Below are 142772 nucleotides of genomic sequence, written 5' to 3'. Positions count from 1 at the left end.
TTGATTGTGACTGTGATTCTGCACTCAGAGTTGAATGTGTCAGTAGACACTAAAGCTGTAAAGGTATAGTGCTTGAACATAGCTTTTTTAAGTATGATGCGAGGTGTTTTTTCTGTTGTCAAGTCATATTGTAACATGTATAGTTCCTTTGTAGACAGAGAGAAGAGTTCTGTGCCAACGTCGTCAAATGCATTAGCCCAAACAGTGCCTGTATGATCTTGCAGTTTCATCTGGAGGAGGTATTTGTAGTTACATTCAGGGAATTGTGTTTGACACCTAGGGCAGGACCACAAATTCTCGACTAATTTAGTACATTTTTTTTACATTCTTTTCCGTTGAATTGAAATGGGCAAGTTGTATAGTAAAAGGGGCCTTCCTTTATGAAGGGCAACACAGCTGTAATAGTAGTCTCAATGGTTTTTGGCACAATGCTAAGACATTGTAGGATGGATGCAATTGACATTCTTTGATACTGGTTATTTTTGGAATGGACAGCTGAAGAGTGTGGATCAAGGCATTGTTGGACAGCGCCTCTTAAATGGAGGGGCTCTGCTTCAGGAATAGAAGGGTTGATTTCAAAAGTTGTAGACGTTGAAGCATTTATGACTTTTCCATTGAAATAATCAACCCTTGCATTTTGAACAACAAGGATGACAAATGTTCCAAATGTATGCATATTCTTCAAGTCATTGCCTAGTTGTTCTAATGACGGGCCCCAAAGGTTAACATCTATTGTCAAAGTTGACATATCATTTATTTTTATTATTCTCTTGTTTACAGTAGAGCCATCCTTTCTACAAATCACAGAGATCTCTCTGACATTGACAACAACACCAATAACATCAATCAAAGTATTGTTGGTAGTGGTGAGAAGTTCATCAATAGGGGTGAAGCGTGCTTTTTTTTTCAGGCTCAATAGCATTAGGGGCATAGCGCTTCAAAACTGAAGTTTTAGTCAAGACAATCTCAAGCTGGTTGTTAAGCTTATTGTACACCTTGTTTGCATCTTTTACTGTACCTTTGGACAAAACATATGAAGCTCCTTGCTCAATCTGATGATAGTGTAATTTAGCAATTTCGTTAAAGGAAGTGATTCTAATTTCACAACCCTCTTCGTCTATAATATGGAAACTAAAAACCTAGCCATTTTGTTTTGGCGTGTTATATTTATGCATCTTCCTCTTATTTGTTACGCGGCCTTTTATGGTCCAATTGTTTTGGTAAGGGTTCAAGCTTTTAATAGGGCTGATATTTTCAGAAGGACCATTTTGTGGGTAAGGCAAATCTATATCGAATTTAAGAGCACGTTTTGTGGGGGGCGGGGTTTCTCAGCCCAACATTTGCTCTTCCTGTTCCTTGAAGAGGTATCGAGGTTTTCCAAGCAAATGGCAATCCGTTTTTTTCACATCAAGAGTGAATATAATGATGGCCCTGTAAAAGCGAGAAGGAGGTATGCTCAACTGCAAGATATATGTTTGTAAATAGCATAGAAAGAGGTTCACATAAATGAGGGGGAACACATTATAGAAGGTACCTTGTGTTCCAAACGTATCGATAAGTATATTTCATCAACAAAAGAACAAAGCCTATTTTCAACATCTCTGCATGCAACAAGTCAGCATACTTGGCTGGCAAAATGGCCACCTGCATATACGTGCTATCTGATAAGATAAGTTTGTATCTGTCATTGTCATTTGGATCACCAACCATTTTTTCAAACGATAAAAGCTACAACAATGGTGGAGGGATATCATCTCCAGCATTGATAGATCGGATTGCATATGGGGTAAGCTCAAGGGGATTGGCAAGTCCCTACAAGGAGAGGAGAACAAGGTTGTTTTTTTAGAGGAAGGAAATTTGATAGTAGCAATGCAGACACAATAAAAGAAAAGTATGCTCAACAAGATATATATATATATATATATATATTCAGTTTGCTGACATACTATATATTTATTCATGCAACAAGTTAACGGAATGGCAGTCGTATTACAAGGGAGCGGAGCAGTTTTAATTAAAAGGATGTGTCATTCTATATTTCTATAAGACAATGTGTTTGAGTTTTTTTTTTTTTTTCTTTTGGTCAATGGATGGATAGAATATATGCACAGAGTGTGAAACATGGGAACAATGACAACTAAGTGGATGGAACGAGACATGTAGACAAGTGATGTTTTTTTGTGTAGCTGAAACACCCAAAAGAATGCTCATATCTTTAAATGTGCGACAACATAGAATGGATTATCTTACCGTAGCATCTCGAGGAGGCTGTTGTGATGGACCAGCAGAGCAAGTAGAAGATGACATATTGCTTGATGCTCTTCACAATTGGAGGAAGGGATCTTTTGTGAAAGTAGAGAATGCCTATAGGAAAATAAGTAGCACAAAGAAAGGTTGAACAACATATTGAAATAAAACGTCGAAAGGAAAGCACAACATGAAAAATCAACATTCATAAATATTGAGATCAATATATATGGAAATTATACATGTGTATATATATATATATAAACACCCACAATTTTCAAGCCTCCACCCTCCAATCTGTTCACTTTTGGCTTGCAAATAAAAAAAGCATTCACCGGTTTTCTTTCAAGATGATCAGGGAAAAATACACTTAAGCTCATTTGCCAAGAACTAACTTTCACTTCCCTTCATATACATGTGTAGTGTAGTCCACTATTATACCTAAATAAACATTATTCTATCCAATTATGGTTCATTGATATTCGTTGTTTAAAATTCCATTCAAGCAACAATAGAAACATATAACAGCTTTATATTTTATCATTTGTAAACATAAACATATCTCCACAATTTTAATTGCAATGTAAATATCTATTGGATTTTCTTTTCTATTTAAAATGCAATTCTATATGCACTTTCTTGCCATCTCTTCCATATTTATATAGGAAAATTAAAGTTCAAATAATGGCAATGCTAACTTCTTCGAATTAATCTTTATACAAATATTTTCAACAATTTGCATAGACACACACACACACACACACACACACATATATATATATATGTATGTGGAGATGAGTATATGTGCAACGGTTAAACTGCAAAGGCCGCTGCAATGATATCTATTCCCTATTCTACATAGCTGCCATCAACCTAAGCATCCAAAAAATGTTGTGAAAGAAACCACAAAGCATACAAGATGAAGGGAAAATGCTTGATTACGACCGGTTTCTATTGGGTGGATTGAAGAATGAGCAGGAGCACACAATACACAGCCGGTTTTTTTTGTGATTGCAGTTCTTAAAGGAGCCAACAAACACAGCAATATAATTCTCTTGCCAGAAAACCTTCTCTGGGTCGAGCAAGTTAGATGAAGAAACCCAATAGGATCTGTGAAGCTTCCTTCGTAACCTCTTTTGTTTGAGGCAAACCAAAGAAACAAATGAATAGTAGAGCTTAGTGCAAGAAACAAAAAAGGATGGCAAAACCTAGCAATCAATGCGTATAAAGGCCATTCAATGTCCTGATGCGCCAAACAACTCCTCGCAGATTGCATGCGATAAAGTATTTATTTCACTTGCCAAATTTCACATTTTAAAAAGCATATTTAAATCAGGGGTAATGTGCCAAATATGGCCACTACAAATCCAAATTGACGTGCAACCACCTTGCAATATATATATTTATATTATTTCACTTGCCAAATTTCACATTTTAAAAAGCATATTTAAATTAGGGGTAATGTGCCAAATATGGCCACTACAAAACCAAATTGACGTGCAACCACCTTGCAATATATATTGACGTGCAACCACCTTGCAATATATATATATATATATGCAAAGCTATATATTTGCATGTACAGACATAGAGATCCATAACCATGTGTATGCAGAAACATAAATATGTATGTATATAAATGCATGCACATATACATGGATATGTATGTATGGACATGGACATATAGGTGCACAAAGACGTATGCATATGCAGGTATAAGCAGAAGCATATATAAACATGAATAGATGGCTATCATTAAATAATAGATTTGTGACAGAACTTGTAGCTGCATCTCTATGGTTTGGAATATTTCAGCTATCTAGTTATAGTGAAGAATTTCAACAACTTTAAGTCCATGAATCAAATTCTAAGAAGCAGTTGAGCTTGTCTCCAAGTCTAAATATGTATAATCCATTTCAATGAACACATATATTTATGTATATATATACAAAGCTATATGTTTGCATGCACAGACATAGAGATCCATAGGCATGTGCATGGAGAAACATAAATATGTATGTATATAGATACATGAACATATACATGGATATGTATTTATTGACATGGATATGTAAATGCACAAGCATGTATGCGCATACAAATACATGCATAAGCATATATAAACATAAGAATATATATTTATATATATGCATACATAAATACATACACACAAATGTATTTATATAAACATACATATAAATGACTTTGGACAAGGGGGGCTAATGGTAGGAGAGGCCATGAAAATGTATCTATATCGAAAAAAGCATTTTTTTTCAATTATCATGTGGGTCTTTTTTCTAGTAGCAATTGGTGGGGGAAACCACTCAATACCATAAATTCAATATTGATCATATTGGCAAGGTTTAATTTCCATTTAATTTTCCTAATTCGAGGCAATGGGTGCAAGGTGCTTAGTTATTATATTTTGGGTTCATTTTGTCAATGACGAGGAAGGCCGCATGCAGGATTTTATAATTTCTTAAACGTGGAGATGACAAAAGTATATCCTTCTTATACCATATTGATTGGAATGCAAAGGCTAATTCATAATAATGGAAGCCACTTCCTCACGTGAATCTCTCCTACTCATCTAAATAGCTAATGCGAGGATAGGAAACAGCCCACATGAGGATGGACAACTTCTCTTCTCATAACTAGTGTTCAAATGGCAGAGAGATTATCCTACAATGATATTTATAATAGCATGGATCTTCCGTTTGTTGGAGCCTAACTTGCAAATTCCTATTTGGGGCGACACCAAACCATTATTTTGTCACCTCTGGTCTATCTGCCAGCCAATTTTTATCAAACCCAAAATCCTCTTTTAAGTGGAATCTACTTAAAACTCTTAGAGGCAAATTATGATAATTGTTATTATGATGGTTTTGACTAAATTCATTTGTAAAACTTGCTAAAGTGTATAAACAATGTATATGGGAGTATATAAATTCCTTATATTGGGACCTATGTGTTGGTCAATTTTTTGTGTATTAAAACTCCTTCCTTAATTCATTTTGTTTCAATCTATATGCAATTGCTTTTCGACGATTTCGATTTCATTGAAAATGCGATCATAAAAACTAGCTTGTCTACCAAGTATCGACACGCTAGTTGTATGCATAACCCCTTCTGGAGAAATTGGGTAACTTGTTAAAGGCTTCAATTATGAATAGGGAAAAGCTATATATATCAGGATCAGACTCTTTATGTACTGTGTTTTAAATATAATTCAAAGATAAGAAGAAATAATTAATATCCCTCTTTTTTGGTTGGAGGGGCTCATCTGTCTAACTCTTTTAGCTTCTTTGACATTTCTTAGCCAACCACCATGTGACAAAACATCATTTTTCTGCCTCGAACCTACTGTTTTTCAAGTGGGGTTTTTCTTGATTTCTTTATACTTGGTTGCTTTGGCTCAAGGAGGCCACAAACCATGTTCACAAGCATTTGGTGGAGATGAATTTGATGAGAGAGATCCAACAGAGAGAAAGCATAAAAGATCATTCTTTAATTGGTGGCATTTTGGCTTATGTATTGGTATACTTCTATCTATTTCTATGCTTGTGTACATTCAAGACAATGTTGGGTGGGGTATGGGCTTCGGCATCCCAACTATAGCCATGGCAATAGCACTATCTCTCTTCATGTGCGGAGCAAGAATGCACCAACATCTAGTAATTCTATTAAGGGTATAGTTTATTGATGAGTAAAGTAATTCCATAATTTCTTAAACATAGCAATACCATTCTTCACCCTTATGCATAATTCTATAATTTCTTAAACGCGGAGATGACAATCACAATATAATCCACAACTACCAAAATGCAGGCAAGCAAATATTAAACATGTTGCACACCCAACTCAAAGAAACTGGACTTTAAAGGAGAAGCCATTAATAAGCAAATAAAAAGACCTTTTAAACTGCAAACCGCTCTACTACGATATTTGTTTCCTATTTTTCGTAGTTGCCATCAACCTAAGCATCCAAAAAACGTTGTGAAAGAAACCACAAAGCATACAAAATGAAGGGAAAATACCCGATGACGACCGATTTCTATTGTCTGGACCAAAGAATGAAGAGGAGCACACAATACAAAGCCAACTTTCTTGTGATTGTAGTTCTTAAAGGAGCCACCAAACACAGCAATATAATTCTCTTGCCAGAAAACCTTCTCTGGATCAAGCTAGTTGAAACAAATGAACAGAAGAGCTGAGTGCGAGAAACAAAAAAGAATGGCAAAACCTAGCGATCAATCCTCATAAATGACATTCAATGTCCTCACGCCTCAAACAACTCCTCGCAGATTGCATTTAATAAAGTATTTATTTCACTTGCCAAATTCCACATTTTAAAAAGCCTATTTAAATCACAGTTAATGTGCCAAATACGGCCACCGCAAAACGCATTTGACGTGCAGCCACCTTGCAGGTCGCACGGCCAAAATAAAGCTTATTTAAATCACAGTTAATGTGCCAAATATAGGCACCACAAAACCCATTTGACGTGCAACCACCTTGCAAGTCGCACACCCCTTTGCTGTCACCGGAAAATAATGAATAATGATCACCGTAAAACAAATTTCGCATTCCTGCCAAAAAAATACCTCCGAGACACTGACAATTTTCCGGGCATAAATGCCCCACGGAAAGCCTATCGGCTTAATTAATCCACGACCAATTTAAATTAACACCTCTCATCCTCCAACCAATTGTCCGTAAATTTTTCAGTTTCTCTCCATGAAGTAACTGTAACGGTAGCAGTAGTTATGTTTAATGAATGTTATTAATCGAACAAAAATGTCCATTTCTCTTCCCTAATATCCCATTCCTCTCTGCAGAAAAGGATTTCTTTAGCTTTTTTGTTGCTATTTAAAAATTCTTATTTGCAGAGGATAAGATCTTAGTTTGTAATGCCCCTCCACAATTTTCATTGCTCTACTTTAAAACATTAGAAATTTGTGCATATAGGAATCCCTCATCTTGTGATAGATCCTTTTTAGAATTTGAAAAGTAAAAACTTATGCTCCATGTACTGCCACCAAAATAGGTGTAGGTTCCTAGCTTTAAAAACTTCATAAGAAATCACTTAATTTTGCCATTGTGATTGAGAATGCTGATATTGTAACACAATGACAAATTGTCATATCCTATATATAAATCCCCAACTTAAATTTAATAGTTCTCTAACACTTCTCCATTGTTAGTCTTTTAAAATTCAAGATATTTGGGAAAGCAACTTAATTACATATTTTAATTAGGATATATTGTCCTTGAATGTATGGCTTCCCATACTTATGTATAACATCTCTTTCAAGCATGGAGATGTCATATAAATTTTTTTATTTGCATCTATGACATGTAAATCGTCCAACACAAAGATTGCATTCAAATTCTTGTTATTATAAGATTTAGAAAAGTAATGGATAATTAAATTTTACTTTTGACATCATGAACCTTATTCTTCAAACATATCATGTCAATTTTGTAAAAAAATGTAACTTTTCTAATTTTATATGTAAAACGGTTGTGATTAATAATACAAATATAAAATTGTGCTTTTACACTTTATATGTAAAGCCCTTGTGATTAATAGTGCAAGTGAATTGATCTTGCATGGACTTTTTATCAAACAAAAAAAGAAAAAGAAAGAAAGTAACACCAAGAACAATAGAAAGAGAGAAACAACCTCTACAAGGGAAAACCTTGATTGCCATAGGAAAGGTGCACACCATTTTGTAAAGAATTTGTGATATGAATTTTGTCTTTTGAGTTACCTATGTGCTTTATAAACCATAGTTATTTTACTTTGAGAGGTGAATCTGTTTCTTATCTTTGTTTCTTTGTGTTAAAAAATAATGTCGTGGGTGTGGAATCATTTATTTGTTTATTAATCTCTCAAACCTATGGGTTAGATAAATTTTGTAGTATTAAGCACCAATGAAAGAAAGAGAAATTAGTTGGAATACAAATGGAATAATCTCACCTCTATACCACTAACACATTCATTAAGAATAAGAAGCAATAATGATAGATAAAGGATATTCAAACATATCACAAACAATTTTGTAAACAAATATGGTTGTAATTACTTCATATGTAAAGCCCTTGTGATTGTTAGTGCAAATATTAATCTTGTATTTTTTCTAATAAAAAACAACAATAAATAACACTGAGAACAACAAAAAGAGAGAAGAAATATTCATCATTCTTTTCATTTGCATTGTCGACACTTTTGAAAATACATGAACCATTTTACCATTTTGGCAAGTTTACAAACTCATGTTGGAATCCAAGAACACTGAGAGGGGGGGCGAATCAATGTTCTATCGGTAAAGTTAGTTTTGAACGTATTCCTTATTAACCGATTAACAATAAATAAAATTAGAATGCATACACCAAATAACACAAAGAAAGGCAACACCATAACACCAAGATTTATACATGGAAAATCCTGCAAAGGGAAAAACCATGGTGGGGCTAATACCCACAATATCTATATACTTGATCAAGGTATACAAATATTACATAAGAGGGTCTGTACATGCAAAAAGGCCAACTGCCTAGAGCTCACTGCTCAAACACAAAATAGGAAGTCTCATCGACTTACATAACATTTACAAGTGTTTACAAATGTAAATAAACTTATAAATAGCATATGATGATGCTGGATAAGTTTCAGTGAATGCTTTGATATCCTCCTCTGTATTCTGGTTCTCTGATACTCTGTTCTGCTATCGGTTATGCTGTGCACATGAAACTGCACACAGTCACTTCTAATCACTGACCAAAATGCATACCAAAGCTCACTCAAATATTTGCAACCAAAATTTTGCATTACATCCAGTATTATACACCATTCATTTGATCTATCACTGAGGTGATCTTCTTAAATATCCTTCTAATTTAACCATGTCAGCTTCAACAAGAAATATAAACAAGTCGGTTGCCAAAAAATAATAAAAATGAAACATAAATCCAATGGCTATGTTGGCCATCACACGTTACCACCAAAATCCATGAAGACATAATCAGGACCAAAAAAATTCCTTAGATGGGTCCTATCCATTACCAGGTTTAATATACACGCTATCAGGATCAGGACAAGTTACCGGGATGAAGACTTAGCTAGGTATGAAGTGAATATCGGTGCCGATGTAAAGCAATGTGAATACTAATATCGGTTAGTATAATGAATGTCGGTTAACCAAACAATGAAACCATTTACCCTGAGATGATGAGTTGCCATCAATGACAACCCAAAATGTCATTAACCCTTGTCGGATGAGTGTCAATTGCCAACAATCTCCCCCTTTGGCATTGATGGCAACACTCATGTGAAAAATGATACCATCCGTGAAATTGCCATTGAATATGCATAACCTCCTGATCTGTACATGAGTCTGCTATATACATATGATGCTCACCCTGAGAAATATATACATTTTTCACTTATTCCTACCCCTTTGACATCAATGACAAAGAGGGGTTCCCACAAAGAAATCTGTACAATTATAAACATGAGCTAGTTCTATACATACTTCAAAATATTTGTATACATGTTCTTCAAAAATGAAAAGTAAGTATCCCAACCATTCTTAAGAGATTCAAGAATGGAGATGAATCCATTCAAGATGCTAGCATAATATTATATTTCTTTCAAAGTAGTGGGATCCTCCTTCTGCAAGTTAGAAATACACTATGTTTTGTGAAATAACAAGTTATCAAGCCGAGGACCAATCAGATTCTGGAGCTCATTTTCTCTCCTTATTATTTTGTCCCTATCCTTCTATAGTTTCAAATTTTGATCCAAAACCCTCAAAATTGGACCATCCAAAGAATTTTTTAGATTAACTGTCGGGTTGTAGGAGTTAGAAATTTGAATTAAGTTCTTCCTACAATAAGATAGTTGCTTGTCTATAGAGTCAGTTAGCTTATCAAAATCTAAACAAGTCTTATAAAGATTACCTCCTTTAGCCAAAGCTGCATCAATGAACTGCAAGCAGGTCTGGAGTTTCACCTTATCAGTCTCAATCATGCACAAAAATGTTAGCTTTTGGGCGGCCACAAAATCTTCTTTAGCCAGTGATCATGAGATCTTCAATAAAGAATCATAATTTTTTGGAATGAAATCAATGATTTCTTTTAATTTACCCGAAGAGCTTGCACCATCCCATGCATAAAATTCTGGGACCAACTGACTCAAAACCTCAAAACTATGTTTAATCAATTTCCAGTCCTTAGATTGTGTAGCATGTGCCTGAAGAGCTGTCGCTGCCAAAATATTCTCTATCAGTGACATTTTATGGTAGGGTTTATCAAAATTGATGGAAAGTTGTGGTAAATTCCCTTTAGCTATGGCAGAAGTGTCAATTGCCAAGCCGAAGGAGAGATCCACCATATTCTCCTTACCCTTATCAGCCGGTGAGATAAATTTTGTATCCTTTAGCTCACATGCATTGGTGGCTTTGCCACTTGGTACATCATCCAAAACTTGAGTATCCTCTACACCTGTATCCTTATTTACATTTGCCTCTAAATCCTCTATTATCTGTACAGTATCTGTCGAGATGTCCTCTGTTTCAAAATGTGATTCAATAATCGGTACAGTAGTATCTGGTTGAGTGCTTGTCAGTTTCTCAGTATCTATAGTTTGTTTGTCTATCGGTTGTTTATCCTTGGGCAATTGAATATTCTATGATTGCACAAAACTGGAACTTAACTCATAGTCGAGACCCAAAAGAACTCTTACCCATATATCAATTGTCTCCTTTCTAATTTCTTCTAGTCTGTCCAACATAAGAGTGTTAATTTTGTACTTAGGGTTGAATTCCATTGATCTGGTTTTATTGATTAAATCATCCATTTCCAGAGGAGCTATTGAAGGACAGAGATTGGCCAATTTGGTCTCCTTGATCTGCCTATCCAGGGACTAAGCATGTAGCTTACTGACCTCTAATCTATCATATAACTCCTTAGAAAAAAATTTATCTAATTATATCAATGCCCTACTAAATTAATCAAGATGTAAAAGAATAACTTCTTCTATTTGCTTCTTGTCCTCCTCATCAAAATTGTCAAAGAATGAAGAAATGTTATCTAGATTACTATCATTTACTGTCCGATCAATCAAGTCCTGAGCATTCATTTTCTTCTTACCAGTTTTCCTTTTAGGTTAAGGCTTGGATTGCTCATCATATTTAGGCTTTCTCTTATGTACAGTATAGATCTTTGGCTTCCGGGGAGTCTCCTTGTCAGGTTCAAGATTTTTTCCTTCTTTCTTCTCCCTCACCACTCTAGCAAATACACCTTTCTTCTGAGGAACCTCTTTTATTCTAGTATCTAATTTTGTTTTAGAAGAAAAAGTCATATATTGTCGAGTTGCCTTATATTTCTTCTTGGGTGGCTCTATCGGTGTTTGACTAGTAGGATCAACTTCCATTTGTTTGGAAGTTTATGATGTAATCGAGACCACATTGGGTGTGGCTTGAGCTACTTTCTGGGATTCCCTTTCTTCTTTTCTCTTCTGCTTCAACTCTTTCTTCCTCTGTTCCTCCAAAATTTTAACATGTTGCTCAACCTTAGATCTATTAGCACCTTCACTTATTAATGTCTATGCTGCTAGCTAGGCCATTTTCTTTTGGATTGCCAGAGCTACCTGCTCGTGATGAACTTTACGTCCTTTCTCCTTATTAGTGCCAAATTTCTCTTCCTTTTCATCTATCGGTGCCTGCAAAAGATATTGTGCATAGGCATTCAGTGTAGCTTCCTCAACCTCATACCCCATAGGCATTATCCAAATAGTTCTAGGTTGTACAACCTCCATCATACATTCATCTTTGTCTACCATAAAGCAAATTGTGTCCTTATATTTTTCAACTACAGATTTAGGAATACAGGACCTATTTTTCATTTCCTCCTAAAATGATTTAAAAAATGCCCATAGGTTGGCTTTCTTATCCTTATCCCCTTGCCTATCCAAAATTTGAGCAATCTGGGTTGCTATCGGGCAGTCAAAAGCCCACCGAGTCTTACCAAAACCAGGAATTGTACCCAAAAAGTAAAATACTAAATAGATTATGAAGGAGCCATATTGGAAGGTATTCTTTTTGTCTTGCTTGATCTTCTGCAGATTAGTCATGAGTTCTTTTAGCATTAAACTGCATAGATCACAATGGGCATCCTCCTTTACCATCTGATGTGCCACCAAAATGTTATTACTGGAGATAGAGTTTAACTGGTTTGACTGGTAAACCTTGTAACCGACAATCATTGCTGCAAACTTAACATCTAAATCCCTGACATCATCTACCCTCATAGATCTTCCATCAAAAGTTGCATCAGTAAGTTTATTTAGTTCAGTGTTAGATAACTTACATCTAGTGTTAGGAACACCTTCAATTTTATGAATACATGTGACATTCTTGATAACTTCCTCAGTAATCTTGTAAGGCCAGTCCAACCAGATGAACTCTCCATGAATGCAGCTCAAAACATAGCGTACCCATTCAGCCTCATCAAAAGTTGAGAAATCCATAAATTGCGTAAAACCCTTCCTCTGCAAGTGTGCAAATTCTAGTTTCAACTGGTTGTCAGAGATTAGGTTTTCAGTGAAAATGCAGGACAATTCATAATTCCCAAGTTCTTCAATGTTGCAGTGGATGTATGCCCTAATATCCTTAGTGTGAAGAACTCCATGATAAACTTGCAAAAATGCACCTAATGGCTCATCCAAAAGAGATTTGTACGGATGATTTTTGAAAATGGGATGAGGGCGGTTCTTGATCTCAACCACCAAGGGAGTATCAATGCTGGAAGAAGATGAAGCAAACACGAAAGCTAGGGTTTCTACAAACACAAAAATGTCTCGAAAATGCTATTGGAGATCAAATTGCTTGAAAGAAAGTGCTCACTCAAATCTCTCTAGAACTTTGAAATTCTCTGGAAATTCGCTCGTTGTGTGAAGAAAATAACTCAACTTTTCCTTTTTATCGTTGTTAACCCTACTTTTCCATCATAATAAATGATGTCGGTTAGGCTTGACTAGTTCACATGATCTGTAAGTAAATTTTGATAGACCACTGAAATCTCCTCAGTATCCATCCACAATCAGAATCTTCTGACTACATACCTAATCTGGGGTATCTACATGATCTTCAATGATTTGCCTACCCCCAAGGCCAAATGCCTTAGTTACTGGTTGTATTTGCTATCGGTGTAGGACCAGATGACTCTAGCAGTTGTTCTGTCGGTGGTGTATCAGATCTTCTTACCCATCTCATCTCATGTTGTTTCCGGATGTCTTCTACTTTTTCCTTGCCCTTCTCATCTGTATTTCCATTATTTGTCGGTGGATTCTTACTTCTGTAATATTTAGCAATATGCCCAATCTTGTTGCATGCATAATAGATAATATTGTTTTTCTGAATTGCCTTGTTAACCCCTTGATTTCCTTTTGATCTACATTGGTTAGCCATATGTCCAAATCTGCTACATGCATGACAACTTACATTTCCAAGACCGGTGAATGATGCATTGTTCTAATTATTCCTATTTTTGCATTGACTAGCCATATGACCATATTTATTGGAAATAAAGCATGTACCATTGAATTTGTGAGCATTAGGATATCTTTCTGGTGATTTCTGGTTCCGATTGACATCATTTTGCTTATGTCCAGATCATTGATCTTGTTGTGCAATACCGAAGCTTTCTCCTTCTTCATAACTAGACCTATTTTGTCATTAGCATGTCTCTGATTCTTTAGCATTTCATCAAGTTTGGTAGAGCTGGCTAGAAATTTATCCTTGTACTCATTTATAGTGTCCAAATCATCTCTCATGATTATAATCTATCTTTCAAGTTCCTGTTCATTGTTCTGGGACTGGACCAACTCAAGTTTCAACATATCATTCGCATGAGTCAATCTATTGCATTCCTTAGATCTATCCTTCAATGCTTGAGCTAAGTTTTCTTCATTTTTATTTCTATCCTCAATCTCCTTGCACATTCTCATGGTTAGGGCTTGCATCTCATTCTTCAAGATAGTGTTCTCCTGAGTAAGCTTCTGACGGTGATCCTTCATGCCATCTTCCTCATCACTATTCCAATTTTGCAATTGATCACAAAGTTCCTTCTTCTTAGCCTTAACAGCTGAAAGATTTCCTTACAATGAAATGATGTGTTCTCTAGCTTGCTTTAGTTCACTTTTTAATTTACAGTTCTCCATCTTCTCATTATCAGGATCCTCAAGAGCAAGTCTGAGTTGTTCTTGTAGACCATTTTCCATTGATTCTAAATTGTGTATCTTTCTCAAATGGTTAAACTTCTTCCGAGGAACCAAGCTCTGATACCAATTGTTGGAATCCAAGAATACTAAGAGAGGGGGGTGAATCAGTGTTCTACCGGTAAAGTTAGTTTTGAACTTATTCCTTATTAACCGGTTAACAGTAAATAAAATTAGAATGCATACACCAAATAACACAAAGAAAGACAACACCATAACATCAAGATTTATACGTGGAAAACCCTGCAAAGGAAAAACCATGATGGGGCTAACACCCACAATATCTATATACTTGATCAAGGTATACAAATATTACATAAGAGGGGACCAACCGCCTAGAGCTCACTGCTCAAACACGAAATAGGAAGTCTCACCGACTTACAAAACATATACAAGTGTTTGCAAATGAAAATGAGCTTATAAAAATCATCTGATCATGCTGGATAAGTTTCGGTGAATGCTTTGATATCCTCCTTTGTATTTTAAGCCTCTGATACTCTTTTCTGCTACCGGTTATGTTGTGCACGTGCAAATGCACACAGTCGCTTCCAATCACTGACCAAAATGCATACCAAAACTCACAAAAATATTCACAACCAAAAGTTCACATTACATCCAATACTATACATCATGCCTCTGATCTATCGTTGAGGCGATCTTCTTAAATATCCTTCTAACTTAACCGTGGCAACTTCAATGAGAAATATAAATAAGTTGGCTGCCAAAACATAATGAAAATCAAACATAAATCCAATGACCATGTCAGCCATCACATGTTATCACCAAATCCATGAAGACATAATCGAGACCAAAAGATTTCTTTAGTCGGGTCCTATCCATTATTGGGTTCTATATACACGTTACCGGGATCAAGACAAGTTACCGAGATGAAGACTTAGCCATGTATGAAGTGAATGTCCATGCCGATGTAAAGCAATGTGAATACTAATGTTGGTTAGTGTACTGAGTGCCGGTTAACCAAACAATGAAACCATTTACCTTGAGATGATGAGTTGCCATCAATGACAACCCATAATATCATTAACCCTTGCCAGATGAGTGTCAATTGCCAACAACTCATTCCTCCTTTCCTTCTTTATTTTCTTTCCTCCTCTTTGGTTCTTCACACATTCAAATAAATATAAGTTGCAACATTTTTAGGATCCATATCAAAGCAACAATGTTGTAAATACTCCAAAGCATATATTAAATGTAATCTATATGCATGTAAACAACTCATTTCCAAACAACTACGATAGGTTTACATGGCATTTTGATGATATTAGTTTAAAGGTTGTCCTCAAGATAGCCAACACATGAAAGAAGGTCAACCATGCACATGTAATGAAAATTTGTAGGTGTAATGCAACAAGTGTTATTGATATGATTGAAATATGCACAATCCTCATTCACTAAACCTACATGGTTGTATGGACATAAAACATAAGAAAATATTACAATGTTAGGATGTGAAATGAAGTGCTTCTTTAGCTCAAAGACTTTGAGAGCATCCTTGCAAAACCTATTTTGTGCATATCACATTCCAGGAGATGACATTTCTTTGAGGCATTATGTTAAATAATAAATGTGCCTTGCCTATTATTCCACATTTTGCATACATGTCTACGAAAGCATTTCCAACTATAACATCACCTTTAATTACACTTTGATGGATTTCCATGTACACTACTTAAAAGCTCTTGTTGTGGCACACACATGGAGGATGTTGTCAAAGATTGTTGGATTCGACTTTACACCTACCAATTACATTTTCTTTAATTTTTCTAAATCTTTTTCAACAAATCCATTTATTATATGTTAGCTAAATACTTGTTTCTAGTTATATGTGTAGAGGTGTAATTTGGAACTAGAGTTTCACCAAGTTGGATAAGACCACCAATTAACTAAATTAGCCAATAGATTAAAAGAGGGGTGAATCCAATAGATATAGCCTCAATACAACTAAGGAAAGGGCCAATTTTTTTTATTAGATTCATTGGTTAGGGTTTTATTCCCTTTTTCTAAGTTAAATTGTAAAAATACTGAAATTAGGGTAAAATAAGGAATTTATTATGTAAATTGGCAGAAACAGTGAGCTACAAATGTTGTACAGAGCCACCAACCTAGATTTGGGAAAAATAAGATGTCATAGATCTATTCTCAGAAGTTTAGCCTGATTTTCCAAGACTATGGCACATCAATTTGCCATGGTCCTTCGAATTTTCCACCTCTGAAAGCTGAACTTGTTCATCTTTGTGAACTTTGTTGATCCTCTCAAATGCAACTCTGTACCTATTTCTTGCACATAGAAAAAAAAGGTGAAATTATTGGGAATAGGAGTTTGCTTAAGTCAAACACCAGTTTAGGAATTAACCTTGAATGAATAATAGAAATATTGAAATAAATACTGAATAAATATACCTTAGATTTGTAATTGTTGGTGATGATGCTATGCTCTTTGAATGTAATCACAAATGTTGTATGAAATGGAATGATAAACACAAAACCCTAATCACACACACATACTTGCATAAGATTGATGTAATTTTGCTCTACAATGGTTGAAGGATGAACATGTAGCCTTGAAGATCTTTGAAAATGCTTGATAATGAATGCCTGACAAATTCCTCTTGATTTTTAGATTGGTTAGATGAAAATTTATTGAGAATGATGCCTTATATAAGGATTTCATAATTGAAATCACCTTTAGGTTGACTTCAATTTGATATGTTTTCACATGGAGGTAGATTTGGATAAGGTAGTCCCATTTTATATCCTCCTGAAATTCGAGGAAAAAAGTGCGGGACCATGGTAAATCAAAGCGCCTTGGTCCTATCAAACTTTTTTTTGAGTTTATAGGGATGCGAGATAATGAGGTTCTAAGCAAATTAGAGCTCAGTGGCTCAAACAATAATGTGTAGATATATGAAATATGCTTTGAGAGTTGAAATTAGGGTAGGATTAAGGATAAATCAGGATAAAATGATAAAAGGCACACCTAGAATAAAGGGCCCAAATAAGAGTGTGATGATGTAATAAAGTGGAATAAGACCCATAATATTGAATTAAATATTAATTAATTACAATAAATGTTCTATAATGCATACATGAAAGGGAAATACTAAAATAGGTGCTAGGAGAGTGTGAAATTGGACACACTAATAAAGGTGTACACTTTATGATGCTACAATATGTTAAGCCAAATAGGTAGTAGGTGACATTACATGAATTTGACTTTAATGTTGAAAAGAGTGTACTTTTGTAGAGCGGCTTCCATTGATAAAAATATCTCCTATAAACTTGAAGATCAATTTAATAGAAACATAGATTGGAATTATATTTTCCTCCAAGTTAAGTGATTCTTTGCATGAAATCTTAGCGTCAATTATCAAGATATTTTTTTTGATCGGTAATTTTGGTATATTTTATTAATATAGTAAAAGTCTTATACATAAAAGATTTTCAAAAATAGGGATTAACCCTTGTATCAAGTCTCTTGAACACAATCAATACTACTACATATTGTAAACCCTATCCCAAAAGGCACCATATTGTGCAATCTACAAACTAAAAGCAAATATTTATCAAACTCACACATACAACATTAAACAATATACAATAATATCAAAATGTGGCTTTGCTTCCACTGCTCTAAACCAAAAATCCATTCAAAACAAATCCATAAGTTTGTACACCAACCGAATGAGTAAAATAAAAAATAAGAGCAATTTACTTGAGCCATTGATCTAGAAATCTTTCAGTTCGAACTTCATTTTCTTTCAACCTCTTTCTTCTTTGCCTCCTAGCCATTCACTATTCCACTTCCTTGTCACAAACAAACTCCTTCAACGCCTCCCACCCCAAACATGCCTCCTCCATCTGGGCAGATCTGTTTGCACCATCTTTCCATTAAATGAAAGTTTTGTAACTTGACTCTTCCCCACCTTCCAAGATACCCTCTCCAAATTGATGTTGCAACCCTTTACCCAATTCCACTCTTGTTAGAATGGAGGTCATATAATATGTGTAGTGTTCTAGAACACACACCTTCACCACCCACAAACTATCCTCCTTGGACCCAAGCTTCACCCCCACACAACACACATGGAGATAATATCTACATTGGTTCTGTAGTAGAACTCTGATATCATATAATCATCTTTAAATAACACATCTAAAATTTGTAGAAAAACAGGGTCATCGAATTTAAACAACCCCAAAAGCCTTTTCTCAGACACTTTGCCAAAAAAAGCAAGTTGTTGTTTTGATGAGTGGAGCGAAAAATTGGCCTCCATTACAACACTTTCTGTACACCCCCAAAATCACCTTCTATTGTTTTTGCACCACATTAACCTATATAATAAAATTTGTTGCATACATTTGGGGTTTAATATTAACATGTACATCCCTTGTCAAATCATCAATAAATAATCACAAAAAATTCCTCCTTTGGCGACATACAACTCACACGGGTTTTAGCTCAATGCCTCGATAATCTTCCCACACCACCTCGCCGATCACCTCTTGCAATGATAAATCTGCCTTGGAATGTATGTCGACTATGTCATTTCCTTCCTTCAAAATATGCGAGATTTGAAAAGATTTGAAGGTTGCTAATTCCAATGTTATCATTTTAATAATCTTGTTAATTTTTCAAGATAAATCCCCATCTTTAATGATTGCATTAGATATAACTTGGGAATCACCTTCTAAATGCAAAGATGAAATTGATAACCATTGCACCATCCTCACATCCCACAATGTCGTATGCACCTTTACTTCGTTTCTCATGCCATCCTAAAGTCTCCTTGTCTCGACAACCAATGTATCTCCTCGCCAATTTTGTGCAACAAATCCCACAACAAACAAGTTCCCAAGTTGCCCTTGGAAGTCCCATCAAAATTCACTTCAATCCAACCCTCCTTAGGTCTTTGCCACTCCAATTTTCCCACTTTGTCATGACTCCCCTTGTTTCTTTTTGAATCAACTCACTAGAGCCCATTAATGGGCCTAAGTTTAATCAAATGGCCATTGAGATTGAATAAAGCTATCCTCTTTCCTAAAAACTATTTACCTTTTATTAATTTGGGATGAAGTCACACTTACTAATTTCAAAATCGCATTCTCAATTCTACTATGTACATGCCATATTGGTTCCTAATTTGTGTTGGACGATCTTTCTGTTTCGCTCCTTTCAAATTTTCTAGATCATTGTGGATGGGCATATATGCCAAATACTTGAGAAAATGGAGTCCCCTCTACCTCTAGACCTACATTAAAAAAGCTCTTTCAACTTCTCACGGAATGACCCTTCCCATCTTAATTTACTTGTCACAAATCTCCAAAATTGCGATGAAAATTTATAATGTAACAACAAATGATCAACCATTTCATCCACCTTGTCACACAAGAAATATTTAAATGGACTCATGAATCTGAGTTTTTTCAATCTCTCCCTTGACATGATTCTCCCCTTCACCACCACCCACGAGAAAGATCTCGCTTTCGATAAACATGCCTTGTCCCAACACAAATCATAAGGTTGCTCACCCAAAGCTAATTCTGCTTCTAATAGTTTATAACCAATCTTGACTAAATAGTTACCATGATTAGATATGCACCAAACAATTTCATCTTATGAAACTATAATCATAACTCTTCGACTATCCACAATGCCTTGCAGAAGGGCAACATTATCTTGAGATAGGTTTATCTTCTACCCCTTTCTAGCCCCATACTTCCTTACCATTACATTATATTTTTATGTAAGAAGTCCTTCACTTTTATTAGCTTAGTAGTACAACAAACCAACGCATATATGGAAGAGGTGTCATAGAAAACTCTTTGGAGTCGCAATATATAGATTTGTTGCATGCATCATGCAAAAGTTAATATATCTTGTCTAGTAGGAAATATGAGAATCATCAGGAACCTTAACCCATTCCACTTTATATGGTTAACATAATTTCATGGATGATCTCAAAGTTGACACTGACACTAAAAATTTCCTGGATATTGACCCTGACACTAAAGGCACAGGAGATGCTCAAGGACCCAGAACTAGAACCAGAGGCAAAAAGAAAGAAAAGAAACCTAACAAGGACCTGGATGATCTCAAAGCTGTTGGGGCCACCTATGACCAGTTGGTGAAAAAGGTGGAGGACCTTCTGAAGACTATAGCTGTGTAGTGCCTTCCTAGTTTCTTTGTCGTTTCTATCTTTTGCTGTCTTTTTGGTTTGCTGGCTTTTTTGCTAGCCGTTTTGTAAGCGGTTTATATGCTGTGGACTTTTTGATGTCTTATCTTAATTTCCTATGTTAAAGGTTTCGGGTCCTGAAAACCTGTTTTTCTTAATTAATCAGAACATAATTTCATTAAGTATATTGCTATTCAAGTTTGATAGTATCTTTATTGTAGATAATATTTTTAATTGTCATCTAGATTTTTGATTGTGTTTTTCATATACGTGTAAACAATGCTTCATCTATACTATTTTCACTTAAAATATGTCGATAGTGATTATATTATCTATTCCACAATTATTAGTCTATCATAGATTAATTCGCTTTGAATATTTTGATACCTAGTTAGGTTAGTGGTAGATGATAACATCAAATATTTTTGAATATGTATGAAAGAGAATGTTATCATGGAATGTATGGTTTTGTTGATGATGCTCTTATACTGTTTTCTATATGCTAGAAATATAGACAAACTTATGAAGTCATGATATTTCCTTATTCTTTGCTTCTTAGGTTTTAGAAATTGATTATCTAATCTTATTTTTTGTTTATTATACTCTTCCTATTTTTTTAATAGTAAATTTGGTGAATTTTTTATTTATGAAAATTATTTTAAAATTTGATATCTTTGGGTGTATTTTATGCAATTTAAAAAAATATATAAGTATGGTAGTTCCTTAACATTGAGATTAAATTTTTGGCCTAAAAAATGAAATGTCTCATTCATTATGAATTCATGCTATAAATTTGAATGAATATGACATGCATAATGATTTGCAAAGCATGATAATACTTTATTCAAATTGAAAAAAGGATGATTAATTAATACTTTACATGTCACGCTGCTCCTAGCAATATCTTAAATTCATCTATCACCTATCTATTCTCAATAACAATTTAAATATAGACACCTCCAAACAAATACCTCTTGATATCTTTTAAATAGATGTATTTAAAATATCCAAACTAGCTATTAAATACAATTTTAAAGTATACAAATAGAATATTTCACAATTCAAATTAACTTATTAAAATTAATTGAAAAGATTAAATCAACTCTAAACTTAAATTTGAAAAATAAAAACTATTTTTTTTTATGAAACCTTAATATTGAATGAATAAAAAAAAGTGATAATTAATTTTTAAAAAATAAATACAAATAAAATAGAATAAAATTCAAATTATGTGGCAACTTCTCAAGAAAAATCCAAAGAAAAAAGTGCATGGTAAGGCAGTTTCTCCCATTACATGTTTTAACAATTTTATATACGGTTCCCATCCTAACGTGGTAAACAACGTCTCACCTAATCGTAAAACTGGTAGACTGGTAGAAGGGTTGAACTCCCATTACACATCTCATCTGTGGATCCCACAGCAGGAAGCCCATTTAGAGTTCATAGATAATGGAGATGGTTCTGCTTGTTACTTCCAGCTTAAAATAAAACACGTGGTATCACGGCCATTACTATGTGAGCTCCTGATTCTCCGATACCAAAAAATTAGAGAGAAAAAATTCTGGAGTGTTCATCAAACACAAGGTAAGCCTTTAAGCCTGATAAATTTGTAATTTTTTTTAAAATTCAAATTTGGTTTTCCCGGAATGAAATCCATTCCATTCAAATGATCAATGGAAATTCTCCTCCTCATTTGGGGGCTTTCAGTATTCCGAATTTAAAGTTAAAATCGCATGCCTCTGAAAATCTTGAAATTTTTTCTCCACCGCCATCGTCCCATTACTCCTCTTGTGGGGAAAAATTATATCATTGCGATGATTCAGATTGTGATAATAATAAAGGCATGGCAATTGGGTATGTAACTGCAAATTCGTTCGAGACGCCCACAATCTGTGGCTCGTTTGGAAGCTGCAATGATTATTTCCTCGACTCAGAAGTCGGGTCCTATAGAAATATGAGCTTCCAAGATATCCGAAATTTGGAGCAGTTTGATTCCCCTGGGTACGAGACCGAAGGTTCACCGTTGAGATCATCAAGATTGAGGAAAAAAAATAGTAAAAATTTGCACAGGAAGAAGAATTTCTTTTTACCATCAGAAAATGGTATTGGGGTATGGGTTGATAAGAACAATAATAATAACACTAGGGTTTGGTCTGATCCTAACGAAGACGGTGCTTTGAGTACAACAGAGGGTGAAATACATGTGCCAGACGATAGGGGTGAGAGCAGAATAGATGGATGCAAGGACTTGAACACTGCATTGGAACTGGACGGTTATCGGGCAAATAGGGGTAATTTAAGCTTGACATGCCAATCACAGACTTCAGAATTGAATTCAATCAAGAACGACGTGCCTGACAATTTTGAATTTAGAACAATTGAGTGTGTTGAGCCTCGCCAGCTGACTTCAAATTCTTTTGATTGCAGTTTTGGGGAAGATTGTAGAATTGCTGATTTGGATAGAAAGGATGTGGGTGAAGGGCAATTGAATCTCAGGGCAGGTGATTCGGAAGTAAATGGGGCAATCGCTGGTGAAGGGTGTTCTTTTACAAGAGAATTTGTGTCCGATCATGAAGGAGAACGTAATGATGCGTGCGAACTGAGTAGGTTGGATGATATAAATCATTTGTCGATGTCCAAAAGGTCTTCAGATTTTGATAGCCAGAGTGAGTTTGATTCAAAAATGGGAGACGCAACAGATGATGAAGATGACACCTTTAAACCCTCACAGAGGGACAGCTCCTTGAATCCTCGGGTTGATGTGAAAGAAACGGGCAGTGATAACCCATTGCTCTTGAATTCAGAGGTAGTTTTTGGTGCTAGTGATTGGGATGAGTTTGCTGAGGAGGTAAGAGGAAATGACACGGGCGTTTCCAATCAGGAGGTGGATGTCCGGGAGGTCTGTTGTCACGTAGTGTCTAGAAGCACTCACTCCAAGGCAGTAGATGTTATGGAGGATATCCGTGGTGCTTCCAATTTGAAGGTAGAAGATTTTTGTAGTTCATTTACAGGGGTTGCTGGTAAACTTGTTTATGAAGACATGCTCACAACTCCTCTTCACCTGGGGGATATCTTTACTAGCAGTGGAAGTGGCAGGCCAGATCTCGAAGAAGATGATAGACAGGAGATGTCGAGATCTTTTGATTCCGTTCAGACAATAAATAGGTTCAGAGATCCTGAAAATCTGATTACAAAAACAAACAATCATGTATGCGGAGACAGTGGACTGTCCAGCGAGTTGCCAAATTCTCTAGTGGACATTTGTTTGGCTGAAGAGGAAGAAGAAAGGTTGCAATCAGGGAAGTCTCATATTGAAGCTTCTAACCTGGAAGCAGACGTTGAAGTATCTTCTTTGAAGGCATCCTTTATAAAGCTTGAAGATACTAATCATGAAAAGGAACTTCAATGCCTACCTAATAAAGAGGAAATACAGGAAGAGAAGAATCATTCAATATTCTGTGCACCGTCAGTTAGGAAAGCATCTGGTGAAAAAGGCATGTCCTTTCTCTCTTCATCCGATACCAATACAATATGTTTGCCTGTGGCAGCAACAGAAAAAATGTTGGAGAAAGTTCCAAGAATTGAAGTAAATGGTGAGAGTTTTATACCAATGGCATCTAGATCAAGCAATATCCGTCTCTGCAATATGAATCTTGGTATAGAGTCGATAGATGCTGGAGACTGGGGAAAACAAGACCTTGGACCAGATGAGGTCAGTGACACATACATTTGAGTCTTATAAGCACATTTATTTTATGGCAATTGGTTAAAATGTTTTATACATCTTATTAAACTTATTTTGTAGCATTTGGATCAGTTACCTTATTTTATATTTTGGATTTTTTGAGAAACAAACGGAAGTCATTTCTTTTATATTTAACAGAAGTTATTTTTCAAAGGCTGGCCCAACCTGTTTGTCTTAATGAACTTTCTTAATCGTTCCTTTGAATTCCTTGCTGCAGCAGTGAAACAGTGTGATTGCATGACAGTGGTTTTGGTTTACTGAATGTTTTTGTACTTGTGGATTTCATTATGGAAATAGGGTCTGATTGCCAATTATTTTCAAAATTGGGGAATATGATTTCTGCAGTTTAGTTTGGTTTTGCTATTATGAAAACAAATATATGAAACTAACAGTTTCTATGGGGAAGAAGTGACTATCAGACTGATTTGGTATGCTGTTGTTAGTAAAGCCTTTTTGTGAAGAATGTTTTAGTTGCCATTAACATTTCATGTAGGATGTTTTAGTTACACTGCATTGGTGTAGACACTGTAACTACGGGTAGTCATGTAGTATGCAAGGTGAAGTTTTTTACAAATAGCACTTTCCACTTGTAGGCCGATGGTTTAATAATGGTTTGTTATGGCCAACCGTTCATGTTTTTAATATTTTATGCCATTAGGGGGTGATGTGACTTCTTGTGTTTGGTTGTTACTTGTTGGTAATTGTGTAACCAATAAGCGTATGTGTTGCCATTAAAAAAGCAAGCTTGTCAGGGTAGCTATGCTGATTTTGGGCTTCCCTATACTGAATAATTGTAAAGACACTACCTATCTGTAAACATCTGCTTATCAGGTATTTAATAATTTATTGTGTTCATTGTTCCTACTCTTATTGTTTATATTACTGCAATCTGGTAGTGTAGAATTAGTAATAAACATTTTGGCCTTGTTGCCTTTGTAAAATTGGGAAACAAAGACTTTGGAAACAACAATCAGTACGTATTAACAAAACATTAAAAGGATGGCAAAATAAATGGGTCAACTGGTTGATAAAGGTGAGAACGATCTTGCAGGGGATTGAAGATAGTTGTGGGACTTATCTCGAGGAGAGCATGTTTATGAAGAAGTTGAAACAAGTCAATTGCTGCAAGACACGCTTTGAAACAATTTGGTGGTAACTGAAGACATTGAAACACTGCTCAATTGCCTACCTTGACTTTTTGCACAACATTATATTATATTGTAAGGTCTTCGTGCTGAACAAAACTGCAAAACACGATGAGAACAAAGTCTACAGTAGTATGAGGAAAGGGGTTGCTGTGAAGAATAACAAAGATTAAATGATTGATGCTGAACCTTGAGAAATTAAATGCCATTGATTCCAAACAAAGGCATGAAAAAGGGACAAACTGGTGAGGGAGTGGACCAAACTATATGATGGTCGATCCAATTACTTGAACAATGAGAAAGAAGATACGGGATTTGATAGGTTGTGTCTTATAGGAAGTCAAGGCTACTAGTATTGGATGACAGTGGAAGTCAAAGCCAAAGTGTGAGTAGGAGCTAGAGCTGAAACCAAGGGCTCAATTGGTACTGAACATTGTATGCCACCTACAAGTGCTGAGTGGGTGGAGATTGCACTGTAATTGCTCTTGCTAGAGGAAAGAAATGTAATTCTGGTAGATTGGATAATGCTGGCAAGTCCAATAGAGTCTAGGGACCTGTTGACGTGTATTTTGTACACCATCATACACAGAATAAAATACCTAAGGGTATCTTATCCTCTCTTGAATAAAGCCTCTAACTGCTGAAGATTCGCATGAAGGATCAGTTAGGATGACTCCAAGGTTCCTTTTGGTAGGGTCTCTACATGTGGATAAGCTCCAGTGGTATGATGTGATTTGCTGGAATCACAAGGGGACTTACATTGAACTTCCGATCTGCTTTGCTGGACACAGGCTCTGACTAACTTAGATTAAAAAAAATGGAAAAAAGATAAGGGCGAAGAGAGGATCTAATCCTAATACTAAGAATGTAGGAGCAATGATTTGATTTTTGATGAAACTCTAACTAGGTCTTGTTTTGACATCAATGGAACATCTACACAAGGCTAGTGCGATCTTCTAAGGAAGCTTTATGATGTTCAAATCATCATCGCAGGCATAGATACCATCCAAGTTGATGCATATCAATGAAGAGGCAACAATTTGAAATTGAGCTTAGGCTGAACGATTCCAGTTGACTACACAAGGCAAGTCTGCAATCAACAAACTGCTAGTAGTATGGATATACGAATTCCACCATTAATCAATCACATTTCCTCCATTCATCTAATCATCTACCATCTAGAATTGAAGACTCAACAAGAAACCATGCAAATTGCAAGAAAAACGACATATTTCACCATTACTTCAATGAAAATGGAGTTTGTTTACAATCAATGGCAACAATTTCTTGCCTTGTCCTCCTATTCTACTCTAATTGCTATTCTATCAACTATATTCTAACTCTTCCAACTATTTACAACTCTCTCTAATCATCTAAAATTCCTTTTTTACAAAATGAAATGCCTGGGCTTATATAGTGCCCACAATACAATTTGATGGCTTAGATCAATTCAAGATCAATGGCCAAGATTTTACAATGAAAACCCTAATTAGGGTTTGTTACAACCATTACATAACATTTAATGCTTGACCAATGATAAAATTGTATTGCTTGGACACATGTCCCTTCTAGAAAAATCGACCAATGGATAGCTGGGGTAGGTACATTGAAGTTTGTGCCACCTTCCATGAGTTAAGTACATTGAATCTGGACATGCTGAGGTGGACTTCACTGACTGGAGGAGTGATGACTGGGATGCCACCTCATCTGACACTTGAAGCTTGCTAGATATTCAATTTGATGTCGTTGAGAGGCTATCTTTAATTAACTCTTGTTCTAACTCCTTTTGTCCTTGATGTGCAAGATGATGTACCTCGCCTTGGAACGCTGGATTGGAAGAGGTCGCCCTTGTCTTGGCTTGATCGTCCTGGCGAAGACCGTCCTTGATCTGGCTTGATTTTCCTTGAAGAGACCTCCATTTGATGCCTACACAACATTTCAAAATTAGTAACATGATTTTGCAATGAATAGATAGAGAGCAAATTTTAGGAAACTTAATGATAAGTCCTTTATTAATCATTTCCTAAAAACAACTGAGCTAAGGCAAAACAAAATTTCAAAATCCAAAATTAAGGAAATGACGATCAACGTTCAAAATCAAAACAATAAATCCATATCGTCATACCTCTTTGAGAGCTTAACTCTAAAATGCAAAATAAAGGAATTCGCCTAGGCAAAATTTGAAATTCGATAGTCTTGATGTGATCTTCAAAAGAACGTTCCTCTTATCAACTTCGCCACCCTTCAAGTCTTGGACGTGATTTCCTCTTCAAGTTAGCAATTTCGCCATCTTTGATATGTCTTTGACGTCCTAGGCAACTTCGCTCAAATGGAAACTTCAAGTTCGCCTCTCCTTTGGATAGTAGTTTCGCACCACCTTTGATTGAATTCGCTCCTCTTCTTGAATGATAATTTCGCCCTTCCTTTGTATGAAATTCGCTCCTCTTTTGCCTTCTCCAAGTTGCATATGAGAGATGATAAATGATGATGTGAAAATGAAATAAACACCTTCCTTTATAGGCGCTCACCTTCATATTGACCTTAGGCCGACTTTTTGCAAAATATAGCAATTAAAACGATTTTTAAATAAATAATAAAGACCGACCTTGACAAAATAAACCCAAGCGCTCCCTTTTGATTTTTATTAAATTAATAATTAATTATTAAATGCCTTTATTTTTAATTAATAAATTTCGATTTTTTACAAAGGCAAAAAATAATTAATAAATACATACCATGCGCTATTTAAATGCTTTTAATTAAATATCGATTTTTTTTCTAGCATTTAAATAAATTTAAAAAATGTGTTTTAAGCGCCAAAATGAAAAAGTGAGAAGATACGTACCTCATCGCCCTGGTCCCTGACTGAGGGACAGGAGCGATCCATCAATTTGGTCATGATTCTTGCAATTTTTACGTCCAAGGTCTTCATTTCTACGTTGAATTTGCCATTTTCCTTGGGATCTTCGAACTTGATTGACTTATCCTTGCGATTGAATGTCCTTTTGTAGTGATATCGCCTTGGTCCCTTCCTGAGGGACAGGAGCGATCCTAGTGTCCTGGCTCAAATTTGCAAACTTTTGATCTTTGTTCTTCATTCATTGTCTTCCAAAGGACGTCCTTGACCATGCCTATCTTTGCCTTGTCTTGGTTTTGACGGAACATGAGTGTTTTAGTAAAAATCGCTTTGGTCCTTGTCCAAAGGACAGGAGCGATATAGGCTCTTTGTGCAAATTGGTAGCATTTTAACGTTCAACACTTTGGTATATCACCTTCAAAAGACGCCTTAGACCCTTTACCATCTTGCAAAACCTTGGCTTGACGTAAATTTTGAGACACTTGGCCAATATAATCAATATCGCTCTGGTCCCTTCCTGAGGGACAGGAGCGAACTTCAAGTTTTTAAGCTTGTCCTTGCGTTCTTCAACTTGCCATTACCTTCAATGCGTGAAATGACGTCCCTTGATTCCTCTTGGTGGCTTGATACTTGTTAAACTTTCAAAATCTTGGTCTTTATGGAAATTTCGCTCTGGTCCCTTCCTGAGGGACAGGAGCGGATTAGGATATTTTAGAGCAAATCCCTCAATGTGGCGATCCTTGTAACTTTGTGCTTGATGGAGATGCTTCGAAACGTCCTTGGTACCTTGTTCTTCACCTTGGAGTGTCCTGATCTTGGAGGGACGGCAATATAATCATCATATCGCCCTGGTCCCTTGGAGAGGGACAGGAGCGATCTTGGCTTTGTATGCTTCACTTCACTTTGCTAGCTTCTAGATTTATATTCAACGGGTTCATAATGCGTCCTTCCATTCATCCATGCCTTGGAATCGGTCGTAACTTGGCGAGAAAATCATCTATAACAAAAATCGCTCTGGTCCCTTCCTGAGGGACAGGAGCGAACTTAAGCATTTTATTGTTTTGATCAAGTCTGGATGCTCTATCATGCTCATTTCGTCCTTCACCATGCCTTTGATGTCTCGATTCGTCCAAACAAGGTCAGGAATGGCTCAACTAAGCATTTTCGCTCTGGTCCCTTGGTGAGGGACACGAGCGATTCGCCTTGGTCCCTTGGAGAGGGACAGGAGTGCTTTTCGCTCTGGACCCTTGGAGAAGGACACGAGCGAAATTTGACTTTTCGCACTTTCAATCAGGACAATTTTAATGGAATATAACATTTAAGTATAAGTGACATTTCCTTCTATGTTTGAGACTTATACTTTAAGTTATATTCCATATATACTTTCAGGATGTTTGAGAGTGGTTTCAGACCTCCAGGAGTTATATTGCAAAATCTAGTTTTTGGAGGTTTTTTCAGTTTCCAGACTTAGTCAAATTCAGGATCAGGGCATTCCAGACTTAGCCAAATTTCAGGATCAGGACCTCACTCAAGCCGGACTTGCTATCCTATGTGATCCCCTGGGCGACGCTTCAAGTTATATTCATTTGATAAAATGCACCTCTCTGGACCTTTTCACATCGTCAAGACATTAAAATCTTGCAAGGACAAAGCAAAATTGGATTTGTAGCTCCAGTCCTTCACTGAGGGACAGGAGCGATTTTTCCCCTGGAGGCATTTCTGTGCTCATGAAAATCTTCAATTTATATTCAATGGAAAGATCTCGCCTTTCTCCATCACTTCCAATTCGTAATTCATCTTGACCCTGCAGGAATAGTAAGATATTTGAAAACGAGCTCCCGTCCTTCACTGAGGGACAGGAGCGATTTTGCTCCTACAGGCCAAAATATCATGATTTTACACATTTTATCACTTCACAAGGCAAAAACAAATCATTTGAAATGCCTAGGATCAAAATTCAAAAAAGTCAAAATTTGGTCAAAAATATTCAATTGGACAAAAATTCACATTTCATCTTCAACACTTAGACAAATTTAAGCTCTGCATCAACATTCCAATTGAAAATTAGACCATTCTGGCGAATTCATTTCATTCAAAATTTGCATTCTAGAAAAGGAAAATCAAAAAGCCCCCAAAACCGACTGGATCCAAACCAAAACCCTAAAAAGCAAAGCGAAAACGAGCAAAAAACATGGGTCCCCATTTGCAATGGGGCGATGTGTGAAAACGTCACAACAGGACCCCATAGAAGAATCAATGAATACCTTTCCTTTGGAAGGAATTCTTGACTTTGAAGCAGAGTTAAATAGTGATTTCTTCATGAAAGAGGAACAAGCTTGCTTATGATGCAAATATACTTGAGATGGAGGAACTACTAACTTAAGATCGATAACCACAAACACTTGGGCAAGCTTAACTAGTAGTTGAGGGGGAACCTGAAGTCGTCCATGATAGAGTTTGTATTCTTGTTGAAGGGCAAGTGTAGGGACATGTCCAATAGTGGTGACAAACACCCAACTCAAACCTTTTGTAGGAGGATCATATTTGGAGGGTCACCTTAGAGAAATTCCATGGTGATCCATCTACTCCATCTATTGAGAAACCAAAGTTGCCAAAATTTATTGGAGACAAATATGAAGATCATGTGTGTCATTGTAGAATTTGCATTATCACATGGATTGGCAATGTGTAGATAAGATAGATGATATCGATTGAGAATCATTTCAACTTGAGATTCTTTCGAGTACATTTTGAAGAGTGGTGATTCATTGGTATATTGATATCCTAGATCTTGAGAAAGCCATATGGGACAAACTTAGGAATTCAACTCTTGAGTGACAACAATGAGATTGTCGCAAAAATATATAATACCCAATAGGGTAAACATGAGAATTATGAGTCTACAATAAAGAATTATTAAACAAAAAGAGAATTAATTGGTTGATGGTTTGAAAAAGCAATGGTTCATTAAAGGGTTGATACCCTTACTATGAAGGAAGATGAAGGCAATTCCACACTCATCGTGTGAGGATGCATATAATTGTGTAATGGACTTAGAAAGTGAAAATAAGACATCCTCTTGTTTGAGGAAAGTTAAGATGATTTTGATTCAAGTGATAATGAAGAGATCCGTTCAAGCTCTTAGTAGGGACATGTTGAGGATGATGAAAGAGTAAAGGACTCTTTGGCGTACAAACTGTAAAGTAGAAGGTCATACTAAAACTAATTGCCCAAGCAGAATGTTTTGTGAAATTTGTCTTGGGCCATATGGTCAAGCATTGCCCATACAATTTGAAGAATAAGAGTGTCCAAGTATGCTTTGCTCAAGGAGAGCAATTGAAACCACCTGCCACTTAAATGAAGTAGTAGACGAATAAAGATGCACTTACCAGCGCATCCACAAGTGCATCACCTAGTGGACATTAAAATCAAATGCATAATAGAATTCAGAATATGGGTGGTGTTGTGAGGTATTCACACATCGCCCCATTGCAAATGGGGATCCCCACTTTTTTCCTACTTTGGTGGTAGTGTTGAGTATTTTTGCTATTAGCCTTTGCATTTGAAGGGGAAAACAAGGTCAGGCAGCCAAGAGTCAGGTGAATAGCCCTGTATGAAGTGTGAAGTAAGTGAGTAACTTACAAGGTTTGCATGCCATGTTAGTTGAATTAAAAGCCCTAGTTAAGAAGTTCATTGAAATTGCCTGCTTCATGTTGAATGATTGATGAGTGAATTTTCCTTGAGTCTTTTGCTTGAGAATTGGTGAACGAATGAGTTTGAGCATTTGAATGAAGTGATCATTTGTAATATGCCTCATCTCTAAGTCTTCGTTAGGTTTTAACCTCATGACTTCGCAATTTGAAGCAAACTTCAGGTTTCAGGGATTTGGAGCATACTTCAGCTGTGAGAAGATTGGAGCGAACTCCATGAAGGAGACTGGAGCGAATTTCACCTTCAAGGCTTCCTGAGCAAGATGAAGAGAACATCCACTTCATGAATTCCACATTTGAGCAAACCTCATATCAACTTCATGAGTGAGACTTTTGGAGCGAACTTCATGCTTGGGAGATTAGGAATGAAGGAAATTGCCTACTTCGTGATCAAACACTCAAGAGCAAGCTTCATGAGTTCTTTTGAATCAAAATTCCTACTTCATGACTTGCCTCCTTGGAGCGAAATCCCTACTTCATGATCTTATAGTTTGGAGCTAATTTCACCTTCAAGGCTTCATGAACGAGATGGAAGATAAGGAGATGAAGGAAATTTAGAATCACTCACTTCATGTTCAAGCATTCACAAGCGAACTTCATGAGTTAGCATCTTGGAGCGAACTTCATGACTTGCCTTCTTGTAGCGAACTTCATGACTTGCCTCCTTGGAGCGAATTTCATCAATGAGCATACACAAGAAACCCTACAATGAGTGAAGTTGAATGAGAAAAGAAGGATGATTGTCTTGAATGGATTCGATACCAAGCAAACTTCATGACTTCATGTTTTGGAGTGAACTTCATGATTTCACCCCTTGGAGCGAACTTGAACTTCATGAGTTGGACTTTAGGAGTGAAATTTATGAATAGAGAGATTGGAGCAAATTATATCTTCAAGCCTTCGAAGGTAAAGATGGGAATAAAAGGAATGAAGCAAATTAGACAACATGAACTTCATGACTTTACATATTGGAGTGAAATCCTTACTTCATGACTTTGCATATTGGAGCGAAATTCACAACTTCATGAGTTGCCACTTTGGAGTGAAATTCATACTTCATGAGTTGGGTTTTGCAAGCGAACTTCATGATCTCACAAGTTGGAGCGAAATTTATACTTCATGAGTTTAGCAAGTGGAGCGAAAAAAAAAAAAACATACTTCATGAGTTGAGCAACCCAAGTGAAATCCTTACTTCATGATCTTACAGTTTGGAGCAGATTTCATGTTTGAAACAACTTCATGAGTTGGAGTATTGGAGCTAACTTCAGGTTTGAAGAGTTTGGAGCGAATTTCATGTTTGGAAAAGACCAGCAAGCCTAGCAAGCAAGGCAATGGAAATAAGACTTCATGTGCATACCCCTAGATCGAAATTTACAACTTCACGACTTGCTGTTTTGGAGCGAAATTTACAACTTCATGACTTGCTGTTTTGGAGCGAAATTTACAACTTCATGAGTTGCAGTTTTGGAGCGAATTTTCCAACTTCATGAGTTGCTATTTTGGAGCGATTTTTTAACTTCATGAGTTCAAGGTTTGGAGCGAACTTCATAAGTTCAAGGTTTGGAGCGAATTTTCTGCAAGGTTAAACTTCATGACTTAGAAGATTGGAGGAAATTTCATGAATAAGCAAGGTGATTGAAACAAGTTACACGTGCACACCATCTAGAGCAATCTTCATCTTCAAACCCACACAAGCAAATCTCAACTTCATGAACTTCACAAGCTCAACATGCAAGAGTGAACTTCATGATTTGACCTACATGAGCAAACTTCACAATCTGAAGGGATGAGCGAAGCTCAAGAAAATGAAGAAGATTAAGGCAAGGACAACTTCATGAACATCAAGGGTGGAGTAAACTTTAAGAGATCCTCTCTAAGAGTGAAAAGCAACTTCAAGGCTCCCTCCATGAGGGCAAATTCTCTTTATATGCTTTAATTAAACCTATATATCAAGTGTATTTGATACTTGCTTGTTTGTTTTGCAGGAAACGAAGCAAGATACAAGGAGAACCTCTTCAAGAAGCTTCATCAAAAAACACAAGAGCATCAAAGAAGGATAACCTACATGATGGAAGGATGTTTTACAATCTTGAATTCCCTTTGGGAATCCAAGAATCGACGTCAGTACAACGAGGAGCTACATTTAACCAGTTGCATCACTCACAAGTATGTCGAAACGAAGAAAGATCAACCAAAGTCATCACAAGACCTACATTGAGCACGATTGAAGTAGATAGTTTCAGAAGAGTTAATCAAAGTTTGCTTATCATCGTCATTACATCGAGCAAATTGGATAATGTTGAGTGTCAAGAGATATCTCTCAACATCCCTTCATGATGATGAATCAAATCAAGTTTACAAGTACAAGATTGAGGTGGCAGCCTAGTCATCCCCTCCACCAATCAGAAAGGTCTACCCCAGCATGTCTTGATTCAATGTACCTGACTCACCAGTGATGACACAAACTCCGAGGCACCTACCCTTGTTATCTATTGGTCATCCTAAAGTGTTGTAATCATTTCATTGGCCAAATTGGGATTGTTGTAACAAACCCTAATTAGGGTTTAATTGTAAAATCTTGGCCATTGATCGAGATTCAATCCTGGCCATTCATTGTAAATGAGCTCTCCATAAAAGCTCAGACTCTTCATTTGCAAAGGTTAATAGTGAATAGTTGGAGAATAGTTAGCTAATAGTGAGTAGAATAGAATAATAGAAGAATAGCAATTAGAATAGAAGTAGATTAGGAGAGGGAAGAATTGTTGGTATGACTTGTAAATGAGATACTCTTTTTGTTGAAGTCATGGTGAAATTTGTTATTTCAACAAGCCTCATGGTTCTACTTCTCAATTTATTTTCATGTTGATTAGATTGAATGGAAGAAGTTGTTGAATGTATTTATGTGGAATCCATTTAGTCCATTCCACTAGCCTCTTGCTGATTGTAAGTGTGCCTTGTGTGGTCAACTGGAATGACATGAGCTTAACCTTGAATCGTCTTACACTCATTGCTTATGCATTAACTTGAATGGTGATCAATGTTTGATGGTATTGGTTCGAACATCTTTGAAACGTCCTTAGAAAATTGCATTGAGCTTGTGTCAAATTGTTCAAGTTGATAGTGAGACCTAGCTCGGTAGGATTCCACCTAATCATTCATCTATCTTCTTACATTCTAGGTCTTAGAATAGATTCTCTCAATCCTTTCCTTTTGCCATTTTTTAAAAACTCAAGCTAGTTTAAGATCAAAAGCATCACCATATTGTAATATCAGATGATTAAATTCCAATAAATCAAGCATTCAGGCATTCGAATGTAAGTCCCCTTGTGATTCCAGCATAATCACATCAAACCAATGAGCTTATCCACACGTAGTGACCCTACATTCATGAACCTTGGAGTCTTCTCAAGTGATCCTTAAGCTAATCTTCAGCTAATCTTTAGCATTTGAGAGATTTTGTTCAAGAGAGGATGATACTGTTGGGTTTTTTATTCTGTCTTCGCATGTGCGTAAAAAACACATCAATAGGTGGAAGCAGAAGATGGATCTAGTATGGTGGTCATGACCAACTATTTGTACAGTGCTGAAAATGTAATGAGTGGGGTCATTCGCTAGAGTTTGACTTACCAATCAAGATACTTCCATAATTTTTTGCCATTGGTGTGGACTCAAGGATCATGCTGATTGTAATTGTCATTATGATTGGTAGCACTGGTGAGGACAAAGTAATGGTAATTACTAGATCAAAAACAAAAAGAGTTGACTATGGATCCACCCATAAAGAAGTAAAGGTTGGCTGAAGCAAGAGCCAAAGTTGGGAGAGAAATGCTTGAAGAATGACAATAATCAAATGTTGGTGTAGCAACAAGCAAATCTTGTTTTGCTAAGGCTGTTATCAAAAAGTATTGCAAACCACAATAGAATAAAGGTGATGGATTTATTGCATAATATTTCAGACATAGGGTATAACTACAAATCTCAAGGCCAGGTCATGGAGTGTACATGCATGCCTAGTGTTAGAAGACATAACATTGGGTGGGAGAGATTACATCAAGCAAAAGAAGAAAATGAGAGTGAAACCATCACAGGTGATAAAGTAATTGAACTTATGCTCCTAATGGTGAAGTTAGCTTGACGACTTACAATCATGCGCATGGAGATGGTAGGGAATAAGCTTACCAATACCAATGTCGACACTAGATTTGGTGTGAACATCCTTATTAAGGAGACTTGGAGGAGTCTCAAGAAAAACCACAATCTAGTCACCAATCTTCTAGTTCGTGGGAGTAGATCAATGTGGTATAAAGGTGTTGGGAGTCTCATGGTGGAAAAAGGTAATTATTGGAACTTAAGCATTTATCTTGAATTTAGTCATGTTAGTGAAGAAAGCCTATGATGTTTTTGTAAATAAAGTTGAGTAGAGACAAATGAATCTGCAAGAAAATTACACATAATAATACGTGTTTCATTCCTTTTCAATCAAATACATTACATATTTATCTGATTCCCATATCCTATTTTATAGGAAACTCCCCAAACAACTTTCCTAAATATATTGAGTTGTTTTAACAACTCAACACATTTGTACCACAGACATATTAACTTATCTAACAAACTATAATAAACCTGATTATTTTATGCTTAATTATTTTATGCATCCTATGATGCAATAGTCCTAATACCATAGATTGTGTATAGGGACAAACACATCCATTCACAAACAACCAAGAATTGTGATTGGGGACATACACATCCAACCACAACATAAAAATCTTGAGAACCAAGTCATCGTTGTCACAAATGCAGCCACCATAGACCATTGCCACTATGATCACAATTGATATTAGATGGTTGCTGCTGCCACCTAGAAACCGATCTTGGCTTTAGTCATTTTGGCACAAATTATTTTGTCACTTGCAATTTCACAGCCTCATCAGTAGTGACTGATGAGAGGTTGTTGAATGTCCTATAGCCTCTTATGCCTCCATCCTCCAATTAGTTTGCTACTTAGCAAATTTGTCTTTTGAGGCTCATTTCACAATTGCGAGGAAAGAATATATCTTCCCCCCCCCAGATGTGAATTGTGTTTTACAAGGAGTGTCAGGTACCATGAATCATGCACTCAAGTTACAATTGAGACAATTTTTATGATTTATATTTTTTGATACTTTTGAATTTTTGACATATATTGATAGACATACATTTTATAACATGACAATTAATGACTAGAGAAATGGGCCCTAAAATAATGTAGCTTTACTTTTAGACTATGATACAAAATATCTCTATAAAAACCAATAAAACATTTAAAAGATAGTAAACGATAACTAGACATAATGACATGTCACTCTAAAAATATTACCACTTAAATTTATTTTCCTATACAATTACAAAAACTTGTAGTTAGGAAGCAACAAGTAACCATTTTCCTAAGATCATACTTAATGAAAATCTCTGCGTCATGCATATTGTAAATGAGCTCGCCAGATGTCAATTGCAGGCTAAATTCATCATTTAACAACAAAATTTATTGTAAATGAGCTCGCCAGATGACTTTTCTCCCACTACGTCTCCCCCTAAAACTAAAGGGAAAGCCATTGCTACCAAAAGCCCTAAATCTAAAAAACATCACAGTTCCCGCTCCCCGTCCCCTGTCCGAAATCTTTAATTGGGTGCTAAGAATGTTGGCGTTTTGGTTGATAACTCTTAGAGCTAGGGTAAGCTTCCCTCCCCTTCGACTTCTAGTGAATCTTGTCCTGACCAAAACATGGAAAGCCGTCAGCCCTTTCTGAGTACCCTTGATCCCTCCTCGCATTTGCTCAATTCTGAGGAGACTGTGACTGATGTCCTGGCCTTAGCCAGAGATGGGGTGGTCAATACCTTTAAGATCTTTAAGTGGATTTTCCATGAGATAAAGGATATCCAACTGAAACAAAGAGTTGACAACAACAACCTGGAGATAGTTAAAGATAAGGTTAAGAAAATGGATAATGTGTAGGTTTCCACTAAGAATAGCCCTTGGTCTGACAAGGAGAAGGTCTCTGTCATCAATTGCCTTAAGACCACAATGGAAGCTTTTGATAACTTCAAAAAAGACTATGAAGTTAGGATGGCTACTCAGGAAGAGAAAATTGCAAAAATTAAGGAGTCCATCAAAGCTGTTGTTTATACCAGTCGTGGTGTGATTGGTGCCATAGTGGAAAGCTTCAAGAACATGATTTGCAGCCTTGAAGAGCAGTTCCAGCTAAAAGATGTGGTGGATGTGGAAACCAATAATGAACATGACAAATCCATGGGCCCCAGTAAAAGGACAAGAGGCAATTTGAAGAGAAAGGCAACGGGACCTCCTCCTGACTTTCAAAAGCTTAAGAAGATCACCAACACTATGATTGAGATCGAAAAAGAGATGGAATCGTCTATGAAGCGACTAGAGTAGTGCTGGTTTTCTACTGTCCTTGTGCTGGTTTTGGTTCTACTAGTGTTTCTGTGTCCGGTTTTATCTGCTGGTATCTAGTTTTGTAATTTTGGTTTGTTTAGCTAATGCCCCTTTGATGTAATGTTGCTTTTTGTTTTTCTATGGGGCTAGTTGGATCTTGTGGTCTTCTTAGCTTGTTAAGTCTAGACTACTCTCTGCTTTTGAGCGAAATCAGAGCAACTTTCTAGTTTTAGAAAGTTCCTATTTTTTAGGGATTTTACTGCATCCCGGAATGTTCATTTTGCCAAAAATCAAACTTACTATTTTTAGTAAGTTTCTATTTAGAGTAAGTCATCCCATGTCCTGTTATGGGCTTGAACTTTGAACTTTGACGTTTTGAAAGGTTTCTATTTTTGGAAAGTCTATTTGTGACAGGTCCCCGCAAGTAGAAGATGAAGACTAAGCATTCTTGAAGAATCTATCTAAATCCGGAAGGTCTGAAAGCAGACAAGATCGATCAAAAGTGGCTAGGTGTTGGCATCCATTCCTGAAGTGGAAAGTGATAAAAATTATTCTCTGTCTGGCAAAATCCACATCATATCCTCAAAATAGCATTTCATTCGAAAATGATCAAGTTGGAAGAGTCAAGGAAATCCCGAAGAAGTCAAAATCCTCCACCAAGTGCAAATTGCGCCCATACCTAGAGAATGGCACCAAACTCCTCTTGCCATGGAAAGATGAAAAATGTGAAATTCCACCACGAGGGTGAAATAGCGCCCAAAGGTAGTGAAGGGCACCAAAAGTGAAGGGTCAAGGAAGGAGAAGAAATGTTGAATCTCCTTCCCTTAGGCAATCCAGCACCCAACATGGAAGACTGGCGCCAAATTCAAAGCATCTTGGAAACCGAGCAAGGTATGAAATTCCATCTCCTGGTCAAAATTGTGTGGTAGGAAGCAGTAGGGCGCTAAACTCCAGTGGTCATGGAAAATGAAGGCAAGTGGAGAATTCCTCCACCCTAGGCAAATAGCGCCCATGTGGAGAGTAAGGTGCCAAAACCATAAGTGCAAGGAAAACTTGACAAAGCCAAAATTCCATCCCAAGGTGCAAATTTCGCCCAAGTCCTAACTAGGGCGCCAAACTAGGGTGAGCTTGGAAAAGGTTCAAAATGCCAATTTCCACCACAAAGTGAAATCCATGCCCATGCACAAGGAAGAGCGCCAAAACAAGGGAGTCAAGGAAGAACTCCAAAGGGTAAAATTCCTCCTTCATGTACAAGTAGCGCCCAGGTGAATGGAAGGGCGCCAAAATCCCCAGGCCATGGAAAATGTGTAAAGGATGAATTCCTTCATTAGGCCAGTTCAGCGCCCAAGTTCAAAGGAAGGTAAGGAAAGTTCAAAAGGTAATGAAATTTCTCCTCCAAGGCGATTCTGCGCCCAAGTACATTGGAAGACTCCAAATTCATGTTGCCAAGGATAAGTCCAAAATGGATGGAATTTTCTTTATGACCAAGATTCCACATCCAAGTTGAAAAATTGAAGAAATCTTCTAAGGCATGGAAATTCAAGGGTTAGGAATGGAATGAAAAACAAGAAATCCCCTCGAGAAATTTTTTTAAATTTCCATTTTTAGGCACCAAATCTCATCGGAATTCAATTTTTTTTGCAGATTTGGACTCGTGAGAGATTTCTCTCTCTTGGACCTGGGTCCTAAATTTTAGGAAAGTTCCTAAAAAATAGGAGATGGTGAAAATTGATGGAAAACCTTCTTCAAGACGGGGAAAGTTTAAAAGCTTCAAGAAAATTCTTCCTGGATTAAGTTTTCTCTCTCCAAGGGTTTCTCGCCAAGTGGCAGCCAGGTCAGCGCATATTGAATTAATGACACATTCCTTGTGCATGCAGCCGTCACGTCTAGAAGATTATGGTGCATTTATGGCTTCATGGTGTCACATTTATTGCTGGAATGTTTGACCGCATGGCGACTAAGTCAATGCATGGCGGGGCGGTGGAGCATTTTTGCATGTTGTCGTCGCATGCAAGGTGGACACTTATGACAACATGGCAATTTTGCATGTAGAACATTCAGTGCATGTGGGCGAATTGGGTAAAGATGATGCATTTAATGCACAAATGGATGCTATTTTGGGTACTTTTGAATTAATTGTATAAGGGAATGATGGGTTATTAATTGTTGATTCCCACCTTGTTGCATCATGTGTGGGGAATCTTTTAGGGAAAACCCTAATTAGGGTTTTGCATGTAATCATGGCCTAAGGCCTATATAAAGGGGTGACCCCTCTCATTTGTAAAAGGAGGGAGACTTGTATGAAATTGTTGCAATAAGTTTTTGAGATAATAACAGTGAAGCATTGTTCTCTGATGGTGTCCACTTAAGTTATTTTTCAAAACTTGCATGGTTTCACCTTCCTCACTTAGAGTAGAAGTAGTATAGTGCTTTGATTTCAATGGAAAATGTAATGGTGGTCGATGAATTTCCATGGTTCATACTTTTTGCACCTTGCTGATTGTAAGTTGCGGTGTAAAGTTAGTCTGAGCCCCTAAATTTGTGCTAAGTTCGATTGTGGATAGTCGTTTGGATTGTGTCGTTTTGGGTATTCAAATGCGCTTTCTTTATTTGAAAATCCTCGAACATCCCCAGAAGATTGCATCGGTTCTTGCGGAGTTGTAGTAAAGCTTGGTGAAGTATAGCTTGGTTTATTTGGAATTTGTCCACCAGAGCACTATTCATTGATATCATTGCCCTTAGGTGTAGATTTAGATCCTTCTAAACACTCCCCCCTTTATTTTCAGTTCATTTTAGTTCGTTCGAAGTGGAAGCATCACAAAATCGCTATATCCGATGATGGAGCTCCAACCATAGCAAAGAAGTGAAAGAACGATCCAAACATAAGGCCCCTTGGATCACCATCAATGACATTAGCCACTGAGTCATTGCGTAGAATAAAGGAACCTTGGAGTCGATTGTTTGAACTTCCTGCAATCTAAGCATGCAATTGCACTTTGATTAAGAGAGAGTAAGATGACCATTGGTAACTTTATTCTGTGTTCGACATAGTCATAAAAAACACGTCAATAGTACCTTGTTCATGAAAGGAACTAGAGGTGTGAAATATGTTCCCTACACTAATTATTGAGTGGAGGGATTTGCAAAAGTTAATCTGATCATATAATTACAAGGAAATAACACAAAATCAATATACCATAAAATAATCACTAATTTGGTGAAGACCCTTTTGGGAGAAAAACTCACACTCCAAAGCAACTCAATATATTATTTAGTAACGAATGTTTACAATACATTTGTAGAGTCTAAGCCTTTATTGGAGTATTACTGACAAAAGATCTGAAGCAATTATGGCAGCATAATACTACTTACAAAAATCAATACGAAACCTCTATCTCAAACACCCAATAAGTTGGAGAAGCAATACATGTGTCAGCATTTTAATTTGCACTTTTTAGTGCATCACAAAACATAATAAATGTGCAATAAAACTACTTTTCAAACTAGAAGGGGAAGCGCTCCTTAAAATAAAAATTAGCTTATTATGAAGAATATGTACTTGCAATTTACAATTTTTACTACGTTTTTGTAGAGATTTCACATTCAAACCGAATAAATTGTAGATGTGTTCCTTGTGGGTTGGCATAGTTGTAATGTCCCCTTTCTGAAATAGGATTTAATAATAAATAATAATAATAAATTAAAATATAAAATAATAATAATAAAAATAAAAAAAATAAAAAAATAATATAATCACAAGTTAATTAAGTTTAATGAAAGGTCAAGAGGCATGCCATGAAGAGGTGTGACTCCCTCAAACATGAGATATTTGTAATGTCCCCACTTTGAAAATAGAATTTAATAATAAATAATAATAAAAAAAATTAAAATACTCAAAATAAAAATAAAAATATAAAAGAATATAATTAAATATAATTAAAATTTAATAAAGTTAATGAATGGTCAAAAGACATAAAATGAAAAGTTGTGACTCCCTCAAACATGAGATATAAAAGGGAGAAGAGAACCTGATTTGAGGGGGGATAATTTGGGAATTAGAAGTGCAGATCTGATTTAAATAAGAATTGCAGATCTGATTGTGAAAGGTTGTGTCCCTTTCAAAGGGCAGAAATAATGAAGAGTTGCACTCTTTCAAAGGGTGCTAATGGTGAAAGGGTATCTCTCTTGCCAAAGGGCATACATGATGAAGAGGTGTAATCTCTCCCTCACATTGAGAGATACAAAGGAAAGGAATCAAAGCCTCCAATGACATCACCATTGATCAGATCAGAACTGTTATTAAGTGTAATGGTGAAAAAGGGGTGATGAGGAGATCAAGTGGAAAGCTTTACCCTCCTCAAGAAAGGAGTGAAAGTTTCAGAAAGGATCCTCTTCAACCTCTTTCACGCATTACATTTAAAAGAGGGGGGCTGAATTCAATATCAATGGAAAGAGATTGAATGCTAAGTGAATTGACAATGAATTTGGAAAGTAAAAGTAACCCGTCTTTTAGAATGGATAGGATGAATTAAGTGAATTGAGACTAAGTGTAAAGATAGCAAAGAAATGATTATAACTTGAGATAGAAATACGGGATGAAGTTGTGCACTTGGAATTAGCAGTAAAATGTCGAGACGAAGCTTCCCTGTAAATTTGAGCGAAAGTTGTCAGGACCGTGTTGAAAGCGTACTTGGTCCCCCGAAAAATCCGCGTGCCGAAAAAGGGTTTTTCCGTCTCTGAAAATGAAGCTTAAACTTGCAAATACAGCTGTGCACTTGCAATCTACACACATAAAAGAGAGGAAATGTTGTTGGGATTGGGGGTTTGCCTTTAGGTCAAACCCCGATTTTGGAATTAACCAAATGATGAAAAGTATTTGCAAGTAAATGAAAGTAAATGAGTGAAGTAGAATTCACCTCAAGAGAGGATGTAATTGAAATGTTGATAGAGTTGTTTGAGAGGATATGTGAAGTTGAATGCTTTGAATGTTGATAGGGATCTCCTCTTTAATGGTTGAATCCTTGACTTGAATGCAACACCTAGCCTTGAAAGGAGACTTGAGATGCTCAATGCTTGAATGCTCAATTGCTTGAATGCTTGAATGGTGATAATGCTTGTTCACCTTTCTTTCGCTTATTGAACTTATTGAACTCATCGACTTATGCAAATGAGAGGGGAAAATGCATCTTATATACTTGCCAATTAGGGTTATTTGATTGATTTTCCGTCTTAGGCCGACATAGGAAACCTTTTCCTACTTCTCATTGACAAGCCCAATGTAGGACTTAAGTGGAGGGGGCCCAAAATAGGGCAAGGACAGGGGCACCACCCCCTTGTCCTGCCCTAATTTAGGACAGAAAGCAGGAATAGGCAATGCAGGGTGCAAGGAAATGCATGTTTCGGGAGGTGCGGGCATGTCTCGGGTCTCCAATCAGGCTTAGGGATTCGCTTTGCCAATGTGAAGAACCAAATGTGGTCAAAAATTGCAAGGTCGCAATTTTATGACGTTACATTAAGTTACAGGCCGTAACATCTTTGTTCTTGGTGCTATGCATGGGGTTGTGCTTAATATGTATGCTTAATATATGATGCCTGATAATGTTCTTATGTAGAATTTAATAGTGATATCAATATAGACTGCAATATGTATGACAGTGTAATAATGCCTTTCTATCACTAACTGTTCATAGGACGATTAAGTAAATTATATGATGGAGTCTGTAATACCTTTCAATCTCACCATCCAATTATGGAGGGATAATACAAGGAAGCAAGAGCACTAGACTCCAACAAGTGCGCCAACCCCGAGTGTGGGCCAAGAGGCCAAGTTGATGAGGTCCTTGGTGCTCTTGGGCTTGTTTGAGAGGGATAGAATCGAGGTGCCTTGTGTGATTCTCCTTGAGCTCCATAATGGGGACAGGTGTAGGGAGAGAAAGGGTTGTTGAATCCTTCATATAAATTGGGCAATATAGAAAGAATGTTGAATATATGATCTATCATTGCATAATGGAAATGTTGACTAACCTGTTGTGTAGGTCCTAGACCAAGCTTTAGTTGACAATAGTGCCCCTCTATTGTATTTATAATGAATGAAAATTGTGGTTTTAGGTCAGAATATAAGAGGGTCCCATTAGGGAACATTACAATATTAAAGGGAGAAGAGTTCATTTGAAAGAGGATATGGAGGAAGGAAAATAAGAATGGAGCATAGGAATCAAGGAAGGATAAATGGAATAAGAAGGAATGAGAAGGAAATGAGGAAGTGATTCTCTCAAATGGCAGAAATGATGAAAGGTTGTGACTCTTTCAAAAGGTGATAATTATAAAATGTTGTGGCTCTCTCAAAGGGCAGAAATGATGAAGGGTTGTGACTCATTCAAAGTGTGATAATTATGAAAGGTTGTGACTCTCTCAAGGGGTAGAACTGATGAAGGGTTGTGACTCTTTCGAAGGGTGAAAATTATGAAAGGTTGTGACTCTCTCAAAGGGCAGAAATGATGAAGGGTTGTGACCATTGCAAAGGGCAGACATGATGACTCTCTCTCACATTGAAAGATATAAAGGGGAGAAGGTTTCATTTGAGGAGGACATCCAAGGGAGATCAACTTGGGGAATAATTTATTATTTTCAAAGGCAACAATGAAAAGTGGTGACTCAATTCTTATGAAAGGTGGTGACCCTTTCAGAGAATTTATTCCAAGCATTGAGGGATCGCTTATCAATCATTACTCATGAATCAATCAAGACAAATCCTTCATTCATCATCAATCATTAATCCCTCAAGAAATCAATCAATCAGCAAGACCAAGCAAACAATCATCAAATCCACATCAATCATCACTTCATCTTGGGATCAAGAAAACAAACAATTCAGCAATCAAGCATCATTCTATCAAATCAACATTCATTCAATCATCATCCGCCAATATATCAAACTAGCATTCATTACATTGTTACTTATCAATCAAATATCCAATAATTACATAATCATCACTCACCAATACCTGAAATCATCAAATCAAGAAATCAACGAGATCAAATCTGATGTATATTTATACAATCTACATTCAATAGACCAGTGATCTAGAAAGTAATTGGTAAGCAATGTTATTAAGTTTATTATTTAATATATATTCTGTTATGCATTTTAAATTAGTTACTAATGGAATTATTAATCTATTTAGACTCTTTTTAATTTTTAATTTAATAATATCTATTTTTCCTACATTTATGGATTAATAAGTAAACATTATAAGGAGTGGCAGCAGGCCGGTTCCCACAATGTAAGCACAACACCCCAAGTTGGATGTTCTGTGCCCTTGGGCTTAGTTGTGGCGAACAGTCTCTGGGCACCCTATCATGTTTTCTCCAATCCTTGGTATGGTTGATTGTTGGGAGAGAAATTAGAGAATAGATCCAAATAGGTGAACTGATCATCATTTCATTAATGTCAATCATTTATCTGATTTAAGTTCAATAATCATCATATGATTTAGTTAGGGAATGCTGTTTGTAAATAAATCATATCAGTGGTTTTGTTACTTCGGTGCAGAATTCAGGTATAATCCATAAGGGGACATTGCAATTGGTCAAGGCATTAATCCTACCAACCTGCAGGACAAACCTACTTAACCATTAGGGTTAACTATTCAACCCTTTCTTAAGTGAATCAAAGAATAAAATCAAATAGGCCAGCATTGCACTTCTATATGTGCGTGCTTTACAAATATATGCTTCATGCTTGGTGTGCATTTATACGGCTTCTTGCCTTAATGTATTTATACTTCATGCCTTACGTGTACACTTCATGCCTCATGTATTTATGTGTATTACTTCATGCCTTACATAGATGCTTCATGCCTCACATGTGTTTATGTGTATCACTTCATGCCTTACATGTTTGATTTAGATGTTTCATGCCTTACATATGTCTATGGATATGCTATCTTATGCCTATTTATATGTTTGTTTCATGTCTGATGTGTTTTCAGCATGTTTACTCCATGGGTGTTTTATATGTGTACCTTTTTCTTGTTTGCTTTGTGTATGCTTCATATCTTACGTGTGTTTATGTGTTTGTCCCATGTTTGTCATGTTTTCAACATGATTACTTCATGTGTGTGTGTGTGCCTTCCTAATGAATGCATTATGTCTTTAATATGCTTTGCATCATGTTTGATGTGTTTCCTATGTAATGTCCCCACATTTTTATAAAGTGGCTTGATTAAATTAATTGGTTAAGTTCTCCAAAAATTAGTTTTATTTCTAAAGGATGTCTTTAATTAATTAATTAATTTAATAATAAAATGAAGTGAAAATATTAAAATTATAATATAAGGCACTCTATTAAATAAAGTCCTCTTGTTATGATAAATAATTAAGCTGGCCTAATCTTCTAAAAAGTTCCTGGAGGTCTTTATAAGGAGGTTCCTGGGGTTGTGGCAATGATGCTTATGGATTTGATAAATGTTTTATGATTTCTGGGGACAAAAACCTTCAGGAGTTCGACAAAAGGGTTGGATGAAAACCTAGCTCTTTCTAAGGGGTGGATTCATGACAGAGTCTACATTTGGATAAATTTGTGAAGTCTCGTTTGGAGACAAATTTGGTGATCAATTCAGAAATAAATAAATATGGAGGTTTTACTAGGTTTGAGCAAGGGTTCAAGAGGCATTTTATTGCAGGTCTGAAACTAGGGCTTAATTGCTCATCATTTGTCATTATTTTGGCATCATTTTGTGAAGGAAAAGAAAGATAAAGGTGGCTGATCTGATTTATGACTTGCTGGGTCTGTGTGAAAAGTCTATATTTATCCTGCTATATCCCAGCCATGGCATTTGTGGAGGATTGCCTTGCCATTTTTGCAGACGATTTGTTCATTATTCGTAACAGCCTTTGGAGCAGATCTGAGTGCCACATTTGGAGCAGCATTCTTGGTGGTTTGTGTTCACTTTGCATTAGGGTTTCATGCCCTAAACTTGGCGCCACTCCTAGGAGGATGGGTTCATCATTTGTTGTTCAATTTGCCATGATTTGGTATGTATAAACCCTATCTGATTTGGGACTGCAGCATTTCTAGGCATGATTGTCATGTTTTTGTCCATGTTTGGATGTACTTTCAGACTTCTATATTCTGGTTTATGACAGCAGAGTTATCTTCCCAATTTCAGTTTTGTGTGCATTGTTGTTCATATATTGTGTATTTCATGTTGTATTTCATTTCAGATATTGGGCAAACCTTTTTGGCATAATAATTTGTTGTGTTTTGATATTATATATTGTTATGTCTGATCAGTCTGAAATTAATGAATCAGAAAAATCAGAAATTAGGGCAGAAATCAAAATTTTAGAAAATATCGTATTGGGTATATTTCAACAAGTTTATTCCATGTGTGTTTTATGAGTACTTATAAATGTTTGAAGAGCCATATTCTTGCATTTAAATGGGGTGCATGTTTTGGATCATCAAGGCCCTTCTTTCTGCAAACATGAGTCTCACGCTCATATACTTCAAATTCTCCTAAATATAATTTGCAAGACACTAGTAAAAACAACATAGGGATTGTTGAACATCACAATGCCATTATAGGGTGTATGTTAGAGGATAGGAAGGAAGAATGTGTGGAAATACAAATGCTCAAACACCAAGAAGTGATAGTGTAAGAACTCGATAAGCATAGTAAGTTTGCCTATAAATTGTCTTAAAATGTGAAAGGAAATATGTTGAGAATGTTGTCAAACAAAGGTAATAATAGCCATTCACAATCTATTCCTAACAAACGATAGCAAGAGGACAATAGTCATGAAATTATGTAAAGAGCAGTCTATAATGACAATACACATTCACAAACCCAAAGAATACTAGACAATAAATTGTACTCCCATCTTACAATTTACAAACACCAAGAAGTGATAGTGTAAGAACTCGATAAGCATAGTAAGTTTGCCTATAAATTGTCATAAAATGTGAAAGGAAATATGCTGAGAATGTTGTCAAACAAAGGTAATAATAGCCATTCACAATCTATTCCTGACAAACAATAGCAAGAGGACAATAGTCATGAAATTATGTAAGGAGCAGTCTATAATGACAATACACATTCACAAACCCAAAGAATACTAGACAATAAATTGTACTCCCATCTTACATGATGGTGTCAAACTAGTGATATTAAGACTATATTGACCGTGTGGCAAATACTTTAACAACTCTTCAAGGAAGTCATGGTAGTATAGAGTTGAATATAACCAAGATATTGAAAGAATCTTCATTAGTGCAGAATCTTCAATTCATAAGTTATATCAGAGTAATGCAGCAGAAGCTAATTATAAGAAGGAACTAAGGATTACAAATCTCTAAAGGTTGATTTAAGATCCTTCATATTGGCAAAGAATTCAGTTGATAAGATTAAAACTGACCTTGCTTAAGGACAAGCAATCTTGGGCGGGGTGGACTGTAATGTCCCCTTTCTGAAATAGGATTTAATAATAAAAAAATAGTATAAAAAAATAAAACAAAATTAAAATATTAAAATAATAATAATAAAATAAATTAAAGTTAATTAAGTTTAATGAAAGGTCAAGAGGCATGCCATGAAATGAAGAGTTGTGACTCCCTCTAACATGAGATATAAAAGGGAAAAGAGTTCATTTGAAAGAGGATATTTAGGAAGGAAAAAAATAATGAACCATAAGAATTAAGGAAGGATAAATGGAAGAAAAAGGAATGGGAAGGAAATGAGGAAGTGATTCTCGCAAAGGGCAGAAATGATGAAAGGTTGTGACTCTTTCAAAAGGTGACAAGTATGAAACGTTGTGACTCTCTCAAAGGGTGGAAATGATAAAGGGTTTTGACTCTTTCAAAGGGTGATAATTATGAATGGTTGTGTCTCTCTCAAAGGGCAGAACTGATGGAGGGTTGTGACTCTTTCAAAGGGTGATAATTTTGAAGGTTGTGACTCTCTCAAAGGGCAGAATTGATGAAGGGTTGTGACTCTTTCAAAGGTTGAAAATTATGAAAGTTTCCAACTCTCTCAAAGGGCATAAATGATGAAGGGTGGTGACTCTTTTGAAGGGTGGTAATTGTGAAAGGTTGCGACTATTGTAAAAGGTAGACATGATGGCTCTCTCTCACATTGGAAGATATAAAGGGGAGAAGGTTTCGTTTGAGGAGGACATCCAAGGGAGATCAACTTGGGGAATAAGTTATTAATCTCGAAGGCAACAATGAAAAGTGGTGACTTAATTCTTATGAAATGTAGTGACCCTTTCACCAATAAAGTATAAAGGAGAATTCATTCCAAGCATTGAAGGATCACTTATCAATCATCACTCATGAATCCATCAAGACAAATCCTTCATTCATCTATCAATCATTAATCCCTCAAGAAATCAATCGATCGACCTTAGGAGAAGAATAATGACAATCACTCGTAGAGGTAGAGGGGGTTGACGAAGATTGAAGTGTTAAGTTTGTAGAGGCTGGAGCCATTGCAGATCTCGACTTTGGTTTAGGAGGAACAACATAGTGGTGAGGCATGCCACCGATCCACCAAGTGGGCTTATCTCGCGAGGCACAATTTCTATTACCTTGGGTTTTGGATTTCGGACATGTTGGTGTTTGTTTTATCATCTACCAAACATTAGAATAAGATACCCGAAGGTATTCTATCCTCTCCTGAAAAATCACTACTGATTCCAAGGTCTATATGTGCGAACAAGCGACTTTAGCGGGATAGCTACTCGGGTAGTGTATGCTGAAAATCTCAAGGGGGACTTACGTTAACAAGTGTCTTTCAAGCTTCTGCACTTAGATAGATTTATCAATTTTAGGCTCTCTCTTTTTTTGGATTTTCGAGATTTAGATTTTCAAAAAAAGGGAAAAAAGGATAGGGTTTGAGAAAGCTGATCTAATCCTACGAATTCCGGAGACGGTATTAACTGGGTGCTCTCGGGAAACCACACTTTGCTTCGCCACACTAAGGACAACTACACAAAGCGGGTGCAATCTTCAACGGGTTGTGCTTACGATCGAAATATTAGCATGCACAGAGGATAGGCTCAGACTAACTTTGCACAGTGAAATGGAAATCATCCATTCACCAAAAGTGTGAGCAGAGATACACTGTCACTTAACACTTATCAAATCCTTCATTCAATTCTAACAACATGAAAGCAAACCTAAATTAACTTTAACTAATGTGTTGAGGAAATTGAAACCATGCTAATCATTCAAACAATAGAGATTACAAAGCCTTAAGAGAAAGCGCAAATGCAATATATTATTTGAAAATGACCTTCACGCAACAATATATCAAAAACCTTACACTCTCCAAATGAGAGGAGGTAGCCTTATATAGTTTTTAGGAAAAATAATGAAGGATTGAGATCAAACAGTGATCAAGGGCCCAAATTGAAAGTTATAAACCCTAATTAGGGTTTCCCAGAACTCTGTTAGTTTGAATGAATGAGAACATTACATGTGGCACAGTTGCCATTCTCACTAAAGTATGTGTCTAGTTTCCTTTTCGGATAAATCAGGTTCATTGAATCTGGGCATGTTGACTTGGAGCAATCTGATTGGTCCAAAGATGATGAGGCGCCACTGCAGCGCGAGTTCACTGCTAATCTTGCTGAGGCGGTGCAGGAGTAGGTACGGGAGCTGGATCAACTCCTTGGGGCGGCAATGGATGTTGCTCTCTTCCTTGAATTTGTGCTTCAATGCGATCAACAATCGCTTCCTCCTCTTCAAGGATAAAGCACATTCGACACTAGTCAGGATAATTTCTTTTTACACTCCAAGCTAAGCTGTATGATTCTGTGATGATGTTTTCTTGTTCGTTGTTGAAATCCAAGTCTGGCTGAAGTACTGGACGAGGTTCTCTGCCTGGTTTAGGAGGAATGATTGGCAGGCCCATGAAGCTCGGAAGGAAAATTGTTGAATTTCTTAGAATAATTTCTTGTTGACAACTCTATGCTTGCTTCTTCGTGGCCCCAATTTATGTTGCGCGAGAGGAGGGTGAAAGCTCTAGATAACCCCTTCCAAATATGAAATGATAGGATCAAGTTGTTTAGACATTCGCTATGATCATGTCCTCCTCCTTGATACCCTGAAATTTGGAGAAGAATTTCTCCCTGCCTTCATCATAATTGAGGAAATTGGAATTTTCTTTGTGAAACATTTCCCATACTTAGCCAAATTTTGGCTATCTCCACGCTCGGATGAACCTTGCTCGTGAACTTGTCCTCAATCCTCCGTTTGACTTGAAACTTTAGCTGCGATCTCTATGATGATCTCGCTTCTACTGCCATCTGTGACCTTTGACAAAAATGAGAATACAGAAGGAACAAAACTCAAAAAACTTGAAAGTTCTGCCTTCTGCTAGTTGATTGGACTCCAAAATCTGCAGTACATTAAAACTCCTCCAAAAGTTCGCTCAATCTGCAAGAGACCACCCTCCAATCTGCAATAAAACTTCTTAAAAACCCTCAGACCTGCAAGAAGCTTGCTTGAAAATGCTCTCACTCTTCATAAAATTAGAACTCTTATTGCACAATAATGAGAGGAGAGATTATTTATTTGTATTCAAACTTAAATTTAAAGTTAGAAACACACAAATGCACTTCCATTCTTGACTTCAATTCGATCTTGCTCATGGAGGAAGTTTCTAATTTTAAATGAATTTGTACAATCATTTCCTTCAGTTCGAACCTCTTTACTCTTGCAAGTTTCTAAATTAATTTTTAGTTCTGATTCGAACTTGATCTTCAAATACCTCTTTTTTTAAAACTTTCTAAATCAGTTAGCAGTCCGAATTCTTTTATGGATTTGATGACGTCACTTGTATTTTAAACTCAATTTCGAACTTGCTGTTGACTTTGCTTGACTTCCAAGAGTAGGGTGGAGTTTTGAGACTTCAAACTTGATGCTTGGGCAGAGTTTTGAGAGGTTTAGCCACTTCATGTCTGAGTATGGCAGACTTTGAAGGCTTCCAACTTTATGGCGTACTTTCTCATGTTCACTTTTTAGGCTCTCACCAAGGCGGACTTTCGAATCATCCCCAAGGAGGGCGGAGTTTTGTTCAACTTGGGTGCTATGTAGGGCGGACTTTATTCATCTCCCTCAAGGGGGAGTTTGGAAGCATGGCATCATCATACCTTGGCTAGGCAGACTTTTGAGCCTCTCCAATTATCATGGCTTGGGCGGAGTTTTGAGGCTACATCTAGAAGGCGGACTTTCTTCTCTTCACCGTGGGCGGACTTTTGGAGGCTTGTTTCAAGGCGGACTTTGGAGAGACACCAAGGAGGGCGGAGTTTTGGAGGACCTCTTCAAGCATAGGGCGGAGTTTTGAGACTTCACCAAGGATGGCAGAGTTTTAGGCTTCCACCAAGGCGGACTTTGGAAGCAATGACCACCAAGGTGGACTTTGAGCATCTCTCCATCATTAGCTCCTTGGGTGGAGTTTTGGATGACCTCCAAGAGGCTCGCATACCATCATGGGCGGACTTTTATGGCTCCAAAGCATAGGGCGGACTTTGAGGACTTCACAAGGAGGGCGGACTTTGAAGGTATGACCACCAAGGCGGACTTTTGAAGGCATGACCTCATCAAGGATAGGGCAGAGTTTTGTGCTCCCTCCAAGGGTAGACTTTTGTGCCTTCTCAACTTGACCTTGCTTGGAGGGCGGACTTTCTCATATTCACCTTGGGCAGAGTTTTCATCACCTGCCATAACACTCAACATCATTCATTAGCCAGACTTAGAAAAATTTGGAAAATTTCAAAATTTCACAATTTTATCAATTTTAACCAGATTAACTTGAAATTTGAATTCCATACTCAGGCACACCATCTGAAGCATCATGATCCCTAAAATGTAGGAACCTAGCTTTTTAGGTCAAAACTTGAAAATTTTCGATAGCTTTCGATGCATGCCAGTGCCACTAGTGAAAAACCCTAGGCCCCCATTCCGAAAAAGCAAAAAGCAAACATCCCTAAAAAATAGGGAAAAATTTCTAAAAATAGCCATTTTGGGGATCGGGCTAAAAATGCCAAAAACGAAACTTCCTAAAAAATAGGAAAAAGCAAAAAAGAAAACTTTCTAAAAATAGGAAGTTGTTCAAATTCATTCAAATCAATTGTGTTCTTCGTCCTTTGGCCTTTCTAGGCACTTTGACGGTATCCGAACTCTGTTATCACTTGGCTCGCAAAAACTGACTTTCAATCTTTTAAACTCAAACCGTTTAAAACTTGACAGAACCGAGCAGAACTGAAGTGTAAGGCCATGAGCACTAACAAAAACCCTAGAAAGTAGGAAAAAAGGGAGGGTCCCCATTTGCAATGGGGCGATGTGTGAAAAAGGTCACAACAGGACACAACGAAGAGGATTGCTTAGTTGAGAAACACAATCGACACCTAAAAGTGATCCTTTCATGGTCCACTTGTTGCTGCTAGTTTTGTTTGCCCACCTTTAAGAGAACCTCTATAGGGAGGCTATTGGAAAGGTCCATCTCAATGCAAATTCGAGCACAAGTGGAGCTCGAGTAATTAATTGTCTCCTTAGAGGCACAAATAAATTTCCCCAATCCATTACCAATGGCCTTCAAAGTGTTGAACTCCCAAAATTGGAAGGTAAATGGACGTACAGAAAAGTAGAAGTAAAGGCCTCTGTTTGGGGGTCAAAGGAGGGGTACCAAGGCTTTATGCAAAGGAAATCCCCTTGCAAAATCGAAGGACCAGTCTTCAAAACTTTTTCCTTATCTTGATTGATTCAAGCTCAAGCATGAAAAACCCTTTTGTGCATGGGAAAATGGTAATCTCATCCTCCAACCCCTCTTTCCAAGAAGATGAGATCCAGTCATGAAGTTCGCTCAGTTTCAACCACAAATTGACAAATCGACATACAAGAGCATGCTCTTGTAGAAACTCTTCCTTGTCATAGAGAGAACCATCAATTTGGATCTCCGAAATGAAAGCAGATTGCCAAAGTGACAGAGGGCAATGCGTAGCGCTACGATCATTGGAAGCAGCACCTATGTGACCACAATGTTCAGAGGAGGTGCCAAGGGAAACGACATTGGGGAGAGCACTAGGAGAGGTGGGTTTCCTACCATGGCCATCATTATAAGGCGCAAAAATGTGTCATGCCTCCTCACTGAGAGGAATACCAGAAGAAAATCTAATATTCAAGCTAGGGTTAAGCTGTGAAACAGTGGACATACCAACAAAATCTCATCGTCCCATCTTGGAACACACGGTATTAGAGAGGGAAGGCTTGGGAATTGAGACAAGAGAATCACTTGTTGCACTATAGATACCTCCCAAGCCATGATAAACTCCAATTGTAAAAGAGGCCGGTTGTGCAGCGAAAGGAGCAGAGCAGAACATGTTGGAATTCTATATATATACCCATTTTGTACCTGAATCAGCAACTTAGCAAATTAATCTTATTCACTAATTCTAATTTTAAGACATGTGATTGTTAGTTCAATTGATGACTAAAATTATTGCAATTTATTTTTTAGGAGTTGGATATCTTGCACGACAAGATATCTAAATAGACTTCTAAAAATATATGATCTAAAATAGCTGTCTCCTCAAAAAAGCATGTCTTGCTAAAAATAGACCAAGCTATAAATAGCTTCGACTAAAAATAATAAATCCCAAAGTATGCTTCTTTCTTTGAAAAAGGTGACTTCTAAAAAGAGCGTGAGCTATTTTCAGCATGGGTTGAAAATAGACTTCTAGGTAGGCTTTGGAGAATTTTGATGAAATTTTTTCCTTGATTTGATCAAGGTGACTATTTAAAAATACTCTGAAACCTTTAGTAATGACGATATGCCAAACACTCAAACTTGATTATTCGGCCATGGCAACTTCATGTTTGAAAGATGACTTCTTTATTGTCTTGGAGGAACTTTTTACTAAGTTCATTGCAAAAAATTGTGCCTCGATATCAACATATTTTATTTTATTTCTAACTTTGGAGGAACTTTTTACTGTAGTTGTCACCAAAAATTGCAACTTAATATCAATGTTGAGACATGGACCAGCTAGGAATCGAACCTAGGACCTTCCATACGCTGTTGGAGTGCTCTACCACTGAGCTAGTGCCCTTTCTTGGACCAGTCCATCGTTTGTCCGAGTGTGGCTTAATTCCAACACCAACACCCCCCCTTAAGCCACACCTCGTGTGCTTGGGGCTCCTAGCCTGGACCTAGCTCTAATACCATGTTAATTTTAAGCAATCAAATTACAACAGACTGTAATCATGTTAATTTTAATCACGGAGAATTCTTTTCTTACAGGCATTACCAAAAAAGTACACTTAACAGAGAATTTTAACTCAGGTGCAGTTTTTGAAAAATAAATTGAATGAATGATTCAATAATCAGATAATCTATTTAAGAATATACAAATGTATATAAAGAGATTACAAGGATGACGTTCTAAATTAAGATGTAACAGACTATAATCATGTTAATTTTAATCGCGGAGAATTCTTTTCTTACAGGCATTACCAAAAAAGTGCACTTAACAGATAATTTTAACTCAGGTGTAGTTTTTGAAAAAATAAATTGAATGAATGATTCAATAATCGGATAATCTATTTAACAATATACAAACGTATATAAAGAGATTACAAGGATGGCGTTCTAAATTAAGAACAAGTCATTCAAAGTGAACTACCAAAAAGCTAAACACTAAATAAAGCTTAAAAGCTAATTAACTAAAAAGAAAAAGCTAAATGCTAAATAAAGCTTAAAAGCTAATTAACTAAAAAGAAAAAGCTAAATGCTAAATAAAACTTAAAAGCTAATTAACTAAAAAGCTAAATGACCATTAAACAAGGAACTAAATATAGGTGACTAAAATATAATTAAATACTCTAATACCCTCCCCTAATGGTCATTCTATCTACTAACTACCCTACAAAAGACACTGCAGGTCTTTTGATCACAAATGAAAAGAACACTCTGTTGCGGTGGAGACTCTCCTTGGATCTGAAAAGTATTAATGACCAAGAATATCAAAATCCATCCAACTTGACGTTGGGTAACCAAACTGAAACTTGAAACCATGATTTTGAGGAAAAATCGGCAAACCCTCCAAAACTGAAGATACAAATCATCATTTTTGTGGAAAAAAATGGTAAAAACCCTTAAAACAATATTTGTGGAAAAAATCGAACAAAACCCTGAAACTTTGCATGGCAAGACCCAAAACACCACGTGGTAAGACAACAAACATCACGTAGTAAAACATTAGACATCAGCGGGAAAACACAAGACATTAGCGGGAAAACACAAGACAACATCACGTGGTAAAATACCAGACATCACGTGGTAAAACCCTGATTTTTGAGAAAAAAATCAAGCAAAACCCTCCCATGATTTTTTATGGTGAAAAATCAGAAAACCCACGCAAGCTTTGCAGATGACAGATAATAATTTTTAAGGAAAAAATTCTAAACCCTGCGAACAATTTTTGAGGAAAAAAAATGTGAAAACCCTGGGACCTGTAGGACGAGGTCTGGCCTAAATCAATTTGATCAAGGCAACGATATTCAGATATCGTGAACATGCACTGTTTCCAGGTGTTGTGGCAGTTGTTGAACTTTTGACTATGTTCCAACATGATGTTGGTCAAAGATGCCATCACGAAAATGGAAGTTGAACGAGGTCAACCTAGTGAAAGCATGAGATAGAAGAATCTAATTCAAAAATCAGAATAGAAGCAATTGCACAAAAAATATGAAACCCTGGAGGAGAATTCTGACACGAATTCCAAGGCACGAATTTCGAGGTTTGGAAGCAACCCAAAAATTAAAATTTTTTGCAAACTTAAAACTTGAAATTTTTCTTGGAAATAATCAGAAAAAATAATAATTTGCAGAAAATAAAAAAATACCTCTGATTTTTTTTTTTGGTAAAAAAAAAAACAAAAAAATATAGATGATTTTTTTTTAAAACAAAACGCAAAAAAAAAAAAGGGGCAAAAACTCTAGGTCGGATGTACAACATTAACAACACCCACAAAATTAGCAGAAATCGTTGACTGTTTTTAAATTCCAAGGCAAATTTGCAAAATTTGGGGCACGCAACACGAGGTACCCCCAAAAATCTGAGACCAACCTAGAAAAACTCTCGAAAAACCTACCAAGAATCTGAAATCAAAATGCAAATTTGACGACTCAAAAATTGAGGCACGGAAAACGATGCACTCAGAAAAATCTGACGATGATCCGGTTGAGGTCTCGAAAAACCCACCAAGAATCTGCAGCTAGAATAAAATTTCGACTTGAATTGAAGGGTCAAAACCCTAGTCGAAAATTGCAGAAACCTTAGGAAAATTTTCAATCTGCAAAAAAAAAAAAAAACCTCTAGGTTGCAGGCCCGAAAATCTCTAGAACCCTAAAAAAAACAAAAACTGATGCCCAGCACAAAGAAATTCGCCCACAAACCAAAAACCCTCGAAACCCTCAGAAAGCCTTCAAAAAAGCAAAATCGTTTTTTTATAAAAAAAATTAAAAAAACTTTGGAAAATATTCCAGAAAGAAGGCCATGAATTTTTATTAAAAAATTCGCCAAATTTTAAAGAATCCCATCGACCCGCTCTGATACCATGAAAAATAAATTGAATGAATGATTCAATAATCGGATAATTTATTTAACAATATACAAACGTATATAAAGAGATTACAAGGATGACGTTCTAAATTAAGAACAAGTCGTTTAAAGTGAACTACCAAAAAGCTAAACGCTAAATAAAGCTTAAAAACTAATTAACTAAAAAGAAAAAACTCAATGCTAAATAAAGCTTAAAAGCTAATTAACTAAAAAGAAAAAGCTAAATGCTAAATAAAGCTTAAAAGCCAATTAACTAAAAAGCTAAATGACCATTAAACAAGGAACTAAATATAGGTGACTAAAATATAATTAAATATTCTAATAGTTTTCTGTAACAACCGCCCTAAAATATGTTTTGAAAATATTGCTACTAGAAATGAAATATAAGGCAACTCCGTTTCTACTTTCTGATCACTCAGTTCCCAAGATGTGCAATGTGAGAGCATACGGTGTTCAAGATTTCAATTAAACTAAAGTAGCAACTGAAAGTAAAGCACTACGTGGCAAGCCAGCCGATACCATTTATTCAGTGGAGTGCATATGCAGTACTGAAAGAAGTAAAAATCTACTTATTCAGTGAGAATAACAAGGGCACTTCAGCCTGCTCAGTGGAAAGCTTATTACAAGTAACCACTTGTTGAGTGGGGTGAGTAACAACCAAAACATCCACTGATTCAGTAGGCAACTTCAGAACAAACCTTCCACTTATTCAGTGGTGAGTGAATACAATATTACCACTTATTTAATTGGGTAAGTATCAACATATAACAAGATCAAACACAGTGGCATTAGTACTGTCCAATGCTTACAATGTTAGCTTGCATATAACCATGCCAAAATAGAAGTATAACTGCTGTTATCAATGACCAATAAAGGATAGGTACTGCTGATGTAAAACAGAACTGTAGCAATCCAGAATAATGTCAAATATCATGAACAAGCAACCAAATGTGAAACAACAGCAATATACCTTACATAAATGAAGAAGAATAAGCTGGTACAGGTCTGATAACACCTTGATGCTGCTATCTAATGGTCAAACAGAACTGAACATACACTCGAGATTTGCTGGTTACTGAAATTTGTCTAAGTATGGAAATTTATAAGTTACTCCAAAACTAGAATTTGCATTGTAACTCTAAAGATTTGAAACATATTTAAAAAATCTTGACATATACATGAAATATAAATTGAAGTATAAGAAAGGAAATACCCAAAAATAAATACCACTTATACTTAAATGTTTATTTTATGTACGATCTTCTGTAATTATGATAACTCCAAAAGTCCAGCTCGATTTGGATGGGAAAATCCTCCAAGAGGCTTCCACCATCAGCCAGGAAAAACCTCCATAAAGGCAACACTGTAGATTGGGAGTTCCTATGCCCCCCCTACAGACACAGTTCAGCAATGTTGTATGGCCACATGAACAACCAATTTGCTTTTTAATTATTGTACAGCCTGCAAGAACAAACTGGAACAGCTGGTTTAGAACACAAAATTCAGTCTCAAACCTCGAATGATGAACTCTTCCAAGGGTATGGCTTGGCAGAAATGAAAGGTATGACCAACATAATGAACTTCCTCTTCAAGCTGCCTCAAACATACATGAAATAAACATTGAAAATTGAAAACATTTACACGGTAAATTTACAATTCAAAACACTGCAAAAATATTCATCTCAGTACCTCAAATTTGAAATTTCATTCTGAAGCACAATGGTTATCTTTGTATGAAATCACTCAGCTAGCTAAGTTGGTTTGCGTGTCCAAAACCAACAACTCCAAGAGGGTTGTCGTCCTCAAGAAGCTTTGGAATAACTCAGATTCATTCCAACAACATAATAATATCATGATGACAACACTTATTAATGATGACAAACACTTGGCAACACTTATTAATGATGACAAACACTTTTTCTTTTGAAGGGCAAATACTTTTGACCAGAGCTATGAATCGGCAAGGCCACAAGTGGAGGACCTTATCCCCAACATGAACATTGATCAATAACACCCTAGCAGGGGTTTGAACATTGATGGAAAGAACCATAATACCACAAATTAACCATCACTCTATGCTATTACAAACACTGTAAAAAGTGTGTTGCATAATTTTATAATTCAAGTGTTGTTTTTGAACGTTGGCTGCACTTTTTAAAGATGACACACTTATAAAAAATGTGCTTTATAATTTTAAATGCCTTTTCTTGAATCATTCAATGTCAAAAAGGTTTTTTCCTTATTGACTATGCTGTTCAAGATGTATATTATTCTTCATGGTGCAATTCCATTTATTTTGGTTGACTTTTTTATATGTTGGTGATGAACCATCCTCTTGAAATATAAGTGCCTCTTTTCTTTTGGACGATTTCCTTGTGTTGAAGTGCCAATATTCAAATGTTGACTTGGATTATTCTTTTTTTTTCCTTGATTTGTCTTGATGTTGGCGTCAAACTTGCAAAAGTGTTATTTGTTGAATGGTAATGTCAACATTTAAGTTGGCCACTAATTTGGAAAGAGGTTACATCTTTTTCCAAAAGTGGTGACAGATTTTTTCTTTCATTTTAATTTAAATATTCCATTCCTTGATTAGCATTTGTATCCCACATCCCATTCACCATTTGTAAAGAGTTTACCACTATTGACAATTTACAAGCATTTGTTAATTTGAAACACTGGTCTTTTACATGACAACACACAATCTAATGAGAAATGGCTATTTATGAATTTGACTTTGACATTTAAATCATCATTTTTGATGATGAATGACTCTCATTAACACAATCATTGAGTTTTGGATTGGGTGCAGCAACATGAAATCGTCAATTGGTAATTAGGAAACCATGAGCTAAAAATTGTTGACTTGGTTGTCAACACCTCCTTGGGGACTCGTGACATGGCTTAATCGCCTCTTGTGGATCGGGTTAAATCTGGCGTTTGTATTAGGTGTTGATAATGACAAATGATTCCAATAATTGGTATTAGAGCCTTGGGCCATGGGTTCGAGTCTCCCTTCAGTGGGTGCTGAAGGCTCAGTCGGTGCGGAGGGGGAGATTGTTGACTTGGTGGTCAACACCTCCTTGGGGACTCGTGACATGGCTTAGTTGCCTCCCGTGGGTTGGGTTAAATCTGGTGTTTGTATCAGGCATTGATAGTTTGAGCTTTTGGCGCAACGACAAATGATTCCAACAAAACATCCAAAATGCGGTGCCCAAATCCTTAGCCAAAATCTAACACCCAAATCCCAGTATGAGTTCACAGGCTAATAATATCACATCCCTTAAATCTGTCATAAGCTCATCATAACCCACTCACCAACTTAGGCACTCCATTTTGGCTCCATTATCTCCATTCAAAGATGCCTCATGATGTCTCATAAAATGTGTTGTGGTTGGTCAACAAGTGTAACCCCCTCGTATAGCTAATTTGAGGTCCAACTTTTGAAGTCCGTAACTTTTGATCTAGGAAGCTAATTGAACCCCCTTGTTTTGAATTAAAGTTCTCGAAGAGTTCCATGTCATTGTAATTGACTTGCTTCTATTAGAGCTTATTTCAATATTTTTTTGGGCCAAAATCAACCTCTAGAACCTTGAAATTTGTTTTTTTTGTTTTTAACATGACTATGTGATGTTAAGACACCTTTTCTAACAATTCATTTGTTTAAATAAACAAGATCAAATTTCAAGGAACTAAAGACATGCTCAATTAGTTCACCTATCCTTGAGTACCTAGATTGAGATAAAGAATTTCATGTTCATGTTGATGTTTCTAGTTTCACTTTTGGAGCTACCTTGGCTCAAGCAAAAGCTTAGGGACTAGATCATCTTTTGCTTTTTGCAAGTTGATTTTTGTCCAAGGTAGAAAATAATTATTGTACTATTGACATGATTTATGGTATCCAAAAGTCTCAACACTACTTTTTTTCAATCTTGTTTCCTTTTTTTGAGGACCACTAGGCATTGTTATACCTCACGCAAGGATGAAAAAAGTCGGAAAAAATCGTGTAAATTGCGATTTCTTCCGAGTCAAAACTGCAAACGATTTAGTCCGCATGAGTAGCGGAGTTGGCTTGGGCCGTGGGTTTGCTCCCCATTGGTCATGAGTTCACCGGATGCACGTGGCTTGCGAGCGGTTGCGTACATCCCTAGAGGACTAGTCTCGCCTCAGCTCGCCTCTTCTTGACCCCAACTTGGCAGTAAGTAAGTCCAAGGAAGGCAGGTTGGGTGTTGGGCTGGGTCGTGGGGATACCTCTAGAGTTAAAAAAAACAAAACAACTGCAAACGATTTAATCGCAGAAAAAATCGAGAAAGATTTTTTGGAAAAAATTGCGCCCATTTTAACCAAAAAAATCGTTGCAAATTGTGATTTAAGTGATGGTAAATCAACAGCTTAAAAAAATACGAAAATATTTGGAAAAGTGCGAAAAAAACCCTAAATTTTATCCCTAAAACATTTCAACCCATGAAAATGACCGGTCATTTTCGTGTAGGAGAGACGGCGATGGCAGGCAGTTTTCAAGTTCATGTCTTTTACGAGATTTGCAAGTTGTGTCATAAGATTTGCCGAAAATTTTAGGGTTTTTTTAATTGTTCTTTATAATATCGACCCCCATCTAAGTCTATTGAAGACAAACTTTTAATCCTTGCGGCTATAGTTTTTTGTTGAAGACAAATTGTTACAACTGTTGAAGATTTGTGAAGTCTGCACTGCAAGGATTGCAGGCACGAGTCAAGACCATAGAAGGCGTTGATGCGATTGGGCAGAGGTCTGCAGGTAGAGTCACAATTGTGGAGAAATAAACACATCTCGTGACAAAAAGATTGAACAAAGGGCAACGAATTATATTAGAAAATCTCACACAATGACTATATATTTATAATGACAATTGTAAAAACCTCTTATATGATTTTTAAAACATATGTTCTAATTAATTATTACATTTGTTTTTAAAAAGAATAGAAATTATTATTTAATATTTTGTTTCTAAACTAAAATAAAAATTTAACATTTTTTATTTTATTCACAGTCTAATCAGTAATCATAATGCATATAGTTATATTATATTGATAATATATAATATATATTATATTCACATTCTAATAAAATAGAATATTTTAGACTGTGAATATATTATATTATTATCGTATATTCACAGATAAATTTAAATATATTCTCAATTTCATTATTCATAAATTCATACAAAAGTGTGCACATATTATTGTATATTAGATAACTCAAACTTATCTAGAAGTTGCACTTGTTTTTTGGTATATGATATGTATTTGACTCAAACTATGATTTATATATGATGGAAACCAGTAATATGTTATTGTGCTCTATAAATTTAGTGTATATGCGTGTTTTTTTATGAATATTTAAAAAAAAAATATATTTTCAAATGTTCAATAAATTTACTGATTTATTGCCAATTTTTTCCCCATTTTTGCCGAGTCTCGATTTTTAAAATTTTTTTGGGCCAAAAGATGTATTGCCGAGTAAGAGTTTTTCATCTTTGACCTCATGAATAAAACCCTTATTGAAGATCAAATAAGTAGGTGGTTGACGCTTCTATAAGAGTTTACTTTTAAGATTATTGTCAAGCCTGTGAAGAGCCATGTTATAGACGATCGGTTGTTTTGGATGGAATCGGGAAAAAATGAGATTAGAAATTCCCTGAAACTCGCCAAACTCGACGAGTCCGAGTCTGAGACATACTCGCCGAGTCTCTGGAGCTTGGACTCGGACTTTGCCGAGTCTGGCGAGCAAACTCGTTAGACTTGTCGAGTTGGCGAGTTTGGCATAAACTCGCCAAACTCGGCGAGTCTTGTGCCTGGGACTCGACTGGCGTCAAGGCCCCAAAAAAGCCAAAAAAATGCATTTTTTAAAGTTTTCTTAAAATGAATAATCTCGTCTTTGTTCACTACAACCTTTGCCTGAGAATGAGAAAAATTAGCCCCTTGACCCCACCTTGGGGGCACTGCCCCCAAACCCCCGTTGAAAAATATGGGGGGAAACTGCGTCGATAGAAGTAGGGAAAATTTAACCTCCGAGTCTAACACTGATTGGATTGACTAGGTAGATATAGAGGCTGAGGCTGTAGCCATGGCAGAGGAGGAGCAGAGAGCACGGGTAGAGACAGGAGATACTGATAGTGACACAGATGTTCCTGATGTTGGTGAGCATGGCATGGTGTCACGGGGAGCGACTATGGCTGCCGAATCATCCAAGACCTACCTTAAACGCCTTCACAGGGGGCCAGGGTGAGAGGGTGTACGCTCCTCTGAGCCATAGGGTTGTAGTTGTATTTACCTTTGGTATTTGTGTGGAACATTTGATGATGATCATATGATGACATGAATTTTTTATTCCATGAGTTTTGTAATATTGTATACATTTGACAATATTTATATATTTATGTTTGTTATTTCCTTCAACTACAATTTACGTTTATGCTAATGTGATTGATGTATACTTGTGTATGTAATCAAATGAGCCGAGTTTGATGATGTTATTGTGTCTTTAATATGTATTCAATAAGGGTGCATGAAACAAGTTTTAAATCTTTAAAAATCTCTAAATTTCTTGAGTTTTTCACTTTCCTGAGTCTAGCCGAGTATGATTCCGAGTCCCGAGTCCGAGTCCGATTCGGCCTTGTCGAGTCCGAGCCGAGTCCGAGTCCGAGTCCCGTTTCTTTGGGAAAAATCTTGAAGGGTGTGAATGAGACTTTTCTTAATGCTCTTTTATTCAAATAGCTATTTTACCCTTCGAATAGTAAATTTAAATATCACATGGGGATGTGTTCCTTAGGATTTTCTAGCCATTCCCATGTGAGATGAATAGGAAATGTCCCTAGGGCATCTGTAATCATCAAAAAATTCAAGGACATACCAAAAATGCTAAAAAAATACTATGGCTAGTTGTCCTGACTCCTCTATGTCCAAACAAAAAAAAAATAGAATACTAAAAATCAATTAGAAAGTAAGAAAAGGGGGGTTGTGGGGGGACTTGTAATGGTAGTTGGATGAAGACACTTTGCATCAATCCAAAACCTAAAAGAGAGAAATCTACCTTCAAAATCATCAAAATCTCTCATTTTTCTTGTTCATTTTGTTAGAAAAAGACAAAGAAAGAGCAGAAGAAAAGAGAAAAACACTGAGCAGAAGACAAGAGAGCATCAAAGGTACATCGTTTGAGGTAAGTTTAGCATCCATTGTTCATTTTTACAAATCCTTTTGAGTTTTTTTTGGTTTTCTTCAAAGCTTTAAACAAACAATCCATAGAGATATTGGGGGTTCTTTTCAGTGTGGAAGTGTTGTAGGTGAAGTTAGAAGTAATCCATTTTTGAATGCTCTTTTGCTATCCAAAATCTTATGCAAAGGGCCCATTTGATCCTTGAAAAAAACCTTTTGCAATTTGCAATTCCTATAGACAAAGACAAAAAAATTTCATAGGGATTAGATGTTGGTTATGTTGTATGCAACAAGGATTATAAGGGTAGCTAAACAAGGGTTTACAATCATATTTTGTGCATACTTGGACATAGGGTAAGAGGTTGTTGAAAAATTAAGCATAGTTGAGAAGGCCGAGGTGTTTAGGTTGTGCATGAAGGTTGAGGCAATAAATAAGGGTTCGCCAATAGAGTTTATGCAATCTAGTATGCTTAAAATGGAAGTAGAGGGTTAGTGTGGAGAACATTCTACCACGAAAAAGAGAGATTTCTAGTGTCACAAGGATGTTGAATGTGTAATCATGGGAAGAGGTAGATTCTATAGTTGGTAAAGTTTTTTTTGCTAAGTTTTGGTGATCAGATTATAATTGCAAACTTATTAGCCAATAAATTGGATTCTTCCTTACAGGTAGTATCAATACGTTCAGACTATAAATTCAATCTGCCCTATCATGATGATTTGATGATAGACAGAGGAATCGTGGCACAAAAGAGAAATTCAAACTGATTGTAGATAGTGTAATGCAGAATGGAAGATGAAGGAAACTCTGCAGAACAAAGAACCTGATTTACTATAGATGCTGATCGAATCTGATATGTAGAATGTGGGACTGTGTTTTATGATGCTATCTTATCCTTCTTATCAATTTGCAGATGGAGGGAGAGATTGATCTTAAAATACATAACGTGATGCCTGTTCCAAACAACACATCTCTATTCAACCATCACGTCTCCCCCCCTTGAATCGGCTATGTAGAAATACGTCTAAATACTGCAGTTAGTTAATACGTTTTTACATAGAATCAATTCATGTATTTAATCGATTCATATATTAATCGGTTCTTGTACATTAAGCATTACATAGAATCAAATTTAATTTTATATATATATATATATATATATATATATATATATATATATATATATATATATATATATATATATATATATATATATATATATATATTAGTTGACAACGAATATTAATATCATTTCATCATAACAATATATTAATTAATTGGTGAACTAAGTTGTCTAATTTGGATTAGACAACTTAGTTGACTTAGTCAGATTAGAAGATTACTTACCGATGCTAATCTTCAACACTCCTCTTAGCTAGGAAGGAATCTTACTCAAGATCTGAGTCACATAGGTATCACCTCACTGTGATAGCAAATAGCATGGCAAATTATGGCTTATCCATGGATATCACCTCACGTGATATCCACCATAAATATCTCCTCAAGTAATATCCACCATGATGGCTTATCCATAGATATCACCTCACATGATATCCACCATTATGGCATATCCATAGATATCACCTCATAGGATATCAACCATTATGGCATATCCATAGATATCACTTCATGTGATATCCACCATAATGATATATACAACCATTATTGTGAGATCGTCACCTTACAATAATGGTGAGATGTACAAGTGTTCATCATTGTGAGATCGTCACCTCACAATGATATTCACCATGGCTCATTCAAAGTAAACACACAAGTACAAGAAAATCATCATGAACTCTCTCACGTGATGTTGTCATGGCGTCACACACATGACACCCACCATGAACCATATCAGAGGGTGGATTTAAGGGCTTTCACCTCAAGTCTTTCTCAAGGAGAAATGCATTAACAAGAGTTTATACATTAAACATCTGTTCTCAATTAGAAGAATACATTAGTATAACATATAACTAAATCAATGATGCCGAGACTCAATTTCAGCGATGGCTTCATTCTCCACCATACCAAGCTTACCTCAAAAGTACACAAACTTTATTTTGAAGAGAGGCTTGGTGAGAATGTCTGCTGTCTGCTCATTAGTACTAATGTATCTTAACTGAATAACATACCTTTTCACCATGTCTCTAATTTGATCTCCACATGCTTTGACCTTTTATGAAATACAAGGTTCGAGTCTACATCACTCTTGGTGTATTCCAAGCTCACCAAGTATTTATCTATCCAGGAATATCATGACCTAGGAGTCAGCATAAAGGCCTTCCACCCTACATACATATTTCTCCATCCTATGAATCATAGTCCTTTGACTGATCACTAGAAAAACCATCTTGACATGGCCTAGTCTCTCTGAACCAATATGACCAAGATCCTCGGATATTAATTGAAGCACATCCTCTTAGCTGCTCCCTCTGTCATGGAAGCATCCCCTGCTCACATGGTCCCAATAATGGAAGATATCTTGCTTCAGGAGACTCTCATCATCTGGTATGATCCTCATACGGCTAGATCCAAAGCCACCATGGATCTACTGTCATAAGCGATCCCTGGGCAGGAATATGACCATCTTGAGATTTAGAACAAAATCTCATTGCAGTGCGCTCCCTCTCACTGGAAGAGCCTTCTTGTCTCATCTTGCTTCATAACCCTAGATGCTAGAATCACCTGCACAAATGCCTCTATGGCTTTCACAAGTGAATTACACTTCTGCAAGTAAATATTTATTTTGGAAATGCAAAATCTCAGAATCTCCACTAAAGTCCTCTGCATATTCTTCTCGAATTTCAATCTCTTCACCACAAATAGAACTTCAAAACTCTATAACCTGAAAAGCAACAGGTTGTGATTCTAAAGATGTCCTGTATGTAAGAGATAAGTTTCTCATAGTAGATTGAAGAAATTTTAAAAAACAAGAAATCCAAATGCAGCTCGTCATAAGTGGACATCTGCTGACAATTTTGTTTCACAAATAATACGTATAATGTAATTGCATGAATTAATAACTACATATGAAATTCATGAACATTATTCAACCATAAAACTTATCTCTTTCAAATCAGAATATGAATCCATCTGCATCCTTTTGTGGAAGAGTCTTGTTGTGACATTTTCACACATCGCCCCAATGCAAATGGGGACCCCCTACTTTTTAGGCCCTTTCGTTCTTTTGGGTTTTTTTTTGGGTCTTTTTCGCAGCGGTCTCGTCAATCTCTGCGCTTTGCGGATGTTCGGGGTCAGTTAGAGTTGATCTGCTTCTCTGTCGAGCGAGCTCTATGAAGTCTAGGGCTTGTTTTGTCCCTTTTTAGGGTTTCTGCCTTTTGTCCTAGATTTTAGGGGGTTTCTGTTAGGGTTTTGGGAAAACTGAACATACAACTGGAATTAGGACCTTGCAAGGAGCTTCCCAGTAAAATTTGAGCCAAAATAGAGCAAATTTCTATTTTTAGAAAGTCCCTATTTTTTAGGGATTTTTCTGAGTCCCGGAATGTCGTCATTTTGCCAAAAATCAAACTTACTATTTACTTACTATTTTTAGTAAGTTCTATTTTTAGTAAGTTTCTATTTTTAGTAAGTACTTTCTAACCTATTTTGCCCAAACCTTGACATTTTGAAACACCTACTATTTGGGAAAATCTATTTTTGGCAGGATCTTCATAGGAAAACATTGAAAGCTGAATATCTTTGAAGACGTTGAAGACTAAACGTTCCTGAAGACCATTTCTAAATCCAGAAGAGTCAGAAGGTAGACAAGCTGGATCAAAAAAATGGTTAAGTTTGGAACTCCTATTCCAGAAGAGGAAAGCATGCAAAATCATCCAAGTCCAGAAATTCACATCAGTCCACCAATGTCATCCTGATCCGAAAATGGCCTGAAATTTGACTAAGTCTGAAAACTTTTTAGATCTTCCAAAATCCAGAATTTGCATTATGATTCCTATGGACCTGAAACCACTCTCAAACATCGTGACAATATATATGAAATATAACTTAAAGTATAAGAAAGGAAAAAGACATTGAAGAAGCCACTTATACTTAAATGTTATATTTCATATATATATCTTGATGAAGAGCCTGGAACTTGTGAAAAGCATCAAAATCCTCCATGCATGAAGAAATCCGCCCAAGGAAATGATTGGGCGCTAAATGAGGCAGGCTAGGAACTGTTTGGAATCCTCCACAGGGGTGAAAATCCACCCAATTGTGGACTTGGGCGCCAAAATGAGGGTCTCAGGGATTCACAAAAAATTCCATGAATCTTTCACATAGCGAAAATTCCGCCCCAGGAAGTGATTGGGCACCAGAATGGAGGAGGCAAGGATAAATGAAAAAATTTCATGAATCCTCCACAGGTCTGAAAATCTGCCCAACTGTGGACTTGGGCGCCAAAATGAGGGTCTCAAGGATTCACAAAAAATTCCATGAATCCTTCACATAGTGAAAATTCCGCCCCAGAAAGTGATTGGGCGCCAGAATGGAGGAGGCAAGGATAAATGAAAAAATTTCATGAATCCTCCACAGGGGTGAAAATCCGCCCAACTGTGGACTTGGGTGCCAAAATGAGGGTCTCAAGGATTCACAAAAAATTCCATGAATCCTTCACATAGTGAAAATTCTGCCCCAGGAAGTGATTGGGAAGGCAAGGAGAAATGGATAAATTGTGAGATTCCACCACCTATGCAGAATTCTGCCCTAACACCTGGGAGGGTGCCAAATAGCAAGAGCCATGGAGGAAGTGAAAAAATGAAAATTCCTTCCTCAGGGAAGAATTGTGCCCAAGAAGAAGAAATTCCAGGAAAGGTGAAAATTTGGCTAAGTGTTGGAAATTCTTTCCTTTAGGACAGAATTCCAGGAAAGGTGAAAAATTGACTAAGTGTTTGAGATTTCTTCCTTCAGGACATAGTTCTTGGAAATCATGAAAATTGGCTAAGGCATGAAGAATTTCTTTCCTCAGGGTAAGGAACAAATTTCTTTCCAAAGGAGAATTTCCTTCACAATATGAATTCCACGCCGAGATGAATTAAAGGTGGAAAAACAATTTCTTGGCAAGGAAGGAATCAGAGATGAATTGAACAAGAAATTCCCCCCCAGGGAAATATTTGAAAAATCCATTTTCAGGGCTCAAATGACCTCCAAATTTAGAAATTTTTGAAGATATGGATAAGTGGGAGAATTCTCTCTCTCCTGGACCAAAACCCTAAAATTGTGGAAATTCCTAAAAAATAGGAGATGGTGGAGAATTGTTGAAAATCTCCTCCAGAGCACGGAAAGTTCAAGAAACTTCAAGAAAAATTATTCTTGGATCAAATTCTTCTCTCCTGAAGTTTTCTCTCTCCAAGGTTTTCTCGCCAAGTGGTAGCCGAGTCAACGGATGTTGAATTAATTAAGCATCTCGCTGCATGCAGCCGTCACATTTATGGCATTATGACATATTCCTTCTGCATGCAGCTGTCACATTCAGATGATGATGGTGCATTTATGGCATCATGAGCGATTTTTGCATGAGGGTACATTCATTGCATAGTGGGCACTTTTTAAATGTAATGGTTAATTAATGCTTTATGGGTGCCATTTTCGGCAGGATTGTAATTAATTGTATATGGGCTTGATGGGTTATTTATTGTTGATTCCCACCTTGTTGCATCTTGAGTGGAGAATCTTTAGAGAAAACCCTAATTAGGGTTTTGTGTGTTATCATGGCTTGAGGCCTATATAAAGGGAGGACCCCCCTCATTTGTAAAAGGGAGGGAGACTTGTATGAAATTGTTGTGATAAGTTTTGAGATAATAACAATGAAACATTGTTCTCTGATGGTGTCCACTTAAATTATTTTTTCAAAGCTTGCATGGTTTCACCTTCTTCACTTAGATTATAAGTAGAAGTAGTAAAGTGCTTTGATTTCAATGGAGAATGTAAAGATGTTTGATGAATTTCCATGGTTCATACTTTTTGCATCTTGCTGATTGTAAGTTGCAGTGTAAAGTTAGTCTGAGCCCCCTAAATTTGTGCTAAGTTCGATTGTGGATAGTCGTTTGGATTGCGCCGTTTTTGGGTATTCAAATGTGCTTTCTCGATTTGAAAATCCTCTAGCATCCCCAGAAGATTGCACCGGTTCTTGCAGAGTTGTAGTTGATCTTGGTGAAGCAGAGCTTGGTTTATTTAGAATTTGTCCACCAAAGCACTATTCATTGTTATCACTGCCCTTAGGAGTAGATTTAGATCCTTCTAAACCCTTTTCCTTTTACTTTCAGTTCATTTTAGTCCGTTCGAAGCAACAGCATCGCAAAATTGCCATATCCGATGATGGAGTTCCAGCCTCAACAAAGAAGTGAAAGAATGATGCAAACGTAAGGCCCCTTGGATTACCAGCAAACACATCAGCCAACCGAGTCACGTCCACGCATTGAAGGAACCTTGGAGTCCATTGTTTGAACTTCTTGCAATCTTAGCATGCAATCGCACTTTGATCAAGAGAGAGTAAAGTGACCATTAGGCAACTTTATTCTGTGTTCGACGTAGTCATAAAAACACGTCAACAAGTCTCACCAACATCCGCAATGGAAGCTTGAGGCATAGTCCTGGTTGGACATTTCATTGCGTAGTGACCATATTTGTCACATCTAAAGCATTGGATTTCTGAAATATCCTTCCTTCTTTTGAAGTGTCCTTTCTTACCTTTCTTGTTTGAGGAGTGAGAGGCAAGGACATGAATATCTTCATTTGTAGAACTTTGATCAATGCCTCTTGTGACCAATCTTGACTCTTCTTGAATGCAGTCTATCTTCAATCGATCAAACTTAGGAAGTTTTGATCTTGCGCTTATCCCTTGAATAAATGACTCCCAAGATGAAGGGAGACCATTGAGTGCTAACATGGTTAACACTTTGCCCTCTATAGTGTGTCCAATGGTAGAGTTGATCTCTCAATTTAGTAATCCTCATGAAGTATGAGGTGATGGATTCTTCTTTCGTCATTTTGATGTGGTGAAGTTTTTGCTTTAATGCAAGGGCTCGGCTAGTGTTGTTTATCTCATACATCTCCTCTAATGCTTTGAACATGCCATATGTTGTCTCCAACTTGGAGATAATTGGCACGATGTGATCTTTCACGGAGTCAACCAACATCTTCATTGCTTTATGGTTCTTTCTCTTCCATTGAGGCTTCTCATCCTCTTCGGTTGGTTCTGGTATGGCTTTCTTCACGAATTCGTCTAATTCATTATCCCCCAAGGCAAACATAATTCTAAACTTCTAGGATACAAAGTTTGATGCTCCTTCAAGTTTGTCTTCAACTCTAATTCCATTCACCATCTTGACGTTGATAGAAATAGATGAACTTGAAGACAATAATAGAAGATGATCTTGCTTATATGAATCTGATCTTATCTTTGCTCAATCCTACTTTGATACCATGTTAAGTTTTGGTGATCAGATTATAATTGCAAAATTATTAGCCAATAAATTGTATTCTTCCTTACAGGATAGTATCAATACGTTCAGACTATAAATTCAATCTGCCCTATCAATGATGATCTGATGATAGACAGAGGAATCATGGCACAAAAGAGAAATTCAAACTGATTGTAGATAGTGTAATGCAGACTGGAAGATGAAGGAAACTCTGCAGAACAAAGAACCTGATTTACTATAGATGCTGATTGAATCTGATATGTAGAATGTAGGACTGTGTTTTATGATGCTATCTTATCCTTCTTATCGATCTGCAGATGGAGGGAGAGATCAATCTTAAAATACTTAACGTGATGCCTGTTCCAAACAACACATCTCTATTTAACCATCACGCCCCCCCCCCCCCCCCCCCCTTTGAATCGGTTATGCATAAATACGTCTAAATACTGCAGTTAGTTAATATGTTTTTACAGAGAATCGATTCATGTATTTAATTGATTCATATATTAATTATTATGTAGCATCGGTTCATATATGAATTGGTAAGCATTACATAGAATCGATATATATATATATATATATATTAACTGACAACGAATATTAATATCATTTCATCATAACAATACATTAATTAATTGGTGAACTAAGTTGTCTAATTTCGATTAGACAACTTAGTTGACTCAGTCAGATTAGAAGATTACTTACCGACGCTAATCTTGAACATTTTTTACCCATGCCATTCCTTCTTGTGGCATATTATCCTTATTTCAAAGAAATGTTGAAAAAGACAAAGGCCATTGGTTCCTCATAAGCTCTTGTTAGGAAGAAAATTGGGTGATTGCAAACCGAAGTTCTGTGCCCCAAGTATTCTGTACATGTATTCATATCCCAATCTCAACTCTAATACAAGAATCAAAGATTGAGTTACAATGTGGTGTCCATACAAGGCATTAGCATAGCTTATACATAGAAATCATTACCCAACACTTAACATATTACACAAGCTGCAATATATGTATTGATGTATTAGATATCGCAATGCGGTGTCCATACAAGGCATTAGCATAGCTTATACATAGAAATCATTACCCAACACTTTTACACAAGCTGCAATATATGTGTTGATGTATTAGATATTGCATTCTCATAATTCCATTCACATATCTTATTCTCATTCATACATATGCAAGTATACATATCTCTATATATTCAAAGTGTTACATTCTTTTTCTATCTTATAGATGTATCTTCTTGTTGGGGCGTTTCCCTTACAAAATACATCCCTTATGTGAGATGCCTTGTCAAACTTGAGCTTTGCATCCCCTTTGTGGTGGTTTGTGGTAGGATTGCTGCTTTGTATCTCTGCTTTGCCATTTTCCTGCCAACAACCCCCCTTGAAGAATATGGATTATGTACCATCCTCTTTGATAGAGAGTATTCTAAGGTAAGTATTGGTGGAGGATAGAAGACAAATTCGGTACCCCCCCTTGAAGAATATGGACCATGTACCATCCTCTTTGATAGAGAGTATTCTAAGGTAAGTATTGGTGGAGGATACAAGACAAATTCAGTTGAGGATGGCTGTACAATTATCATGGACAATATTAGACATGTACCACCCATCAATATTAAAGCTATGTATATTAGCTGGCATGTATTGTCGTAAAAGTTATTGATTGTTTAGGAAAGTGAAAAGATGCAGATTTCCAATGTCAAATTTTGAGAGATTCCATAAAAGAAGGTTGGGCCTTAAATGTTGTACAAGTTGTCACCAATTCAACATGTGTTTGCAGAATAGCTAGCATATGATGGTAGAGGGTGCTTATAAATGCATTTTTTGGTTCCCATGTTGTGTTTATGTGTTGAACCATCCATTGAAAGACATTGGCAAGATAAATTGGGTGAAGGCAATGGTGACAAAAACTAGAGACATCCAAATATTATTTTGTAGAGATCACATTTGCACACTCAAAGACTTTTTTAAAGAAGAAATTCCTCAAACTTGTGGAGACTAGATAGGCTAGTTACTTCATCTTGTTAGAGATGATGCTTGACGTTAAGAAGCCTCTACATTAGTGATGGTTAATGTTAGAGTGGGGTAGATAGGCATAGTCTAGTACAATTTTAGAGAAGAATGTCAATTAGAAGATCCTTGATGATAATTGGTGGTTCACTTTGAAGTGAATTGTTAAATCAGAATTTTTTATCCTTTTTTGTATTTTAAAATTTGTTTATTTTAGTTTTAAATCAGACTCAAGTATTAATCTTTTTTTAATATTTTATGTGTAGATACATTTTCTCTTTCATCTCATCTATTGTGTGGGTGATTATGTTTGGTGATATAGACTCTCTTAGTCTTGGGCAAATTCTTGAAATAGTTGACAACATGCTTGGTGAGGCACTTTTCTTCATATGGAAGCTTATGCTGTAATTCTAAAATGGTACACATTGATGATTATGAGAGCGCATTCATCTAAAGATAAAGAATGAAGGTAGAGTTTATGAAGGCCCTTTAAAAGATGCGCAACATTGATGGAGACATCTTAACTTTGAGAGTATTGGATCACACTTCTGTCCTTTATTGTCCAACATTCAACAAACTAGAACTAGGATACGTGGGGCTATATTAGCTCAAAATGACTCCATTGGATGGTGGACATGACATGGTAGGGAGGCCACGTAGTTGAGGATGCTTGCCACTCCCTTCCTTTGATAGGTGCCCAATTCCTTTGCTTTAGAGAGGAATTGATCCACCTACAACTTTGTTCAGTTCATCAAGATGTACGAGCTTACCTCTTGATGAATTAAAGAAGTTGGTAGCCTTGCATATGCCTTGTGAATTCATAGCTTACAAGATTGTGAGTATCATTAGACTCCAATTGCATGTTTGGATGTTAATCTCAAAGATGCCACAGATTGATGAGGAGTTAACATGGGAGGGGTTGGTTGGGCTATCATTTGATGAGGTAGTCCCTAATGTTATGAGTTATTCAGACTTAAGACTTTGATTTTGATGTAGTGTTAGCAGATGAAGATTAGGCACATTGGTAGATGTTCTATGTTTGTCACTTGTAGTTATAATTTGTAGCATTCGATCATTTTGTTGTAATTGTTATATAAAGCATATTCATAATTTCATATTGACAATTGATGACATGAATTTTTGTTAATTTGTGTCAAATATCATATGAATTCTAAATTCAGCTCTAATGTTATGTAATATGGTTCTATAATGTATATGATGAATGCCTTATATATGAACAATTGAAATTTTCTATATTTATAAAATCTCCCTATTTTTTAATTGCCATCCCCTATTATTCCATAATAGAAATGTCATGAAACATAGGAAAAGATTAGTGAATATCTCTCTATTGGATCCTTTGTAGGGGACATGCAAGCCATTGAATCGGGGAAATTAGCATTGAAGGCACACACATTCGATTGATAAATGGATTGATGTACAATATGGGCCTTGCTCAAGTGTTACAACAATGTGCTACAAAAAGGGAGATTCATGATCTACTCTTAGAGGCACATGAGGGTTTAGTAAAGTCACATGGATCTTAATGCTACAATAAGGAAAGTTCTTCAATTGAGCCTTTGGTGGTCAATCCCACATCGAGACCAACATGCAGGTATCAAGATGTGACATATTTTAGTAGACAGGGATGCCACTAGAAAGGGACTTTATGTCCCTCTAACCTTCCCAACCCTAGGAACTCTTTGTACACTAGGACCTAGATTTCATTAGACCATTGAAAAAATGCAAGGTATGATAATGTAAGTACATGGTGGCTGCCACAAATTACTTAATGAAGTGGAGAAAAGCTACAATATTACTTGAGAATAGTGCCCAAAGTATGATATGATATATCTAGGAGCAATTAGTAACAGGGTTCGAGATTTGTATCCATAGTACAAGTGACCATGGGGAACATTTTTCCAACCACAATTAGATTAATGACTTTGGAACTACATATCTTCCATTCATTCTTGAGTCCATATTACCATAGTGCTAATGGCAAAGAAGTGGCCATGGACAAGGTTTTAGTTGGGTTTATTGAGAGGTCATGTAGCAAAGAGGGAATTGGTTAGGAAGAATGTAGTGTCCTTGGTAGGATGTTAGCTCAAATCCACTAAATTTTGCAATCACTTAAATCCAGGTTCTTTTTGATCACCCAATTCCTAATGTGGACAGGGTGAAAGCATACATAGACTAGAATGAGGAGAATGTAATTAAATAATAAGATATTGGTGGCTAGTTGACCAAATTACATTAGAAGCAAGTCATAGAATTGTTCAATGCCAAATTTACAAATAGTGATATGCAAATTCTAATAAAACTGAGTTGGCTGAATACAAGTGGAAATGCGTCAATGCCAAAATGGCAGACTAAATCATTTGATTCCAATACATGCCAAGGTGGTGGATAATATATTAAAAATAAAATGTATCCAAAGGATAAGCCAACCAAGATCTATTACAATGGTAATAGAGATTCAACAATGATTACATCAAATAAATCAGATTGGTGGCTGTGTATTGTCTAGTTATTACATTGTGAGCTATGTTGCTGGGTACTCCAATTTGGTGTCCCATACCTGTTTTGTGAGCATTCTGGTTTGGGTGCCCATAGGAGTGCCCCAGGCACCTCGACTTTCTTGTGGGTATGCAGGCATGTACCCATAGGTAACTTGGGGTGTCCTGGGTGTTCTTACGGGTGTTAGGTGCATGTGCCCATAGGAAATTTGAGGTGTTTGGGGTGGTCCTTGGGCATTCCTTAGTGCTTTCGTGTGTGCATCCATAGGGAACCTACAACATTCGAGACACACCCACATGCGTTTGGTGCCAAAAAAAAAAAACAAACTTTCTAAACATTAAAAATTACCAAAAAACTCTAGAATGATCCCTTATGCCTAATTTTGTCCATTTGAAACATCATTTTTCTCTAATAACACATTCTTCACCCATTTCTTTCTCATTTTTGCATTTTGAAGGGCAACTAGTTTTTCTCGAAGGAGATTGATTAGAGTGTCAAATGAGTAAAGATAACTTGCACAAAGGAGATATAATAATCCAAGGTAAGCATTTTACTTGATTCTTTAGTCTTTTAACAAAATTTTTCAAGTTTTTTTTGAATTTTTTAAAGTCCTAATCATCTAAGGTAAGCATTTTACCTGATTTTTTAGTCATATCGAGTCTTTTAACAAAATTTTTCAAGTTTTTGATGAATTTTTAAAGTCCTTTTTCAAAATATTTTAAGAAAAAAAGAAATAAGTTTCACTATTTTTTTTTTTTGGGTGTTTGTTTTGAACTATTAATAGTTTGTAAATATTATAGGGTTGCATTTATTTTATTCTTTTAATTTAAAATTGTAAATTTCTTATAATAACAAAATCAAATTGCAAGAATAGCTAATAGTTCAAGTTTAGTGGGTATTGATGCAAACAAAAAATTTAAGATTGATAGAGCATTTCCATTATGGAAATATACTACGATGCTTGAACAACTTTTGGGAGGTGGGCATTCATTTGGAATAGTAATGAGTACGAGTCCAATTTGAGAGCTCATATAGTTGAGTGAAATATCACTTGTGCAATAAGTGGGAAAGGGATTAGAGTACGTGAAGGGCCAAACAAGAAGGGGTTGTCAAACGAAGAAATTATGGCATACATTAGAGAACAAGAAGAAGATGATGTTGGGACTGAAGAGAAAAGCTAATAGCTCAATCTTTAGTATCAAAAAAATCAATGAATTTACCTACAGATGTAGTAGTGGCCTCCCAACATCCTTTCTTGGAGACACCCTCTATTTAAGTAGAAGATCCCGCTCCTTCCCACAAAAGAGCCCCATTGGACAAGGCATTTCAAAATGAAGCAAGAGACATTATAGAGGAAAAGGTTATGTGTTGCATTAATGCCAATGGTCTTGCTTTTAACTTGGTGAGATCACCATATTGGCAGGAAATGGTTGCAACAATCAATAGTACACCTTCTGGTTTCATAGGTCTAGGGGTATGAAAATGTACAAACCATCCTATTGGCAAGAGTTTTTTTTTATAGAGACATCACTCAAAGCAATTAGGGATTCTTGGATTGAAATAGGAGTATCTATTGTTTTTGATGGATGTGAAAATTGTGAAAATTGTACTTCAATAAATTTTATTGTAGTGTCTCCCAAAGGGGCAATGTTTTTGAAGGCAATTGATAGAGGGGCAAATCAAGGATGCAAAATTCATTTATGAAATCCTTATTGAGTCCATAGAGATGGTGGTTCTTGAAAATGTTGTTCAAATCATTATAGACAATGGAAAAAATTGTAGGGCTGTAGGTGCTTTGGCTGAGGAAAGGTATGAAGTTATGAACACATTTTTTGGACACCATGCACCGTACACTCCCTTCACTTGGTGATGCAAGCAATTGGCACTTAAAATAGAGTGGTTGAAAGCAATATACCAAGAAGGTGAGGAGATCCAAATGTGTGTGACAAATCACCATATGTCACAAGGCATTTTCAAGACTTTCTCGAATTTGGAATTGTTGAAGGTAAATTTAATGTAATCATTTAATTTATTTTTTAATTTCATGTATGCCATGTATAATACACATATAATACTTTTTAATGTGTCATTAACATATTTTTTCACAATCCTAGGTTGTTGAGAATTGATTTGCAACACACAGTTGTTTTGAGACAACTTGTGAAGGTGTGAGAGGCATTGGGTGCCACGCTTATTAGCAACCAATGGAGTATTTGGAAGCAATTGAAATCAGAGAGGGCCCAAAAGGTCAATTCATTGATCCTAGACGACGATTGGTGGGCTTGTGTGAAATATGTCTTGATTTTCATTGAGCCTATCATGAGTATGAATAGGTTTGTTGATACACATTGACCATGTTTGGGGGAGATATATGATGACATTGACTCCATGGTAGAAAAAATAAAGGTCACATTAGCACAAAACGAGAATGACCTCAAAGAAACATTTTTTCCGAAGTGTGGAAAAAATCATTCATCATCCTTGAAACAAGATGAACACAACATTGCACCTCCTTGCATATGCATTATCTCCCAAATGCTATAGCTCACAAATACTTGCTTTGCTAGGGAGAACTCCACCAAATAGAGATAGTGAAGTTGCTAATGGGTATAAGTGGGCATTCAAAAGACTCTTGGCAGATCCAAAAGTGGTGGAAAATGTTAGGAAAGAATATGTCTTTTTCATTTCAGGACGAGAACATAGTATTTGTGCTCTTCAAGATCAATACATTGTAGATGCTTTTACATGGTGGTACCTCCATGGGCAAGATTATTTGTTCCTCCTACCTCTTGCAATCAAGATTCTATCAAAAGTTGGTATTTTCTATTTTTTAACATTTGTATTGTAGACATTATTACTTACCATTTTTAATTTATTTTGCATTTTTAATTTTTAAGTTGTGTTGTTTTTCTCTCCAATTTCAATAGGTTGCAAGTTCTTCTGCTTTACAGAGTTGGAGTACATACTCCTTTATCCACTTAGTGTAGCATAACTGTTTGGCTGCTAAAAAAGTAGAATACTTAGTTTATTTCCATACCAATTTGTGTCTTCTATCACATAAGCAAGAATACTACAAGGAAGGGTCAATAGATCATTTTAACATAGCCCTTGAGTTTACCAACTTGGATGCCTTTATTCAAGAGCTTGCTAGAGTCAATTTAGATGATGATGATGAGACACTTACACATGATGCAATTAGTGGGAGTAGCAATGCATTTACTTGTGGTCCAAATGACGTTGAACTTGAACCAAACAATACCTTTGATTTAGATCCTTTTGATGATTGATGAAGATTGAAGATAATTATTATTTTTAATTGTATAATAAAATGTATTTGTATCTTTGTTTCTAAAGTGATGAGTGGTAGTGAGATCTTTTTGTTCTAGAGTTGGTGCTCTAAGATAATTGAGTTGGTGCTCAATAGAGAAGGGATTTGATGATTCCTTGGGTTGGTGCCCTAAAAGGTTGTAAAGCATTTCAATTGTGAGGCCTGATTAGGATAGTAGCTCCTAGCGACATTTCTCACTGTGGTTTTCCCACATTGGGTTTCCACATAAAATCTTGTGCTTTGTGTTCTTCTTGTTGCTTTCAGTTGCTGCATCTTTTAAATTTTAGTTTGAAGTTGATAAAAGTTCTTGAATTAAAGATTAGTAAAGTAATTAGTCTACTACTAATTCAGCTCCCCCCCCCCCCCCCCCCCCCCCTCCCCCCTCCGCCTTTTAGTAGTAAGTTAGTGTTCTACAATTGGTATCAGAGCCATGTTGACATGTTTTTTATGACAACACCTAACACATAATAAAGTTTTCTAATGGTTACTTCATTCTCTCTTGATAAAAGTACGATTGTGTGCTAAGATTGCAGGAAGTTCAAACAATCACCTCCAAGGTTCCTATATGCGATGGACGTGACTTAGTTGGCTGATGTGATTTGCTGGTAATCCAAGGGGACTTACGTTTGAATCATTCTTTCACTTCTTTGCCATGGCTAGAACTTCATCATCAGATATGGCAATTCTGCAATGTTTTTGCTTCGAATGAACTGAAATTAAAGAGGAAAGGGTTTAGGAGGATCTAAATCTACTCTTAAGGGCAGTGATATCAATAGATAATGCTTTGATGGACAAATTCCAAATAAACCAAGCTTTGCTTCGCTAAGTTTAACTACAACTCCGCAAGAACCGGTGCAATCTTCAGAGGATGTTGAAGGATTTTCACATTGAGAAAGTGCATTTGAATACCCAAGACGACGCAATCTGAACCACTATTCACAATCGAACTCAGTACAAATTTGGTGGCTCAGGCTAACTTTACACTGCAACTTATAATCAACAAGATGCAAAAAGTATGAACCATGGAAATTCATCAAACACCATTACATTCTCCATTGAAATCAAAGCACTGTACTACTATCCTAAGTGAGGAAGGTGAAAGCATGCAAGCTTTGAAAAATAACTTAAGTGGACACCGTTAGAGAACAATGTTTCACTGTTATTATTTCAAAACTTATCGCAGCAATTTCATACAAATCTCCCCCCTTTACAAATGAGGGGGGTCACCCCTTTATATAGGCTTCATGCCTTGGCTACATGCAAACCTTAATTAGGGTTTTCCCTAAAAGATTCCCCACATGATGTAGCAAGGTGGGAATCTACAATTAATGCTCATGATGCCCATATGCAATTAATTCCAGCCCATTAGAATTTGAACCCAAAATGCATTAAATGTACCATTATGTACTAAATTTGCCTAATGAATATTCCCTCATGCAAAATCGTCCATGATGCTCTAAATGTTCTGCCATCTTCACATGCGACGGCTACATGCAAAAGGAATCTGCCATAATGTCATAAATGTGGCGGCTGCATGCAAAAGATGCTCCATGAATTCAACATGCGTTGACTTGGCTGCCACTTGGCGAGAAACCCTTGGAGAGAGAAAACTTTAGTTTAGAGAAAATTTAATCGGGGAAGAATTTTCTTGATGTTTAGAACTTTCCTTGCCTTGGAGAAATTTTTTCTATCAATTTTGCACATTTCCTATTTTTAGGAATTTTTTTCAAATTAGGGTCCTAGGGTCCAAGAGAGAGAAAATTCTCTCACGAATCCAAATCTGAATTTTTTTTGAAATTTGGATGAATTTTGGTTCCCGAAAATAGATTTTTCAAAATTTTTTTCGAGGGGAATCTTCTTTTCAATCTATCTTTGACTTCCATTTCCCTTGCCTTAGGGAATTCATTCCTTGGGCATGGAATTCACTAAGTGAAGGAATTTGTGCTTGATCGACCTTTTTCTATGACCTTCATTTGGCGCCCATGACTTGCCTTGGTTCTACTTTATCCTTGAGGAAAGAATTTCCAGCTCTTAGTCAAATTTTTCACTTTTTCCAAGAATTATATCATGAAGGAAGGAATTTCCAACACTCAGTCAATTTTTTCACTTTCTTGGAATTTTGTCCCGAAGGAAGGAATCTCCAACACTTAGTCAATTTTTCCACTTTCTTGGAATTCTTCACCTTGGGCGCATTTCTTCCTCAAGGAAGGAATTTTTTGAATTCTTGAAGTTTTCTTTCTGAACCTTGATTTTCACGTTCTGCTTCCAACCTTAGGAACATTAGGAATTTTTTGTGCTTTTTTGAGTTCATCTTGTCCAGAGGAAGCTTTTTCATCAATTTGCCACATTTCCTATTTTTTAGGAATTTTTTGAATTTGAGTTCCAGGGTCCAGGAGAGAGAAAATTCTCCTACAAATCCAAATCTATCATCGTTTTGAAATTCGGATGATTTTTTTTTATGCCTAAAAATAGATTTTAAATTTTTTTTTCCCAAGGGGATTTTCTGTTTCCAGTTCATCCTGGACCTTGAATTTTCTTGTCTTGGAGAATTTTCTTCAATCTTTGACTTGGGCGTGGAATCTATATCTTGGAGGAAATTTCATTCTTTTTTAGATTTTTCCAAGGCTCTGCCATTTTGGTACCCTACTTGGCTCTTGGGCGCCATTTTCACCCTGTAAAGGAGTTTTGCAACTTTTGAATATTCCATTACTTAGTCATTTTAGTGCTTTCTCTTTGTCTTAGGCGCTATTTTCACATTGCGGAGGAATTTTCCATTTCTTCCATTTTCCACGCCTATCCCATTTTGGTGCCCTTGAGCCATCTTGGGATTTATTTTGCCTTGGAGGGGGAATTTTGACTTTTTACACTTTTCCATGGCAACCTTCTTTTGGTGCCCTACTTGGGACATGGGCACCATTTTGCTAATATGGAGGAATTCTTTCAGTTTTGACTTTTCCATTGCCCCCTCATTTTGGCGCTCTTCACCATCCTTGGGCGCCATTTCACCTATGCCAAGGAATTTGATCCTTTTCCACTTTTCCTTGGAGGCCTCAATTTGGTGCCCTTCTAGGCTCTTGGGCGCTATTTCCACTATGCCATGGAATTCTTACTTTTTCAAGTTTTCCTTGACAAACTCATTTTAGCACCCTAGACAGGACTTGGGCGCTAATTCCACTATGTCAAGGAATTTTGGAGTTTTGGATTCCTGCCATGCTTAACTCATTTTGGTGCCCTACGTGGGACATGAGTGCCATTTTCACTTGGTCAAGGAATTTGACTTCTCTCTCTCCAGACCTAGCCAATTTTGAACAATTCCACAATCAGGATGCCATTTTGGGGAATTGAAGTGATTTTCTTGCAGGACTTAGAAGATTTTCATGTTTTCTGCTTCTGGAATGGATGCCCACACTTAGCCATTTTTTGATACAATTAGCTTGCTTTTTGACTTTCCGGATTTGGGAGCATTCAGGAATGCTCAGTCTTCAGTGTCTGTGAAAGTGTTTCAACATGTTAGAGTTAGGGCAAAACAAGGCGCATGGACACTAAACATAGAAACTTACTAAAAATAGTAAGTTTTATTTTTGGTGAAATGAAGACAATCCCAGAGGTAGTGAAATCCCTAAAAAATAGGAACTTTCTAAAAATAGAAAGTTGCTTAGGATTCACTCAAATTTCATTGGGAGGTTCGTCAAAGGGATCTAATTCCAATGCAACATTCAGATTTTCAAAAACCCTAAAAGAAAGCCCTAAAATATAGGTTTGAAGGACAAAACCCTAAAACAGACAAAACAAGCTCCAGACTTGGCCAAAATTGCTCAAATGAGTTGTAGACTCGATCAAACTGACCCCCAAATACTTGCAAAATGAGGAGATTGACGAGAGTGCCGTGAAGAGACCCAATAAACAAAAGCCAAAAGACCGAGAGGGCCTAAAAAGTAGGGGGTCCCCATTTGCAATGTGTGAAAACGTCACAACAAGCCAGTGCTTGTATAAATACCTAATCATTCTAAGTAGATTTTGGTACTAGAACATATGGCTTGTTAGGAAGGTTCATCTTCTAATAAAGTGCCACTATTTGATGGCACCAATTATGCTTTTTGGAGCATAAGAATGGGGAGTTATTTGTCTTCGCTAGGATTTGATGTTTGGATGTTCGTAATAGATGGATATACTATGCCAACTCATGCTATAACTGATAGTGCAGAAAAAAGAGAGTATGAAAACAATGCTAGGGCAAAGAATGCTATTCTTTATGGATTGTCTAATACTAAGTTTGTGAAGGTTATGCATTGTAAAACAATCAAGGAGTTATGGAACAAATTGAAAAGCAAAGTAGGCGAAATTGTAGACAGACAAGGCCAAGTTTGAAGAATTAAAAATGAAGGAAGAGGAACGTATTGCTGACTATCTTCTTAGAGTTGATGAGATAGTTAATGCAATCGAAGGACTAGGTGAAATAATGAAAGATTCAATTATTGTACAAAAGGTCTTACGTTCTCTACCTTCTAAATTTAATGCAAAAATTTCTACTATAGAAGAGGCAAGGGATCTTAGTAAACTTTCATTAGATGATTTACATGGTATTCTAACATCTTATGAAATGAGGATGATAAGTGATGAGTCAAAACGGGAGGCTGCTTTTAAAGCAACTGAAAAGGTAAAAGATGAAAGCACAGATTTAGAAAAGGATCTAAAGGAACAACTTGCTAACTTGGTGAAGAAATTTAAAAGTTGGTAAATTTAAAGGAAAAATTTCTCTTAAGTGTTTTAATTGTGGGAAAAGTGGACATTTTGCTGCCAATTGTCCTTATGCGAACAGTGACGAGGAAGAGGGATTCAAAAAGAAACAAAAAGATCAGTTTGTTTCTAAGCAAAGAAAGTTTTTAAAGATAAAGAAAAGTCTTTATATTAAAGGAGAAATTACTAATTCTGATGCTAGTAATTTTGATTTTGATACTTGTGAAACTTTGTTTATGGCAGTAGGACCAAGTTCTACGAGTCAAAATAATGTTGATTCTAAAAGCGGAGCAGAAGGTGAAGTGGATCTGGAAGAAGAGCTTGTTTGTGCTTTAGATGAGATTAGCAGATTAAAGAAGGAAAGGTCACAATAGTTGAAAGATGTAGAAGCCAAAAAACATTATCACAAATTTGAAAGTTGAACTTGAAGAAGGTAAAAAACAAGTAGAAATGGTAAAATTTGAACTTCTTCTAAAATCTGAATATTGTTCAAAACTAGAAAGTGAACTAGTTTCTTTAAAAAGTGAAATTGAAAAATTAAATATGGTTTCAGAAAAACAAATTAAGTTTGGAAAAAGTTCAGAAATGTTAAGTGAAATGTTGGCTAAACAAAGATAGAATAACAATCAATCAGGTTTGGGATTTGAAAAAAGTGAAAGTTCTAATAGTGCAAAAATTAATAATTTTGAGTCACAAAGAAAGAAGAATTGGTATCCTAGAAGGTTTTATTTCTTCTATGGCTACTGTAATTTTTGCAACTATTTTGGTCATAAATCAATTAATTGCAAAATTATGCCAAGGAGGAGAATCAATTTTGTTAACCAAAATTCATTTGTTACTTTAAGAAATTACAATATTGTTTGATTTAAGTGTCAAAATGTTGGACATACTGCAACCAATTGTCACATGTGTTTTGCAAATATTGGAAATAGGAAAGAAAAAAAAGTTTGGAGAAAGAAGGAGAAAAGATCTCTTGTCGTTGAAACATCCCTGCATGCGACAAGAGAAAATCTTTGGATAGTGGATAGTGGTTGTTCGAACCATATGACAGGTGACAAAAATAAGTTTTCCACATTTACATAATGGAATGGTGGTACGGTGAGGTTTGGAGACAGATCTTCAATATTGATTCGTGGTAAAGGCTCCTTGAGTATTAATGGTATTTTAGAGGCAAACAATGTTTGATATGTTGATGGCCTAAAATACAATTTACTTAGTGTAAGTCAAATGTGCGACAATGGTTATTTTGAGGTTCTAAACCTGGGAAACTAATAGCTGAAGGTAAAAGAACTAAAATAATGTTTATGACTTAAGGGAAGTAAAAGGTAGAAGTTGTTTGATAAGTCAAATTGATGAATGCTGACTTTGGCATAGGAGACTTGGTCATATTAATTTTGATAATCTTGTAAAAATCAGTTCTTTGAATTCAATGAGACATACATATGCCCAAGATTGTTAAACCTAAGAATATTATTGCAAAGAATGTCAACAAAGTAAGCAGACTAGATTCGGTTTTAAGCCAAAAGAATATTCAAGTTTGCCACCTCCTGAATTAATCCATACTGATCTTTGTGGTCCAACAAGAACTAAAGGTTTGAAAAATGAAAGGTTCTTTATGTTGTTTGTAGATGATTTTTCTCGAATGACATGGGTGACATTCTTAAAGGAAAAATCAGAAGCATTTGATAGGTTTAAGAATTATAGGGCAATGGTAAAAAAATAGTGATTTTCAAATTAAATGTCTAAGATCTGACAAGGGTGGAGAGTTTCTTTCTAACAAATTTGTGGCTTATTGTGAAGAACATGGCATAAAGAGGCAATATTTTGTAGCTAGAACACCACAACAGAATGGTGTGGGGGAAAGACGAAATAGAATAGTCAAGGAAATGGCACGAACTTTGCTTAATAAAGCAAAAATTTCAGACAGGTTTTGGGTGGAAGTAGTTCATACAGTGGTCTACATTCTCAACAGAGTTCAACTGAGTCCAAATAGTAAAAGAACTCCATATGAATTGTGGTATGGTAAATTTGCTTTGGTTAAATATTTTAAAGTCTTTGGCAATAAATGCTTTTAAAAAAGGGAGGATGATGGATTGGGTAGTTTTGATTCTTGGTGTGATGAAGGTTTGTTTCTAGGTTATTCTATTCATAGTAAACCCTATAAATGTTATAATAATAGATTGAAAAGGGTGGTTGAAAGCGTTAATGTAAAAATTGATGAAGATGTTCAAAGTGATAATTGTGAAGAATCTATTGTTGAATGTGATAATGGTGTTGAAATCAATCCTAATCCTTCTTCAAATAATTCTGGTGGAACTAATCCTGCAACAAATATTTCTAATAATGATGAATCTAATTCAAAGACTGCCAGTGAAATTTCTTTTGAAAATATTGGTGAAAAGAAACCTTCTAAGTTTGTTAGAAGAAATCTTCTTGAACAACAAATAATTGGCTATAAAGAAGATGGAAGCAAACAAGAAAAAAGGTTGTTAAAACTTATAACGAAGAAGCATATCTTTCTTTATTGTTTGAAATGGAACCTAAATCATACAAGGAAGCTAGTTCAGATGCTAGTTGGATTGATGATATGAAAGAGGAATTAGCCCAAATTGAGAAAAATAATACTCGGGAGTTGGTTCCTAGACCTTCTAACAAAAATGTCACGGATGCAAAATGGGTATTTAGAAATAATTGAATGAAAATGACATAATTGTTAGAAATAAAGCTAGATTAGTTTGTAAGGGTTAAGCACAAATAGAAGGGGTTGATTTTGATGAAACATTCGCTCCTATAGCTAGATTAGAGGCAATACGTATGTTTTTGGCTTTTTCAGTTTATAAGAACTTTAAAGTGTGGCAGATGGATGTGAAATCATCTTTTCTTAATGGATTTTTGGATGAGGAGGTTTATATGGAAGAACCAGATTTGAAGGTGGAATTTGATTATCTAGTTTCCATATTTTGTGATAATTCTAGTGCTATTAACATTTTCAAAAATCCTGTTCTTCAATCTCGTAGTAAGCATATCTCTATCATTTTTTGAAAGAACAGGTTGCTGATCATGAGGTTTGTCTTGAGTTTGTTAATACTAAACAACAGTTGGTTGATATCTTCACGAAGCCTCTTCCTACAGCCACTTTTGAACTTCTTCGTGCACAGCTTGGGATTGTGCCTTTGCCACACTAAAATTTGGCTAGAAATTAGCATCTGCTTAGGGGGAGTTTGTTTTTGTTTCTATGTTTCATACCCCATCCCTTTGTCATTGATGTCAAAGGGGGAGAAAAGTGTAGTGGTGATTTGTTGACAGTGTTTTCAGATTGGTGATTTGCTGACATATATGTTATCAGTTTTGGTGATTTGATTTGTCTGTGTATTTAGTTTGGCAGACTTCAGATTGTTTTCTTGGCTGGCAGGTGTTTGCACTTAAAGATTTGGAAAGGTTGGTTTGGAGTTTGGAAGGTTGACATCAATGCCAAAGGGGGAGATTGTTGGCATTATGATTTGTCATTGATGTCCTTGATTGCTAGACCATTTTGTCATTGATACCACCACAGAATAAGCACGATGAAACATCTATTGAGTAAGAAAGCAAATCCATGGGACTGTATCAGATGAATGCATGATAAGTATTGATATATTTAACCTATGACAACAAAACTTCATCAAGCATATTATGACTTGGCCATGATTCCGAGTAGCTCTGTTATGTTTTGAAGTTTGTATATAATATTTTTGGTGCTGTAGATGTTCATTGTTTTCTGTCATCTGTATTAAAACAGTGCACACAGATCAAAATACAAATAAAACAAGTAACACAATAATTCAGCAAAAGATAATGCTCACTCACACGATATTGGATCATTGGTTTCTCTGGAAATATGAATTCAGATCAGATGGATTATGAGAAATGTTTATGTTGTGTTCAGAAAAGCCTTGCCTGTACATGTTCAAAGGTTCAGTGGATATCGTTTTCCTTCTAGAAAAGAGAATTCTGATATGGTTCAGAATGTCACTTTGGGCTATCGTATCATCTTCAAACAAATCGAAATATTATGATTGCAGCAGATTGATAAAATATCGCCTTGATAAGATGGTTGTAAGATATATAAAGGTTTTGATTAGTTGTTATCTCCAACTAATCAAACAATTGGTTGCCAACTGTTTTCTTAATCTCTTTATGATCGTTGAAATCATTATAGAGTTTATTTTGAATAAGCACGATTAGAGGAAAGATTGTCATAACTGTTTGAGCAGTTTCAAATTGGTTTTAACTAATCTATAACCTTCAACCATTTTGGACATTGTTTAAAAACGCATTGTGCAAACAGTTTGTGAGGAATTTTTTTGTTGTGATCTACCTATGATACGGTGAAGAGAAAATTATGAATTCAAGAGACTGAAATAAGACGACTGCTGCTAGACAAGAATAATATAATTTGAAGAAGTTATATACACTTGTAGATTTGTTTTCAGTGAGATTGTATCAAGTTTTAATTTCGAATTGTTTTATTATTTGCTGGTTCAAGGTTACCATGAGTTGTTAATCAATGCTGTGACAGATTGATATATTGCAGTTAATGTCCATTCTGAATGTGTTAAGACAGGGCCACTGGAGTTTGTCAACAACTTTCACATATTCATTTTATTCTGAGTTTATTTTGCAGAGATTCAGAGTTTTTTTTGTAAAAACTATCTTCAGAATATAACCTTGCAAGAGACATTTGATATCTTTCGTTGAACATTGTTTTGCAGATACTCAAAAGATATTTGAGGTACAAGTCAGTTTCAGATTTTCAACGTGATTATATCTTCAGATTGCTCAAAGAATACATTGATGTTTTAGACTGTTAAAATGTATTTGTATCTTTGTTTCTAAAGTGACAAGTGGCAGTGAGATCTTTTTGTTCTAGAGACGGTGCTCTAAGATAATTGAGTTGGTGCTCAATAGAGAAGGGATTTGGTGATTCCTTGGGTTGGTGCTCTAAAAGGTTGTAAAGCATTTCAATTGTGAGGCCGGATTAGGACAGTAGCTCCTACCGGCATTTCTCACTGTGGTTTTCCCACATTGGGTTTCCATGTAAAATCTTGTGCTTTGTGTTCTTGTTGTTGCACCTTTTTCAGTTTCAGTTGCTGCATCTTTTAAATTTTAGTTTGAAGTTGATAAAAGTTCTTGAATTAAAGATTATTAAAGTAATTAGTCTACTACTGATTCACCCCCTTGCCCGCACCCCCTCAATAGTGAGTGTTCTATATTCTTGACATATGTCTAATTTCTCATTAGGTGAATTATTGGGATGATCTTGAATAGTTATATTATCTTGATCGATAAGGTCTTGAATGAGATTTTTCAATTTTGCGCAATTAGGAGTTTTATGCCCTTTGGTCCTATGGTATTCACAAAAGCTTGTCTTTCCACCATGCTGGTTTGTACTGAGGTTTGCATTGAACAGTTTTAGGTAATGTGATGATGTTTGACTAGGCCATTTTTCTTAAGCAAGATTTGATTGGTTCTCCAAGGTGAGTATATTTTCGTGTTGGTGTTTGGAGCAATGTATGAGTGGTTTTGAGGACTTGTCATGGAGATGGATGTGGTAATGTGGCTAGGTGATGTGGTTTGTTGCTAGAAGGGATTTATGAATTTCAAGTTCTATGGTAGTGATTGATATACATGGATATGTGGAGGTTGGATAACTTTGAGACATAGGCACACTAGATTTGTATGATTGATAGGCTGGTTGCGATGACATAGTCTCATAAGAGAATGAAGGTCAGTTTGATAGTGAGGTTGGGTGGATTGGAGTTATGGTTTGGTGAATGGGGCATTGACATAAATGCTTTAACTTCCATAACCATTTTGTCAAACCAATCCATGATGTTTGTTTATAAGTTTTGGACTAGGATCAAGTATGTTTTGAACAAATATGATGTTTTGGATGTGAACTTGATACTGGGTTTTGAATCAAATGCAACTAATCAAGTGGTGTGCTAAATTGTGGATTCCTTATGATTTTCTCATAGATTTGAAAAAAAAATCTCACTAAAAGATGATTTCATATGAAAAAGCTATGAGCAAATGAAGTTTTGAAAAGAAGAGGTTAATTTGAATGAATTTACCAAATTTTTTATGAAAGATCTAAAAAAATGAATTATAGCACAACGTAGAGAAGGCATAAGGGAGCCGTGCCCCATAAAAATAATCAAAATTAAAAAGAATAATGTCTCCGTGAGAGGATCAAAAGATGGAACCAAGGTTTCATGCATAGGAAGTTCTTCTTGAAAAACCCAAGGCCCATTTTTCTGTACTTTTTCTTTGACTTTGATGGAATCAAACACCACAATAAAGAAGCCCCATGCACAAGGGTAAATATAGACCTCTTCCTCCATGCCCTCTTTCCAAATTGTAGAGATCCAGTTATGAAGGTCGCAGAGCTTTGGCCAAGTTCTCAAAAATCTGGAAATCAGAGCACGACTTTGCGAAAAATTCTCCCTGTCATGGATATAGCCATTGATGCAGATCTTTAGGACAAGTGTTGATGGGTGAGGGTACAAAGGGGCTGTATGCTAAGCCATATCTGACTTTGTCACCTCAAAAAAATTCTCCTTTATTCAAACCAGTGCTCCCATGGGTCGATGAGGGGAAAGAAAGACTTAGATGGATGAATCCCACCATGACAGGTGGATGGATCTAAACCCTGCACAATAGAGGAGGAAGGAGATGCTGTCTATAGAGGGTTGTGGGGAGAGCGCCTTGAAGAATGAATCCGCACAAAGGGTACCTGAGAAAGAACCTACCGCCGCAGCAAGCTTTTGCCCATGGCCCAATTCATGGGTGTCCTTCCTAAGTGCAGTACGGAAATCAAATTTAAATGCATCCTCCAATGCGGCTTAGAAGAGGCAGGAAAATACGAACTAGGGTTTGGAGGTTGTGTAGAATTCATAATAGGAGCAAAGAAGTTGCATGCTGTAGGATTTTTTATAATTTTATTTAGGAAATGAATTACAAAATAGTTAGCTAATTAAATAATTATATTATTACTATAAAGCAGAATAAGTGAAAGATGAATTAATTAAATAATTAGAAACTATCTAATTAATGTGTAACGATAAATCAATAATCCAAATTATTTAATTAATATTAGAAATGAATAATTAATGAAATAATGAAATAATTAAAAATTATTTAATTAAAGTGGCAATGGAGGGAAAATAGAAGGAATAATGTTAATTAAGTAATAAAATTGTTTGATTAATTTTGAAGGAATAAATGATGTGAAGATGCATTAGTAGTTTTTCAAGGTCTACATTTATATCTCCCAACCAGTATAACTTTGCGTTTTAAAAGAATGAACTGTCTTCTTATCTCTTGTATTCACCCATATGCCATATTTCATGGTGGTTGTTCTTCTAACAAATTTTTGCTTAATGCCTTACCTCCTGTTTCTCATACCACGCAAACTACATGAGTACAATGTTTTACATACTGTGTTTTTATTCTGATATTCATCATCTAATGGATAACGAAGCTAAAGACAAAGTTTGAAAGAAGATGGGAGACAATCAACCCATAACTGAATTATTCAATCAAATATGATTTTTGTCTCATTACTATACAGTATACACTTAAAATCACCACTTGACTTTTTCTAAATTACTAACAGTCAATACTAGAAATAATTTAATAAATAAACAAGTACAATCTAATTATTAATGCATATTCTAATAGCCCTTAGCATGCACACTTTATATTTCTTGTTTTGTTGTTTTACATCAGGAATCTTGAATCAGGACAAGTGATATGGATATTATCATTATAAAAAATATTTTAGGCTTTGTGTGGAACCATAGTTTCTGCTCAATATTGAACATTTTTCTGCTTTTCTGTTATTTGGCAGCTTTCAAGATATGTAGAGGAGCTGGATGTGAATGAATCTTATATTGACACTGTTCATGACATGGAGGATGTGCTACTTGATTCAGTTGGAAGTGTTGGAGGTATGGTTGTTCATACTAATAGAAGCCAATTAAAACAATCTTCCAGGGGTTATAAGAATGAAGGTTTAGGTACATCTACATCAGATGCTGATAGTGCTTCAGAACACATGCAGTCTACCTTAAAACTTGATTGGATTGAAGTTGTTGGGGCAAAGCAAAGAACAGGAGGAGTCTCATTTGGAGAAAGGTTGGTTGGTGTAAAGGAATATACCATATATCGAATAAGAGTTCATAGTGGAAGAAATCAATGGGAGATTGAGAGAAGATACCGTGATTTCCTTGGCCTTTATCGTCAGCTGAAAAAGACATGTGGTGGTCAAAGCAGAGTGAATCTTCCTTCTCCATGGGAACTTGTTGAAAGAGAGTCCCGTAAGGTTTTTGGAAATGCTTCTCCTGATGTCATCAGTGAAAGAAGTGTTCTTATTCAAGAATGCCTACAGTCTCTTCTCTCTGCAGGAAGTCCGTTTGATTCAGCACCACCATTGTTTTGGTTTTTGCTACCACAGAAGAGCCTTTTTGATACAACTGCTGCTTTGAAAGGTACTGCATCTGATGATATTAAGATAACACTGAATGAAAAAGAGTCCAGTTGTAGTTCTCTCCATGACTTGTCACTTAGTTCACATTCTGAGCTCAGTACCAGTGATTACAGAGATGGCAATAGTGAGAAATTTTCCACGTTTGGGAAGACCATACGGCTTATTGTTCAAACCCATCCACATAAATCTTTGAAGCAATTGTTGGAAGAACAACATTACTCATGTGCAGGTTGTTACAAGCACCTGGATATAGCAAAAGGTTTGATGGAAGAATTTGTGCAAACTTTGGGCTGGGGAAAACCACGTCTTTGTGAGTATACTGGACAATTACTTTGCACTTCATGCCATTTAAATGAAACTTCAGTACTGCCAGCTCAAGTTCTGCAACACTGGGACTTCACTCCACGTCCTGTTTGTCAGTTATCAAAAGCATATCTGGATTCCATTTATGACCAGGTAATGTTTCTGGATAAAACCATTTTTTGAGGATTTCAATACATGTTAGTTATTAAAAGATGAGAACAAAAATGTGTTATGTTCAAAACATGTTTGCCAAGCCCCCACTTATGCATACCTCTTATTTTAGTGTAAAAAATGTTGAGACCTTGGATTAAGAATTTTAAGATTCAGAGGGAGCATGAAATCCATGAAATCCATTTAACTTCTTGTCTTGCTTTGAACGCTGATATTATGACTTCTCACTGCCCAAATAAAAACCAACAATTTTACTATTACTGTTTTTGTGGGTTTCATCCATTATTTACTTTGCATTTAATGATAAAAAGTGAAATTGAACATTATCTACATGTTCAATTAATAGGTTCAACTTATGCACCTACACAAAATAGGATATAAAATCTTTTGTTATCATGGTCCTATATTATTAACATTCAAACTATTTATGTTGTTTGCAGCCCATGCTTTGTGTTAGTGCAGTTAATCCCTTTATATTTTCAAAGCTACCTTTACTGGTTCATGTTATGGAGATGCGAAAGAAACTGAGTAGAATGCTTGCATGTATGCGGTGCCCATCTCAAACGACAATACAGCACAGTCTTCGGTCACGTTGTTATCTTCTCGAGAATAGTGATTTTTTTGCTTTGCGAGATCTTGTTGATCTTTCAAAAGGAGCTTTTGCTGGTGAGTAGATCATTTGCATCGCTACCTGAATTGTATTCAAATGTTAAAAATGCTTCTGATAATATGAAATCCATCCTATGGTTACTTTCTTCCTTTGATAATCATTTTCTTAAAGTTTGTATTGCATAAAATATTATTGACAATATCCCAGTTCCTCTCTTGCTTTATATTTTTTCAATCATTCTTTGCAATAAATGGAGGAAATTCCACCTTGAGAAATTTCTTGAAATAAATTATGGGGAAGGACTAGAGAATCTTGTGGTCATTCCAGTATCGATTGAAACTTGAAGCTACTATAATTAACCCAGCAATGGGTCTCTTCTTTTGAAGACAAATGCAAATTTCTTGTCAACTTTAGCAACTTATAGAATTGAAGAGAAAAACAAAATGAGATTCCAGGTATTTTTGTTGCAGAGACGTCCTAAATTTTTAGTGAGGAGCTTTCTTGTTAAAGTTGCAAGTTTGTGAATATTGAGCATTGTTTATGCAAGATTCAGGTGTGGATCTTTTATCCACAATCATCTAGATCCTTGCACAACCACTGTTACGATTAAAGACACACATTTCTGTAACTCCAGAGAAAAAAACAAAAGCAAATGAGAGAAACATATTCTCGTGATTCTTATGCAGGATTTGTCAATCTGTAGCAGTTGCAGTGTTGATATGATAAGACCCCAATTAGTCTGCATCTGCTGCTGTTAGTATTCTCTTCGGATTCCAACTAAAAAGCCATGATTTGCTTCAAAGTAGAATTGAACAGCTGGCAGTCAAAAAGTCTATGGATAGGCAGATTGTTTTTCGATTTGTAAATTTTCCTTATGCGGAGTTCTTTTGCTTAGATGCCACAGCTTAGGGGAACTTCTTTCAAGTTCACCCATGACTTTCACCTGTCCTTGTTCCTTTAGGTATGACAAGACCAGAATTGGAAGTGGTAGTTTATGCAATTGACATGGGTCTCCATTATGAAAGCATCAATCATTTACAACTTGAGCTTGTCCCATTTGTCTTTTTATGGCTGAAGATTTTTCATATGAAACTAAAAGTCTGTGTAAAACCATTGAGTGAAAATTTACAGGTAGACCATAGTTTAATCAAATGTACCTCTTTGGATTGGTTTGCACCCTTCCATTGGCCTACTGATTTTGATGCTTGAATGTTTTTGTGAATCCCGTCACACTGGCTTACTCTTCTACATTGGCAAACATTTTTTCATTAAACACTTTTTGTGCACCTCTTTGATTGGGCATGTGCCTACACTGGCAAACGTTTTTCAAAATTTGACCTTATGTTCCTCTTTGAAGAGGCACGTTGCCTTTATGACATACATATTTTTTGATTTGCCTAAAATTTATGCATTTCTTTGGAGTGATGCATGCCTCTCCATTGGACTACAATTTTTCATGCCTTTATAAACCGTTTTGCCTTTCTCCCCTGTTTAAGCTCTGGCTCTTGCCTCATTGGGTGCATTGGAAAGCTCTTCTCAGAGGCTGTGCAAAGACATTGACTATAAATGACAAAAACAACATTGATGAGCATGATAAGGATTCAAGTATGTTCACAAAATGAGGAATTTTAAGAATTTTCCTGATCTTTTATGTATAGGTACAACGAGATGAAACACTTACGAAACTTACCACAAGTAAAAGATACAAGATGTTCTCTCTCTCTCTCTCACACACACAGACAGACAGACAGACACACACATGCACACCTCACCCACCCCCCCGCCCCCCCAACACACACACAAAGTAACTTTCAATTGATAATAATATCAATGACATGAATTGGATCTCTAATTGGATGTGATAAGAAGGGAATACACACACGATTTAATTTAAATCAATGCACAACTAATAATAATAACAATGATATGAATCATAGATCTCCAATCGGATGTGATAAGAAGGGGTCCATTTTGCTATTGAGCATTGATAAATTCAGAAAAAGCTGTGTAAAATGTGGCTCTAGAGATTAAGTAGGTGAAAGTTGCTCGAGATTAAAACTGGCAAAAATGATTGAGTTGTAATACTAATAATTATTGGAAGCTACAAGGGTGGTCTAGAAGAAATGATATTCAGAATTCTTGTTCTTCATCTGAAAAGTAATGAATGAAAGATGCAATTCAAATAGTAGAAGATATTAAGAAACTATTAAATAACATCGCATGTTGCTAAATATTGCCTCATCGCCTCAACAAAGGAATATTAAACTCTTAATTGCCACTAAAAGGTTGACCATCCACCCAATCAGATGGATGTAATTAACTTGAGCAATGCAATGCCAATTAGTATATAAATTTTCAAAAACAAAATGAAATGTAATATGGCACTTTACAAATGAATTTAGCGAGATGATTTTATATAAAATGATAATAAGTTGGGGAGAACCTTTATGTATTGAAATAGAAAGGAATACGTTAAACATATCTGTTCTTCACTATTTTGGAAACGTTTCAAAAAATAATTTGCCTTTTAATTTGGAAATACCCCAAATAAATATTTTCTTACAAAAATGATGAGTATTGCTAGAGAATAAGAAATTCTCTTACCATTTAATGTCAATTCGGTTGAGAAAATAAACAACTCCTTGTTTCTCCCATGACATTTATTCAGTCTGCAACAGAAGATAATTTAAAGAAACACATGCAGAAAAGGGAAGTTTAGTACCATAACAATGATGTGAGAAAAGTAGAGATGAAATATCTTTTTATGAGAAAGGAACTTTGTGGCAGCAGATATAAAAGTGCAACCCTGAAAATATGCCAATTGACATCTATGAGACTAATCTATGAAACAAACAAAGGGGGCATAATAAATCACGTTACTTAGAGTCTTGGTCAACAAAAATTCTGTGTGTTAGAGATTGTTTTCAAAGTACAAGGAAGATGGTATTGGACATATGATGTATAAAACAAGAAATTTCACCATTAGATTAAAGCATCTAAACCAACTATATGAGTACACTCTGGCATTAAAAAGAAATCTATTTTCCAATAAAATGGCAATTACATTTTGCCGTATTCTCAAAGGTATGCTATGTAAGGTTTTATTTATGCAAGGACTGCGTCAAAATAGCCTGAGGTGTCTCATGTCAAGATTGGTACAAGTAGCATCTCAATTTTTCTTAAGCACATTGTGGAGCCAAATTATTCTTAGATTTATGTGTAGAAACGTTGCTTATTTTGGTCAAGAGTTCTAGTTTCTATAGTTACGTTCTATACCTTATTGTTGCTCTTGGCAGGCTCTCATTCTACGTTGATATTAGAAAGTCTTCCGAGTCATTTAAAATGTTTGCATTAGGGAAATATTGTTATGCTTTTACAAGGAAGCATTTCTCAGGTGTCATGGTTGACATAATTATGCCGAATCAAGGGTGTTTTATTTTGTTCTTTACTCATCTTCATTTTGGGTCAATAGAAGGAAGGCTTTTCTTCTTCTTCATTTTTTATATATATATACTTTTCCATTTATTGGTTACAGATGATCATTGGGCATTTAACGCAGCTGATTTTTTTAAGTTTGTCTCCATAGCAATTGTAAGATGATGTCATCTTTCCAACACGTGACGTTTTCTATATTTGTTGGAGATTTACATATGTATTTTGACTTGCCAGAGGACATTGACACTGTGTGTGGTTGCTATTTTATTGTTGACTTTGGGATGTTGGAGCAGTATGGAATTTGTCCAGCTTCTGAAGACTTCACAACATGAATCTTCTCCAGGGTTCAGGGAAATACCCCAGTAGAATTTGATCGCTGCCTGCTCTCATGGCAATTGGAAAATTTGCACATTAGGTGTTTCCTCTTGTTGATCTTTTCAGCTTCACCATATTTTTGGCTTGCACCTCTGGGTTGATACACAGTTCTCTTAATTAGACTCAATATTTTGCTTGGAGTATTTGAGTTGTTTTTGCACCATTTGCATACTTGGTGATTTAGCATCCCCTTTTTACCAATCTCCTAATTAGACATGATACTTGTGCCTTGTCTGAATTTACAGTTGATGACATATGATTGTAATCTGTTTTTGCATAATTTGGATTTCCTTTGAGCACTTAGTGACATCTTTTACAGTTGATGACGTATGATTGTAATCTGTTTTTGCATAATTTGGATTTCCTTTGAGCACTTAATGACATCTTTCCACGTACTTACACAGCACAATTTGATAGTAATTTGGTCTTTTACAGATGTGAATCGATATAAATCAAGGCAACATCCTAGAGATTGGTTATTCTTTTAACAATGTTCTCACTTACATGATAATGCTGATTGGAGAAGTTGCTCTTCTTAAACGTTGTATGAACAACTGAAAGATGAATTAAACATGGATTAACATCTGAATGTACATCCGGATGCTAGTATTGTTTTGTTATGAAGAATTAAGTGGCTAGAAATTTTACGTTGCCTGTCTTGTTTGATCAATAGACATCTAATGTCCCCTAAACATTTTATTCTGGCATCTGCTTTATCCTAATCATTGGTAGACAAGATCTAGGCAAACTAATTGTTTATATTCTTCAATGTTTGCTGCAGCACTTCCATGTCTGATGGAAGCCCTGTCGAAAAAGATTTATGTTCATATTACACATAAGTGTTCCATCTGCCATGAAGCAGGAGATTTGTGTGGTGCCCAGTTAAAGTGTGAAAAGCCGTCAAGTCTTATCTTTCCCTTTCAGGTTTGAAAAATCTCATATTATTTGGAGAGGTCTTTTCAACTGTTTTTAGATCAATCTTAGGGTGTTGGATCAGTTTGTCTCTGCAGTTCCTGTATTGGCTTTGTGTGAAGATAAACTGATGATGTTTGGTGATGTGATCAGGAAGGTGAAACAATGCGATGCAAGTCCTGTGGCCTTTTATTCCACGAGTCATGCTTTAGAAAGCTCAATGGTTGTCAATGCACTTTTATGAACAATGTCAACAATACAAATGGAAAATCTCCTTTATGGGAAGAGTTGGATATGGAATCTTCTCTTCAAAGTGATTTAAGCAGCAATCCAAAAACTTCTTCCAATCTTTGTACAAATAAGCAAGGATCAACCTCAACCAACGGGTTTCTTATTGATCTTTTTAAGAAGGCAATCCCAGATAATATCTTGAAACCAAGGAAAAAGACCGGTGTTCTTAATATGGCATCACTGTCAAGCTCTCTTGGGCTGTAATACAGAACTGTTTTAAATGTTGCAGCCTGTTATTGTTTGTACTTAATCAGTGCACTTTATGCAGTTGATTAAGCAATTAAACTTCTTGAACCTTCAAGGTTCTTCTGTAACATATCAAAATCACATTCAAGGTTAATACTTGCAATTGGCAAGTATCTGAGTCTTATTGTTAGGTTTTTGGCCTGCGATGTATCCATCGAAGAACAACTTATTGTTGATAAGTTTATTTTTTGGAATTGTTCATATATGCGTTGCTTATGTTAATGAAATAAAATTTGAGAGCAATGCCTTGAGAGACACTTCCGATAGTTGAAGCCTTTATAAAATTTGAGAGCAATGCCTTGAGAGACACTTCCGATAGTTCAAGCCTTTATTTGACTGTGTATGATATTCACTCGTAGCCTACTTATTTCAAAATTGCTGGACCTTAATATTATAGTATTATACTCGTTAAAAGGGCATACCTTAATGATTTTTTTTTTCAATGATATAACTAATTAAAGGCACGAGTTTTCCAGAATCCATGAAATTAGTAGAGAGTACTTTTGGATTAAATTGTGTTTATTATTGGATCAACATTTTAGATCACTCAGTGATCCTCTTGTCATGAAGGGGAGAGTTATGATTTAGATTTCAGACCTCTTGTCATGAAGGGGAGAGTTATGATTTGGATTTCAGACCTGACACTTCAAAGGAGGTAGTGGTGGAGAGGTGACAAGATCATCACAAAACAAGAGATAAGAAAGGAGAAAAGAGGAAAAAGAAAGGGAGGAAAGACAAATAAATGCTCATAATGCATACACTTAAATTAATAATCTATGTTTTTGATTAAGTTAAAAACAGGTTTTTAAGGGATCCGAAACTCTATACAAAACAAGTTTTAAAAGGGGCTCTCGCAACCCATAACATGAAATATTCAATCAGGTTCACAAAACAGAACAAAACCATAAATTAATAATAATCTATGTTAAATACATACACATAAATTAATAATCTATGCTAAATGCCATTGTAGACAATATGCAGCTAAATCATAAGTTTTAGGGACCCTAATTGTAATGCATATGTATAGTGATGATATTTGCAAGTGTGAAGGCAATCCATATTGATACTTAGAATGTCTCAATATTGTGAAATATTATATATTGTTATTTACTATTTAATTGTCTATATATATACCTAAGTAATTTATGCAATAAGAAAACAAGCAAAAAATAAATTATGAGCAAATATGAATATTGAAATGTGCATATACATTTTTTTTTTGGCAAGGAAAGAATAGCTAGATAGGGCATCAAAGAACATGTGCATTTTGCCTAAGTATAGGTCACGTCCCATCTTGAAGATACAAATATATTGTTAGATATGATCACTTGTAGTAAGGATATGGTAGATATATATGATAGATGTATAAGTAAAGATAGAATATAAAGAAATAAGATATATAATATGAATGTATGAGGATATATGATGAGATAGTGTATGATATATTGAATGAATATGAATAATTCAAATAGTTTTGGGTCTCAATATGACGTGTTGTATGTTCCTAATATTCTGTTAAATAGATTATCTTTTGTCAAGATCTAATTTTCTATTCTTTTAATAGGGTTGAGTTTGAGGAATAAGACTACAGTACTAGAAAGTCATTGGGGTTTAGAAGTCTAGTTTGTCTCCAGATTCCTTGCTAACATTGGTTTGATTATCAAGACTTTGGTTAGGTGTTAATAGCAGGAGGATTTTCAAAATAAAAAATACATGTTGGATACAAGAGGTAAGGAGATGATAAAGAAGGCACCAAAATCTGCATACTATCCTCTTGATGTCTTCTTGCGAGAGGGGGATAGATGATTAGAGGATGGATAATGGAAAGGGGGAAGAGGTTTGAAAGGGATATTTGAAAAGATGTGACTATACGAAAATTTGTCAAATAACTACCATGGGGAATAATAAAGGAGTAATGAAATCCCAAAATGAAAACATTGATGGCAAGAGGAGACAGAGTAAAAGAGAAATCAAGGAGCAAATCAACTTAGGAAAGGAAGTGACAATGGAAAGCCCAAATGGAGAGGAAAGAAGACAAAGACAAATGATGGAAAGAGAGGAAAGACAACAGAAGAGGATGGAAATTGTGGCAAAAATGAGATTAGAGTGCGCTAATGCGAGTGCTACTGAGTGCACCAATGTAGGTGCTGTTAAGAATAAGAGAGACAACAAGAAAAGGGATGAAAAGATCTTGAAAATATTGAAATTCATGCCAGAATAGGGAAAGATTATTATTAAGCAGTTTGGAGAAGACCCTTGAAGAATACGATAGATCGAGAAGATTGCTACTAGGGGAAGGTAGTAACATGGAGGCTCCTCTACTTCAACCTTTCATAAACTCTAAAAGAAAACTAGACTTATCAAATACAACAATCAAATTAGATGATAGATTTATAGAATTAATGCAAATTCTGGAGAAGATCTTACTCTTAAATGAAGAATATTTGAAATAATTAGTTAAGAAATGTACAAGGAAATTAAGAAAAGAGGATAAAGATGATCATGAAGTTATATTTAATTTGGGCAAAGAGTTGAGGTCACTAACTAATCGAATGTCACTTGCAAATAAAACAGTGGAATGTTGTTTTGAGGAGTCACAACCCTCTGATTAGGACCCATCCACATAACCATATAAGAGTAGGAGAATTTTAGCGAAGAGATTCCATAGACGAGAAAAAAGAAAAAAGAAGAAGAGCAGTGCAAGAAGTTTCTTGGGAAGAGATATTGGGAAGCGAGTTTTTTGATATTAAATCAAAGAGAGATAAGGGCAGAGAAGAGAATCCCTAGATAGTTTATATATTAATAAGGAGCAAAAGGAAAATCCCTAAATTCAGAAACCTAAAATGAAGAAAAAATCACACAAAATGAAAACCTCAATCAAGATACCAATCTTTGGTTAGGACACCATTGAAGCTGCAAAACATGTGTTCTTATTATAGTCCCTATGGGAGGGAAGAGGTGTACAAGAAGATGGGCAAAGATTACTTGGACTCTAATATCCTTTTGTGAATCGAATTTAAACCATTCAAATTTTTGCCTCTCCAATGGTGGTTCTTCCTACTTACAACAAACTTTTTTTTAACATTTTATCATAGGCCTTAACTAACTCATTCTCCCTTTGTACCAACTCTCATATTTTGTTGACACTTTTAGTAGGAATGGCTAGACTATCAAAATTTACTAAGAAATCGTTGTTAACCTCATCCCAACTATTGCTATGTTGAGGATGGGTCTTCATATACCAATCTAGTTCATCTTTTCTTAAAGATGACACAAATGTAATGTCCAGTTACAAATTCTAAAGTTAACCATTAATCTTTTCCCATCTTCAATTTCTTTTGTTCTCCAGTTAGAAATTCTAAAATTAACCATTCAAAGTGAAATCATAAAAAATGGAGAATAAAAGAAAGCTAAGGAAATATGGTGTAGAAATTGCTCTTGAGAGGGTCATGTCCAAAATGATTGGCCTAAAGCACAAGGAGAAAGAGCTATCACTGCCTTACATGTAGAAGTCAAAACCATGAAGGTTAATTCAACATGCTTCGCTATTTGTAGAGAATGGGATACCCACTTAAATGCAGATTTTCTGGAATACCTACCTCTAGTTCATATTACTAGCCTCCACTTTGGAATGAAGGAAATTGTTGTCACCAAGGATGTCATAACCACAGTTGCACGTGGATGAAAGAAATGGAGGATACAACTAGCCCCCTTAGAGAGAAAACATGAATGCCTATGCTATGCAAAACAACAAGACTATATTGAACAAGTAATAGTCAAATTATAGAGGAGGTAGAGGTCAATGAAGAAATAATAGGAATGATGTTACATGTTTCAACTGTGTAAAAGCTGGTCACTATGCATTTGAATCTTGGGAGCCAAAATGGAAAAAGAAATGTCCCTTTTGCCGAGATGAAAATCATGATCTATTCAAATATGAACATGCTAGACAATTCTTTTAAAATGCAAGGACACCTTCAAGGAGTGATGATTTACAAAGGAGAGCTACAATAATCCAAACACCGCCACCACAAGGAGTAAGACATTGCCAAAAGATGGAAATTTGATCCTCTGATGCATCTAATGAAGAGTATTCAAGAGAGGAAAAGTATTGGAAATAAAGAAGAAGAAGAAGAAAATTGGATCAAAGAAGAAGGCTACAGTCCTCACTTGGCAAGGGAAAGTAATTTAAACACAGATGCATATCAAATTGATAAATAGGTCATATAATTGAGTAACATCATACTATTAAACATGTGATCTTATTAATCATTCATTTTCATTCATGCATATCATTATTTTCTATTCACTATTTTTAATAATGATAATAGTCACATTTAAACTTCACAAATAATCTTGACATCTAGATCTAGTTTTAAATTTATGTTTACATGAGTGTATGAAGAACAATCATCATATCTTAAACATTTCTTTTTAAAATACATATAAAATAAAATCACTTCCTTTCATAACATCATCTAATTACCATAATTTGAATATTTAAAATAAGTATTCAATAATTGATCCAAAATGGGGTGTAACAAACCTCTTGGAATAATAAATGTAACTCCTAGAATCATACATGGTTAGTTTTAACTCCTAAGAAGGCTTACATAGTAAACTTAACTCTTACATTGCAGAATAAAAGAATAATAACGTCTTTGACGTGTAACTCCTAATAGGTATGCCAAAATTGTATCTCATAATGTGGATTCCATTGACAACTTGCAAGATGTTAAGTAACTCACTCCCTAGACAAGAAAATATAAATGACTTTTATAAATGACATTGCTAACTCCACCTCATCTTTGAATTCCATTATAACTAATATTCCATATCAAAAGAAAATAGTATCTCTCATTTATGTAGAAGGCATCGAAATACCCTCTCCAAGATGTTTAGAAACATGACATAAATATACATTAAAATTGCAAGTAAATATTGAACTATCCTACCAAACTTCTAATTAACCTCTATATAGAACAAATTCACAAAATTCCTATTAATATATGTCACTCTAGAAAAGATTTTTTTATCTAAATATATTCTATTAAAAATTCAATCCTATTAAATTACTTTGTTGTTGTATGTATATGATTGGTGTATAAGACTCTGCCCACCGTGTGAACATGAAAAAGTTGAAGCCAACTAAACACCGGGAAAAAGTTGAAAACAAGAATAAAAGTAGATACACTTAAGCTGGCTTGACGGAATAAATTTAACTTTAGAAAAAGTAGATTGGACTTGATTCATTTGGGTCCTACAAACAAACAAAGTAAATTAAAGTTGAAAACAAGAATAAAAGCAGATACACTTAAGCTGGCTTGACGGAATAAATTTAACTTTAGAAAAAGTAGATCGGATTTGATTCATTTGGGTCCTACAAACAAACAAAGTAAATTAAAGTTGAAAAAAGAATAAAAGCAGATACACTTAAGCTGGCTTGACAGAATAAATTTAACTTTAGAAAAAGTAGATCGGATTTGATTCATTTGGGTCCTACAAACAAACAAAGTAAATTAAAGTTGAAAACAAGAATAAAAGCAGATACACTTAAGCAGATACACTTAAGAATAAATTTAACTTTAGAAAAAGTAGATTGGATTTGATTCATTTGGGTCCTACAAACAAACAAAGTAAATTAAAGTTGAAAACAAGAATAAAAGCAGATACACTTAAGCTGGCTTGACGGAATAAATTTAACTTTAGAAAAAGTAGACCAGATTTGATTCATTTGGGTCCTACAAACAAACAAAGTAAATTACTTTGTTTCCCATTATCCATATACAAGATGCTCCATGCTTTTTCTATTGGCATTGTGCTTGACTAGAATTGCTTGATTTTGAAGGGAAAAAAAATCTAACTTTATTCCATATCATATTGTGAAATTTTGAATATGAATGTTGCTCATAGAATTATTTTTTTGACTCATGAAATTTTAAAATTATTTGCCAAAAATATAATTTTAAATAAGTATTTAAAAAAATATTAATTATATTGAAGAGAGTTGTTTTATTTATATTTTATAAAATTAATAATTTTAAATAATGATCATTGAAATATTATAGCAATAAGTATTAAAATAAAAAATTGTTATACATTAGTAATGGTGTTTTGCATTGCACGGATAGCTCTCACAATCGAGCTAGGCTCAACAAACTATTTATGAAGTCAACCATTAGACTGTGCTCTTTAAGCCCAACTCATGAATATTGTTCCAAGGTTAAGTAATTGCTATCGTTTACAAAAATGAGAGTAAACTACCTCATTTATCTTTCCTTTTTGTCATGTATGGAACACAAAAGGCACAACTAATTTTGACTAATCACTAATAGTGATCAACAACAAATCACACTAAAATAGTTTGGGCATTGACAATCTATAGAACATCTAATAATCACGAGACCAATAACAATGATTGAAAACAAAGAACATTTGACCTTCACAAGAGTATCACAAATTTGAGTTTGTCATATTTATAAATATCCTTTATATTACTATGCCAAAAGATATATATATATATATATATATTTAAAAAAATTAAATTAGATATCTTAAAAATGCGAAACAGATGTAAAATTCCTATTACTTCATCTCACTAGAGAAAATTCATTCTTATTCAATTAAACAAAACAATTTAATAGGATAGAATTTGAAAATAAGTAGCAGTAACATATTTACTGAATCAAATAGCTTATAAATTAATAAATATAGATATATACGAAAGGAAGATAAAATTACTTTGTGGTCTGTATAGATGATCAATACAGATAAACTATGAACACTCTGTGTGAACATGGAAAAGGTTAAAGGCAAACAGACAGAAAAAAGTAAGAACAATGGGGTCCAAGACAAGAATTAAAGCAGGCACAATTATGCTGGCTTGACCAATATTGAGTTCCTTTAGATAAAGTGACCGCCGTTGGCTATCATTTGTAGGATAGATATATACGAAAGGAAGATAAAATTACTTTGTGGTCTGTATAGATGATCAATACAGATAAACTATGAACACTCTGTGTGAACATGGAAAAGGTTAAAGGCAAACAGACAGAAAAAAGTAAGAACAACGGGGCCCAAGACAAGAATTAAAGCAGGCACAATTATGCTGGCTTGACCAATATTGAGTTACTTTAGATAAAGTGACCGCCGTTGGCTATCATTTGCAATCTACAAATAGATAGCGCACATCCCCGTTTGATCATAGTTGAAGCATTTGTATGATTGAGTTCTATATCTCAAGTTTTGGGTTGAATCCTCTGTTTGTTTTTTCTTATTGTTACTAAGCCTCTGTATTGAGATCCAGCATTTGTAAGATGGAGCAACAATACACTCCTCCCTCAACCAAGCTTGCCCTAGAAAGCAATAAGAGGTATCATGTGTTTCTGAGTTTCAGGGGACCAGATGTCAGAAAGACTCTGGTCGATCATCTCTACCAAGCTCTCTTTGTAGCAGGACTGAATGTGTTCTTGGACAATGAAAAATTGGAAAAGGGGGAAGTCATTGGGGAGAGCCTGGAAAGAGCAATCGAGAGCAGTGCCATACGCATTCCTATTTTTTCGAGAGGCTATGCAGAGTCAACATGGTGTCTCAGGGAGGCCGCTGCAATGTTGAGCTCCCCTGGCTTGATCATTCCTCTGTTTTATCATGTGGATCCAACTCATGTTAGATATCCTCAAGGAGATGATAGCCCTTATAGGAAATCATTCTCAAATCATTATCGCCATCGAGATCGATATTCAACAAAAGAGATTAATGGGTGGAAGCTCGCCCTTCGACAGATCTGTTCTCGCTCAGGCTGGTCCTTGGATCTAACTGAAGGGTGAGTGATGAATCTCACTTTCTGCTTGCTTTTCAATATCTTTGATTTATTATTTCATGGCTGCTGCTGGATAATAGATAATAGATAATAAAATATCTAAAAATAGGGTTCCAGGGAAGGGGTTTGGTCTTCTGGTTTTATTTTGAATCGAAAAAGAGAGAATTTTTTTTTTTTTTTTTTTTTTCAATAATACGAGTCTAGTATGTAATATATACATTTTAATTTGGGAAGGGGTTTCATTTTGTTTGGGTGTGTTTTTTGTTTTGATGATTTGATATTTAGTTAGATAATTTTGGTAAATTTTTTTTATAGTTCAAAATTTTTAATTTTTTTTAGTATAATCTATTTTCTTTAAAATGATTATTTTAAATCTTATTGTAATTAGATTATTAGAATAATAATATAAATTAAGTTACCATCTATCAATTATAATTAAAAAATCAGTTATGTTATAACATAAAAACACAAGCTTATAGCTTTTTGAAGCTTCAAATCCATTTTGTATAGCTTCTAACTTATATTTCCTCAAACTTTCCAATCTCTTTCTTTGAATCCAAACACACTTACATAAAAACATATATATTTCTTGTTTGCACTTTAAGTTTCAAGATTTGAAACTTTTATCATAGATTTCTTTGCCTCAATTGTCCTCACAACTAGGCTTGTTACTTAATTAGTTTTATCCTAACAAACGTTAAGACAATAGATTAAAATTGTGGAAGTTTCCCTAGGGCTTACATTCAACATATAAAATATCAATGAACTATCACACTCTAAGTTGGAATGCCTAAACTTTTGACAACATTTCTCAAATTTGGATATTAAAGAAATGCCATTTACAATTAACCAATCAACAAAAAGGTAGAAGCACGTTTTAATGTTTACAAGTTTTTTCACAATGTCTATTAAGGGGCTTGATATAAAAAGTGTTCTTATATATCCATTTTGTAATCTTGAAAAAACAAATAGAAAGAGATCCTTAATCATATTGCACATGTTGTTGCCTTTCCTACTGGATCTTCTCACAACTTTAAAACAAGGGCAATTGGAATAAATTTGATTTGGGCGACATAGATAAGGGTAAAGGATGAAAGATAAGTTATGGGTTGGGTGACTTGTTTTTATGGTAATTAGTAGGTTTATATTTCAATTTGTCTTTGAAGCTAACTTGGAAAATATTACAATGTTTGGATTTGTGTTGCTGGAAGAGAAAGTTATGGAAAACCCAAGTTTGTGGAGACAAAATCCAATTTTAGAACTTTTTCCAATGTCTCAAATAATGAAGTAAGTTACATATCCTTTGTACAATTTGTACAAAAGCTATGTGTAATAAATCCATGGGTTCTTCAAATATGTTTGCTTCCATAAATATTATATTGTTCTATGTTGATATAGAATTCACACACTCAAAGGATTTTGCATAAATAGTATAATAGATTATAAGGAAAATGTTTTCTTTTTTTAAAGTATTGAATAGTGAGAAGTAATAAAAAATGAGATATATGCATCATAAGATCATTTTTAACAAAGAGAATATAATTATTTGAACTCCTTTAAATTGTGATTAAAATTTAAACTCTATACACATTTTTATAAAAAAAATTATGCTTATCTCTCAAAAGTTTGTTAATTTGAAAATTTTGCAATAAATTGACCATTTGGAAAATATAATCTCAAATATTCATATTAACAATTTATAATTTAATCATTCATTTTATCAATTTTTTTTGGTAGCTTTTGTTTTCTCTCTTGTTGTCAATTTGATGGTGTCCATTGTAAAAGGTTCCATTAAATCCTTTTTACCTATTAATAATAAACTATTCTAATAATAAAAAAGTGGGGCATGCGATTTTTTTTAAAGAATGAATTAGTAAAAAATGCATTTGTTTTGGAATAATTATAAATGTATTTATTTTAAAATAATGTGATGAAAATTATAATATTTGCTTTAAGCTTTATAGGTTCTAGCAAATCCAATAATACAATGTGATTTTGTAAGAGATTTTTTCAATTTTGTATGTAATTTGAAAATTTTAGGATATATTAGGCAATTAGAAAAAAATTTATTTAATTTTAAGTTGTCTAATTTTATTAAAAAATATTTTATTATTTTATTGGTTTAACCTTTTATTAGTTTCAATTGATGAAAATTTAGCTAACATTTTTTATAAAATTATAATCTAATTTTAAATATATTTTTTTAATTTTTATTATATTTTTTATTCCATCAATTATTTGATTTGCTAAATTATAATTATAAGTAAGAAACATTCATAATTCCTTTGATGGTTAATTTAACAATGTTTCCAAATAATTGAATTATAAATATAAGTAAGAAACATTCATAATTCCTCTGATCATTAATTTAACAATGTTTCCAAATAATTGAATTTGAAAAATTTACATATTAACATATCAAGAATTATAACTTCGTCTTCAAATTTTGTTTCTATAATCTTCAATTTGTTTTATATATTTTCTTACTTTGTATTTGATTAACTCTTTTAATGACCACTCAAGAAAACAATCATTCTAAAATAAAAATTTAAATAACAAAACTAAACAAAAATAATAATATTTTTTTATTATTTAATCAATAAAATTTAAAAACAAATTATATTTTACTCAATAAATTTTCAGTATGATTATTTTATTTTTAAATATTATTTGAAATTAATAAATCAATAGATATTGTAATTCTTTAACGTGTTATTTTTTGGACAATTGCTATTAAATTATTAACTTATTAACTTATTTTATTTTTTTAGATTAATATAAAGATAAAATAGGTCTATATTTTTTCACAAATGCTCTTTAAAATGTATTAATGATTTTTTTTTAATCCAAATTTTCAAAAATTAATTCTACTACTACTCTTGCGAATCTCCACATTTAACAAGTAGTACTTTTGTGGTTATTACAGCTACGAAGGTCGGCTAGTGAAGACAGTGGTGAATGACCTGATAAAGACGTTTAATAGAGTGCCATTACAAGTTGCCAAGCATCCAGTGGGAGTGGACAACGTGAAGAATGCTCTCATTCACAAATTGAATCTCAATTCAATGGATGGCCTGATTAAACTTGGAATATGGGGTATTGGTGGTATTGGCAAGACCACAATTGCCAAAGCCATCTACAATGAAGTTCATACTGATTTTGATGCTGCTTCTTTTGTTGCTAATGTTCGCTCCACTGCTGCAGATGACGCCACAGGCCTTATGAATTTGCAAAAGCAAATTCTCAAGGATTTAGCTAAAAATGATGTAACCGTGAACAGTATTGATCATGGCATCTCTTTGTTTAGAGATCGTTTGGGTGGAAAGCGTGTGCTACTTGTTTTAGATGATGTGGATGGTAAACAAGTGGATGCTTTGGTTGGGGATTGGTTGGCTCCTGGCAGCAGAGTTATTATTACTACAAGAGACAAACACATTCTCAATGTTGCTCAGTTCTCATCCGAATGCATCCACGAGATGAGTGGATTGGAGATTGATGAAGGTCTGCAGTTATTCTGTTGGCATGCTTTTCTCAAAGCATATCCAAGTCCAAGTTACGCAGATCTGTCCAATAGAATAGTGGAAGCTTGTAAAGGGCATCCTCTTTCATTGGAAGTGATTGGATCCTACTTGTATGATAAACAAAATGACAAGGATTGCTGGATGGAAGCTCTTCACAACATTATCCGTTATCCAGAAATTCAGGAAAGGCTTTACATTAGTTATGGTGCTCTTAGTGACGAGGAAAAGGAGATATTTCTGGATATTGCTTGTTTTTTTATTGGAGAAGAGAAAACATGTCCTATAGTTTTCTGGAAATCCTTAAAGTACAAGATGGTAATCTCTGCAGTATCTAATCTTTCGATGAAGTCATTGATAAAGATTGATGATAAAGGAAGATTTGATATGCATGATCATCTGCGAGATATGGGGCGAAGTATTGCTGAAAATGAAAAAGTGTGTACTCGACTATGGGAGGCTACCCGTTTAAGTGCGCCCATGTCTATTAACAATGGCAATTTCTCTCGCATTCGACTTAGTGGAGGCAATTTACAAAGGCTTGAAGTGCTCTACACACCTGGTCTTTGCTATCTTCATTTGCAGAATGTGACCATCAAAGGCATCGCACAAGATACACTAGCCATGCTTCCTACAAGCCTGATATGGTTAGAACTGGAAAATTGTGACTTCGAGATGAATAGAGTACCAAGGGAGCAACCTCTCTCCAGTAACATTGGGCAATTGAAGATTATGCGATTACAATCCCATGATCACATTTACCAACTTTTTATCTCCTCCGTGTTTGTACTTCCTAATATACAGCTGCAGCACTTGAACATGGGAGGCTGTTCAGGTTTAAATAACCTCCCTGATTCCATCGGCAACCTGTCACAGCTGCAGCACTTGGACATGGGACACTGTTCAGGTTTAAATAACCTCCCTGATTCCATCGGCAACCTGTCACAGCTGCAGCACTTGGACATGGGATCGTGTTCAGGTTTAAATAACCTCCCTGATTCCATCGGCAACCTGTCACAGCTGCAGCACTTGGACATGGCATCGTGTTCAGGTTTAAATAACCTCCCGGATTCCATCGGCAACCTGTCACAGCTGCAGCACTTGCACATGGGAGGGTGTTCAGGTTTAAATAACCTCCCCGATTCCATCGGCAACCTGTCACAGCTGCAGCACTTGGACATGGGATGGTGTTCAGGTTTAAATAACCTCCCCGATTCCATCGGCAACCTGTCACAGCTGCAGCACTTGGACATGGGATGGTGTTCAGGTTTAAATAACCTCCCCGATTCCATCGGCAACCTGTCACAGCTGCAGCACTTGGACATGGGATGGTGTTCAGGTTTAAATAACCTCCCCGATTCCATCGGCAACCTGTCACACCTGCAGCACTTGGACATGGGATGGTGTTCAGGTTTAAATAACCTCCCCGATTCCATCGGCAACCTGTCACAGCTGCAGCACTTGCACATGGGAGAGTGTTCAGGTTTAAATAACCTCCCCGATTCCATCGGCAACCTGTCACAGCTGCAGCACTTGCACATGCGATGGTGTTCAGGTTTAAATAACCTCCCCGATTCCATCGGCAACCTGTCACAGCTGCAGCACTTGGACATGGGATGGTGTTCAGGTTTAAATAACCTCCCCGATTCCATCGGCAACCTGTCACAGCTGCAGCACTTGGACATGGGATGGTGTTCAGGTTTAAATAACCTCCCCGATTCCATCGGCAACCTGTCACAGCTGCAGCACTTGGACATGGGAGGGTGTTCAGGTTTAAATAACCTCCCCGATTCCATCGGCAACCTGTCACAGCTGCAGCACTTGGACATGGGATGGTGTTCAGGTTTAAATAACCTCCCCGATTCCATCGGCAACCTGTCACAGCTGCAGCACTTGGACATGGGAGGGTGTTCAGGTTTAAATAACCTCCCCGATTCCATCGGCAACCTGTCACAGCTGCAGCACTTGGACATGAGATGGTATTCAGGTTTAAATAACCTCCCCGATTCCATCGGCAACCTGTCACAGCTGCAGCACTTGGACATGAGATGGTGTTCAGGTTTAAATAACCTCCCCGATTCCATCGGCAACCTGTCACAGCTGCAGCACTTGGACATGCGATGGTGTTCAGGTTTAAATAACCTCCCCGATTCCATCGGCAACCTGTCACAGCTGCAGCACTTGGACATGGGATGGTGTTCAGGTTTAAATAACCTCCCCGATTCCATCGGCAACCTGTCACAGCTGCAGCACTTGGACATGGGAGAGTGTTCAGGTTTAAATAACCTCCCCGATTCCATCGGCAACCTGTCACAGCTGCAGCACTTGGACATGGGAGCGTGTTCAGGTTTAAATAACCTCCCCGATTCCATCGGCAACCTGTCACAGCTGCAGCACTTGGACATGGGAGCGTGTTCAGGTTTAAATAACCTCCCCGATTCCATCGGCAACCTGTCACAGCTGCAGCACTTGGACATGGGAGCGTGTTCAGGTTTAAATAACCTCCCCGATTCCATCGGCAACCTGTCACAGCTGCAGCACTTGGACATGGAAGGGTGTTCAGGTTTAAATAACCTCCCTGATTCCATCGGCGTGTTCAGGTTTAAATAACCTCCCTGATTCCATCGGCAACCTGTCACAGCTCATAGCTGCAGCACTTGAACATGGGAGGGTGTTCAGGTTTAAATAACCTCCCTGATTCCATTGGCAACCTGTCACAGCTGCACTTGAACATGGAAGGCTGTTTAGATTTAAAGAATCTCCCTGATTCCATTGTCAACCTTCCATACTTAGAAGGTAAATGAAGCATGTTTAAAAATTATCTCTATCATAATAGATTTGAATCAGAGTAAATAGAGTAAATAAAAATGAGCGCCATGATATAATTAAATTTTGCCATTTTACTGTTTTCTCTCGATGAAGAATTAAATTGTATTCTTTCCATCACGGGGTAGAATAAAAGTTTCCTTCTCTATGAAAAAAGACAATCACAAATATATTAAACTAAACAATAGTGGTGGCTGCCGTAATATAACATTTGCCCCCAATGCATATTAATTTTTTTTTTGAATATCAATTAAAAAGTGAGGAGGACTGACTCTTACGTATGTAGGAGAATGTAAATTTTCAAAAGTGTCCATCGCAGTTGGCGAGACGGGTTTTCCCCTCGAAAATAACTAACTAGAAAAACTATTTTGTTAACTTTGCTTTTTCATTGTTCTTACATTGATTTAATAAATTTTTTTATATAATTCAATTTTGAAGTCATATTGATTTAATAAAATATCTTTATAATTTAATATTGAAGTTCTAATATATTATTTTTTAATTCTTTTTAATAAATTTTATAAATTTATATTTTTTTGTTAAAAAAATTAATTCATAAAAAATATATTATTTAATTTAAATTTCGTATATTAGTTTTATTTTTATATTAAAATTATAAATTTGTTTAGAAATAAATTTGTGATTATATATATATATATATATTGAAAAGTTGAGTTTCAAGTAATATGATTTAAAATATCATTATCATGATGTTAACGGAGTAATGTCATATTAGAGACGATCTTCTAATATAATGGTTAATTATTTTGCTGGTTGTATCTCCCCATTCCTTTTTCTTGACTAAAAATATTTAAAACCCTATCTAGGAATATCTAAAAAATGTTATTCCCTTAACTCAAACATGCTTAAGAAATCTACATCTAATTAGAATGATAAAAAATAAAGTAAACAATGTAAAAAATAAAATTAGCATATATCTATTTTAATATATTTTTAAGATTAGAATATGATAATTTAATTATATCTACATAATTTTTTTCAATATAAAATACGCTAAACTTATTTTGATAATTTTTATTAATCAAGATTCCAAATAATAAAGTTTTTATTTTGTTGAAGAAAGACTACAAAATTAAATCAATATTTATACTTTGAAATTTTGATATGTCCATTACTTTCAAATACTTAAAAAATCATTATTTTAATGAATTTGTATTTAGATATAGAAATTTCAAATATTATTAGATCTATTTATGACTAATCTTCATATACTTTGTATGAAGAGGAAATGTCTATTAATTAATTAATTTAAATTTTTTTTTTAGATTTAAAAATATTTAATATTCCTTGTATTGTTTAGTTTATTATGAAGTGCAAAAATATGAGGAATATAATATATTTAGACATTATCTAAGAGTTATTTCATTACACAATAGAAAAGGTATATGCAATTACATAACAATTTTAATATTTTATTTAATTATTATTTTTTATTATTTGTTATTTTAATATTTTAGAAGTATAATACATATTATATATAATTTACTATTTTATTTATCAAATATATAAAATTCACTTATAATATGTGCTGAAATATACTTAAAATATTAAAAAAGTTTGAAATATTTGACTATTACATATTTTTATATATCTATTATTTTATTTTCTAAAATTATTTTATTTATAAATATAAATATACATTATTTATTTTAATTTATATAATATAAATATAATTATATTATATTTGTAGACGTTTAAATTAATTAAATTAAATATTTAATTGATTTATACTTACTACATAATTAATTAATTTAATTATGTTATCCTTATTCTTCTCAGTATTAATTGATCATGTCACTGGTAAGTGCACAAAGATGGGGGGCCAAAAAGATGCCAAAAATAGTTTGGCCCCCATCAAGTCCTTTGGCACACGCCAAATAAGGCAAGCACCAAATTTGGCATGCGCCAAATGACATTGCATTTTGAGAATATCATCTTCATTTTGAAAAACACAAATTGTCTTTCATTTTCACTTTTTTTTTTCAAAAAAATACATAAAATATAACATTCCACTTATACTTCAAGTTATATTTTATGTATATATTGGCAGGATGTTTGAGAGTGGTTTAAGATCTCTAGGAGTTATGATGCAAATTCTAGTTTTTAGAGTATTCATATAAATTTCAGACAGTCAAATTTTAGTAATCAACATTCTCTCTTTGGACTCTCCCTCTCCTTCCTTGCATTCCCCCTCTCTCTCTCTTCCTCAACCCCTTTCTCTCTCTCTCTCTCTCTCTCTCTCTCAACTTTCTCCCTCTCTTTCCCTCCCTCCCTCTCTTGCACTTGGGCTTTCCCTTCCTCTAGTCTCTACCTCTACCTCCACCTTCCAGCCCCCCCCTCTCTCTCTCTCCCTCCCTCTCTTCACTTCTCTCTCAGAAGAAGTCACCGGTGAGGAGAGACCTCAAAGAGATCAATCCGGACTAGTCAACAAGAGTAAACACAATAGAAACATAAAGATATGATGGAGGCAATGCATAACAGTTTGTTTTATTTCATAAAAAATGATTATATCAAGCCGGGTTACAACATACCTGCTCACAGGCCTAGTAGAACATACAAAATAGGTCACAACCGGGACCTTGAATCGTGAGATCTATCTTCTACACACAATCTAGCTACTTGATTATCTGATTGATTAGTTACATCCTATTCTAATGCACAATTACAATTATACATATCGATCCAAAGGATCGAGTCAGCCCAAAAGGGATCAAAACCCAAAGATCAAGACCTAACATGCAAAATGACAAGGTCGGCCTCTGCCAAGAGATTCCTTATAAAAACCAAAGGATGAAATGTAGATCGCGAGAAAAGGTCGGCCACACGCCAAGGAAAATTGGAATCAATGCCCAAGGCTCTACAAGCTTCGAAAGGGGTTTCGGTAGATCACCAAGATAGGTCTAGGCAACTAATAACAAAGGGCTGTCAACCGGTAATAGGAAACTGTCATGGAAAGGTAGCGATATCTTGCCGAAAAATGATCCAAATGCGATGCAGTCAGGAAACAAGAAAGATGATCAAGTCTTCAAGTAGAATCCAACTCCACAAGATCCAGTGAGCCAAAACCAGGACACACAGAAAGGAAAATTGAAATTGCAAATAGAAAGCAAAACATAAAGAAAATGGTTTTTTGGTTGATGCAAGATTGGTATGAACTGGGGATGCTCCTGTATCTGACATCCGGGGTTATTGAAAAAGTGAGCCTCTCACTTTTCTTGGGTCAGAGGGAAACCAAGGCGGTCTGCCTTTGCTTGATAAATCCAAGATGAATCTTCAACTGGTCTGTCCTTCCACTTCACAATATATTCCTTATATTGACCGCTCCGGGTACTACGCCCAATTCTACTGTCCAAAATCTCTTCAATCTGATCCGGTTCCTTCCGAGGCAACTGTTTCTCCAAGTATACAACACTATCCTCACTGAATTCTAGTTCATGATATTCATGAAGATCCACAATGTTGAATATAAGTGAAATACTTAGACTACCTAGTAACTCCACTTCATATGCATTTTCAGAACTGAACTTCCTCAATATCCTGCAAGGTCCAAACTTCTTCATATGCAACTTGTTATAAGTTCCAACTGGGAATCTCTGTTTTCTCATATATAACATCACTTCATCACCAACTTAAAATTCCTTATGTCTCCTCTTCTCATCTGCCTTCTCCTTATACTTGATGTTCATGTCTTCCAAATGTTGTTTAACCTAAATATGTAATGCTGCCATGTGATCTGCAAAGTCTTCTACTTCTGAACTTCTCTGATCTTCACTACTAATGTCTCTCAATTTCGATATACCTCTAGGATGCACTCCGATAACTATCTCAAAAGGTTTTCTTCTGGTACTTCTATTTACTGAATTGTTGTAGGCAAACTCTGCTTGTGTAAGGATCAAATCCCAACTTCTGGTTTTATTTCCTACTAAACATCCCAACAAGTTTCCCAAACTCTGGTTAACAACTTTTTTTTGTCCATCAGTCTGTGGATGAAAAGAAGAACTGAACTTCAAATCTGTCTTCATCTTCTTCCAAAGTGTTCTCTAAAAATAGCCAACAAACTTAGTGTCTCTGTTGGAAACTATGCTCTTAGGTAATCCATGCAATCTCACCACTTCCTTGAAAAATAGGTCTGCTACATTGATCAGAAGAAAATTTGAATTATATTTTTTTTTTAGTTTAGTTTGTCTATATGTTAGTATTTTGCATTTTTGAAGGTCTTAAGGGCATTTTTAGCCCCTGATTTCGGCGAACTTTCAAATTCTCATCTACATCTCTTGGAGACCTTTCCAACGAGATCAATGACTTGTAATTTTGAGTCCCGAGCAGAAAGTTATGTCTAGTTGAAGTTAGGATAAAATTTCATATAATTTTTTTGAAAATTTCGTAGTTTTTAGATTTTATTATGTAATGAACAAATGTGACTGTTGGACTTCGATTCTCAAGAGATTCTTGTGACCCTATTCTTGTGACCCTTGGAATCTCATTAACTTCTATATGTTGTATTTTCGAATGGAATAGATTACTTTTTGGCTTGCTTCAATTTTGTATTATCTTGTTCATCCACAACATCGCAGGTTCTCACTTAGGTGTTGTCATCCAAATCCATAATTCGGATCAGTGGTATCAGAGCAAGTTCGATCCTATATGTTATATCACATGCGATCAACATATCAAAGATTGGGGCTGGAAACAAGGAATCCTTCAGACTACCTTCCTTTGAGACGCACACGATCGCAGATGGCTAAGTTGCAGACCGATGAAGACATTAAAACATTGGTTGCAGATGCATTAACAAAACAATGAGAAGAAATGATGGAGAAATTCAAGCAGATGTTGGAAAGTCGTGCGTCACCTGTAAACCCACCATTCACGGGGTATACACCATTCAAGGTGCAAGTGAATTTTGATATACCCACCTTTCAAGGAACGATTGATGCAGATGCCGTTGATGACTGGGTTTCAAAACTGGAAAGATATTTCTCTGTCAACCAGTTCTCAGATGAAGAGAAAATAACTTTCGCTCTTCTCAAAGTTGAAAATCATGTGAAAGATTCTTGGGAAGCGAAGTTAGCAACCAAGGCAGCAGAAACGGGCACTACGTTCATCTTTGATCAAAAACCCACATGGGGAGAATTCATGGAGCACATAAAGGAAGAATATTTTCCTGTAGATACATATGAACAAAAATATATGCAGTGGCAATTGCTTCGACAGAAAAGAGACCAAACTGTTCAAGAATATACTAATTTGTTCCATGCTTTAATAGCAAAACTTGGCATCAAAGATTGTGAGAAGCACCAAGTTTTAAAATATTAGAGTGGACTCCATAGGTATATTCAAACCGAAATGGAATTCCTGAACATAGAGAGTTTACCTAGTGCATATAAATTTGCTACAAAAATTGAGGAGAAATTCAAACAGAAAGGAAGGAGAGATAACTTCGCAAATAACAGATGGAAGAGCTCTAAGGAATCTCCTCCCAATTCACCAACGAAAAAGGCATGGGGTATGAAGAAGACACAAGAGAACAATATGTGGTGTGAATTCCATAAGAGTCCCTCTCACAACACAAAAGATTGCAGAACCATAAAAAGTTTAATGATGGAGACACATGAGGACAAGGAAGAACCTCAGGTGGCAGAATCTTGTCCAAAAGAAAGTCATGAACATGTCATTGAGGTTGATCCATATGCAACAATAGCTACTACAAATATATTACCCCAAGAGGATGAGGAGAGATTGTTTCACTCACAGATGTGGGTTGGAGGAAAAGCCCTGCACTTTATTGTTGATAGTGGAAGTCAAAAGAACCTAATATCAGCAGAGACCGTGAAAAGATTGAATCTGAAAACAATAGCACATCCGCAACCCTATTCTATGGGATGGGTAAGTCAAGGGAGAGATATCCAAGTGCACCAGCAGTGTCACATTTCCTACTCTATAAAGCCTTTCAAAGATGAAGTAATCGGTGATGTGGCTCCCTTAGATGTTTGTGATGTTTTGTTGGGACAACCATATATGTACCAGTGCCATGGTGCCTATCAATCCAGACGTCGCAGCGTGACAATCAGATTAGGTGAGCAGAAATACCGAATACCAGAGGTAAGCCCTGCATACACTACCTCTTTGATTAGTGCTAAGAAAGGTAGGAGGCTGGTTGTCAAAACATGATCATTCATATTATTAATGATTCGTTCTGAAGAAGAAAGGAAGTCTGTATATAATTCCAATGACATCACAAACACCACAACACAGAAAAGATCAATGGAGCAAATTTTGATAAAATATGAGAAGTTGTTTAAGTTTCCAACTGGGGTACCTACACACTGCCAAGTAAGACACACTATTGGTTTGATACCAGGAACTCCATTGCCTAATGAACCAGTCTATTGTAGATTAGTATTAGGAAATGAGGAAACTAAGAGGCAAACACAAGAATTGATTCAGAAAGGACATATTCATCCAAGTACATCACCTTGTGGCAGTCCCATGGTTCTAGCAAAGAAAAAGGATAAAATCTTGAAGCATACCAATAAGAAATATAAGGAGAGACATGATGAGTATCGCACTCCTCATAATTTTCAAGTCGGGGACAAGGTGTGGATACTTATTCAGAAGGAATTCTTGCAGCCATATTTTCCTCCACTATTAGAAATAATTTCCACTATAGAATTGAATCCAGGTGTAGCTTCTCTATTCCAATGTGATCAGATTGTGGACACCATGGTGAAAACACTCAAACAACAACAAATTTACTTGTACAAAGTGGTTCAAGCAGGGCAGATTGCTCAACAAGGAAAGTGGTTTACCAAAGAGCAGCTTCAAGAACGTTTTCCTCATCTCATTCAAAGTGTTGATGCAATGGGGCCCATTGCTTTCCAAGGGGGAAGTAATCAGAAGAAAATTTGAATTATATATATATATTTTAGTTTAGTTTGTCTATATGTTAGTATTTTGCATTTTTGAAGGTCTTAAGGGAATTTTTAACCCCTGCTTCCAGCGAAAGAGCATGGTTAGCACATGCTCTTTCAAATTCTCATCTACATCTCTTGGAGACCTTTCCAACAAGATCAACAACTCGTAATTTTGAGTCTCGAGCAGAAAGTTATGTCTAGTTGAAGTTAGGATAAAATTTCATATAGTTTTTTAAAAATTTTGTAGTTTTTAGATTTTATTATGTAATGAACAAATGTGACTGTTGGACTTTGATTCTCAAGAGGTTTTTGTGACCCTTGGAATCTCATGAACTTCTATATGTTGTATTTTCAAATGGAATAGATTACTTTTGGCTTGCTTCAATTCTGTATTATCTTGTTCATCCACAACATCGTAGGTTCTCACTTAGGTGTTGTCATCCGAATCCATAATTTGGATCATATATGCAATGCATCTGATGTCTTCTTACAAGGTATGAAATGAGCCATCTTCAAAAATCTATCCACTACCACAAATATAAAATCATTCCCTCTCAGTGTCTTAGGCAATCCAAGTACACAATCCATGCTTATATTCTCCCAAGGTCTTACTGGTACTGTCAAAGGTTTATACAATCTCACATTCTGACTACTACCTTTTGCAACTTGACAAACTCTACAACTATGCACATATCTCTTAACATCCTTATGAATCTGGGGCCAAAAGTACTGCTCACTCACCAATGCTACTATTTTGTCAATGCCAAAATGTCCAGCTAGTCCTCCACTGTGTTTCTCCTTTATCATATTATCTCTCATAGAACTCTTAGGTATGCACATCTGAACTCCTCTGAATAATATCCCATCCTAAATGAAATAATCCAACCACTTGCTTCTGTCCACCATAACCGGTTCTCTACATTCTTTCCAAGGTTCTGCAAAATTCGGGTCTTCATCATACAAGGTCTTCAAATCTTCAAATACTAATAGTGTCACTCTCATCTCTGTCAACAAATTTCTTCTCCTACTCAATGCATCAACAAATTTGTTAGATTTCCCACTTCTATGCTTCAACATAAAGGTGTAACTCTGCAAGAATTCTACCCATCTCATATGTCTTTGATTCAACTTACTCTGACTGTTTAAATATTGCAAAGCTTGATGATCTGTATACAACACAAAACTCCTTAGGTAACAAGTAATGTCTCCACTTCTTCAAGGCTTGAACTATGGCATAAAACTCCCGATCATACACTAAATATCTCCTCTGGGCATCATTCAATTTCTCACTGAAATAGGCTACTGCTCTCCCTTCCTGACTCAAGACTGCTCCCATTGCTATTCCACTTGAAATACTTTATTGAAATCCGATAAAGCCAACACATGCTTCTCAATCACTTTCTGCTTCAACAGTTCAAAAATTTTGTTTCCTCTGGTGGTTCACTTGAACTCCTTCTGATCTCCCCTCATGGTCTCAGTCATAGGGTTACAAACTGAACTAAAATTTTTGATAAACTTCCGGTAAAAACTAGCCAATCCATGAAATGATCTTTACCTCTCAGAGTCCATCTTCAAACCATCCTTAGATATCACAAATTGCAAATAGACTAACTCATCCTTCATAAAAGTACACTTCTTGATATTGATCAATAACTTCTCTTCTCTCAATCTTTGCAAAACTTGTCTTAACTGCAACAAATTCTCCTCTTTTGTCCTATTAAAAATTAGAGTGTCATACAAATACACAACAACAAACTTACCCAAGAATTTCTTCAATACCTCAATCATCAGCCTCATGAAAGTACTCGGTGCATTAGTCAATCCAAAAGGCATCACCAAAAATTCATACAATCCTTCATTTGTCTTAAATGTTGTCTTCCACTCATCACCTTCTCTGATCCTGATCTGATGATATCCACTCTTCAAATCTTTTTTTGTAAAGTAGTTTGCTCCACTCAAATAGTCCATTATGTCATCCATCCTAGGCAAAGGAAACCGACATTTCACTATGATCTTGTTTATTGCTCTAGAATCAGTACATATTCTCCACTCTCCATTCTTATTAGGTGCTAATACTGTTGGTAATGCACAAGGGCATATACTCTCCTTGACCAAACCTTTCTTCAACAGCTCCTGCACTTGTGTATTCAGTTCTTCATTCTCTGTTGGTGTCAACCGATGTGCAGCTTTGTTAGACAAACTAGCTATGTGAACCAAGTCCATGCAATGAATAATACTTCTCACAGGTGGCAATCCATTAGGTAAATTATCTGAAATGGTGTCCTCATATTTTGTTAGCAAATATTTTATCTCTTCTAGGTGTTCTCCTTCCGGTTCTAGTTTCTTAGTCTTCTTAGGAATTAAGGTATAACACACATTCTCATGTCTCAATCCTTCCATGAATTTCCTTCCATCTACTAAACATATTCTAGTATTCGTACAAACTTCATTCTTCAAAGGTTCCTCCAAAGGCAACAAGGTTTGCTTCATTGCATTGGCCACAATAGTGTACGTAATCTTTCTCATGTAATGCCTCGCCAGGAAACCCCGAAGGGATAAAGCTAAAACACATAAATGGAGTGCAATAATTTTTTTTAAAAATTAAACACAACACAATGATACAATGAGATGTCAAAGTTCAGATTACACAGTGGAAGACAACAACTAACACCTTAAGAGTTTCCCAATGTGATTACTTAATTCCACAATTAAACTTAACTCACGCTAATTAATCCAACAAGTTGATTATCTTAAAAATGAAATAATTCTTAAACAAGGATAATTTCTTTCAGTAAGACAAAATATAGATAACATGATAAGGTTCATCCATTGAGGTTAAAAGTATAGGTAACCTGATTAAGTTCTTCCAATAAAAATTTAACCAACCATTACGTTCAAACGTTCATTAAAACTTAAGACATGCATCTAATTCAAACCGTACTTAAATTCATCATAAACTAAATAGATCTTTCCATGCACACTTAATTTCCTTAACAATGATTGAATATAATTCATTATCCTAAGCTACATTCTTTCATATTCTAATTTACTGCACTTAAAAGACGACTACATACAAGCATTTAAGATTAATTTCTTCTAATCCACTTTATACATTGTAACATAATGCCATTCATACATGCTAAAACTGAAAAAGGAAACATAAGAGCATAAGCATCACATAACACGGAATTGATCTCGAAGTTCACCCCTAAAGGGCTACATCTCTGGGTCTGCTCAACTACAAGACCCCTCTGATAATTAACAAAGTTAAGAATACATGAGGTTCTCATTATTTACAATCCTACCATCAAAGCGAACATAAACAACATACAACAACCACATCGGTCAATAAATACATAAATGATCCCTGAATAGGAAAGGATCCAATTGAACATGATCGAAGCAAATACAAAGGTCCACTGGAGCATCCACAAAACTAAGTCATCGCAACCCAAGGTCCAGTAGGATATCAGGTTCTCACAAGGGCATAAGCAACAAGACAACTCCACAAAAGTGCTCCTATCAAGACAATACAACAACACACTAGCGAACATAGGGACAAGTGTCATCACATGACCTGGTATGGTTACCATGGTAGGTCTTCATAGGTTCCGACCCCATACACTGGGTTACCCTGGCAACCTAATCCGAACCTCCGGCCCATCCCAACCTCATGTGGACCCACACATCCTTTCATGAAGACAAGGATGATGGTTTGCCATTTCAGGCCTTCTCACTGCATGTCGAGTTTGTACTAGCACTCGTCCCATGTGCGAGGCACAATTATCTTACTTAGTGATTCATTAACAACACTCTAATATACTATTAGGTTATCACTTATTAGACTCACTTTCGATGGGTTACCCAGTAGCCACTTTGGGCGTGGCCCACAATCGAAAACCACTTTCCCATACGACACTAGACTATACTCAACAAAATAAAAAACCAAGGAATACACATGGTCAAGCCAATGAAGTTAAAAAAATGGAAGGAACAATCATTTGGTCAAACACGACTTTTTATGAGGTGCACTAACTGACAGTACTCCAACTAGAGACCTAACCAACTATGGTCAACCACAAAACATCATTTGACACCCGCATAAAGGATATGACCAATTACGACACTACCACAAAACAATAGTCAAACTCGAGACCGAGGATAGAAATAGGTACCCCAAATCAATCCATATGACAGGGTCCAATCAAACAAATCAAAGCTTGCCATCACATAAGCAAAAGTGAATACATAAATGAAATTTGCATAGGCAATAAACGGAAGATACAATCTTTTACCAAATTGATTTAAACATTAAATGTCGATCAAGTTTTCTAAATGATCTAAGCTAGATTGCAGTTATCTACCTCATCTAGGTATAGGTTGTTCTTGGTTTTCTAACTCTCCAAAGTTCAATTGCATCGAACATACAAAAATACGCCATTATTAGTTCTTAAACCAAGTTCACATGAATATAATTAAATAAACATTAACTGAATAAATATGATATTTAATCTTCAAATAAAACATCATTGTCATACTGGTTCGAAAATAATCTCTCCAAATTCATCTTTTCCAGAACCAAGTTACACTATACAGATCATGAAAATATATACATATAAGGAACCCAAATGTAGATAATCATATCCAAAATCCAAAAATTACTTCCTTACGTACATATAGAAGAATACCAAAATTAACTATTAATTAATGTATATATTTATTAATCCGTGATTGATTAAATATAACAAATTAATAATTAATAACAGAAGTAACAAATTAAGTATTTAATTACAAAAATATACATTAATAATAAAATAAGATTTGAATATTAATTATTGTATATTTAACATTATACAATTAATTAATAACAAATTATTCATTAATGCCAAAATTTATTCATAATTAAAAAAAAAACTTTATTTAAAACATTAAATTATTATAAATATATATATTTTTTTAATTAAAAAATATATATATATATATAAAAAAACAATTTAAAAAAAAAACAAAATAAAGGGGGGCGGGGGGGTGGGAGGCGGGGGGGAAGGGGGGGGGGGGGAATACCCATGTGGGTCCCCCTTTGGTAGCGAGTAACCTCTCACGTGGTGGGGGTTTGTGCCCTGCCACGTGGGTATTTATATTTTATTTTTTTAATTTTTTTAATTTTTAAAAATTATTGCTAAAATAACAGTACCCAAAAAAAAATAGTAAACACAGTCGATCAGGGATTAAATTCATTTTATTCTTTTTGATAGCTTTGGGTTTCTAAATTTTACAATATGAGAATACCCAGATTCAGGAAGGAACAAATTCCTCTAAAACAACACCATATTGGCAAAATGAGATTGATCTACACAAATTTAATCATCAAATCTGCCAAACCCCCAAACTATATTTCAATTTTTATTTATTTTTAAATCATTCCTTGCAAACCAGAAACTGATTTGAAGACAAGGAATGAAATCAAGGAGGGATAAATTCAAGATCTTATTTCTATTCTACTTTATTCATCAATCAGACAAATTCTTCAATAACAAACTCATTTCTTTCAACTAGGACAGTAAATTCTTTTGACAACAAAGAAAACAATTTAGAATCCTACCTTCATATGCAATCTTGGAAGAGATTTGTTGAAGAGCCCAACCTGCAAGCTCAAGAATTCCTTCTCCTTCCAAAATCCCCAAATTTTCCATCCAAAAATATTTTCCAAAAAAAAATCAATCTCCCATATTTTCCAAAAATCTAGGTTAAATGGGAGAAGTTTGACCAAAAAATTATTTTTAGAATTGAAATTTTTACTTAAAATAATTCACAAAAATCATTCTTTTCCAACTATATCAATATATTAACTTGCCTTTCAATTGAAAATTGATTTTCTCAATCAACTAAGATTAACCTTTCTATTTCATAAATGCCAAAAAGATTAAATTAATTCCATTTCAATTAAATTTAAATCTTTCTTTTCCAACATCATAAACATATTAAATTTAACATTAAAATTAACTATTTAATTGAACTTGCTCCCAATTTAAATCGAGCAATTCAAATTAACGATAATCACATAAAGAAACCCCGTTTAATTTAGTCCATTAATCTTTAATGCACAAACACATATTTAATCAAATTAAATACTACAGACTAATTACTCAATTTAACCATACACACAAAACACACAACCCAAGAAGCCAAACAGACAGACGACCTGCATACCCAACCAAAGGGAATACCGACGACGACTGACGACACTCACTTGAGCACGACTATGTTCAAACGAGGATCTCACGACCACCTAATCCAAATTCTAAGGACCAAAGAGGTACACTCAAACCTGCAAATTTAGGCGGTGATGAACCTTGCATCCATGAGGCACGGTACCTGAAATCTCCTGCAACCAAGAGTCATACATGCATACATATATATACTTTTAATGAAAGTGTTAGCCCGAGATAATAACATGAAATAGGAGAATTAATAACTTGCATACAAATTGGTGCGAAAACCACATTACAGATATGCACTAAATCAACATCTGACTATAATCATTACATTATGATAAACTAACCAAGGTCAAACCGAGATTAGAAATTGATTAGGGCAGGGGTACTACATTCTTCCCCCTAGGTTCTGACTTACTCTTGGAAGTCCTAAGGCTAGATGGAGAACATGTCGCACGCATCAGTCCTGAAACTCATTCAACAAAAATCAAATTGCACATAGAAATCTTTCCATAAATAAATGAAACATTATTGCAAAATCCTTTACAAATGCCATTACCCATTGGCAAGATACATCTAAATCCATACATTTCTTATAACATTCTAGGAATTATCCACAATCATAGCAGAGAAACAAGAATTTTCTCCCTCCTATTACCCAAGTTAATGCATTACAAAGAGGTAAACAACAATTTCCATAATCACCTACCAAATATGACAAGAAAACAAGCCATCATGATCAATTTCCTTTACCAATCCATCTTTTCATAAAACTTTATCACATAGAACCAACTTTAAAATTCAATTTCTACAACCAAGTTAACTTTCAAGAAATAATAGCAACATAGATAATTCAATTGTTTACACTTGCTAGGCATATGAAAACCTTTCCAAAGACTATGTCCCATAACATAGTGACAAGTTAGCACAATTTACTCCATGATTAAACATAATAACCATCCACATAACTGGAATGCATAACTCAAAAGGCCACATGTGAGCATGTCTCATGCTCGATCAAAGATAACATGCACGATCAACATCTCTATGCCTGATCTCAGAACAACAATATGATCATAAATATCCAATCTCTCACTCAAAGGCTCGATGGTGTTAGGGCACACCATAGCGGTGCTACCTTCCATACAAGACCTTCGTGAACATCCCTTGTTGAGTAAGGTGGTTAGCCTCCAAGAGATAGTCACCACACATAGGTAGGTAGTGGATCCTAGCTGCATCGCAACCTCACATACCCCCATCCTAAAGGTTCCTTACGTCTATTTCCTCGTACACACTCTGCCAAGACCGTCTCATACGCCCTTGGAGAGGAATTTCACTTTTCAACACAAGACCAACATACGAAAACAATAAAGATAAACCGGTTTAGCCACCAACGTACAGATGAATAAAGATAATAAATCATCAATTCCAACAGTAAGGCAAGAAAATAATCCAGAATTTGCAACACCAAATCAAGAATGCAAAGGATCACAAGATTGTGGCTAAACCTTCAAAATCAAAGTAAAATAAATTGCTGGTCCCCAAAGAAATATAAAGAATATCAGAACTGCACATAACATCACTATGTGACTAGCATCTAGCCACCAACGAGGAAGGAAGGAACAATCAAAAAACTATCGCAGTAGTCTCATCATGTGGTGCGACGTAGTCACACTACCCACATGGCATGATAGTGTGCACCTCGACATCACCCCGCATCACATCGTCACATGGCATGGCCATACCCCAAGCGGAGAAGAAACACACTGGATGTATCCCGCATGGTAGTGTACCTTGCGGAAACAAGCACGCACAGGTCACATCCCGCATAGCGACGTATCTAGAAGGATACTCACCGTAGCCAGAGGTATACATGACTAGGGTCCACCCACACACCCACCAACACATACTAACTGGCAGCTCATGCGGATAAACCTACCTTTCATGAAGACAAGGCAAAGGATCCTCCAAAATACCCATCACTATGCTCAAGAATCACCATCAATATACTCAAATAAAGGACAGGAATAGGCTGTCACACATAAACCTATAAATAGATCCATCAAATGGGAAAGTATTGAGTACACCTTTGATACAGTTAAATAGTATAACTATATCATTCCTTGAAATAGAGAAGCTAAAGTCTCTTTGCGCCGACATTACTCGTACGCCGATCCATACTATTCAAGGAATGGTGACTTCTAATACTACCCCTTAACATACTGAATTACCCACAACCCAAGGTTTGGTACTCAGTAGGGAAACAAATAAGCAACATCACATAAATAGTATGGTTTCCCATACTCATAAGCAACATATCATCCATGGTTGATTACTTCACCAACCCATGGCCACATATAATAAGCACTGGTTTCTTACAATACACACGAATACACCAGTACGGGTTTAGTCACATTTATGGGGAGTACTTTCCAGTACGCTATCATCTACTCAAGGGAGATTTTAATTATGCTTTCCACATGAATAACTGAATAAAGTTTACTCTAGATACAAGTACTGAAATTATTACAATTCACAATTACATAAGGAAATAACATCATTCCTATATCTTTCTTGAATTTCAAAAAGCATTAGTAACTAAATTACTAACTATGCAAATTTATTTTTGAAGCTTAAGACTTTCATCTTTTCATAAGAAGTCCAAAAGCAAACATACAATTTCATATGTGCTATAAACATTCTATTCAAATCAATGCATTCTTTGTAGCATCTCTAAAAATCTTATGATTTAGGCAAAGAGAAGGGAAAGAGAGTTTGATAACCAAACTATTTCCTATAAAGACACAAGATCAACAAGGTCACACTACAATATAAAATTCCTCACTATAAGCCTATCATTTTAATTGCATGATTTTCATTTTGCTATCATTTTAGAAGGATGACAATCAGCCTAACATGAAATTTCCAATTATTATGGTTGCAACAGAATGTTCTAGTTTTCAAACAACAGAGATCAAAATAGGCAATCTTTTCGATAATACCAGACCTCTTGCGAACACTCACTACTTTAATACAATACAGACACATATCATAATTTGCAACTTATCATTGAAAATCAAATTCTGATCAGAAGGTAAGCGTGGAGCTATCAACAAAATAATACATTTTAATGCATGCACATCAAACAAGCTTTTCATTTGCAAATTCTAAACATAATAATATAATTACATATATCCAAAAGCAAGTTCAATGGAGCATTGCTAAAATAGATCCTCAATCAAACTGGTTTAATGAAACACATAAAACAATCTTTCGTGGAACACATTAATACACTCTTGAAATTACTATAACATGTTCCCTCTTTATACTTATTTTACAAACAAGCAGTTTCACATAACAACTATTCGCATATTAATGCATATTACTTAAGATATAATTTAATTATGTTGCTCCTACAATACACATGGAGAATTCTTTAAATGTAAACATACAGTTTTCTCCCAATAACCAATATGAATTTTTAACCTGAAGCCCTTTTATAATCTAAACACATAATCATTATAAGGTTCACACAAGGGTTCAAGAAGTCACAACCTTTCTCTCGCAACAAGAAAACTCAAATTAGAGATAATTACACATATCCCAAACATTTTATTTCTAGAGAGAGAGAGTAGAAAGGGTTATAACCATTCAATTTGCTCTGAAATAAGCATTCAATATCTACCATACAAGTCCTTCAAGTGGAAAACACTAAGCTAGATCAAAATCTTAAACAAGCACATTTCATACTTTCAGATTCCAGACAAGCACTAACAAACCCAAATGGATTAGTCCAAAGAGTACAATACTCAATAAGGAAGGTACATATGACTCTCTTTCAGAATATGAGTAATCGTAGACCAAGACATCAATAAGCACATAAAGCACATATAATCACTCAAAAACACCAACATCAAGAAGGTGAAAACAAGGCGTGAACACATGTGTTACACACAAGTTAAGGTCTGCTCAATCACTCACATACAAAGAGGAGGACAAGCATGCACATAAGGTCGATACACCTCACACCAAGGGAACACGCGACACCAGAGATCCTAGTGTTTGCAACCTGGCTCTGATACCAAATGTAATGCCTCGCCAGGAAACCCCGAAGGGATAAAGCTAAAACACATAAATGGAGTGTAATAATTTTTAAAAAAAAATTAAACACAACACAATGATACAATGAGATATCAAAGTTTAGATTACACAACGGAAGACAACAACTAACACCTTAAGAGTTTCCCAATGTGATTACATAATTTCACAATTAAACTTAACTCACGCTAATTAATCCAACAAGTTGATTATCTTAAAAATGAGATAATTCTTAAACAAGGATAATTTCTTTCAGTAAGACAAAATATAGATAACATGATAAGGTTCATCCATTGAGGTTAAAAGTATAGGTAACCTGATTAAGATCTTCCAATGAAAATTTAACCAACCATTACGTTCAAACGTTCATTAAAACTTAAGACATGCATCTAATTCAAACTGTACTTAAATTCATCATAAACTAAAGAGATCTTTCCATGCACACTTAATTTCCTTAACAATGATTGAATATAATTCATTATCCTAAGCTACATTCTTTTATATTCCAATTTACTACATTTAAAAGATGACTGCATACAAGCATTTAAGACTAATTTCTGCTAATCCACTTTATAAATTCTAACATAATGCCATTCATACATGCTAAAACTGAAAAAAGGAAACATAAGAGAATAAGCATCACATAACACAAAATTGATCTCGGAGTTCACCCCTAAAGGGATACATCTCCGGGTCTGCTCAACTGCAAGACCCATCTGATAATTAATAAAGTTAAGAATACATGAGGTTCTCATTATTTACAATCCTGCCATCAAGGCAAACATAACCAACATACAATGACCACATCGGTCAATAAATACATAAATGATCCCTAAATAGGAAAGGATCCAACTGAACATGATCGAAGCAAATACAAATGTCCATTGGAGCATCCACAAAACTAAGTCATCGCAACCCAAGGTCCAGTAGGATATCAAGTTCTCACAAGGGCATAAGCAACAAGACAACTCCACAAAAGTGCTCCTATCAAGACAATACAACAACACACTAGCGAACATAGGGACAAGTGTCATCATATGACCTGGTATGATTACCATGGTAGGTCTTCATAGGTTTTGGCCCCATACACTGGGTTACCCTAGCAACCTAATCTGAACCTCCGACCCATCCCAGCCTCATGTGGACCCACACATCCTTTCGTGAAGACAAGGATGATGGTTTGCCGTTTCAGGCCTTCTCACTGCATGTTGAGTCTGTACTAGCACTCGTCCCATGTGCGAGGCACAATTATCTTACTTAGTGATTCATTAACAACACTCTAATATACTATTAGGTTATCACTTATTAGACTCACTTTCAATGGGTTACCCAGTAGCCACTTTGGGCGCAGCCCCCAATCGAAAACCACTTTCCCATACGACACTAGAATATACTCAATGAAATCAAAAACCAAGGAATACACATGGTCAAGTGAACAAAGTTAAAAAAATGGAAGGAACAATTATTTGGTCAAACACGACTTTTTATGAGGTGCACTAACTGACAGTACTCCAACTAGAGACCTAACCAACTATGGTCAACCAAAAAACATCATTTGACACTCGCATAAAGGATATGACCAATTACAACACTACCACAAAACAATAGTCAAACTCGAGATCGAGGACAGAAATAGGTGCCCCAAATCAATCCATACGACAGGGTCCAATCAAACAAATCAAAGCTTGCCATCACATAAGCAAAAGCGAATACATAAATGAAATTTGCATAGGCAATAAACGGAAGATACAATCTTTTACCAAATTGATTTAAACATTAAATGTCGATCAAGTTTTATAAATGATCTAAGCTAGATTGCAGTTATCTACCTCATCTAGGTACATGCTGTTCTTGGTTTTCTAACTCTCCAAAGTTCAATTGCATCGAACATACAAAAATACACCATTATGAGTTCTTAAACCAAGTTCACTTGAATATAATTAAATAAACATTAACCGAATAAATATGATATTTAATCTTCAAATAAAACATCATTGTCATACTGGTTCGAAAATAATCTCTCCATATTCATCTTTTCCAGAACCAAGTTACACTATATAGATCATGAAAATATATACATATAAGGAACCCAAATGTAGATAATCATATCCAAAATCCAAAAATTACTTCCTTACGCACATATAGAAGAATACCAAAATTAACTATTAATTAATGTATATATTTATTAATCCACGATTAATTAAATATAACAAATTAATAATTAATAACAGAATTAACAAATTAAGCATTTAATTACAAAAATATACATTAATAATAAAATAAGATTTGAATATTAATTATTGTATATTTAACATTATACAATTAATTAATAACAAATTATTCATTAATGCCAAAATTTATTCATAATTAAAAAAAAACTTTATTTAAAACTTAACATTTATTTAAAACATTAAATTATTATAAATATATATATATATTTGATTAAAAAAAAATATATATATATAAAAAAACAATTTAAAAAAAAAACAAAATAAAGGGGGGGGGGGAATACCCATGTGGGTCCCCCTTGGTGGCTCACGCTACCTACGGTAGCGCTGCTACCAAAAGGTAGCAGTTCGCTACCATTAGTAGTGCTGCTACCTTTTGGTAGCAGTCCACTACCTTTGGTAGCAAGCAACCTCCCGCATGGTGGGGTTTGTGCCCTGCCACGTGGGTATTTATATTTTATTTTTTTTATTTTAAAAATTACTGCTAAAATAACAGTACCCAGAAAAAAATAGAAAACACAGTCAATCAAGGATTAAATTCATTTTATTCTTTTTGATAGCTTTGGGTTTCTAAATTTTACAATATGAGAATACCCAGATTTAGGAAGGAACAAATTCCTCTAAAACAACACTATATTGGCAAAATGAGATTGATCTACACAAATTTAATCATCAAATCTGCCAAACCCCCAAACTAAATTTCAATTTTTATTTATTTTTAAATCATTCTTAGCAAACCAAAAATTGATTTGAAGACAAGGAATGAAATCAAGGAGGGATAAATTGAAGATCTTATTTCTATTCTACTTTATTCATCAATCAGACAGATTCTTCAATAACAAACTCATTTCTTTCAACCAGAACAATAAATTCTTTTGACAACAAAGAAAACAATTTAGAATCCTACCTTCATATGCAATCCTGGAAGAGATTTGCTAAAGAGCCCAACCTGCAAGCTCAAGAATTCCTTCTCCTTCCAAAATCCCCAAATTTTCCATCCAAAAATATTTTCCAAAAAAAATCAATCTCGCATATTTTCCAAAAATCTAGGTTAAATGGGAGAAGTTTGACCAAAAATTTATTTTTGGAATTAAATTTTTTATTTAAAATAATTCACAAAAATTATTCTTTTCTAACTATATCAATATATTAACTTGCCTTTCAATTTAAAATTGATTTTCTCAATCAACTAAGATTAACCTTTCTATTTCATAAATGCCAAAAAGATTAAATTAATTCCATTTCAATTAAATGTAAATCTTTCTTTTCCAACAACATAAACATATTAAATTTTACATTAAAATTAACTATTTAATTGAACTTGCTTCCAATTTAAATCGAGCAATTCAAATTAACGATAATCACATAAAGAAACCCTATTTAATTTAGTTCATTAATCTTTAATGCACAAACACATATTTAATCAAATTAAATATTACAAACTAATTACCTAATTTAACCATACACACAAAACACGCAACCCAAGAAGCCAAACAGACAAACGACCCGCATACCCAACCAAAGGGAATATCGACGATGACTGACGATGCTCACTTGAGCACGACTATGGTGAAACGAGGATCTCACGACCACCTAATCCAAATTCTAAGGACCAAAGAGGTACACTCAAACCTGCAAATTCAGGCGGTGATGAACCTTGCATCCATGAGGCACTGTACCTGAAATCTCCTGCAACCAAGAGTCATACATGCATGCATATATATACTTTTAATGAAAGTGTTAGCCTGAGATAATAACACGAAATAGGAAAATTAATAACTTGCATACGAATTGGTGTGAAAACCACATTACAGATATGCACTAAATCAACATCTGACTATAATCATTACATTATGATAAACTAACCAAGGTCAAACCGAGATTAGAAATTGATTAGGGCAGGGGTACTACATCTCCCATCATGCACTTCTTGTCTATCAAACTGCCAAGGTCTACCCAATAAAAGATGACAAATATCCATAGGCATAATATCACACAAAACTTCATCATGATAATTCCCAATTTTCAATTTCACCAAACATTGTTCACTTACTAACAACTTATGTTCATCTTGAATCCATGCTATCTGATAAGGCTTAGGGTGTTTTAGTCTCTCCAATTTCAACTTATTCACCATCTCTTCTGAAACAAGATTATTTGGACTACCACTATCAATAACAACTTTACAACACTTACCAGATACCTTACATCTGGTCTTGAACAAATTCTTCCTCTGCAAGGGCTCTTCATCTCCTCCGATATGACACAAAGCTCTCCTCATCACCAATAGTTCTCCATCTTCCAGTTTATTGTCTAATCTGGTTGGGTTTTCTTCCACCACTGCTGCTCTTCTGGTAGTTTTTGTCTTCTTACACTCGAATGCACGATGTCCTTCTCCTCCACACTTATAGCAAGTTCCTCTAAATGTCCTCCTGTCCTATCTTCTAAAGTTCTCATTTCGGTAACCATGCGGTTCTCTCCTCCAGTAGAAATTTCTATCATCCTTCCGGTATGAATTACCTTCCTTGTTCACTTCCTTGTCCTTGTTCTGATCTGTACTAGTTCCTCTTCCTCCGGTATATCCTCTTACTCAAAATATTCCTCCAATAAATCTTGCACCTCTGCCTATGCTCATGTCTTTTGTTTAACTTCTCTTCCTCCTTTAGGGCATACTAGTAAGCCTCTTCAACACTCTCCAATTTGATCAAACTCAATTCATCTTGTATAGACATCTGTAATCCATTCAAATATCTTGAAACTTGTTCAACTTCATCATCAACATGTCCAGATCTGATATTCAACTTGTAAAATGCTTCGGTGTACGCCTTCACACTATATTCCTTATGTCTCAAATTCTACAGCTTCCGGACAAATCCACTTGATAATTCACTAGCACAAAATTTGATTTCAACTTAGCAACCATCCGATCCCATGTATTAATCTTCTCTTTACCTCTTCTCTGTCTATCAACTTGCAAATTCTCCCACCAAAGGGATGCATGACCTTTCAATCGGGTACAAACATACTTCACCTTCCTCTCTGCTGCAGTATTTTAAAAATCAAAATACTTCTCCATCTCCGAGATCCAATCCATCAATTCATCTAAATCTAACTTCCCATCATATTCTAGTGGGGTAAAATGAGGTTTAGTATTCTCCCTACTCAAAAACCTCAAAAACCTTTCCTCATCCGGATCAACTGCCGGTAGGTTTTCTTATTTTGCAGGGGCTTCTTCTCCTTCATCTTCACTCACATCTTCAATCTGTTAGCCTCTTCTCTGAGTTGTCTCAATGACTTCTAACCAGGCTACTATGCCTCGCAACATCTCCATCATAGTAGGGTCTGCATTCTCACATGCTCCACCATTCCTAGTTCCTCTTCACGCCATCGTTCATGCTAGTCCTCTGCAGCTGCAGATCGGATTCACAATCCACCACATTACAACAAAATTTTAATACACACAACCTCTAGAATGAAACCGCTCTGATACCACTTGAAGCAATCATAGGTGAGGAGGGACCTCAAAGAGATCATTCCAGACCAGTCAGCAAGAGTAAACACAATGTGAATACAAAGATATGATGGAGGAAATGCATAACAATTTTTTTTATTTCATAAAAATTGATTACATCCAATCGGTAACATTCGGGTTACAACATACCGGCTCACAGGCCTAGTAGAACATATAGAATAGGTCACAACCAGTACCTTGAATCGTGAGATCTATCTTCTACACACAATCTAGCTACTTGATTCTCTGATTGATTAGTTCCATCCTATTCTAATGCACAATTACAATTATATATATCGATCCAAAGGATCCAATCGACCCAAAAGGGATCAAAACCTGAAGAACAAGACCTAACATGCAAAATGATAAGGTTGGCCTCTGCCAAGAGATTCCTCTAGAAAATACAAAGGATGAAATGTAGATCGTGGGAAAAGGTCAGCCACACACCAAGGAACATTAAAATCAATGCCCAAGGCTCCGCAAGCTTTAGAAGTGGTTCTGGTAGATGGCCAAGATAGGTCCAGGCAACCAGTAACAAAGGATTGTCAACCGATAATAGGAAAATGTCATGAAAATTGGTAGTCTTGTTGGAAAATGATCCAAATGCGATGCAGTCAGGAAATAAGAAAGATGATCAAGTCTTCAATTAGAATCCAACTCCATGGGATCCGGTGAGCCAAACAAAGACACATAGAAAGGAAAACTGAAACTGCAAACATAAAGAAAAATAGAAAGAAAATGTTTTTTGGTTGATGCAAGATTGCTATGAACTGGGGATGCTCCCGCATCACTCTCCTTCTTTGTGGTTGATGGAAAGAAAAGAAAATACCCAGGAGAGAGGGAGAGAGAATAGAGAGCAAGTGAGAGAGATGTTGGGAGGAAGGGAGTGGTTGATGGAAAGAAAGGAAAATACCAAGGATAGAGAGATCTTAAGCAAGTGACAAAGAGAGAGGGAGGGAGGAAGGAATGGGTTGAGGGGGAGAGAGAGAGAAAGAGAGGGAGAGGTTGATGGAAAGAGAGGGATATATCAGGGAGAGAGAGAAGAAGGGGTGGAAAGAGAGGGAGAGATCAAAGTGAGAGAGATTAAGTGGGAGAGCGAGGGAGGGGTTGAGGCTGTTGGAATTATACACTCAGATGAGAATAGTTGATGTTGTCATTGATGACAACCAATTGGTAACATGGTTCATAGGTTACACCGACAACAAACATCATTTACTAGCATCGACAGACACTTCAAGTTTATCTACACCGACAAAAGATCTTACTGGCATTTCTAGCCGACATGGAAATAATATTGTTTTGTATTGTAAATATATTGTATAACCGACATGATGTATTGTAAAGACTCATATATGTATGAGATATTTTAGGTCATTTAAAAATGTAATTAGGTAATGAATGTAAGCGGTATATGAGAGCGAATAACTGTATATGCATTATGATGTAATTATTTTATGAGTGAATAAGAGCAGAGCAGAGCAAAGCAAGGTTTATGGTAGAGGTATCTGACAAAGCTTAAACCGATACTGAATCCAACATTGCAGATGCTATTTTGAGCAGTACATTGTCATTGGATTTAACCATCCAATTGTAGTCAGTGGGACTCCATTTTGTTGTTGAGCAATGAGCTCTAGGCTGTTGGCCTTCCTGCATGTGCAGGTCCCTATTGTATAAGTAATATTTATTCATATTAGCAAGTGAGAAAATATTGTGGGTCACAAATCCCACCAAGGTTTTTCCCCTACCGGGTTTCCTTGCCAAAAATATCTATGTTATGGTGTGCATTGATGGTTATACTTTTGTTTCTCTTTACTGCATTATTATTTGCTTACCGGTACATTAATTTGGGTTATAAAGTTGCAAACAAGTTTAAATATTTTGTAAACCCATTAGACACTGATTCAAGCCCCCCTCTCAGTGTCTTTGGGACTGATCAAGTATCTAACAATTGGTATTAGAGCCTAGTCCTCTATTTGCAGATTCCTAACAACTTGAGGAAGATTTTGAAACTGGTACCAATGGAAAGTTTGAGACAACAGTTGGAAGGAGCTCTTGAAGATTTTGATGTAGAAAAATTGAAGAATATCAAACAGGAAGATGAACTCAGAATTGCTCGGGAATTCATCAAAGCACTTCAAGATAACCTGGTTATAGCAAAGAATAAGAGAAAATAATTACATGTGAAATTGCAAAATCAAGATGATGAAGAAAAGGAAACTCTCAGAGATATTGCAGAGAAATTGAGACAAAATAACAGTAACATGAAGAATGAGATGCAAGATTTAACCATGAGACTATGCAAGGATATTGAAGATAGAAAAATGAATGAGGAAGATTTGGCCAAAAGACTAAATGAAAGTTTAGATGAATCTCTAAGGCTTAGTTATGAAAATGATATGCTCAAAACAGATTTGATTCACATGCAACATGACAAAGAGGAAATTTTGAGACAAATTAGCACTTTGGAAAGTGAGTTGGTCACTGCAAATGAATACAAAGACAAATTCAAGAAGAGTTTAGATAATCTTGATGATATGCTGAAAAGTCGAAAACCTGATGGAGAAACAACTGGACTTGGATTTGACATGGAGAAAGTTCTGGGACTGCAAACAATCATGATCACAACAAATTGGTAAGGCAACCTAATGCTTATAAATTCAATGGGAAATGTTTTCATTGCAACAAATTTGGTCATAGAGCAAATCAGTGTACATATAGGAATAATCAGAATACAAACTTACCCACTGGTCAATGTTCCAAATGCAATAAAAATGGTCATAACTTAGACAATTGTAGAATGAATGTGAAATGCTATGTTTGTGGTAGATTTGGACATTTATCTAATCAATGCAGAACTCAAACTAGCCAAGGTTATGGAAAGGCTATTTAGAGAAACAATGTAACTTGTTATGCATGTAACAAGATTGGGCATATTGCAAAATTTTGTAGAAGTAAGATTGTACTAGCAAACAATAAAGGATCTAATAAAAAAGGCAAAGAAAAGGTGACTGAAATCAAGAAAGAATTTTTAAAACAATGGATTAGGAAGAGAGATCAGAGAATTGATGAATCTATCTCTGCACCGGTAGAACAGGGTAATCCTGTACCGACAGGAGATTCTTCATCTAACTAAGGAATAATCCTTAGGGGTAAGGCAACAAATTGAAAATCATGCATTTACCCTCGGTTGGTGGTAAGAAGTTATATTTCTTCTTTACTGACGGATATGTGGAGTTTTTCACTTCACCGAAAAAGCATTTATTGCAGTTGTAAGTTAATTTTTGGTTATAAAGGCTCGGTAAATTCTCATTTCAATTCACCAAGCATCCAAGCATTCAAAGAGAGCGAAATTGAGCAAAGACATTCTAAAGGCGAAGTAGCAAAGGTCTTTCAGAGAATTCAAGGATTTATCAGTTAAAAGGTATTTATCTTTCACAATGGCATCTTCATCTTCTGTTCTAGAATTTGTAGCAAACCCTACCATTATCGAGAACATAAAATGAACTAGACCCATTTTCAAGATCATTCCTAAGATAGCAAAACTAGATGACTCTATTGGTGCATTTTCTAGAATCCTGAAGGGAGTTGCGTTTACTGAAGACCCTAGGGCATATATACATTGCAACATAGAGAGCTTAGGAATTGAAGATTTGATGAACATGTACATGAATGTTATCACTGACAAGAATGGGGTAGTAAAATTGGAACACAAGGTAGTTGAGGATTTAGGTTTCATAGATATCCTCCATATGCTAGAATTCTCAGATAAAGCCATCTGCTATGTCCTTAGTAGGGTTCACGGTGAATTTATGTGGTTGGACTCAATTTTTAAGATCACTAAGGAAGCTATTAGAGCTATTACTGGTTTACCCTCTACCGGTTCTAGACCTGGCAAGAAGAAGAAAATATCTAACAGAGAGGTTATGAGCTTAACCAGAGCTACATTTGACAACAGGTCACTTAGGGTCAATGATATAAAGGATAAAAAATGTTAAATTTGCTAGCATGGTCATTGGTTATAAAGTTGTTCATACAAATAGGTTGAATTCTGTGTCAAGTTCATGCATTCATAGTGCACATGAGATGATATTGAACAATGCAAAGATTGATATTTGTGAATGGTTAAAGGATTAACTGTTAGAGAATTTGCATAAGATCAAAGGTGATAAGAAAGGAACCTTTAAATTTGGAAGTTTGATTGTGTGTTTAATGCTTTACTTTTCAAAAGAGATTCCTGGTATAGGACACAAGGATTTTGCTTATGATATTGCTGTTGGAAAACAGATAAAGGAGGCAATTATCGGTATGCGATCTGATGGTGATGAGTTGGTAAAAGACTATTTCAAGGATTTCCAAGCTAAAATGAGACAAAGGGAAAGGATTCCCCAAAGCATTGTGGATAAATATGATAAACATATATGCTTTGTAGTGAAAAGAGATGAAATCTGGATGGAGGCAGTTAGACCCAGAACTATCTGGATTACTGAAATGGGATATGAGGTGGATTCTCACATCTTATATTCATATGCTAGAATACTCTTAGATGCTCCACTGGAACCATCAAAGGAAATTTTTGGAAATGCAGAAACAATTGAGAAGGATGTAGACATGCAAAAATAGAGGAAGAAAAGAGAGAAACTAATGAAAGATGCTTCTAAGTTGGTAAAGGATGTTAGAGAAGGATTGATGAATCTTGGTGGTATTGCTGCTAGTGTGACAGAAAGTCAATCAGAATAGATACCCATAGCTCACATTTCCCTTGTGGTTACTTCATCTAATTCTAACACTGATCAGGCAATTGAATTCAAGAGAGTGGACAGGAAGAAAAGAAAACCCTCACCGACACCTACTCCATCTCCCCAAAAGTCAAGGACACAGAGAAAGAAACAATAGGCCATAAGAGAGCCCAGTGGTTCGAAGAAGAAAGTGTCTCCAAAGAAGAAATCTGAACCGAAGGCACCAGATACTCTTTCACCGGAAGAGTTGATCATTGAAATCACCCAAGAAGCTAACCTTGGTAATGTGAATAAACTTTATCATTCTTTCAAGGATTCAGGTAAGGAAACCACAGAAGAAAGTATTATTTTGTATCTAGACATATACAAGAAGGTTCTTATAGAAGTCAGAGATGTTTTTCCAAATGATTTATACTTAAGATTAGAGGCTAAGAGAATGGCTATAATGGAATTAAACAAGAAATTAAAGGTAGAAGCTCTACTTGCTGTGGATCCTGTTAATTCCAAACAAGAAATTGATGATTTAATATCAGAGGCTAACATAACAG

At 35.6% G+C, this 142772-nt stretch overlaps 2 protein-coding genes across 4 annotated transcripts; both read left to right on the top strand.

The window, feature by feature from the left end:
• The first annotated feature begins 22060 nt into the window (after window positions 1-22060).
• On the top strand, window positions 22061-100592 carry LOC131067845 (uncharacterized). Of its 2 annotated transcripts, XM_059209484.1 has the most exons (6): window positions 22062-22308; window positions 23152-24436; window positions 93354-94448; window positions 94907-95132; window positions 99668-99810; window positions 99952-100592. In XM_059209484.1, exons 2-6 carry the CDS (start codon window positions 23357-23359, stop codon window positions 100291-100293), a joined length of 2886 nt encoding a protein of 961 aa, XP_059065467.1. In that variant the 5' UTR covers window positions 22062-22308; window positions 23152-23356; the 3' UTR covers window positions 100294-100592. The 2 variants fall into 2 exon arrangements, with proteins under 2 accessions (XP_057858996.2, XP_059065467.1); XM_058003013.2 differs by having other exon boundaries at window positions 22061-24436.
• A 6914-nt stretch (window positions 100593-107506) lies between these two features.
• On the top strand, window positions 107507-114573 carry LOC131067843 (disease resistance protein RUN1). Of its 2 annotated transcripts, none has more exons than XM_058003012.2 (2): window positions 107507-108160; window positions 111084-114573. In XM_058003012.2, the coding sequence occupies exons 1-2, from the start codon at window positions 107655-107657 to the stop codon at window positions 114283-114285; spliced, it is 3708 nt and encodes a 1235-aa protein (XP_057858995.2). In that variant the 5' UTR covers window positions 107507-107654; the 3' UTR covers window positions 114286-114573. The 2 variants fall into 2 exon arrangements, with proteins under 2 accessions (XP_057858995.2, XP_059065960.1); XM_059209977.1 differs by lacking the exon at window positions 107507-108160 and adding an exon at window positions 108669-109444.
• The last annotated feature ends 28199 nt before the right edge of the window (window positions 114574-142772 follow it).

Source organism: Cryptomeria japonica, chromosome 8 (genome assembly GCF_030272615.1).
Source record: "Cryptomeria japonica chromosome 8, Sugi_1.0, whole genome shotgun sequence".
In the NCBI taxonomy this organism is placed as follows: Eukaryota; Viridiplantae; Streptophyta; class Pinopsida; order Cupressales; family Cupressaceae; genus Cryptomeria; species Cryptomeria japonica.
This window is presented reverse-complemented; position numbering and strand designations above follow the sequence as displayed.

Bases quoted from the DNA above. Each gene is read 5' to 3' on its own strand.
- LOC131067843 (XM_058003012.2), top strand. From the start codon at position 107,655: ATGGAGCAACAATACACTCCTCCCTCAACCAAGCTTGCCCTAGAAAGC. The intron at 108,161-111,083 runs GTGAGTGATGAA...TGGTTATTACAG, and splicing joins TCCTTGGATCTAACTGAAGG to CTACGAAGGTCGGCTAGTGA.
- LOC131067845 (XM_058003013.2), top strand. From the start codon at position 22,391: ATGATCAATGGAAATTCTCCTCCTCATTTGGGGGCTTTCAGTATTCCG. The intron at 24,437-93,353 runs GTCAGTGACACA...GTTATTTGGCAG, and splicing joins AAGACCTTGGACCAGATGAG to CTTTCAAGATATGTAGAGGA. The intron at 99,811-99,951 runs GTTTGAAAAATC...TGATGTGATCAG, and splicing joins GTCTTATCTTTCCCTTTCAG to GAAGGTGAAACAATGCGATG.